The 110,278-nt window shown below is 51.5% G+C and overlaps 6 protein-coding genes, 1 long non-coding RNA gene and 1 pseudogene across 10 annotated transcripts; 3 read left to right on the forward strand and 5 right to left on the reverse strand.

Annotated features, from left to right (window-relative positions):
• Positions 1–4,588: 4,588 nt before the first annotated feature.
• On the reverse strand, positions 4,589–5,029 carry LOC137155650 (histone H2B type 3-B-like). Its single transcript, XM_067552019.1, has one exon. The coding sequence runs from the start codon at positions 5,027–5,029 to the stop codon at positions 4,589–4,591; it is 441 nt and encodes a 146-aa protein (XP_067408120.1).
• Positions 5,030–10,416: 5,387 nt separating this feature from the next.
• Positions 10,417–31,048, forward strand: ZNF692 (zinc finger protein 692). Of its 3 annotated transcripts, none has more exons than XM_067552006.1 (12): positions 10,744–10,850; positions 12,390–12,601; positions 13,120–13,151; positions 13,502–13,996; positions 15,419–15,467; positions 15,877–16,017; positions 17,189–17,317; positions 24,518–24,580; positions 25,528–25,606; positions 26,356–26,470; positions 27,169–27,268; positions 30,010–31,048. In XM_067552006.1, the coding sequence occupies exons 2-12, from the start codon at positions 12,414–12,416 to the stop codon at positions 30,392–30,394; spliced, it is 1,776 nt and encodes a 591-aa protein (XP_067408107.1). In that variant the 5' UTR covers positions 10,744–10,850; positions 12,390–12,413; the 3' UTR covers positions 30,395–31,048. The 3 variants fall into 3 exon arrangements, with proteins under 3 accessions (XP_067408105.1, XP_067408107.1, XP_067408106.1); XM_067552005.1 differs by lacking the exon at positions 10,744–10,850 and adding an exon at positions 11,746–11,858; XM_067552004.1 differs by lacking the exon at positions 12,390–12,601 and having other exon boundaries at positions 10,417–10,850.
• Positions 31,049–36,631: 5,583 nt separating this feature from the next.
• On the forward strand, positions 36,632–69,876 carry LOC137155651 (zinc finger protein 850-like). The gene is made up of 11 exons (XM_067552020.1): positions 36,632–36,915; positions 37,000–37,677; positions 39,397–39,523; positions 40,149–40,373; positions 41,034–41,147; positions 41,557–42,664; positions 50,849–50,988; positions 53,259–53,896; positions 64,884–64,962; positions 65,549–65,644; positions 66,004–69,876. Exons 1-11 carry the CDS (start codon positions 36,721–36,723, stop codon positions 67,932–67,934), a joined length of 5,331 nt encoding a protein of 1,776 aa, XP_067408121.1. The 5' UTR covers positions 36,632–36,720; the 3' UTR covers positions 67,935–69,876.
• On the reverse strand, positions 44,137–54,133 carry LOC137155634 (E3 ubiquitin-protein ligase TRIM7-like). Its single transcript, XM_067552008.1, has 7 exons — positions 53,510–54,133; positions 50,868–50,954; positions 49,437–49,670; positions 48,023–48,045; positions 47,354–47,469; positions 46,595–46,627; positions 44,137–46,091 (listed from the first exon to the last, which is right to left on the reverse strand). Exons 1-7 carry the CDS (start codon positions 53,963–53,965, stop codon positions 45,565–45,567), a joined length of 1,476 nt encoding a protein of 491 aa, XP_067408109.1. The 5' UTR covers positions 53,966–54,133; the 3' UTR covers positions 44,137–45,564.
• A 3,374-nt stretch (positions 69,877–73,250) lies between the features above and the next one.
• On the reverse strand, positions 73,251–73,562 carry LOC137155638 (histone H4-like; annotated as a pseudogene).
• Positions 73,563–78,423: 4,861 nt separating this feature from the next.
• On the reverse strand, positions 78,424–103,091 carry LOC137155641 (zinc finger protein 850-like). Its single transcript, XM_067552014.1, has 2 exons — positions 101,671–103,091; positions 78,424–82,062 (listed from the first exon to the last, which is right to left on the reverse strand). The coding sequence occupies exons 1-2, from the start codon at positions 102,768–102,770 to the stop codon at positions 80,823–80,825; spliced, it is 2,340 nt and encodes a 779-aa protein (XP_067408115.1). The 5' UTR covers positions 102,771–103,091; the 3' UTR covers positions 78,424–80,822.
• Positions 91,430–98,433, forward strand: LOC137155635 (zinc finger protein 621-like). 2 transcript variants are annotated; one of them, XM_067552009.1, is made up of 5 exons: positions 91,440–92,071; positions 92,984–93,061; positions 94,252–94,378; positions 95,178–95,291; positions 95,633–98,433. In XM_067552009.1, exons 2-5 carry the CDS (start codon positions 92,987–92,989, stop codon positions 96,349–96,351), a joined length of 1,035 nt encoding a protein of 344 aa, XP_067408110.1. In that variant the 5' UTR covers positions 91,440–92,071; positions 92,984–92,986; the 3' UTR covers positions 96,352–98,433. The 2 variants fall into 2 exon arrangements, with proteins under 2 accessions (XP_067408111.1, XP_067408110.1); XM_067552010.1 differs by lacking the exon at positions 95,178–95,291 and having other exon boundaries at positions 91,430–92,071.
• Positions 103,092–103,832: 741 nt separating the features above from the next.
• LOC137155642 (uncharacterized) lies at positions 103,833–105,548 on the reverse strand. Its single transcript, XR_010920589.1, has 3 exons — positions 105,340–105,548; positions 104,927–105,015; positions 103,833–103,939 (listed from the first exon to the last, which is right to left on the reverse strand). It is a non-coding gene; the product is annotated as an uncharacterized lncRNA (long non-coding RNA).
• Between the last annotated feature and the right edge of the window lie 4,730 nt (positions 105,549–110,278).

A 110,278-nucleotide genomic window follows, 5' to 3' on the forward strand; every position in this document is an offset into this window, starting at 1 on the left:
CAGTTTCCTTCAGATTTCTTGCCCTCTTCATGGGTTTCTGCGTGGATCCATCCTCTGATCCAGTGGTTCTCAACCCATGGCTCACAGGCCGCTTACAGCCCAATCAGCACACAGCTGCGGCCCATGTAACATCCTCAAGGCTAAACAGGTATTATAAATATTGAGGCCCACATAAGACAGAGAATGCTGCATATGTGGTCCACAATGGTAAATAGGTTGAGAACCACTCCTCTGGCCCCTCTTTTATATGAAGATAGTGGAAATTGGGAGGTGTTTTGGGTTGGACAAACCATCAGGATGCTAAAGACACTCTTCCAGGCCTCTTTTGTTATCAGAGATTATCCCACCTAAAATGTTAAAAGACACTTTAGGTCACCAGTATCACCTGGGAATTGAAAGTTAAGAGTTCAAAAAGCTTCAGATTTAAAATCCCTCAAAGGGTGGGAATATCCACTCCATAGTCACATCTCTTTCTAGATTCTCCATATGTAGCTCAATTCCCACCAATATTACCTACATCTGTATGGAGTGGAAACTAGCTGGCTTTTCCCTTATGGTCCTGACACTCCTATATAAGAAGAACCATGTCCTCAGCTAGTGTGAATTGGCATGGCTCCATGAACTTCAGTGACTTTACAGCGATTTACAGCAGCTGAGAGAACAAGGGGTGGGAGCATCTGAGTTCGATGAACAGGGGGAGAGTTGAGTACAGCATGGGCCCCAATGTGACACTGTGTGTGACTATGACCTATTCCCTCCCTTATGTAAATGAGGGGTGTTATGCTCTTGTACCATATATGGGCTGGCTACAGAGCTTGTTTATATACAACAGATGCGTTCATCATAAGATCCTTTAATGCTCTTCCAGGAGTGGCTGAAGTTAGCTTACATAACGTGTTATCCACAGCACCTTCTAGTGACTGAACATTTAATACAGTTTAGTATTCCATTACATCTCCCCCATTAAGTTCTACATTCCTCCATTTACAATATTTAAACTATCACATTGTCTTTGAAGTTCAGTACAGATCAGGCTGTTAAGTGTCTCTGAATCATACTGGTTTTCTAATTAAACGTAGTAATTTGATCATCTGGCTGTCCATTAGTTGCACCAATTGGCTATGGTCAATTTGGAATCCTTGAGGAGTCATCTTCTTGTTCTGCATCTACCATCTGTAGAGTTTGCTTTGTTAATTGTTCTTTCTGCAGGACAAATTGTTCAGGTTGATGGTTTCCGTTGAGCTCTCCACTGTTAATCTCAATCACATATAAAATGGGGGGTGAATTATTTTTCTTTATGACAGCTGGCGTTATCCATCTTTTTTCCCCATCCAAGTTGACATGAACATGGTCAACAGGTTCTAGACAGCAGTTTGCTAACTCAGTGACATCTATTGTAAACATGTTCATAAGCTCTTGTAGCTTTTTTATCCAATTTGGCTACTCTCTTCATATCTGGCCACATTGAAGATAGGTTATTTTCCAAAGTTGAAACAGCAGTTCTGAGTTGTCTTCCCATCAGGAGCTGTGCTGGACTATATCCTGTCGTGACTATTGGTGTTGATCTGTAAATCAGAAGACCAAGAAATGAATCTTCCTGCTGTAGGATTTTCTTGGGTGTCTGTACAGCTCTCTCAGCCTCTGCATTCACCTGTGGGTAACGTGGGCTGCTAGTAATATGTAAAAGTGATAATCATCAACATCATATTTCATTCAAAATGCCTTAAATTCTGCTGCAGTGAACTGTGGCCCACTGTCTGTCACTAGCTTTTCTGGAATACTGAGGTGAACAAAAATGCACTTCAGATTCCGGATAACACTGTGACATGTTATGTCTTTCAAGTACACTATCTCTATACACTAGGAAAAATAATCCACTACAACCAGGTAACGCAGCCAGTTGCTTCCAAGGTCTCTCTGGTAGGGGTGTTTGTACACTATATGGTTCAGCATTGTCTCTTAAGTTGCTTTGTTCCGGAGCTCCTTTCAAAAGTCCAATGTCATCAAAGACTCCATCATGTTCTTCCACCTTTCCCACTAGGCCCATCATGGCTGCCACACTGTGACTGAGGAAGTTGTTGGGCTTTGTTTCTTTGATCAGATGCACTCTGAATGCATCGCTTTTGTCTTTGTAAGTTGTTTCTGGGGTGCACTGGCCCATGCTGTTCAGAATACAGAGCAAAACTTACCTTGACCACTGAACAGCTTCAGTGGCACTGATGAAGGATGATGTTTTGCGGTCAGTGGATGAGGGCAAATATCCATTCTCATCCTCCTGAACCTCTCTGCAGCACTCGACACTGTCTTTTCTTTATGGCTAGACAGGAGGTGGTTCCCAAACCTGTTTTCTCTTGTAACATGGGGTCATGGTATAGGAAAGGTTGAGATCCCTTGCACTGACGTAAATGACTGCTTCAGGTGCAAGGCAAATGAAACAGGCCCTCAGTATCTAAAAGAAATAGGGTTCAGCATCGACCAGCCAGCCTTCCCCTCTTTCCAGACAAGACTGAGGGAATGTTGGTGTGAGGGAGACTACACCTGAAGACACTGGAGAGTGTTGTGAGAGCTCTCTATAGGGGCTGTATGTCCGTCCTTCATCTGAATGGTTTAAAATCTTTACAGGGCTCCCACTTCAGTAGCGGCCTTTTTACCATCCTTGATTGGATATTTACTTTTAATCTGTCATATGGATCAGGAAAAGTGATAGGATACACGAAAGGGATACACGAAATCATAGAATCATAGGACTGGAAGGGCCCTCAAGGGGTCATATAGTCCAGTCCCCTGCACTTATTGCAGGACTAAGTAATATCTAGACCATCCCTGTTTGTCGAAGCTGCTCTTAAAAATCTCCAATGATGGAGATTCTATAATCTCCCTAGGCAATTTATTCCAGTGATTAACCACCCTGACAGTTAGGAAGTGTTTCCAAATGTCTAACCTAAACCTCGCTTGCTGCAGTTGAAGCCCATTGCTTCTTGTCCTGTCCTCAGAGGTTAAGAAGAACAATTTTCTCCCTCCTCCTTGTAACAACCTTTTATATACTTGAAAGCTGTTATGTCCCCTCTCATTCTTCCCTTCTCCAGGCTAAACAAACCCAGTTCTTTCAGTCTTGCCTCATAGGTCATGCTTTCTAGACCTTTAATCATTTTTGTTGCTCTTCTCTGGACTTTCTCCAATTTGTCCACATCTTTCCTGAAATGTGGTGCCCAGAACTGGACACAATACTCCAGTTGAAGCCTAATCAGTGCATAGTAAAGCAGAAGAATTACTACTCCTGTCTTACTTACAACACTCCTGCTAATGCATCCCAGAATCATGTTCGCTTTTTTTGCAACAGCATTACACTGTTGACTCATATTTACCTTGTGGTCCTCTATGACCCCCAGATCCCTTTCCGCAGCACTCCTTCCTAGGCAGTCATTGCCCATTTTGTACGTGTGCAACTGATTGTTCCTTCCTAAGTAGAGTACTTTGCATTTGTCCTTATTTAATTTCATCCTATTTACCTCAGACCAATTCTCCAGTTTGTCCAGATCATTCTGAATTATAATCCTATCCTCCAAAGCAGTTGCAACCCCTCCCAGCTTGGTATTGCCCACAAACTTAATAAGTGTATTCTCTATGCCATTATCTAAATTATTGATGAAAATATTTAACAGAACCAGACCCAGAACTGATCTCTGCGGAACCTCACTTGTTATGCCCTTCCAGCATGACTGTGAACCATTGATAACTACTCTCTGGGAATGGTTTTCCAACCAGTTTTGCACCCACCTTATAGTAGCTCCATCTAGGTTGTATTTCCTACTTTGTTTAAGAGAAGGTCATGAGGGACAGTATCAAAAGCCTTACTAAAGTCAAGATATATCATATCTACCACCTCCCCCTCTATCCACAAGGTTTGTTACCCTGTCAAAGAAAGAAATGTTCCTCTGTTCAATACAGTAGGAACCCACAATACTTCACATTATATTCTGAAGCGCAAATCAATATAATAAAAGGGGCTGCTTAAATTCCTGCTTTATTATAATCACACACAATCACTTTTCCTCGTAGGAAAATCCCCAAATACAATCCTTTCATTCCTAATGATGGCTAATTTCTCTACTGAGTCTTTATGGTCTAGGACCGACAATGATGGAAAGTCTCTTGCTCATTTTATCATCAGTGTGAGGGTGTTTTCTCCCCAGAGAAGAAAAGTCTTTGGCACTGATTCAGTTTGAAGTGGGACAGTCTCTGGTTTCCAGTGAAAACAGGTCTTGATCGGGTCCAGAAGTGATAGTCTCTGTAGAGGTCACTCATTCAGGGCTGCAGCTTGGTGGTTTCTTCTTATTAGAGATGGAAATTCATTTTCACTCATTCTGTATGTTCTGTCACTGAGTCTCTTGCATGAAGAATTGCTGTGGGGAAAGTTGGTCTCTCTGTAAGGGGCCAAGTGTAGGATCTTTAAGGCAATGTCAGATCTTTAATCAGATGGGCATTGAGGTCTTTCTCAGGCTGGAGTTTGCACCTCTCCCTTTTCCCCCTCTTATTCTCTCTCTTACACCAGCTTTGGTGGGGGGGGGGAAGGGAAGGGGATATTTCCCTAAGGAGAATTGCTGTGGTTAGAAGTGGCCAAACGCTTGGCCACTTTCTTTGGCATCACCCGCCTCAGGGCAGACTCTAGTTCTTTCAAGCCGATGGTGCAGCGGCCGCTGTTCTTCCTGTGGCACTCGGCTGCCGAGGACACCTTGTTGTAGACTTTCCTCATGTAGGAAATCATTGCTCCCTTGGCCTTGGCTGACATGGGCACCTTGTCCTGATGCAGCTGCTGTAGCATCTTAGACACATACAAATCATAGGGACGCTTCAGCCCCCGGCCTCGTCTCACCTGCCTCACTGCCAGCTTCGGCCTCACCTTCCTTCCTCCCTTGAGCGGCAGCTTCTTCTGTTTTAGCTGCGGCTTCCTACACTTGGGCTTCATTCGCTGGGGCTGTTGCTTCCTTTTTCTCTGGCCCCTTTTCTTGCCTCTCTGAGTAGCCGCCATCGTTCTGTTCCGTTCCTGGTCTTGCTTCCTCACCTCACCTCACCATCTGTGAATGCCCTGAGCCTCCCTTCCGCTGCACCCTTATATAATTGCTGGCATTCAAATGAGGGGTCACCTCTGAGCCCGGTGATTGGCTGGCTGGGACAGTGCCCTGGCTCATCACGTAATGGTGGTGTCTGTACAGACTCCAGATCCTCACAATATGGGACTATGAGCCATTCCCTCGCTCATGGAAATGAAAGGGATTTTAGTACCCCACCAGCTCATTGACACTTGGCTGAATGAGTAGGAAAACTGGAATGACATGGTGGTTTGATGGGGTTATAATGGACTCCAGCTGCCCCTTATCAGATTATTAATCATGTTATCATTGCATTTATTATTTATTTCAGTGTATTCATTCATCATTCATTTATATTATCTTTTTTTCCTTTAGCTCCCTTTGCCTCAACAAACCCTTAGGAGAAGGTGCCAGCTTTTTAGGATTCTCATGAACATTGTTACATGCTATTCAATTACAGAGTGTGGGGCGTTCCACATGTGACACGCAAAGCCTTTTCCCCTGCCCCTAAGGTCTTTCGGTCAAAACTGGAGCTGTGACACAGTGAGGGAGGGTGACAGAACAGAAAAGTGGGGGGTGAATTATTTTGGGGAAGTTCTGTGGCCTGTATTATACTGGAGGTCAGACTAGATGATCTCAGTGATCCCTTCTGGCCTTGGAATCCATGGGTACATCTACACAGCCAAAAAAAAAAAGGCCACAGCAGCAACCTTAGAGCCTAAATCAACTGACCTGTGCTCTCAGGGCTCGCTCTGCAGTACCGGGTTTACAGTGACGCCAATGGTGCCATACTCGGAAGAGGCCCCAGTGCCCCTCTCTGCCCCTTCCCCCCATTGCGAGCAGTGGATGGGACCTCAGGGGGAAGAGACTGAGTGGGGGGAGGCTCGCCCATATAAGATTAATCAGGCTCTATGGCTCAAATAGCAGAGTAGACGTTCGGGCTTGGACTGGAGCCAGGTGCTGGAACCCGGTGAGGAAGCTTGCATAACTCCCATCGACTGCCGCCGAATCGCCGGTTAAGTGTAGACCAGGCCTTAGTCTCTGTCAGAGGGAGGATCCCAGACCAGATGGAGCTCCAGTTCGATCCAGGTTGCAGTTCCTCTGATCCTGGATCAAAGTCAGCTGTCTGAAACTCAATCCATGTCAGGTGCCATTGATAGGAAGAAAACATCTGGAGGAGTTTGAGAAGATTTGTAACTCTTACTCCTTACTAAAAGGGTGATTCCCACCCTTCATTTCAATAGCTCGTCGCTTTAGGATTATGTGGGAATCTTTACTGAACTTCTATTCCCATGAGGCAATGGTAGCTTGAACTGCATTTTCTTAGCTTTGGTCGGTAAGCCACTTTTAATGTGTTAAGAAAATGGACTTAAAACCATAAATGTCTCTCAGGATAAAATCTTGCTCCTGCTGTGATGGAAGGAAATGTGACGAGGCCTCATCTTTTGTGTTTGAATTTCTTTTATCGCCTATTTTACAAACACTTACAATGAGCTGAAACTTAAAGAGTGGGAACTTTCATGCTCAGACCATGAAGTCAAACTACTCATTAAAAAGCAATCCCCAAAACAAAACAGGACAGACATAAATTGCCACCTTCCCTGCCTTTTTCATGATGCCTGCCTGTAAAGTGATGGAGTGACTTTGATGGACTGATTCAGTATTGACCATAGATGTTCGGATTTTTAATGGTGTAAACTCTGGCCATGTTTAAGAACTCTTCTCTTAGGCCTTTTCCTGTGATCTCAGACAGGGACACTTGTTGGTTAATGATTATTTGCAGTGCTGGCTCCTAAAGTGCAGAACACACTCTGCTTGGCTTACCTTTCAATCCACCTATCCCAATTTTTAGAAATAACCTCATCTTGAATGTGTTATTCATAGCACCTTTTTAGTTTTCCTCCTATTCATTACTTTCCCCGTATCCCTTTTACCTCTTAGAACGTTGGATCCTGCAGTCACTTATTATCACAGTTCAGGGCAACAGAACCTGTGTTCTCCCTTGTGGTCCAGCAAAGGCTCCTGGCTTCTAAGCCATCACCCCTTTAGGGTGGAGACCTGCATCTCTCTCCCTCCTGACCAGGGTATTTCCAGACTGCAGAGCTCCCAGCGAAATCAGGCTGTTTCAGCTGACCTACTTTACTTTTCTCTTCAGAGATGGTAAACAGCGTAATTGCCACAGCTAAGCGCTTTCTAAGCAAGCACATTTATTCTTAGGGTAAAAGTATTACAGAGAAAGCATATTCAGAACAACAAAAGAACCTACAACAAGCTAATAAGTTTACCAGAGATCACTTCAACTCCAACAAGGGCTCTGGCCTGTGAACAGTCCTTCATAACAGCTGTTAGCTCAGAACAAGCATCCATATAAGTAAGAGCTGGTCTACAAGGGAAACTTCCATCTACATAGCTATATTCCTCAGGGGGTGTAAAACCCACACCCCTGAGAGATATAGCTATGCCATCCTAACCCCCGGTGTAGACAACACCAGGTCGATGGAATAATTCCTCCATTGACCTAGTTACAGCCTCTCAGGAGGTGGATTAACTACAGTGACAGGAGAACCCCTCCCATCTTTGTAGTGCGTGTCTACACAAAAGCACTACAGCACTGCAGCTGTAGCATTTTAAGTGTAGACAGAACCCTAAATCAGCTATGCCATTATACAGTTTGTCTTTGAACTGTCCTCATGTAACAGGTGATCAGCAGACAAAAGGTTCTAGGTAAATTCATGGAGGATTGGTCCATCAATGGCTATTAGCCAGGATGGGTAGGGATTGTTCTTTGACAGAAGCTGGGAATGGGCAAGGAGATGGATCACTTGATGATTACCTGTTCTGTTCATTCCCTCTGAAGCACTTTGCATTGGCCACTGTCAAAAGACAGGATTTAAATGCAGTTTAATAACAAAATTCTTATTATTATAGTAGCATTGAGAAGCCCCGACCAAGATTAGAACCCCATTACTTAATCAATTTCATTTTTTGGGAAGTATTGTTACTCATCTCGCTACTACAAAGGTGTTCACTGTTTATTTCAAACTCCCAGATATCATTTTATAGGACTTGATTCTGATCTCACATTGGTGTAAATCAGGAATAACTCCAGGGAAGACAATGGCGTCACACCAAGATTTACACCAGTAAGAGAAAAAACAGACCCATAGGTGTAAATTTTCAAAAGTGGCCAGTAAGCCTGAACACCTCAATTTTTGGATGCCCTGCTTTTGACCCTTTAAAGTAGTGAATCTCGGATTGTGGCTCGCAAACCCCAAGTGATTCTTTAATGTGTCTCCTGAAGCTCTTCACAGCACATGATATTAAAACAGTGTGATTTATTTATTAATCAATCTAATTTATTAAACAATCAAGATGCTTTTACTGTTAACCAATTAATTTATCAACTTGCACTAAGTTATTAACTTATTTGATGTGAGAATTTATATACAGATAGATAGATAGATATACACACACAAAACATTTCCCATCATACTGTTTAAAATATGAATAGTACTATAGTAAATTAAGCGATGAATTCACACTACCGTGGCTCTTTTGGGTAATGTTGGTCACTAATTTGACTCTTGGACCACTGAGGTCTGACTATTACTGCTTAAAGAGATCTGATTTTCAAAAGTGGGGTGGTCAGTACTCTTCTGGAAATCAGGCTCATTTAGGATATCTCAAACTGGATAAACTCAAACTCAAAACCTAACGCACTGAAAAGCACTGGTCAATTTGAAAATTTAGTCCACAGGCTTGGTCTTATTTTTGTAACTGGATTTAATGCTTCTTTGGGAAGTTTGTTCTTCTGATCTTCACCAAGAACTTGATCCAAAAAAGCTCCACAGCCTGGAAAAATGGGTCTAATGTTCAGACAATTGGAGAAATGCCTGCAGAATAATAAATCTATGACAACCACTTTTAAAGGTCTTCTTAAGCCATTCTGAGCAAGTTTGTTTATTAAATGCTTATATTGTGTCTATCAAGCCTCTTATATCACAGTATCCGTGCAGCTTTCTAACTTACTGAATTACTCCTTACAACCTTAGATGAATAACAGAGAAAATGAATTCACAAAGCCAGCTATAGCACTTTAACCTCTTTTATTACACCGCAGTTGTTGGTTTGGAAAAGTGATTAGTTAATCAAGTCGATTCCTTTGCTTTTGCTCAGTCCTCACTCAGAAGGGGTGGGAAGTGGAACAGTCCTTCTTCTGGAGGATTTCCTGTCCTTGATTTTCTTGGGCTGGAAAAGCAGAGGCTTGATGTTGGATGCATCCCCACGCTGACAGATGGTGACCCTGCCCAGCAGCTTGTTGAGCTCAAAGTCATTTCGGATAGCGAGTTTCAGGTGCCACGGGGAAATCAGATGCCTATTGTGGCGCTTGGTGATGGACCCAGCCCTATCCACAATCTTGAAGATCAGGTACTCAAGAACTGCAGCCACATAAACTGAAGCTCTGGCTCCAATACCCTTTGCAAAGTTTCCCCTGCAGAGCATCCTATCCATGTGGCTAACAGGGAACAGCCCTGCCCTGGATGAATAGGATACCTTGGCCTTGGAGTGCTTGGAGGTCTCATCTGAATTCATAATCTCACTCACGTCGCTGGATGACAGTGTCCAAACAACGTACTTGTCTGGTCTCTCTCTGCTTTTCTTTCTAGCCTGGCCTGGCCTGATGAAGTCTGGCTTGCGTTGGCTTGGCTCAGCTCAGCGAACGGAGCTAGGAACTAATCTTGCCTGCTCCTTGGCCCTTTGAAAACCTTGACAGGAGAAGAAAAAAAAATCCCTCACTTTCTGATTGATTGGATGCGAACTAATGGATAGTTACATCCTTTCCCAGAAAAGCCAAGAGTCATTTGTCATCCTTTCTATGACATCATGCCGACTGGCAGTCCCTTTCAGCTATAATTTTTAGCCAATCACAGCTGCCCTTAGAGCAGCTCAGTTGTACAATTATTTTAATTTCCCATAGTAAAGATCCTTTTTAAGCCTTTGAAACGATGACACACACAAGATCTTTTCCCTCCAGCAACTATTCCCTTCCCTGAACAGAAACAGCAGAGAAACCAGCTCCATTATCCCCAGATCTCTCAAAAAAGGCACCTGGTATTAACTTCTCCCCTCAAAATCTCCCCCAAACAACCAAGGTTCCAAGCCTATCCTCCTATCCTCAAAAGCCCCGTTTTCTGCTAAATGTGTGAGTGGGGTTGCATGCTGGGATTGCCTGCACCTGCCCGAATACAAGGCTACTTGGGTGCATGTATTCAAGCAGATGCATAAATCTTTTGCTGAATGGGGGGCCTCTCCGTTACAGCTCCCATCATGCACCCTGGTCACATGACTACAACTCCCACCATGCACTGGGATCAGGGGACTGGAGACTACAGCTCCCATCATGCATTGGGGCACAAGACTACAGCTCCCATCATGCATCGGGGGGAGGGGGACGAGAACATCTCGCTCCTGCATCCATAAATGCGATAACTCCTATGATGCCCCTGCGCGGAGCTTTGAGCGCATGAACCAGAGACTCCGGTTGCCGTCGGGCGCTGCGCGCAGGACTCCATTTCCCGTGATGCACCGCGAGACAATTGGCCCTTGCCAGAGGGCGTCCTCAGCGCATGCGCGCTTCTCCAGAGCTGTGGACGGGGGGCCGCCGCCATCTTGTCACGGTCTCGGCCAGCGCTGTGTAAACGATGGGAGGGGGCTCTGTCTCTTAAAGGGGACACGGCCCCAGGGTGGGCCCTCCCCGGGGTAAGCTCGGGGAAAGCGGTGGGGGGCTCCGGGTCGGGCTTGGGGTATCGAGCGGGGTCCAGTGCTGCCCCAACGCCCCCGTCCCGCGCTCTGCCCGGCCGGGCCCACTTTAAGGAACGGAGGCGGAAAAAGCGCGAGCGGCACTTGGGAGCGAGCGAGCTCGCGCGGGTCGGGTCGGGAGTTAAGGGGGATTAGCGCGCCCCCACCCGCCCCACACAACGGCCGCAGCCGCTCCTGCCGCGCGCCTCGCTCTCATTGGCCAGAGCCACTCGGCTGGCACTGACAGATGGCGGCCCGGGGCGCACGCGAGGGAAACAATCCTCGACGGTCACGGGGAAGTGCGGGAGGGGGGGTGAGTGGGGAGATGATGTAATCTGAGAAAGAGGCCGTGGTGGGAGGGGCGAAGTGAAGGGGAGGGGCTACGGGGGGCGGGGCGGGGCCGAGGGGAAGGGAAGGCTGAGGAGAAGGGGGAGAGGATGGAAAGGGCAGGGATGGGGCTGAGGAAAAGGGGCGGGGCGATGTTGAGAGGGACAGGGATGAGGAGAAGGGGAGGGGCTATGGTGGAGAGGCAGGGGCGGAGCCAAATAAAAGGGGAAGGGCTATGGTGGAAGAGGAAGGGGCGGAGCCAAAGTAAAGGGGCGTGGCCATGGTGAGAGAGACGGGTGGAGCCAAAGAAAAGGGGAGGAGCTATGGTGGGAGAGGTGGGGCGGAGCCTAAGAAAAGGGGGAGGGGCTATGGTGGGAGAGGCAGGGCCAAGCTCCGGGGTCCCAGTGGGTGGGGCCATGGTGGTGGGAGGGTGGGGTGGCAGTGCCAGGGTGTGCCAGGGCCGAGGTGGTGACTGGTGCAGGAGGGGTGCGGGGGCTGGCCCCGGGTGCTGTGCTGGGCAGGCTGGAGCGGGGCAGTGGGTACCGCTGTCTCCCGGGCGGTGAGAAGGGCAGGGTGCAGCGGGTCCCAGGGATGCGTTGAGGGAAGCAGCGAGTCAAGGGCATCGCCTCAATGAACAAACGGGTGAGTTTAGCCCTTGGAGAGGGGCAGGTAGCGGGGGGAGGGTTTGGGGGCTATTTATGAAACAGATCACTTTTTGACAAACTAATACAGCAGGAGAGGGAAGCGGTCTCTTCCCCACCCCCTCATCCCCCTGCAACCCATCCATGTGATCATCCCTTTTCCTTCCTCCTTTGGACCCCTTTCTTCCTGGGGTATTCTTGCCTTTGCCTGACTTACCTGTCTCCACTGAGATGCCCCTCCTCCATTGTTTCTTTTGGTGGGTACATTCTTCACTAATTGGGTCCTCAGACTTTTCCCCAACCCCCAGTAATGCCCTAGGTGGGATCACTGATCCTTCATCTTCTAGGCCATGGTTTGTTATCCCTTAATGGTATCCACCCCATAAGGGGGGCTCACTGCCCCGTATCTCTCTTGCTGCGCTTCCCAGTGTACCACAGACAGGATCTCAGCCCCATTCCCTCTATGCAGCCCCGAGGGGTTCGCACCTCAGTTTTCCCTCTCATGCCCCAGTCTCTCTCTCCCCACTTCCAGGCAGGCAGCATCATTGGTAGGAGGATGGAGCAGGGGCGACAGGGCCGCCAGCGGGCCCCTGAGTGCATCCGCAAACAGAAGCGCAAGGAGCTGGACGCCCGGCGCAGCAAGTGTCGCATCCGCATCGGGGGCCACCTGGAGCAGTGGTGCCAGCTCAAGGAGCAGCTGGGCTTTTCTCTGCACTCCCAGCTGGCCAAGTACCTGCTTGACCGGTGAGGAGCGACTGGAGAGAGGGATTGGTGTACTGGTCCCACTGCAGGGGCCAGGGTATGGGGGAAAGGTCGTATGGGAGGAAGGGAAAACATGGGGGCTCTGTAGAATGGACATAGAAGACCCCCTGATCCCTGCACAGTCCACCCCCCATTCACCTTCCCCTAACAGGACCCACTCTCTTCACAGCCCCCATTTCCCCACACAGCCCCTTGTGCGTCCCTCCCACATCGTCACAGGTTCCCCTCCCCAAGCATGTCCCTCCCCCCCCAGTTTCCTTGACAGGCCCCAACCTGTCCTTTTCCCTCATTGCACCCTCACTGGTGTCCGTCCTTGATGCCTATCCTGTGTGGTGGTAGGGATCTGGGGGTGCGCTGAGGAAGGTCAGGGAGCAGGTTCCCTTTTCTCTTCTAGGTGGCTCGGCTCAGCCAGGGGGTGCAGAATCTATGTTTGCAGGGTTTGTGCCCTGCCCCTCATCGGTCACTCACCCTCTGTCCTCACCTCTCTCTCTCCGCTGCAGGTACAGTTCCCAGGGCTGCATGCTGAGTGCAGGTAGGCATCTCCCCGCCCATGCGGGGTCTCTGTATTTCTGCACACACTTCTCGGGGGGGCGGGGCATGCAGCTTTGAGTGCCCTTCTAAAACGGGAGGTGCAGTGGGGAGGATCCCCCCTTTAGTGACAATCCTGTCAGGGAGAAGGATTATGTGGTGGGGTCACCTACACTGCTGCCATAGTGCATGAGTTACTTGGGGGGATAGTGCTGTGGATAGCCCCAGTGGATGGGTTACATGAGTGGATGGTGCTGTGGTCCCCAGGGATGTTGGGTTATATGGGGGGATGGACATTATATGTGGGTAGGGGCACCCTGTCACTTACATGTGGTTTCTCTCTTTCTCCCCCAGGGCAGGGTGGCACGGATCCCAGCTCCCTCCCCACTGATGCCCTGCAGCGGCTGGTCGTTTTGTCTCACGATCACAGCCGGGAGTGCAGCTTCATCCCCAGTGTGAAGACCCCCTCACCAGGTGACAAGGGGGCCCCATGGAGCCTTGTGTGGGAGTGCGTGGCTGGACACACCTTCTCCTGGGGCCCCCCCGCACCAGCAGAGCAGGGCTGTGCCCCACCGGGAGGTGTCGTGCAGCCGTGCAGAGCCGCTTCCCAGCGCCGGGAGGAAAGAGGGGGCAGCTCAGGGCCCAGCCCACCGTCTTCCCCAGTTACCAACCGCAGGCGCTCGCTCCGCAGGGCAGCCCTTGCCCAGGACTCCTCTGGCATGGTGGGTGAGGTGGAGCCCAGCCCCATTGGGGACAGCGCTGTGGTGGAGAGAATGGTGACTCCATCACCCACCGGCAGCATGGACCACAACGCAGAGCTAGGAGCAGGGAGCGCTGACACTGATGCAGGTGAGAGAGTGAGCAGAACCCCCCTGTTCCCAACCACCCTAGCAAGCCTGGGGTGCCATGTTGGATCCTGCTGACAAGCCTTCCCTTTCCCAGGGCCCCACCACCCTCTCCTGTCCAGCCAAAGCTGGGATTCCCCTCTCCACTGGCCCTTGATTTCTTTAACCATATGTTTTGCATCCCTGTTGACTCCAAATCCTCTATTGTCCTTCCAGTCCAGAGTACCGCCTAGCCAGCTCCCTCTGTACATTGGAAATACAAGTTCAGGTAGCCCTGCCTCTGCCCCACCTCGCCCTATCTGAAGGTGATTGGCTGGGCCCTGTTAAGCAAACGAGCAACCCGTGAATCTTAGCTCCATCCACAGTGATGATGGAGAGCCGGTAATAATAACCACCCTCCTCTAAATTAGCCCCTATCCCACCTACGCTGTCCCCCAGCCCTGGACAGTACACCAGGCCCTGACCATCAGTCAGCAGATTCAGGCCCTTTCGGGTCAAGAGAAGAAATCTACCCTGAAACCAGGCTGAACCCGTGGACTGTTCAGAGATTTGCATTTACAGGGACAGGTTAATTGAGTCCTGGGGCTGGCCGAGGCTTTAGTTCAGTTCCAGGAATGTGGGTAAATTTCGTCTTTGATAGGTCTCATCTTTGCTATGTCTTTTAACTGTGTCGTAACCGACCAGGTCACTGGCTCAGTGATGCTTGAAGTGAAGACGTGGCCTTAGTGAAAGCACCCAGCTTTTTTCTGTTGTTCAAGGGGAGAGAAGCATGTCTTTTAAGTGACTAGGACCCAAGTCCCATGGAGAGCTTTTCAGATCCAAATCCAGAGCTGGGAATGAGTTGGAAGCCATGGCAGGCCTCATATGCAGTTGACGCTGCCGACCTTGTTGGCAGCTGCATCCTGTCTTCTGAAACTTTCAAATGCAGCCCCATGTTAGGCATGGGGCAGTGGTCCAGCCTGAAAGTCCCAAGGGGACGGCTGGCTGTGGGTGTCTCCCAGCTGTGGAGGAAAAGGTGCAGTTGCCTAGCCAAGCACAGCTGGCATGCTGGAACACAGAAACTGCCAGGACAGATCAGCCCAAGGTCCATCTATCCCTTTATCCTTCAGTGACCAGTACCAGCTGCTTCATAGGAAGAGCAAGAACACCCCCCCCCCCGCCCCCCAAGAACAATTATGGACCAACTTGTTTATAGTTTCTTCCCCTGGCCAGTTCGTGCTTGGTTTATACCCTGAAGGGGGATTTAGTTCCCTTCCAAAACCCAAGGCCTTCTCAGCCTGAGTTCCTCTCTCCTCCCAAATCCTCTCTGCACGCTGTCTCCCCCCATTGTAGTTGCTCCTTCCTTCCCCACCCCTTCTCTGCAGATCTCAGCTGCATGGTTCTGCCTCACCCTTCAACTGACTGCAACTAGTTTCTCTCCCCACAGCTCCCCTGGAGGAGGCAGAGGCTGGCGTGGAAGGGATAGAGCCGGAGAGGTGAGTGATGGTGGCTCTTATCATCATCATCTATCCCTGGCACGCATTAATCCCCTGCATGTGTGCTTCCAGGGCTAGGGAGCAGCAGTCCTGCAACCCCAGGGCTGTGATGACCCAGAGTCGTTCCCGTCTGACAAAGTCCTGTGTGAAATTAATTGCTGAATTCTCAGTCCAGTTCCCAATGGGGCATTCTTTCCTCATCCTTGTTAACAGTCATCAGCCCCATTGTGAACAGCTTCAGCAGAGAGGCCAATGACTGACACGGACATGTAGATGAAATGGACACCAGACTGTGAGGAGAGGAGAAGGGATCAGGAGCCATGGAGCTGTCAGAGATTTCTCCTCAGAGACGCTGCTGAGGGAGGTGTGCTTCCATCTAGCCCCCTCTCTTGACATTTGATTCTTGCAGCACACCAGAATTGGATGATAAGCCAGAGCAGCTGCCGGATCCCCAAGAGGAAGAGGATGAGGACGAAGACTTCACTGAGGATGATGACCTCACTTACACTGATGATCTGCGAGATGAGAATTATCACCCCTCACTGGACAGGTAAGGGACGTTAGAGCCTGGACCCTGCGCACAAGCCAGGCTGGGAGGGAGCTGACTGCACTGATCTCAGAAGGATGGATTGAATGAAGTCTGGCACTTTCTGACATAATGCTACAGTCCTGCTCTTCTGTCACTTCACCTTCCGTGGTCCATTCGTACATTAACAATTAACCCAGGAACCAACAGCACAAAGTGTCCTCTCCATAGCTTTTCCTGTATCCCTGCCCTTCCGCACCCCCTCCCTGCTTTGTGGTTGCCAGCACTTTACTGGCATAATTAAAATCTCATCTGATTTCACATACAGGTGTGGTATACCTGGATGCTCAAAAATCCCACTGAAGAGAGCATATGCTCCTAATTCCCACTTGTGTGAGTGAGATCAGAATCCGGCCCTAGAATTGGAAATTCCCCAGGGCAGGAATCTTTTTATCATTACTAATAAGAGGAGGAGAAGGGATTTGTCCACTGTCAGTGAATAGCTGGCCCTATGAAGGCTCAGGGGTCCAGCCTACCTCTGACAGGCCTCACAAGGGGGATTGAGGCAGTTTAGGTTCACTTAAGGGTTGTTAATTCACTGAGTAACTGGGAGGCAGTTAATTAAGTGGGGAAGCACCTGGGCGTGATAAAAAACATTAAGGACCTCAGTTAGAGGGGGAGCTCTTGAGGAGAAAGGCAGCTGCTGGAGAGAGGTGCCCTCTAGCAGGTTCCAAAGAGGGAGACGCAGCGCAGGCCTACAGAGGGGGAGAGGGAGCAGGAAAGGGCTGAGAAGGACTGGTTCTGACTGCTCCAAACAGGACCCAGGTGTTCTGCCTCCCAATCTTCTGCCTTAACCACAAGCCCATCCTTCCTCCTCAGTTTCCTTGTGACTTTGTCCTGATACTGGGAACAAGAGACTCATTTATACTCTGCAGAGGGTAGAGGTAGGGCTGCTCTGGCAAATCTAACCCTGAATGTTGTATGACTAAACTCTCGGCCATAACTTGACATGAACATGGGATAATACACTGATTCCTTTAATGCTGGCTTGCAGGAAATGTCTTCAGTCTGTGTGCCTCTCCCTGGGCGGCATTGGGTTGCTTTCCCTCTATTTTCCATGTCTAGCTTCACCTGCCATTAGAGAGCCTCCTCTCACATGTTGTAACCAGTTCCTGTGTCCGTCTCGCCCATCCAGTGACTCTGATCTGCAAAGAGGACAAAGCCAGGCCAAGAGCCGTAAGAGGCCCATGAAGAGGAAGCAGCTGCCTACTGAGACGAGTCCAGCCAACTGCAGCCTCTCTGAGGAGAAGGGGGTGCAATCCAGGTGAGAGGGGCAGACAGACAGAGGGCCAATCCAGGTGAGGAGGGGAAGCCTGAGCATATAGGGAGAGAAGAGAAGGTGAAAAGTGGGTGAGTGAGAAGGAAGGGGTGGGGTACCTGATTTCCAGAGATCTCAGTTTGTCTATCTCTGTTTGATCATCAAAGCGGCTCTGGGCATGTCTGAATAGCAACTGCATTTCCCAACCCCAGAGCTTTCAGATGTTGGCTAACCTAGAGGCCGAAGGGTGTGCGTGGAGCTATCCTGTGCTCTGCAACGCAGACCCCTGGCAATAGCAGTCAAATCACACCTCAGCCACGTCCTAGCACAGAGCTGTCTTCCACACCATGCTGGGTGTCTCAGGCCTGGTCTACACTTAAAATGTAGATCAACATAGCTACGTCACGCAGGGGCGTGAAAAAGTCTCACCCCTGAGTGCCGTAGCTATGCCGACCTAGCCCCTGATTAGATGCAGATAGGTCCATGGAAGAATGCTTCTGTATGCCTAGCCAGTGCTGCTCCTGGTGGTGAAGTTACTACAGCGATGGAAAAATCCTCACCTACAGCGGCATAACTATTCTGCTGTAACCTCAGTAGTGTAGACAAGCCCTCCCTGGACTAAGCGGCTGGCTGCATCGTTGGGAATATGGCTGCAGTGTGACATGCATCCAAGCCCGTTGACGTTAATAGAGATTCTTTCCGTTGACTTCAATGGGGTTGGAGCCAGTGATGAAACTAGGGGAGAGTGAGGGAGACAAGCATACGAGGGTCTGGATAGGGGGAGAGAATATAATAGGGATGACGTTTCCTCATGTCTCAGCTCCATTCAGTGCAGGGCGAGCTGTCAGGAAACCAGTTGCAGCTCCTTGATCTACCCTTTGCATAACTTAGAGAAGCATCTCAGCTTCTCTAACTTAGGTCACTTACGGATCTTATGCCAGTGATATAAATAACAGCAGTGGAGGATTGACTGAGCTCCCCCCTCTGCACCAGAGAATGCAGGGAGGGTATCACAGGAGCCATCTCCGCCTGCAGAAAGTTCCCCTGTCACAAAGGGATTTCTCCTCTTGCCATGTGGCACCAGAACATGAGGCTTTGTGTTGCCCAAGTGATACAAAGTGGCTGTAGTATACTGCAATATCTTGCTCATCAGGGAGAAGGCGAATGGCTAAATAGGACTTCAGTATGTAATTAGTGACTCCTGGGGGAATTCTGCATCAAAAAATTAAACATTCTGTGCACAGTATTTTAAAATTCTGCATATTTTATTTGTCAGATTATCAAGATAATTGAAATTGGCATAATTATATTGTTGTTTTATTTCAAAATACCTATCAGCAAGTATGTCTGTCACAATACAGACAACAAGAAAGATTCAGGAGATGTTTTTTGATATATAGATTCCTTATTAGGCATATTAATACAGAACTTTGAGTAATAGTTCATTTAAACTACAGTATAGAAATGTATTTCCCACACCCCTCAGAAGCAATGCAAAGGCTTGGGGGAGTCGGGGGTAATGGAAGGAGCTGAGGGAAAGGGAAGTAGTTGCTGGGAATGAGCCTAGGAATGAACCTGGAGGGTTGTTGGGTGTGGGTGGGAAAAGTATGGAACAGTTTTTTGGGGGAAAGGGTTGTTAGGGAGTTGGGGAGCCTCCCCCATGCACACCCTGACTGACCCCCCAGCCTCTCCCATTCAGCCAAGCATACCTGCACATGTCCCCATGTGGCCCTACACTTTCACTCAGCCAGACATAGCTGCTCCTGTCCCTATGTGGCCCTGCACCCCCATTCAGCCCCTGGTTCAGTGTTGTGACCCCAGTAGCTCCTGTGCCCCACCCCAGTCTGTGTGACCTCCCTCAGCAGCCCTGTGTGCCCCACTCTGTCCGTCTCCCTCCCCCCATCCCATGCCTCCTCTCCTGGCTCCACGAGCAGGGCACTGTGAGGAAGGCAGCCTCTGCCCCTTCCCTCTCCATGGCTGGCTGCTCCAGCCAGTGAGCCAGCTGCCCTCTCTCCTGGGGCCACATCAGCCCCTGCTGGGGGAAAGGTGTAACTGCAGCTTCTCTTTGTCTCCCCGTCAGAATTAATTATTCTGCAGGAGGGGAAAGGTCTGCAGAGGACATTAATTCTGCACAATTCTCAGTGGCGCAGAATTCCCCTGGGAGTAAACTAGTTCTGTAGTGCTCATAAGGATTTCATCACAGAGTGATAATAAATATTCAGCAATGTGGTGTCTGGTTCTCTGCACTGAAGCTGTTCATGTGAATTTGTAATGCTTTTATGCAGAAAATGATGTATGCATTAGCGTATTGTTTCATAGATTATAAGGCCAGAAGGGACCATTGTGATCATCTAGTCTGACCTCCTGCATAATGCTGGCCATTGGACTTCGCTGAATTAATTCTTGTGTGCACTAGAGCAGATATTTTAGAAAAACATCGGCTCTTGATTTAAAAATTGCCAGTGATGGAGAATCCACCACAACCCTTGGCAAGTTGTTCCAATGGTTAATTAACCTAATTGTTAAAAAATTACCTGTTATTAATAATCTGAATTTGTCTTGCTTTCAATTTCCAGCTTTTGGACTTTGTCTTTGTCTGCTAGAGCCTTTGTCTGCTAGATTGAAGAACCCTCTATTATCAAATTTCTAGATAAATGATGCTGAAAATTTTGCTCATTACTGAGATGATGTGTTGGTTTTAATACTAGCTTTTGATATTGATAGTTGAATGAGTCTCTGAAGATTTAAGAAGGCGAAGCTAAGGTTGGGTGGGGTGGTGGAAATCGCTTGGGGTGACTGAGCCTAATGCAACTTTCACTGAGGGGAGAGGAAAGATTCCCATTAAATCACTGGGATTTCTGTCAGGTCCTTTGTGAATGATCAGTTATTAGGCTCCAAGTCACCAAAGTACTTAAAAGTCAGTATTATTTCTGGGTTTTTCTAATAATAAATGATAGGTTCTTTTTATTTGTCTTCTGGTTTCTGAGCCTTTAGGTCACACTCAGGTCACATTTTCAATATTTTTTTCCCAATCATGAAGGCTAGAACTTGTCTTTTATTTAGACAAAATGTAAAATTGTCCTGTAATCACTTGACTCCAGGAGCCGGGGCTTTAAGAAAAACATCAAATATCACGAGACTTTTAATAAAATCACAATGGCTACCAACAGTGCCTGTGCTTAAACACATAATAGAAGTCAATGGGGCTACTCATATGCTTAAAAATAAGCATATGCTTAAATACCTTATTGAACTGGGGCCTTGCATATCCACAGGGAATTAATTGACCCTAACACTGTCTTTCCAGACTTTCTAATTTTTTATTACATAGGGAGGTGTAAAAACATTTCCTTTGGAATTAGCTGAATTAAGTGTGAACACTCCATCCTCAACTATCTCTTCATGATGATTTTTTTTTTTGTGGGGGTTATGGGAGAAAAGAACCCCAAAATAAACACCCAAACACATACCAAGTAAGTATTAACATGCACAGTCCAGGCTCTTCTGCATTTTTCATTTCTAGATGTTTTTGTGACTTCAATTCTATACTGAAGATCTATTAATGTCTATTTTCCAGGGGCTCTGAAACTAAGTAACAATTTGCTAGCAGTTGAGAACAAGTCCTGGAGACATTAATCGAAGCAGAGCAGAAAATAATGGTAAATTATATATTTAATTTGCTTTCCTCCCTTCTCCTCCCCTCCCCGTAGCATTTTAATTTTACCATGAGAGGGACACCATCCACTCCAAAATCACGCTTGTGTCTGAAAACTTTCTACCAATAGGTAATCCCTAAAATCACTAGAGCTGAAAGATTTAGAGGAAAATAATCTCTTTTTCCCCTTTATTTCTTTACTTTGTGCATTTGACAGCACTCTGAAAACGTGGCCCTAAAGGACTACTAACAAAGGCGTATAAGTGCCCAGTGGGATTTTCAAAAGTACTAAGTAGGGTTGGTGTCAGACTCCCATTGAAATCAACAGGTACAACACCTGAACTTTTAAACTCATTTTAAAAATTAACTGAACTTGTAGTTGATGGTGTCCCTTTAAGGTTTAAAGGAAGTGGTGGTTTTGATAAAATAAGTTACACATTGATGTGTGGTTTTTGCTGTAGACATTATGATAGCAGCAGCTAAGGAGATGGAGACAGAAAAAGAAACATCAGAGGAGCAAGAGAGAGAGCATCAAAACCACATTTCATACTGGAGTGTGTTTTCCTTTGGAGACTACTGTCATCACCTTCTGTAAGTAAAGTCATCCTGATTTGATTACAATACATTTGTGCAATATACAATGTTGCAAAGTGTTAAGCAGCCTAAACTTGCACTTGCAAAGTAAGGTGCATGGACTACATCTTACATCAGTAATCAAGTCCAGCAAAAAGGGCAAATTATTAGTGTTTTTTAACATCTTTTTTCTTCACAAAAATGACAATTTTGCTATTTTCTAACTTCTATCTTTCTCTTTTCAGGACATCCCATCACAGACCAACAACAGCAAAAGTGAAGTGGCTGCAAGATTTACATTGGAAGGTGGATAATGCAGACAGAACATTTTCAATTAGATCAAACTTAAGTGTATGTGAGCAAACTTTCTCTGTGTTTAAAAATGTTAGATTAACGTGTTTATGACTATATCCTTTTTTTCTTAAATGTATTATACCTTTTTGCAATACAGTGTGTTTTGTTTAAAGACTTTGTATTTTTGGTAAATAATAAAATGTAATCTTGTTTGTAGCATAGGATAATTGTATTTATTCACACTATAAATGATGGCAAGCTGTAATTATTTTGTTCTGTGAGGAGTAGATATTTAAGATCCCTGTCAAAATTGTACTGAAATAAAACCATTTCCATTCTTATTTATTGTCTAGAGTGGCTTTTTTTAAAGGTTTTCAATGCTCTTTATTTTTATCACGCAAACTGGACTTATTCAAAAGCAGCTTGTTCCATTGGCCTACTCAAGTTCTATATTATTATTTCATTATTTGTATTACCGTAATGCCTAGGAGGCCTAGGACGACAGCATTCAGGTGGTGTCTTACCAAATACGTCCATACTGCATTGTATATCTTAAGTTTTCTGTTTATATCTCTATTGTAAGTCATCAGAGCTTTGAAATTGTAGAGTGATACTTTTTCTTTTTGTCTTATTGTTTTGTCCATATTTTTACTTTACTTAAATATTGGGAAATTTGATACTAAAAGAGCCATTAGGAGAATAGTGTTGGTTGCACAGTTATGGCCAAATGTTCAAAATTCTCGTCAGTAGCTTGGGAGCTGCAGAGTCTTCTTGAAAAACAGACCACTAGGGCCTAATTTTCAGAAGAACTGAGCACTTGAGATTCTAGTTGAAATTCAGGGGAGCAGGCTGTGCTCATCTCCTCTGGAAATCCATGACCGTGAGTGCTTAGAAGTCAGGCAATGTTAAAGGATGCACATGTAACCTTAACTCTGCCTTCTTGTGCAACTGTGTTCCAGTGTAGTCTGTTAACTACATGAACACGTGCTACAGGTGTTTTAAATATAGCGTTGTACAATTTATTTTTCCTTACCATGTTAGACACACACATCGTAAGATCTTGTGGTATGTAATACTTATGCCAGACAAACTGAGGTTACTTCTATGAAAACATAGCTATCACTGTAAGTACAGAGACCCAACATTTGTAACATGGTGCAAGTTGTCTTCCGCTAGCGCACTATCGGGTGAGACTTGGAGCCTCTCATGGGGCAGGAAAGCATTGAGCTCAGCTGTATCTAGCACACCTGCTGTATATTTAAGTTTGGAAAGATTGATTTTTTTATTGTTAAATGTCAATAAACGTCAATTTCAGCATACATACACACAAGCCAACAAAAAATATAGGCAAGGTAAGAAAAATGCCGCTTGAGAATATTTTAGCGTTTGATTTAAAGCAATTCATATATTATGACATGTTGACTGCTTTTACAGTTCTAAAGCTTTTAAGTTTTGGAATGTCAAGATGTCATTAAAGTATTGTCTGACCCCACCACTCCATAACTTCCTGTAACTGGGAAATCTAAATTAATAAAAATTAAAAAATGCATAAAAATCAACATTGATATCAATTGAAATGATAAAAAAATCAAATTGTGCCAAGCCTATATATATATATATTCCAGTTGTCTTTGGATACTTTCCCTTAAACCCGAGTGAGTCCAGCAGCCTGGTGGTGAGCTGGACTGAGTCCTATATCCTTCCTGCGGGGGTGCTCTTTATCAGAAAGACGGGTGTGCACCCAGCCTACAACTAACGCCGAACAGTCTATGGAAACACCCAGGCCCAGATCCTCAAAGGTATTTAGGTGCCTATCTCCTGTTGATATCAATGGGATTTAGGCATTTAAATATCTTTGAAGATCAGGGCCCCACCCTCTACATCAACCTGACCTGCAAGACATGAAAACCGGTGCGGGGCTGAACATGAACTCTTCCCAGTACCTGGGAGTTGTCGCTGTGTTCATGTGGTATCAGTGAGGCCTGGAGCTCTCGGAAGATGCAAGAGAGATCTTAGGGTGATCATCCTGAATTCTCCTTTGACCAAGGATTGCTTTGGGTCCTTGGGATCCAGGATGGACCAGACCCATCCTGCCCTTTCGGATTCCAAAGTGCTTGGAATAAAACCCCTTTGCTCGGTGCCAAAGGCTTGGTGCCTCTTTGGCAGGATTGATTGGACTTCCCTGGGTGCCCACAGATGCTCCCATCTGGGGCAACCTGGAGGTCTGACTGGAAGTTCGATCTCATAGGGAAGACTTGGGTGTCTGAGGTGAACAAAGGGTGAAAGATGCCTGTTGTGTCTCTGGAGGGTATCAGGCTGGCTGACTGCTCTAGATCCCTTTCAAATCCTCATCTGGTGCTTGCTAGAAAAAGGACTTCGGCCCTTCCTGCGCCGAGGCCACGAGTCCTAAGAAGGAGCTAGTGTGCACTTTTGGATTCTGCCAGCTGTGAAATGTGGCATCAGAAGCCTTCCTCGAGGAGGAGGCTGGTAGGTGGAGACCCCTGCCCCAGAGAATGCTGGGCAGCCTCTGTCTCCTATGCCTTCCCACAGTGAGGGGATGAGAGAGATGCTCAGAGTGGAGGAGGGCATACAGAAGAGGAAGACACAGAGCAGGGGCATGGGAGCTGGCATGGGGAAAAAGGAGGAGAGATCCCCACCCAATCAGTGTGTTTCTTCCTTTGCAGCTGCAAGAAGCGGGTGCAACCAAGCGATGAGGATGTGGCCCAGATTGGCCCCAAGAGAATCAGGTAGGGGCCTGGCCTGGAGCCAAGGGGGCACGACTTTGCTGGTTGTCTTGCCCTAGAGCCTTATGACAGCAGAGCTGGGCTGCAGACCAGTCCCTCGTATCTCTGCTTCTCACGGCTGGACTCCCCACTCCACTGATCAGCTGGTGGCACCTCCTGTGATAGACAGTAGTTGGTTGGGAGGCAGGGGCAGGATCTCCCTGTCTGTCTGTCTGGATTGGCCTTTTGGTGGGGGTGGCAGAGCCATTCCAGTCGGACTTCGAGATGGGGGAAAGCCCCATTAAACCCAGAGCCACGCAACAGAGGCGGTTTCCCACAGTCCATTATCTGGGGCTTTACCTGATGTACTTTTCAATGGTCCAAGCAATGGGCGATCCGCTTGCCAGTTGGCCTCCTGTATGCTCCGCCTTTCTATCCCTGTCCCTACACACAGTCACAGCCTCGTGATGCTCCCAGGCATTTTTCGCATCCCCAGCACACCCATCAGTTGACATCTTCCATAAGGCATGTGACTGATCCCTTTGCACATTGCCCTTTGCGCCCCCAACGCACACACCTTCCCTGTTGCCAGTGGTGTATTTTGTCCAAACGATCCCCCCAATGCTTTACGCAGCTGAATGAGAGACCAGATCAGATGGGAGCAAAGAGGTGGTGTCAGCTGAGGTTGGAAAGAAGCTAGAGAGGCAGGGAGATGAAGGGCGTTTTATCCAGACATCACAAACCACAGAGGAGAGGTGCCAAAGGCATCTGGTGAGGAGGGAAAGATCCAGGGAGATGGTTCTTGCACCTGCAGCGGGCAGATGGCGAGAAGAGGACAGAGGGAAGGTCTCCGAGGGAGAGTTTGAGAACTCGGGCCACTAAACTGCATCCTGGCTCTGTAAACATCCTGCGGTTGTTACCATGAGCAGCAGGTGAATGGCTGCCCCTCACTCCACCCCTTCTCTCTGCAGGAAGGCGACCAAGCGCGAGATCCTCCTGTGCGACTTCGAGGGCTGTGGCAAGATCTTCTCTAACCGCCAGTACCTGAACGTGAGTGACACGGTGACGGGGGGAAGGGCGCCTGACCACCAACACCGTCTGGTCCCTGTTGGGATATGCAGCCTAATACCATTATGGCCCTGGTATCAGCCCAGCTGCAGGTTTGACAATCAAGCCAATGTGACCGGCCATTCAGCAGTGCCAGTGTAACCCAGTGTATGTATGGGATCTGCCCTGGGATCCCCTCCAGCCCCAGCTCTGCGGATGCCTCTCATTCATGAACCGCAAACCTTGCTGTTATTCTAGTCCCTGGATCCCCGCACAGTTCTGCTAACGCACCTCAGTCTTGACTCATAGAGTCTTCTGCTGTTCTGGTCCTGGGCTCCCCCAAAACACACACACACACACAATTCTGCGAGTGCCAGTGAGTGTATGTTACAGATCCCCCTCTGTGCCTGATCTACAGAGAATACAAGTCTGTGACGGTCTTATTGTAGCTCAAGCAGTAGCAGCTCACGCTTTGAGCTGGACATCCCCAGTTCAATCCGTGGACAAAATGATAGTTGTCACATACACCCCGGGCATTCCTATCTGACTGGCTGTTCAGTGAAATGAGTCCGTGTGTCCTCAGCCCCCAGTTCCCAGCAGGACAGGGGCCTGTATCAGCACTAAGGCATCAATGGTGAGATTCCCGTTGATTGCAGTCGGCTTTGCTTGGTTAGATATGAACTGGGTGAGGAGGGGTCTGTAGGGTTGCAGCTGACCCTACCCTCTGCTTCCTCCACGCACCCAATTGGCAGCACCACAAGAAATACCAGCATGTTCACCAGAAAACCTTCACCTGCTCCGAGCCCAGCTGCGGCAAGTCCTTCAACTTCAAGAAGCACCTGAAGGAGCATGAGAAGCTGCACAGCGGTGAGTCTGGCTGAGCTGATGCCTCAAGTCACGTACTCTCTTGGGGCCCCCTCAATCCAGATCCACAGCTCCCCTTTAGTCTCAGCCTTGGACTCCTACACACACACACAAAACCCTCTGCCAGTGCCCCTCAATCCAGCCCCACAGCTCCCCTTTAAGTCCAGCCCCACAAACACACAGCTGTGCTAATGCCTCTCAATCCCAATTCAAATGCCCCCTGGTATTCCAGCCCTGGGCTGGGCCCCCCCTCACCCACTACACCTCTGCAGATGGCTCTCAATCCTGATCAACAACCCCCCCTACTATTCCAGCCCTGGGATCCACCCCCAACCCCAGCTCAGCAGATGCCTCTCACTCATTAACCGCAAACCTTGCTGTTATTCTAGTCCCTGGATCCCCACACAGTTCTGCTAAACCACCTCAGTCTTGACCCATAGAGACTTCTGCTGTTCTGGTCCTGGGCTCCCCCAAAACACACACACACAATTCTGCCAGTGCCTCTCAATCCCAACCTGCAGGCCCACCGTCATCTCAGTCCTAGTCTCCTTACCAATATCTGCTCTAGCACCACCTTGTTTTTAGTCCCTGGATCTACTGCCCTTCTCTCGTGCATACCTTTGCTTCTGCCTGGGTAAAATGCCCTGACATACATCCCGCTGGCCAGAGCAGCCAGTAACCCGCTCTCCTCCACCCTGCAGACAAACGGGATTATATCTGCGAGTTCTGCGCCCGCTCCTTCCGCACCAGCAGCAACTTGATCATCCACAGACGCATCCACACGGGGGAGAAACCCCTGCAGTAAGTAGCAAACCCAGCGACCTCTCTCTGTGACTTAGGGTCTCCTCCTCTGTGCTGAGCTCCGTCTCTCCCTAGGAATCAGAGCACTGAGAGATGGAAAGACAGAAACAGCTGATTAGGTCCCATGGATCCAGATATGGAGGCTGCAGTCCCCAAGGCTGTCAGTGACCCACACCATGGGGCTTCCCCACTCTGATACTCATCCTAAATGGATCCTTTTCCTAACTACACCCCCGACAAGCCCTCCCTGCCTCACCCCCTTGATGTCTGCACCCATCAGATACTTGTAGACAGTCCTTGTGTCTCCCCTTAATTCATTCAGATTCAGGCTCCCCATCACCAGTCCTCTCCCTCCTGGGTAAAGTTATATTCCTTCCCAGCAGAGCTTTGATGAGTTACAGTCCTTCAAGGGTACAACATCCTGCAGCTGCCAGTGCCCCGCTGGTCCAGGAACCTCCTCCCTCTGTTCCAGCACTGTTGGTGTGAGAATGTGCTTGGTGCTGTGCAAAACATAGCTGGGAGAGGATTGACGGTCTACATGTGAGCTCTCTGTGGCTCTCTGTCTGTCACTGCATCTCCCTGTCTCTGAGCACCCCGCTGCCATGCATCCTTTGCAGTCATTTACACCAGTGCCAAGTGGGTTTGAAGGAAGGTTGATTCAGAGACTCATAGGCATATGGCCCATCCAGGATTGTTATTAGCAATATCTCCAACGGCCGGTGATGGGATGCTAGAGGGGAAGGGCTTTGAGTTACTACAGAGAATTCTTTCCCAGGAGTCTAGCTGGTGAATCTTGCCCACATAATAAGGGTCTAACTGATCACCATATTTGGGGTCGGGAAGGAATTTTCTCCCAGGTCAGATTGGCAAAAATTGTAGGGATATTTTGCCTTCTTCTGCAGTGTGAGGCATGGGTCACTTGCTGGTTTGAACTAAATGGTAGATTCTCTGTAACTTGAAGTCTTTATATCATGATTTGAGGACTTCAGTAACTCAGCCAGAGGTTATGGGTCTATCACAGGAGTGGGTGGGTGAGGTTCTGTGGCCTGCGATGTGCAGGAGGTTAGATTATATGATCCATAGTGGAACAGGTGCAGAGAAGAGCTAAGAGGATGATCAGGAGAATGGAAAGCCTGCCTTATGAGAGGAGACTCAAAGAGCTTGGCTTGCAAAACGAAGGCTGAGAGGAGATCTGATTGCTTATCAGGGCAGTAAACACCTGGGAGAGAGAAGAGCTATTGAAGCTGAAGCTGTAAGCACAAGAGCAAATGAGGATAAACTGGCCAGGAGAAAATTTAGACTAGAAATTAGAAGACAGATTCTAACCATCAGAGAAGTAAGGTTCTGGAATAGCCTCCCACTAGGAGTAGTGGGGACAAGGAACTTAAATGATTTGAAGGTGGACATTTATAAGTTTATGAAAGGGATTATATGATGGGGTTGCCTGCCTGGGGTTGCAAGGGACTGAACTCAGTGACCCAAGAGGTCCCTACCAATCCTCTGTCCTGTAAAATCAGGCTCTATGTCTCTGAGCCTCAGAGTGGTGATGTGGTCAGAAGAGCAAACCAGATGTTAAGATGCATAAAGAATGGGGTGGAAAATAAACTGGAGAGCGCTGTAATGCCTGTGTATAAATCACTGGTGCAGCCTCAGCTGAAATATTGTGTGCCACTCTGGTTATCTCATCCCACAAAAGGGGATCGCAGAATTAGGAGGGATTCAGAGAAGAGAGATTGAAAAGGTTGGGATTTACCGTAGAAAGGAGATGAGTAAGAGGGGACATAATAACAGTCTATACAATAATGAATGGTCTAGAGAAGGCAGATTGGGAGTGTCTGTTCTCCCTGTCTCATAATACAGGGACAAGGGGACCTTCAATGAAATGAAAAAGATGGGAAATTCAAAAAGAAATAGCTTTCCACATGATGTGTAATTAACCTGTGGAACTCATTGCCACAGGAAGTTGCAGAGGCCAAGGATTTAGTGAGATACCAAAAAGCAGGAGTGCTGAAAGCTCCCTAGAAGTGGGGGGCCCCTGGCATCTGGACCGTGGCCCCACTCTGCCCCTCCCCCAAGGTCCCGCCTGCATTCCACCCCTCCCCCGTGACTCCGTCCCGAGGCCCCACCCCCACTCAGCCTTGTCCCTTGAGGCCCTGCTCTCTCTCCGCCTCTTTCTGGCCCTGTTCCGCCTCTTCCTCCAAGGCCCCACCCCTGCTCCACCTCTTCTCCCGAGGCCCCGCCCACCACTTGCTCCTCTCTGCCCCCTTCCTCCCCTCATCGCTAGTCCTTAAGGCATAGTCCTCCTATTTTTAAAAGTGATGGGGCCAGGGCCCTCTGGCCCGCCCCTTCCGGTGCTCCTGCCAAAAAGGGATTGGATATTTGTATGGAGAACAAGAATATCCAGAACTACCATAATGAACAATAACAATTTTGGAAGGGAAATTAAATCTCCTGCTTCAGAGTTTAAGCCAATCTCTAACCATTAGAGCCCAGGATGAGACCTCACGTGTGGACCAGATTCACCCACATCAGCTACCACAAGGTACTTACTCCTTGTTCTGAAGCATCTTGTGCTGGGTGCTGTCAGAGACAGGATAGTGGGCTAGATGGGCCTGGAGTCTGACCCCGTCTGTCAAGTCCTGTGTTCCCGTACACTCACCCCCCTGGTGCATTCCTTGTTGAGCTTTCTCTCTCTCTCATTCCCTGCCCACTCTCCTCTTGATCTCCCTCCTCGCCTGCAGGTGTGAGATCTGCGGCTTCACCTGCCGGCAGAAGGCTTCCCTGAACTGGCACATGAAGAAGCACGACGCCGACTCCTTCTACCAGTTCTCCTGCGACATCTGCGGCAAGAAGTTTGAGAAGAAGGACAACGTCACCGCGCACAAGAGCAGGAGCCATCCCAAGGCGGCTGCTGGCCCAGCCCAGCCCACGCCAGAAATGCCAGCCCCCAGCCACCAGGATGCGCCAGCCCCACTCCCCAGCCTCGCTGAAGAGACACTAGCCATGGGCCACCCAGATGCACAGTGCCCGCTTGCCACAGAGCAGCTGGAGATCCCTGTACTAAGCCACTGCAATACAGAGAAGGCGGAGGGGCCGGTGCCCCCCATCGCAGGCTCTGCCGAGTAACAGGAGATGCCGAGCAGATTCCAGGTCTAACCAGCACTCGGGGGCTGAACCACGGGGGAATGTCGGCCGAGATGATCCCAGCAAGACCCTGCCTTCCAGCCCGGCTCCCAGCAGCAGAACCAGGATGGGGCTGGACTCTCCTGAGAGCGGGACATAAAGCACTTAACAGACGGGCAGGGATAATGACTGATCCATGGCCGGGGAGGGGCTGTAGTTGAAGATTTGAAATTCTGTCCAGGCTCTGAGCGTACGGGGACAGGGAGGCAAAGCCCGCACAGCCCTGCTTAACAAATAGCCTCCCTGAACCACAGTCAGCAGAGCACAGATTCTCCAAGGACTGTGGACCAGGCAAAGGGTGTTTTTGGCCATACCTCTGGGGCGAGGGGCTCTGAAGAGAGATGCTGAGGTTCCCAGGAAGAGGCTTAGCTTTGCTACTCGGCTTCAGGGGTTTGGACAAAGCCTCAATAAAGAATTATTTTGTGTAATGCATGGGGGAGGAGCCTCTTCTCTGATGGTGCTGGTTCTGCCAGCCCAGGTTGTGTGTGTGGACAGAGGGTGAGGGGGTCCTTGAGGCTCTACCGTACAACCTTGGTTTCCTTCATCCCCAATGGCCATGACTCATGCTGCAATTTCCCCACCATTCTCCTGTGAGATTATCCCACCCCAGCCGGCTGGTGCAGCTCCTCTGACTGGAGGATCAGCAGGACCCCCCCGTCCAGCTGCGGAAAAGCCTGCCAATATTGTGGTGTTATTTGTATTACGGCAGAACTTTGGCATGCTGACGGAGATGAGGAGCCCATTGTGCTGGGAGCTGCACGCTTGCATTGTGAGAGTCTCTAACCGGAAGATCTCACAGTGTAAATAGACCTGACAGACAAAGGCTGGGAGACAGTAAGGATCATGATCCCAACTTTATACATGGGAGACCAAGGCACAGAGAACTTAAGGCCCAGCGCTTCAAGGGTATTTAAATGCCTAACTTCTGTTGATTTCAGTGGGAGTTAGGAGCCAATCTGGGCCTACGGGTAAGATTTTCAGTAACACCAAAGTCCCGCTGAAAGTCAACGTCTCCTAGTCACTTCAACCCAGATCCTCAAAGGTCTTTAGGCTCCTAACTTCCATTGAAATTGTGAGAGTTAGGAGCCTAAATACCTCTGAGAATCTGGGTCTTAGGCATGTTTGAAAACTTTACCCCGGAGGACTTACTCAGAGGGTCGGTGATCAGGCCAGGAAATGAAACTAGATCTTGCAGCTCCGCCTCTGTTAACCACAAGGTCCATCTGTTTTCTTCCCGGATCCTCTTCACCTATGTCATGGGGGGAGGATTTCAAGTGATGGAAGCCCAGATCCTCAAAGGTATTAAGGAGGTTTTCATTATGTGGAATCGGCGAAAGCTCTGGCCCCTCTTCTCGAGAAGATAGCTTGATACCTGTCTCCGGAGACATGAGCCAGAAGAAAGGGAGGATTTTCCCAGCAAACTAAGCTTGAAAGGTGAAGATCTGACCCTGGTGTTTGTGTTGTAAAATGTCACTCCCTGGACTTCTGGAAGACCGTGTGCCGAGGAAATGTAAGACAGATCCTGCTTGATATCCCCAAGAGCTTTGACTTGGTTGTCCAAATGCACACCAATCTTCCCTGACCTCTCACTCGTGGCCAGAGGGGTGTGGAGGGAGGTGAGAGCCCGGTACTGCCCTCGGTATAGCCCTACTGCCTCGATTCCTCTTCTTGCTTGACACTGAACTTCCCTTTCCCCCTCACCGTCTCCCTAGCCACTCCCACAGCCCAGCTGTCCCCATCACCTACCTCCACCTCCTGGTAGTGGCTCCCCTTGGAACCCAGAACCCAAGTATGAGTCAAATCTCTTGAGGATATCAGGCAGGCTCTGCCTCGCATTTCCTCAGCACATGGTCTTCCAGTCCTTGGAGAGAATGGGATTGGGATGGGCTGTCTGTGGACCCACGTCACTTCTCCCGGAGAGAGATCCCTGTATTAGCACTCAGGGCCTGTTCATGTCATGGAGAGGAAACCATTCCTCAGTAAGGGCTAGTCTACACTAGAAAGTTAGGGCAACCTACCTACATTGCTCAGGGGTGTGCAAAATTCACCCCTGAGAGATGAAGTTAAACTCTCATAAGCCTTGGTGTAGACAGCACATCAATGGAAGAATTCCAGTGCCTCTCAGAGAAGTGGCGGTACTACAGTGACAGAGTTAGGCCTTGTCTACACTAGCACTTATGCCAGAAAAACTTTTGTCACTCAGTGGTGTGAAGAAAAAAAAAACGCTCCCGTGGCCAGCGCTATGTCGGCAGGACTGTTCACTCTGAAGCCTAGTGATGGCAAATTAAATTGTCAGTGTTTTAAAGGCCAAATAGTTTTGCCACATAATTTTCAGCCGGGTAAAATACCTCAGCCACCTCCAGCAATTGCACCCCAGTTATACTGCACCTTGCATAAGCACAGCTCTCCTCCACTCCCTCCCACAACTATTATTTGGCCAGCAGAGTTTAGCTTCAATTCATCCCTTTGCTAACTGACCCAGGGGTTTGTACTGCTATTTCCAGCTCTGGTAGCAGAGTATTGTCTAATCATTAGGGCAGGTGGAGTGGGCTTCAGGACTCCTGGGTTCTTTTTCCAGCTCAGGGGTGGGAACGTGATTTTGTTAGAGTAGCTGCGCTAGGAGTCAGGACACCTGGGTTCTGGGCACCACTGCCGTCTACTGAATGAAATTAGTACTACTATGTGTAGGCCTGGTAGAATTTGGTTTGTGGGTTTTTTGTATATATACATTCAGTGGATAATATCAATGTTGATTTTTAAGCATTTTTAAAAGATTTTTATCAATTTAAATTTTCACAGGGGCAGGAAATTGGAGGAGGGGGTCAGAATTATTTCATGACAGTAGACGCTGAGATTCAAAAAGCTAAAGCTTTATAAACTGTTAAAACACAAATTGTCTACATCACATGTTAAAATATAGAAAGTAAATATCCTTACATCAATAAATCATACTGTTTTTACTATTCATTCATTGACCCACTTGTGACCAGCCTCATGTAAAACTCTAAATCACCAGATTTTAACTAGAATACATTCTCAAGCAGCATTTTTCTTACTTTGCCTATTTGTAAATTTCAGTTATTGTCAAGGAAAATATTGTTTGTCAGTTTGTGTGAGTACAGCGAAATCAACGCTTACTGACATGTACTGATAAAAATCTAATTCTTCCAAGCCTAAGTATGTGCCATAGACCCTTTACTGCTGATGGGAGTTCTCCTTTGGCCATTGTGACAATGGTTGCCATGTGTTATGATGTACTATGTTTTGTGTCTGCTATTGTTCTGAAGTTCCTCAATGAAATGTAGTCCTGAGAGTCTAAGAACTTGTCTATATGAGGAGTTATTCTGGAATAGCTATTCCTAATTCACTTCCGGTGTGAATATTCTTGTTCCGGACTAAGAGTGCTTTATTCCAAATTATCTTAATCCACTTAATTCGCTTAATCCACAAGTGGACAGGGGAAGTTTTAATAAAGTTTGCTCTCTGGCCACACAAGTGGGTTCCGCTAATTTGGAATAAAGCATTCACACAGAGAGTTAATCAGGACTAGCTATTGCCCTTTCAATTCATGCTTTACTTAAATCTGGATTCATTTCCCTGTGTAGACAAACTGTAAAATGAATTGACTGAAGGTGTGATGTCAATGCACACACATGCATACAGTGGGATACTCTCATTTAAAGCAGCAGTTTAATCCTGCCATACTCTTTATTTATTCTGTGTGTTTATTCACAGGTGTCTCCCGGGGGGTCCATCACCAAAGTATCTGGGCTCCTGCGGGGCAAAGGGGTGTCTCACCCATCCTGGTGTCAATCTGGAGTAAATCCCGGCCGTCAGTCCCCGTCTGCTGGCAGCTGCTCTCCGAAGACAGAGCCGGGGATCACGTCTCAGCAGACGCCCTGGCTTCGGCTCTGATTCGTTTGTTTTGGGGACCCGGCCGGAGCCCCCCGGAGCCAGGTTTCTGTCCCCAGCGGGGTGAGCGGGGAGGAGGTTTCCTTCGCTTCCCCCCACTAGAGGGCTCCGGTTACTGGGCAGGGAGGGGAAGCCGCGATAGAGCTTCCTGGGTCAGCGGCTGCTTCCTTCCCTGCGATCAGCTGCGAGCCCGGGGACCTGCCGCGATCCCCTCGGTGCCCGGCCCGGGGGGACTTTTTGCGGCGCCTGGAACCAGCCCCTGGGGCAGCCCCGGCTCCGCCGACCCCAGCTCCCGAGCCGGAGGCTGCAGGTGAGGGGAGCCCCGGGGAACGGGCCGGGGCCGGGCAGGAAAGTGACTCTGCCCCCACGGCCCCTCCTCGCCCCATCTCTGCTGCCGGGGCTCTGCGGGTCCCGGAGCTGCTGCCCCCCCGGACGCAGCCGGGCTCTGCTGCCCTTAGCGCCTGCAGGGGCCGAGCCAGCCCCGGGAAGGGGCCAGGGAGCGAGTCTCCCGGCCGGAGGGGAGGAGGGGGCAGGAGGAGGCAGGGGGAGGCTGGCAGGGGCAGAGGGGCGATGAGCGGGGAGGGAGGTTCCCGGCTCCCGGCCCTGCCCAGCTCCAGCCCCCCCCCCAGTCCCAGCCCCCCAGCGCTTTCCATCAGGCCCCGATCCTTTTCCGAACCGTGCCCAGGGACTATCTCTACACGCTCGTGCTGCACACCCTCCGTTTCCTCATCCCCCGTGGCCAGTCTCTATTCCACCGACCCCTCGGCCCGCCGGGGACATCAGTTGGCGGCTCCTTCACGGAGCCGTGAGCCCGGGCGTGTATTCGGTGCGGTTCACCCCTCGCCCCAACGCCTGCCCCTTCTGCGGCGCACGTCTATCTGGGGTGCGCCAGGCTGCAGCCCCTCTTCCGGCTCCTCCAGAACCTCCTGCTGAGGTTCTGGCTGCACTTTCCCCCCCACCTGTTCCTCTGCCCACACCCCATCCATGGCCCCACAAAGTCACGGGAGCCTCCTCGTCAACCTCCTCCAACCCTGGCCAAAGTGGCCATCTACAAGACCAGGGAAAGAAGGTTGGCCGGGGGGGCGCCCTGTGACTCTGGGGCCTGCTTCTGTTCCTCTGTCCGTTCACGCATCCGGGCAGAGTTCCTCTGGGCAGGGTCTGCCGGCTCCCTTGACACCTTCCGGGAGCAGTGGGTGCTGTCCGGGGTTCTCTGCTCGGTGTCCCATTCTGGTTCCCTCCATTTAAACCTGTGACTCCCACACCCACTCCTCTTTTCATTAGTTGTCCCACACACTTAGTTATGTCCTGGGTCCAGTGACTCCTCCCCTTCAGGGGGAGGGACCTTTAGCAGTGGAGCCCGCCCACTTCCCAGGCTACAAATAGGTTCCCCTCCCCCCCCACCACCACCACCGTCCCTGCAGCCCCCGGGGCAGATTGACTGTCCCGGGACAAAGTGAGGAGCGGAGTGAGGAAAAGCCAGTTCCTGCCCCTGCCTGGTCCCCGCGCTGCTGGGGAATGTGCTGCCCTGGACAGTGTCAGGGGGGATCCCCCAGGGCCGCTTCTGGGATTCTGCCCTTTTCCAGCGTTTGGTGCAGACTCTTGAAGGGTTTAAATGGGTTTAGTCCTAACGTGAGAGGCCAGGGCCGTGTTGTAATCAAGTGCCTGGGTGTTTCCCAGTGTGGCAGAGTCTAGCGAAGTGGCTCTCAACCAGGGGTGCACAGAGGTCTTCCAGCGGTACATCTACTCATCTAGATATTTGCCTAGTCTTACAACAGGCTATACGAAAAGCGCCGGCGAAGTCAGTGCAAACTAAACATTCGTGCAATGACTTCTTTATACTGCTCTATGTGCTACACACTGGAGAGTAAGTATGGCATTTATAGTCCAGTTGATTTCTTTTATAATGATATGGTACAAACGAGAAAGGAAGCGATTGTTCAGTAATCGTGTGCTGCGACATTTCTGTATCTTCTGGCCTGATTTTATAAGCAAGTCGTTTTTAAATGAGGTGAAACTTGGGGGTACACAAGACAAATCAGCCTCCTGAAAGGGGTACAATTGTCTGGAGAAGTAGAGAGCCTCTGATCTAGAGCATCTGTCCACAGGGAAAGAACTTGGGCGGGGGATCGGGGTGAGAAATGGTGTCAAGCCCCTTCTGAAGCCTTCCTAATCGCCCTTCTCGCCCTGACAGGCTCCAGATTGTCCCAGCCTCCCCGGGGGACTGGGAAGGGAAATGGCTGCAGTGAAACCAGCTCAGGTAGGATTCTTCTGGCAGGAGAGGGGCAGAGAACCCAGTGTTGGGGGAGTGGCAGGGGGTGACAGACCTGCTGGGATGTGTGTAATTGGGAGCCTGGTTTATGGGAACAGGCCAAATGGGAAGGAGCAAAAATTCCCTGATCTGTGGAACTGAAAACTCTAGCGTGGTTGCCGTTGTATTCTCATCTTTCCCCTCCTTCTCCCCCAATCTGGCTTATGAGTCTTGCTATGGAGGCTGCCACGACCCCCCCAGACTGCGGGGGTTGAAACCTGGAAACTCTGGATGTAAAGCCACGGTGCGTCTCTAGTACCTGAGCCGTCAGACTCGCCTTGGCGTTGGAGCTGCTCAGAGTTTTTCAACCCCAGCCTTTTCCCAGCAGGGCCGGGAGACGGTGGCGGCTGGGCTACGGGCTGAGCCCCGTGCCCTGGAGGAAGGATCTTGTGGGATCCCTGTCCAGCATCCCAAGAGGGAGGAGAGCGAAGCTGAGACGCAGAGCCCTGGCTGCCCCTTATCTCCGTGGACACCGTCCCAGTCCCGGCTGGGAGGCTCCGAAGGGGAAGATTCTCCGTTGAGGACGGTGCAGACATCTCCCCCGTCTCAGGAAGGGGCAGACACCGCTGGCCTGGGGCAGGCGGCACCGTCCTGTGACTGGCCTCTCGGGGACGAGGTTCCCTGCCTGGCTCCCTCGTTCCCCAGGGAGGCACCTGAGGCCCGTGGCTCCATGCGGGAAGGCCCCCCTGGTGGCCGCGCCGAGGCCACGGTGGCCGTTTCAGAGCCGGCCGGCGAGGAAGCCCGGCGGCGGCAGTTCCACTCGGGCGCTGCCCGACCCGGAGAAGCTCCCCGGGAGACGCTGGCCCGGCTCCGCCAGGCTCTTCAGCGGTGGCTGCGCCCCGAGGAGCGCACCAAGGAGCAGATAGTGGATGTCATTCTCCGGGAGCAGTTCCTGGGGGCGCTGCGGGCGGACGTGCGGGCCTGGGTGGCGGCGAGGGAGCCCCGCAGCAATGAGGAGGCGGCCACGCTGGCAGAAGCCTGCCTGGGGTCGATCCAGCCTGCACAGGTAGCCGATACGGTGTGACGTGGGGAACTGCTGAAGGAGCAAAGCCGGGAGGGGATGGGGACTACGACGGGAGGATGGGGGGGAGACGGGTCTGATGGGAAATCAAACGATGGCATAGGTGTGATTTACTCTGTGCGTTGCGGAGGTCCCGAGGGGCCCCCCGGTGAAACCTTAGAAGCAAAGAGACAGTCCCTGCACCGAAGAGTTCAGAGGCTAAGATGAGGCGGGAGGTGATCGTGGCTAGCGCAATAAGCCATTGTCACAGCACGCCGGTTGTCCAGCCATTGTCCAATGTCGCAGCAGGGGTGATCTGTTAAGAGGACAGCGTTGTGGCTTGGTGGAGTTTGAGACAGCTCCTCCCCACAAGTAAGGGGCAGATGGAGCACAGCATGAAGGTGCTTGCTGGAAAAACATTGGCATGATCAGCCTGCCAAAACTGGACTCCTGTATTTTAAGGCCGGAAGGAATCCTTATGATCATCTAGTTTTATCCCCGGCATAACACAGACTAGAGAATCCCACTCCATGAGGCCTTCCTGGAGCCCAGTAACTTGTGGTTTAACTAGAGCCTATTTTTTACAAAGCGACATCCACTTTTCATTTAAAGCAGGGGTGTCAAACATGCGGGCCGGATATGGCCCACGAACCGTTTTTATCCGGCTCGCAATCCTTTTTTGTCTGGCCCGCGGGCAGCCAGATACAGCTCGTGATCCTTTTTGGTCCGGCCCTTGTCAGCTGCCAGATACGGGTGCCAGATGTCGGCTGCCACCAAAGGGTAGGACGCCGTGAGATTTCTCGGCAGCGGGGAAGACGCTGCGAGCTATGGACGAGGGTGTGGCCCACTCGAATTACATTTAATCACAATGTGGCCTGCCATAGGAAGTAAGTTTTTTTGGGGGGAAAAAATAAAACACCAAAAAAACCCTAGAACAGCTTAAAAAGGAAAATTATTTCACCAAATATACTTTACCCTTTTCAAGCCAACTGTAGGATATTAACTGAACCAGGCTGGCTTTAAAAAAAACCATGTTGGTTTTTCTATACCAATTTGCTTTATGGTACGTCTGCAGAGTTCAGGTCTGGATCTGAAGAATTGAACTTGCCCGAAGGCAAAGAACGTGCTGTTCGTTGTTATGGTTCAGGTCACCTCTAGTCCAGAGCTGAAGGAGGGGGGGCTGGGAGGGATGGAAAGAGTCTTAAAATAAACCAGCAATACATGTATAAACAGCACGGCAGAGTGTCTTGGTCCCCCAAGGGAAGGGAAGGAACCAAAGAGGCAACTTAACCTTCTCGACTGAACCAGGTGATGAAGGTTCAGATTCTGTTTGGCTGGGTGAGAATAAAGAGCAGGAGGGTTTCATCTCACGTCTAGTGGAGCCCTGCACTGGAGGAATTACAGCTGAGGAGCTTCGATAGATTTGCTGGGTTGATCCCTTTTAAACCACCGAGAACCTCCTCAATTTCTCATGCTAACAAATGACCCTCAGCCAGGGAGCAAGAGGTTGTATCAGGTAGCAGAGGGAATGATGAAGTGGGGAGATGTTAGACCTAGGAGAGACTGAGTCATCTAGTGGCAAATGGGACCGTTGGGAGATGAGTATAACTGGGGGTCATGTAAACCTTACTGAATGCACAAAGGTAACTCGAGCAGAGTAGTCTGGGGCAGGTGGGGTTATGTTTGAGACAGCAGATTCCGAGTGAGGGGCTCTTGTTGTTTCAGATGCCGGTGACCTTCGAGGAGGTGGCTGTGTATTTCACCGAGGGGCAGTGGGCACTGCTGGACCCTGGTCAGAGAGCCCTCTACAGGGACGTCATGCAGGAGAATTATGAGACTGTGACCTCGCTGGGTAAGGGATTCCCGTCCCCTCGGGTATTAGAAGCTTTCTCTCCGCAAATATCACTTTGGGCGCTTTTAACGCTTCAGAGTAAACATTTCACTTTTAATTTCTCTCCCTCTTTCACTTTTCTCCCCCTCTTTTCTGGTGGAAAAGGACAAGCGGGAGAAAGTAAAACTCTGGGAGAAGATGGGTGTTTCCCCACAATTTCCAAACTAAAGGGTTTTTTTAATTGTTTTTGTTTCCCCTCCGCCCCCCCAAATTTTACCATTTCTAAAAATGGACTTGAAAAAAAATGTTTTTCAAATAAAATCGTTTTCAATAAAACCTCATTTTTTGAGAAGCCTTTTTGTTGAAACAGTTTCGTGCCCCTCTATTGCCACGTATCTGGTCCAAGTGACTTGATATTAATGCTGTGCCTCGACCACGTGACGCATGCAGATCTCAGTGTCTCCTCCAGGGGGCGAAGCATGTCCAACTCTCCCAAAGGGTCTCCGTGTTCATCTTCCGGTTTGTCCAGATTCCCCGTCCCCCAGTGCAGGACAAGGACTGGGTTAAATCATGGAACTTTCTTTGTAACAAACATTCCACAAACTATTCATTCATCCTGATCTCACCCTGTTCTCCCCTCCCTCAGCAAGATTTCCAATTCCCAAACCCAACATGATCTCCTGGCTGGAGCGAGGGGAAAAGCCATGGGTCCCGGATCTCCAGGACTCCGAGGAAAGGGGAAGCCTGAGAGCTGCCTGCATGGGTGAGGAATTGATTAAACTGACACAGACGCCACCCGCCAAGGAAAGGAACAGCTGGGATTCCCCCCAAAGCCTCATGGGCGCCCCCAGTTCTGCCTCATCTCACCCAGGTCAGGATTGTCCCCGGCAGGTGTCATACCCTCATGGCCCATGTCACTCCAGCCTTCCTGCCCTCCACCCCCCAACACCTGGCAGTATCTCTTGAGTGTTCATCAGATGTTGATTGTTCATTAGATGGATGTGAAGGAAGGGTTGGTCCCGTCCTCTCTCTCTCTCTCTCTGGGGAATGGTTTGGGGGATTTGGTTTCTGAAGCTGCTCAATGGCTTCATTTCCCAGAATGGGCTTTGCTGGTCTCTACCACCACTGAACTACTGCATTCGGTGAGACCCCCTGCTCCTTCCTGTCCCTTCCTGTGCTGAACCCAGCTTCCCTGTGACTCCCTCTGTCACTGGGCCTCTCTTGCTCAGTAAGAAGCGGATCCAACGCTGGAGTCTCCACTTTCTAGGACACTTTCCTTGCACTACAGGAACCCTCTTGCTGATGAGGGTCTGGCGCTCTGTGTTCGAGCAGGGAGTTGGAAGCAGTGTCTGGAGGTTTTGAGAAGCGGGGGAGCTGGCCCTGGGATTTTACTGCTTTAAAATGAGCTGGGGTTAAAATCGTAGGACTCAGAAGGGACCTCGCAAGATCCTCAAGCCCAGTCCCCTGCATTTGTGGAAGGAAATATTCCACGAATTCACTTGATCTCACTTCTTTTCTTTCCCTTGAGCAGGATTTCCCGTTTCCAAGCCTGATGTGATTTCCCAGTTGAAAATGGAGGAAGAGCCGTGGATCCCAGATCTGCAGGGTTTTGAGGAGAAGGAGAATCCATGGGGCACCTGTGCAGGTGAGGAACCAGCTAAACTGACAGGCCCCATCAGCAAGTAAAGGCAACAGCTGGGATTCCCGCAAAGACCTCCCATGCTCTTCCACTTCTGCCTTTTCGCACCCAGATCAGGATTATCCTCGGCTGTGTCATATCCTCACGGCAACCGTCACCATGGCTACCTACCCCTCCCTGATTGACACCTGGCTCCCCCCCGAGTGTTCAGATGGATTTGGGTGGAGACAGAATTGGTCCTTTCTCCTCTGAGGAAGAGATTGGGCAGGATCTTGACTTTTTTTCATCTCCCCAGTTGTTCTTTTGGTTTGTTCCCCCCAACCTCCCTCCCCTCCTTTTGCCATTCCCATCTCTCCCGTTTCCTTTCTCCCCAGCCCAGAGAATGACTCCTGTCTGGATTCTCTCTCTCTCCCAGCAGGTGAGGGCCCGGTGACTGAGACCGTTCAGCAGGACAGTCCTGAGCAAGCGGAGCTGTGCGGGCTGCCAGCTGTGAAATCTGAAAGGAACGCACCCTGGACACCTACACAAGGGGAGCTGTGCCCGCCGACGTTACCAATGAAATGTGAAGGAGGTCACAAGCAGGGGGACACCTGTGTGAGCTGGGGCCGGTCAGAGGGGCAGGAGGGAGGAGCCCACCCCACGGAGGGATGGGATAACCACACTTCCCCTGCGGGAGGCAGCGAGGGCCACAGATACATCAAGGTCCTGCTGACCCTCCAGGCAGAGCAGCAGCAGCAGCAGCCGTGTCCCGAGTGCGGGAAGATCTTCGTCGACGGCGCTCACCTCCTGCGACACCAGCGGCTCCACGCCCTCGAGAAGCCCTTCCCCTGCCCCGACTGCTGGCGAGGCTTCCTGCGCCGCTGCGACCTGGCCATCCACCGGCGCTCCCACACGGGGGAGATCCCCTTCCCCTGCCCCGACTGCGGGGAGGGGTTCCTGCGCCGCTGCGACCTGGCCGCCCACCGCAAGAGCCACATGGGGGAGTGGCCCCACCAGTGCCCGAAGTGCGGGCGGCGCTTCCGCAAGCGCTCCGTCCTGGTCAACCACCAGCGCACCCACCTCCAGGATGATCGCTACAAGTGCCCCGACTGCGGCCAGGGCTTCAAGTGGCCCGGCCAGCTGGAAATGCACCGTTACAGCCACATGGAGAAGAAGCCGCACACCTGCTTGAAGTGCGGAGAAAGCTTCAGCCAGCGCTCGCACCTCCTGGCCCACCAAGGCAGCCACCTCGGGGACGCCCCCTACCACTGCGCCGACTGCGGGAAAGGCTTCGCGCAGCACCCGGACCTCATCATCCACCGGAGGAGTCACACCGGGGATCGGCCCTTCCACTGCGACGAGTGTGGCATCGGCTTCGGCCGCAGCTCGGACCTGAGGAACCATCAGAGCGTCCACGCGGGCCAGCAGCTGCACAAGTGCCCCGAGTGCGGGAAAGGCTTCCGGGACAGCGCGCACCTGGCCGCCCATCGGAGGAGTCACGGTGGGGAGGATTTCTACCTGAGCCTTTCCGCGGCCTGGACGGGGTGACCGCTGGCATCCAGCTCACCCGTCAGGAGACAGCGGCAGCCCATCCTGAGCGGATAGCGACGCGCTCTGGCTCTGCCTGGCCTAGCAACTGCCAGGAGAAGCCTTGAGTCTCTCTTCTGCGCTGCCATTGGGGAGGGGATTGTCAGTGAGCTGGCCTGTGCCTGGAAGGCCACCTCTGTTTGTATTAGGATACCATCTAGACCCCAGGGTGATGGGCATTGTGCATGCATCTAATAAATTTCCTGCCGATAAGCGTGTACCGTCAGTACCAGTGCTACTAGATTGGGCCAGGGACCCTGAGACAGTGAATTGGAATCCCCGTCTCTGTGGTTTAACTCTGCATATGAACCATTCAGGCTGCCGTAGCTCAGGTTGGGGGAGAGGTTTTTTTAATTTTGTTTTGAAAGTTTCACCTGCCGTGGCTTCCCTGTTGCTGAGATGATTAGCACACGAGGTGCATTGCCCGGTAAAATCTGCACCCTCATTACACTGAGGAGGCGTAATGTTGAACTGTGGTTGGTTGCAGGGGGAGAGGTTGGGTCAGCCTGGTGTCCGGACCCTGCTTTTTGCCACCCCTGTAAAAATCACCCAGATCTGCCACAGCTCTAAGTCTCCCCACAGCTTGCACGTGCTCAGTAAAGGTGATGTTAGTCGAGTTTTGCAGCTAAATTCTGGCAAGATTCTGTCTGCACTGAGCATGTGGAAGCCTCACGGCTCCTCCATGCTAACTGGGCAGCCCCTTCCCCACCGAGCATGCTCAGAGCAGGCCGTTCCCTGCGACTGCTTCTCGCAGCAGGAGTGCCACTGACTATAACATGGCACCTCCAAGCACACTCTTGACCCTGCCCCCCCCGCAACTCGGTCACAGGGCTCAGCTCAAGAGATTCATTCCCACAACCCCAGCCCGAAAGGATCTATGTCCTCATAAGCAGGGAGCGGGGCTTGGCCCCTATGCTGTTATACACCCTGCAGCGGCCTTGAGAAGAGCCTGCTAAATATTCCCTTTTCTGCAGCTTTGTCTTGCCAGTAGCTGCTGTGCATGATTTGCACCAGCACACCTTCTGCTTGAGTCTCAAGGGGGCACAGCTGATGCTACACTACTCTGAATCTCTCCTGTGCCCCAAAGCAGACTAGGCCTCACCCAGGCCCATAAACTTACTCAGCTTTCCTAGTACTGAGCCGGGCAGACGGAGGAGCCGGCGTGCAATGTACTTGGGAAGGCACAAGAGTGGGACGGCTGGGTGTGAGCCCCCTCTGTGCCCTTAAGCCAATGGTGAAAGCTGCTCACACTGGGTCTTAGCGAGGCCCAGTTGTACTCAGCCCAAGTCTTGAGAGTAGCCATTCGTGGCAGCATTAGCCATGTAAATGGCTGAGCCCGTCACCCTCAGCCCACCCCTGCTGTCCTCTCCAGCCATGGCCGATGAAGGAGGCTCCTGGTCCCCATCTGAGGCAGCACTGTTGCTTGTAATATCTAAGCCCGTATTACAGGCAGGCACCAGCACAATACTGACACCACAGGGGTTTTTTCTATTTGCACAGTCAATTTTATTTTCCTCTGAAATGGAGCAACAGCTCAGACACGCACAGCACTGAGGGGGGCTACAGGGGCTAGCGCGAATCCGAGGCGGGAGTTCGATCACAAGCAGATGGAAAAACCCCTCTGGCTATCTTTACGGGACACACTGCTCCCTAGCGCATCTGTGTTACGCCAGGGCAACTCCTGAAATCAATGGGGTTAGAGCTGGAAGGACTGGTGGATTCTGTTCTCAGCTGACACTGAAGTCACTCTAGACTGCTACAACTTGCAATTGTGTCAGTGTAACTCACAGCATCATCTAGCACACCTGGGGGTTCGGGGGAAGTCTCTGGGTTCATCTGCCCTTGCTTATTCCACATGTAAATCCAGAACGTGGCTCCTAGACAAGCAGTCTCCTTTCACCAGTGCGTAAGCGGGGATCATCCCCCCAACCCCGAAATTGTCATCTACAGCTCAAGCCTGACCCTGAGAGATACTGAGGGCCCTTGGTTTCCAGCAGCTTCGACGTGGCCCCAAAACACCACCAGGAAGGACAACTCTGTAAGTTTCACTAGGTCTTTGACAACAGAGGGAAAGCAACATAAGGGGATGCAGGCTTTATTTTGTTACATGCTAGGGGCCAGGCAAGATGGTAACATTTTGGTAGGAGATAAAGCATCCTATCGCTGAGGCGGAAGGGGAGAGGGAGTTGGAGCTGGAGCAGCTACGTTCACAAAAGGTGACCTGCAAAGTGCAAAAAAAAAGGCCCAATTGTTTACGCCTTGTTCCCCCACGCAGCTTGATTTACTACTGGGAAATCAGGAGTATCAAGTCTGGTCTTCCTTGGAAGACTCATTGGAGGTATCAGATGTGGATCAGATGAGCAAGCCGGGAGCGCTGAATCATTAAGACACAGCTTTTCTCCCAAGTGTGTGTGGGGTAATTGAGTTAGTCGGGTGTTCAAGTTAACCCATCTGAATAAAATAATTCACTTAATCTCCAGCAGGATCTTTGGTATCACTGCCAGGTCTCCAGTGGGCTATAGTCTCCCAGGGCAGATAACAGGGGATGGATTTTCAAAACCATCTCCAAATCACTTCGGAGCACAAGTCTCACTGAAAGACTATACAACTTGTGCTTTTCAGCACCTAAGCCAAGATTCCCAACAGGCCACAGAGTCTTCCAGGGAAGACAAGCCCTGAATTTTAGTGTAACAAGAAGAGAAAAGTTTTGGAGGAAAAGATACATTTCAACCTTTCAGGCTCTCTTTATCCCTCAGACAGCAGCAAAACCCACCAACAACAAAGAACAGAGGGGCAGGAACCCCACTCTCCTCCACTCTTTGCAGGTCCCCTTAAGGAGCAAACTGGGCCAGGCGCGTCAGTTGCAAAGCGTGAGGGAGGAGCCCACATAGAAGAGCCAGAAGAAAGGGAAGATTTTTTCCGAGAAGGCGGCTGTGAAGGTGAAGATGGGAGCCATGTTATCGGCGTTGTAGAACGCCACCCACCCTCCTTCATAGTCCAGGTAGACCCCGATCTTCCTGGGCCTCTCGCACAGGGACAAGGGAGTCTCGGGGGAGGTGAAAGCCTGGTACTGATCCCAATTCTTGCCCTTCCAATTCAGCCCCACTGCCCAGATCCCCTCCTCGGGCGTGAAGTCGATCTTCTCCTTCCTCCTCACCGACTCCCTGGCAGCCCCCACGGCCCAGCTGTCCCCGTCCCCCACATCCACCTCCCAATAGTGCCTCCCCGAAGTGAAGCCCTCGACCCCCAGGACGGAGAAGGAGTAATCGAATCTCTTGGGGCTGGCTGGCAAGTCCTGCGGGGCGCTTCTCAGCCTCACGCTGCGCTTGTCCTCAGACAGCATCAGGTAGGGGTTTGCGGTGTCCAGGTCTAGGGTTATATCCGCTAGAGAGGGAGAGAGGGATTTAACAGCACAGCCCATCCCTGGGGACAGCCCCTTAAATGCACCAAATCATCCCTATTTTAAATTGTGGCACTATCTGCTTGGCTGGACAATGAGAGACGTGAAAAGCCGCAGGGAAAAGGGGAGGTCTCTGGGCCCAGAGACACCGCAGGCTCGCAGTTTACAAATCCTGAGAGGTTGCCTTAGAAAAAACAGGAGATTTGGGCAGGAATTCAGGAGTCTGCATGAGAAAGCAGAGGTCTGTTGAGGAAAGTGCATGGGTGTTTGTCTCACCCTGCTTCAGAGCATTCGGGATTTTGTTCCTTTAGCCGAAATGGAAACAAAACACTGAGGGGAGATTTTGGCTGAATTCCCTTCAGCCATCACAGGAGGGGGTGAGTCACCAAGCACAGCCTGCATTGTTACTGCCCCAGCAGCGAGACCAGCACCGTTCCTGGGACACTCGGAGAAGCCATTGTGTCGGTGGAGGGAGGCAGAGGCTTACCTGTGTCATTCTCAAGCTCGAAGCGCAGATTTTCTAGGAGAATGGAAGGAGAGAGTGTTAAGGCCCGGGCTTTCATGTGGATGTGTATCCAGCGTGGGTTGAAAAAGTGAAACAAAATCCACAAAATGTTTCCTTTTGCCACTGAACCGTGGGTGGGCAATGGGAAATAAGTTTTCCCAATTTTTCTCATTACGTTGGAAAATGAAGGAGTTTCTGCTTTTGCAAAAAAGCTGCTTTTTGACAATAGATTCTTTGAAGAGTTTCAGCCAACTCTTAACATCCAGTGTCTAAGGCTTCATTATAGACACCACTCAGAGCCAGGAAATGTCCAGTGAAGGGGAACATATCCTATCCCTTGCTAGACACACACACCTTGAATTACCCACAATCACCAGGTCCTCATAACCCAACTCAGCAGGGCATCCCACGGCAAGGAACGCAAGACATGCTACAAGTCCAATTCCTCCAGGTCTCGCTATAATACAAGCCCTCGGAGCAAAACAAGCACATATGTGATGGGGGTCGCTGGAAGAGAGGTGATGTGATTTTGAGAACCACATGCTGCAACCTTCACTATGGGGTTGCTGCTGTTTCATCCTAGTAGAGGCGTTTAAAATTACAGGGTGACAAGACAGAGGCCATTGACACAGCTCCACAGGGTTACTCCCACAGGTAAGGCCAACTGGAAGACCAGTAACCAGCCCTCCCCAATATTACGGCAGCTATAAGCAGAGAAGACACGCAGACTCTTCCATTCACCTTTGAACTCCAGCAGCACCTCTTTCAGGACTGCACTTTTCTGGGAGAAACTCCTGAGTCTTTTTTCCAGCTCTGCAAACCCAGGCTCTGGCTTCTGAAACGTCCAGTTGTCACTGCTGGAGACAGAAGGGAGAGGGGTTAGAAACAGGCCTGATGCCTGAGCCCAGGAAACTCGCAGGTCTCAAGCAAGTTTGGATCTGAGCTTTACAGCTTGAGACAATCGCTGTTGTTGTGAGTCACGTGATTACAACCCCATGCTCCCAGCTGACTAAAACAACATGGAGAGAGAGCAGGGCAGGAATAGAGACTAGTCTGGGAGCTCTCTGGGTTCTCAGTAGCCCAGTTCTCTCGCACTGGGCTACTCCATTAACAAGGGGCATCGACTCCAGGATTATGTGGAAAGAAAGGAGACATAGATCCAGAGTGGGTGTATCTCACATAAAACATTATGACCATAGATGGCCCAGGTGTTCAGTGGCTCTTTAATACCAAAAGCCGAAGTCCCTTGCACATAAGCTACAGGAGAAATCCCACTGGCTGTCACATAGCAGCTAGCGCCTCCTCTCCGTGCTATGGCAGCCCCTAGCGGGACACATGATCACCCATGTTCAGTGCCGTATCCAAGCCTAGCTGAGTGTGAAGAGGAGGGAGATGGATCCCAAGACTTACCGGATCCCTGTGCTGCCACCACCCTAGGGAGGAGGAGAAAGAAGAGGCAGTCAGTGGACGTGCAGAGGGGTCATCACTGGAGTGTGACACTCAGGCTCCCATTCAGAGAGCAGCTGTCATTTCCATCCCCCTCCAGCTGGGAAGTGGCCATTAGAGAAACTATCTCCCTATGCACGTTACAAGAAGAAAAGATTTGCTGCCTTGGGAACGAGAGCCCCATCTCCCCAAGTCTTCCTACCCCACCAAAGATGGAGCTTAAGTGCCGCTGAAGGATGATCCTGGGGGCGGTTACAGTGCAGGGCTGGGAGCCAAGAATCCTGATTCCAATTCTTTGTCCTGCCACTGACTTGCTCGGAAAGTCAGTCCTTTCCTGCCTCAATTTCCCTATCTGTACAGCACGGCTAGTACTGCCCTACTAGCTTTGAAGCTAAACTCATTTGTGTTTGCCAAGGGATTCCAGATGGCTGGGGGGAATGTGTTCTATGGGCACGTTTACACCGTAGTGTAGATGCTACCTACATCAGTTGTGTCGCTGCAGGTAATCCACCTCCCTGAGAGATGATAGCTAAAAGTTGATGGAAGAATTCTTCCATCCACCCACCTGCATCTATAACGACAACTGGGTCGACCTAACTACGTCACACAGGGCGCAAAATTTTTCACAGCCCTGAGCGACGTAGCTAGGTCGATCTAAATTTTAGGTGTAGACCAGGCCTATGTGAACAGGGGCCACATTCAGTGCCAATTCACACCAGTGTCTGTCTAGACTGGCTCAGTGGATTTACACTAGTCCCACTGAGAGCACAATTTGTCCCACTGAACTATTAGCATGAGCGCTGGCTGAAATGTGTCCCATGATTTTTTCTCCCAAGTACTCTTTTCCCATCTTTGAGGTTTCTTAAGTTTTTAATGCAAGAAATCTCAATCTTTTCCTTTTTTGTAATGAACAAAAATCTTTAGGTTTGAAATCCCACCGGGGAATAAAATTGACCAAAACAAATCCATTTTAAAAAAGTGTTCCTTTTAAAAAATGAGAAGTGATCAGATGATTAAAAAAACACAAATTTAAAGATTTGGGGATGGGGGTTTGACCAGCTGCAAGCAGTAACTAAGTAACGTATTTGTCAATTATGTTGTGAACTATAAATCCTGGACTCCAGAAGGGAATTGCTCACGAGCACATCCCTATCGAGTGAAGGGGTTTGCAGTGGATCAGGACTCCTGGGTTCTACTCCCAGCTGTGGGAGGGGAGCCGGGACTATAGATAGGGTGGCTGGGAATCAGAACTCATGGGTTTCTGTCCCAGTTCTGCAAACAACTTGCTTTGCAACCAGTCCCTTCCATGCCTCATTTTCCGCCTCCCTCCCATCAGCGAGATGGAGGATAATGATGGTTACTCTACGATATGTCTCACCTGTGGGGATTGGCTCTGCAGCTGCTGCTCCTTCTCTCCTCCCCTCTCAGTGATCAGTTTATCAATGTGGGAAATTTCTTCTGAGAGTTTGGAGACATTCTCATCCCTTCTCTGGACAATGTCTCCATCAAGAGCTTCCAGCCGGGACAGCAGGAGCTGCTCCTTCTCCTCCAGGAACCCACGCAGCTCCTTACACTCAGATACAATCTTCTGCCTCTCGGCTTCTGTCTGTTTCTGAAATTACAGTGAGGGTGGCTCAGTAACAGATGGATAATCATAAGTAGCCTCTCAGCAGATGTGGGGAGTTCTTTAGAGAAAGGACAAACACATCAGGGCAGGATCAAGCCATTTAGCAGTAGTAGCTCATTAACCTGTTACTTTTCTCTGGTTCCTGCATCTTGTGCCTCAAAATCTGAGGTTCACTTTCTTTCTTTTTTTAAAAATAGCATCAAATCTCTAGCCCTTACAATGGCAAAGAAATAACTGAAAATGTGACAGATGCAGTAAGAGCTGCCTGTGTCTGCAAACAAACGCAAATGATATCTCCCAGACATGAACTGCCACCATTTAGCGAAACTGTGTTAACTCTGAAGCCTAGTGATGACAAGCTAGAAGTCATCCTAACGTTTCACTGCTGATCACAACATGTGACAAGGGAGAGGGACGATCCTGTTATGAAGATATGCTCCAATTACTGCAAGTGGAATTTCATTTGGAGATCACAAGTGGGCAGAGTTCAGGAGAGACCAGAAGATCCCATCTTTCCCCAGAAGCCCAACCCTGAAGAGGGAGGTGACCCGGAGCCTGGCCAGATGACCAATTCCTCACCCAAGTGGGGGAAGAGGAAACGGAGGAGGAACAGTGCCACGGAGAAGGAACCAAAGTGAAGTTCTTAGGAGAGGGGTAGCAGGGATGCGCACCTCCTCTGTGACGGTCTACCGCAGCCTGGAGAACAATATAGCAGCTGAGCTTTGCAGATGGGCAGTTCTTAGAGACAAAGCCACAGCCCAGCTGCAAGCTCCACAAGCAACACAACAGCGGCATATGCATGAGTTTGAGCTGCACCTTTGCTAATGGCAACAGCAGGGAATTTTCTCAAAACCTTGTCAACCTGCACTGAGCCCAACTCTCCAGCCAGCAGGCCCTCATTCTCTCTCCCCATCACCCTCACGAGCTACAGAGAAACCCCGGTCACTGTCATATCTGACCAGCCCTTGGGCAGGGTCTCTCTGGGCCAATCCACAAAAGAAACACCGTCCTGCACACCAGTCTCATGCATCCTGAGGGCATCAAGTTACCCAACATGTCCAATCCTGCCCTCCTCCCTGAGTTCCAATGAGGATGGTTCCTTGGCTGAAGGCAGCAGGATGGGCCCTGCATTTGCCATGTCACCCAGTGCACTCTGATCCCAGGCGAACCTCGGGCACCTACCAGCAGATGCTCACTTTTCTTCTCCTCGTTGGCTTTGGCTTCTTCTCTATCTTTTCTCAGACCGGCCAGATGCTCTTGCGGCGCCTCCTGGAAGAAGCAAGAAGAATCTTTGTTGGGGGCGGTCTCCACAAAGTTCCCAGCTGCTTCACAAGAAGGTGCAATAAATCCTGCAGCAGAGAATTATGGGCTAGCCTGCCCCCAGACAAACATTCTTCCTAACCTTCTATGAACCAGATAAACACTGAAGCGTGAATGTACATGTCCCTTCCAGTGCTGTTAGTCTGTGGAGTGACTAGTCATTTTGGTGGTCAACTTTTTTTTTTTGGGTGCTCAGCTTGAGAAGATTAAAAGGCCCTGATTATCAGGAAGACAGTGCTCAGCCTCTGACAAACCATGCCATTTCAGGGTGTCCGTTGTTGGCAAAGGAGAGGCAATTCATAATCACTACTGGACTTGAAAACCACTTGTAGGGGTGGAAGGGACCTCAAGAAGTCATATAGTCCATCCCCCCATACTAAGGCAGGACCAAGGAACCTAGAGCATCCCTGAAAGATGTCTGTCCAACCCCTCCAACGGTGGGGATTCCAGAACCGCCCTTGGAAGCTTATTCCAGAGTTTATCTATCCTGATAGTGACGAAGTTTTTCCTGATAGCTGACCTAAATCTGCCTTGCTGCAGAGTAAGCCCATTATCTCTTTATTCTATTTTCAGCAGACAATCGACCACCATTCTCTTTATAACAGCCCATAACATATCTTAATACTGTTATCAGGTCGCCCTTCCCCAGTCTTCTTTTCTCAAAACTAAATATGCTCAGATTTAAGCTTTCTTCACAGGTCAGGTTTTTTAAACCATCTCTCTAGCCTTTCCCCTGCTCTTAAAATCCCCTCAAATTTTCATAAAAATCTGTTTCAGATCCAGGCTTTGGAGCTAGAGTTTAGATTTCGCATTGTAACAGAAACCTGTCTCAGTTACAAAGACCTGTGATAAATTGATTGTGTTTATATCATTGTCTGCACTGGGGGAGGAAGGGGAAGCACGGCACTTAAAATATGAATCATATTATGCAACATATGCAACAAGTTTTCTAAGGCCAGAAAGAACCATTATGATGCTCTAAACACAGGCCGGAGAATTTCACCTAACAATTCCCACGTCAATCCCACGGCTTCTTGGCTGAGATAGAGCAACTCTTTTGGGAAGAGGCATTCAAACTTGATTTACACATCACAATTAAAATGATAGCATCAGGTTCATGCATACATGAAACCGAAAGAGAGCCGATTAGATGAAAGGAAGAAAATATTCAGAACAGCCTTTTTTATTTTTTTGAGACACCCACTGTCTTCATAGAATCATAGAAGATGAGAGTTGGATGTGACCTCAGGAGGTCATCTAGTCCAACCCCCTGCTCAAAGCAGGACCAACCTCAACTAAATCATCCCAGCCAGGGTGTTGTCAAGCGGGAGCTTAAAAACCTATAAGGATGGAGATTCCACCACCTCCCTAGGTTTTCCAGGGCTTCACCACCCTCCTAATGAAAAACTTTTTCCTAATACCCAACCTAGACCTCCTCCACTGCAACTTGAGACCATTGCTCCTTGTTCTGTCATCTGCCACCACTGAGAACAGACTAGCTCTATCTCTGCCCTTCACGTAATTGAAGGCATTATCAAATCCCTCCTCACTCTTCTCTTCTGCAGACTAAACAAGCCCAGTTCCCTCAATGTCTCCTCATAAGTCAAGTGCTCCAGTCATGCATCTTTGGCAAATACAACAGTTCACAAGTCACAGGACTGACATGCCTCCTTCTTCACACCAGATTTAGATTCCTCCTTAATGCAAGATTAGCTTGCAGAAGATAAGACACCCAGCCTATGCTAGCCACTCAGCAGTCTCTTCTGCCAGGCAAAGCCACACCCCATAATTTTGCACTTTAGGGTTGCCAATTTTGGTGGGACTTTCCTGGAGGTTTCATCCCAGGACACAATCTCTCATTAAAGATTAACCTTTAATTCTTAGAGACCCTAGGCAGGGTGACCAGACAGCAAGCGTGAAAAACCAGGACAGGGGGTGGGTGGTTAAATAGACGCCTATGTAAGACACAGCTCGAAATATTGGCGCTGTCCCTATAAAATCAGGCCATCTGATCACCCTAGAATAGGCGCCCGTATAAGACACAGCCCTGAATATCAGGACAGTCGTAGGCATGCACAGCACGTTTCATTAGGGTGTGTGCACCCAAGGAATTGTCATGATCTTTATCAGGGGTGTCAATTCCACTGGCGGGCCACATTTGAAATGGCGCGAGGAATGTGATTTCGGCGGCAGATCGCGGCCGCGTTCCCAGCCGCTGCAAAAATCTCGCAGCTCCTTCCTTTTCGGCGGCAGCTCGCTGTGTCTTGCCGTGCGCCGAGATATCGCGTGAAACACAGCGAGATGGCGCCGGGGGTGAGAGGCACATCCAAAAAGGTTTGCGGGCTGGATACAAAAGGTTCGCGGGCCGGATGTTTGAGACCCCGGCATCAGGGTGTGACCGTGCGCACGCCTATGAGGACAGTCCCTACAAATGGGGGCATCTGGTCCCCCCAGGCCCAGGACGATCCTGGCCAGGGATCGACACGCGCCAGCGGCTGCCCGACCTGGTAGCCCCGGGCGGCCTCTTCGACGGGCACCACCCGGTGGCCGCGGTGCTCCCAGGACAGATGGCAGACCAGACAGACGGCCTTCTGGTCCTCCTGGCAGAAGAGCTTCAGGGCTTCCCCGTGCCGCTCGCACAGCCCGGCCTGGCCGCCGCCGCCCCCCGGCCTGGCCGCCCCGACCCCGACCCCGGCCGCCGCCTGGGCCCCGAAGCGCCGGACGATCTCCACGACGTTGGCCAGCTGGCGGTTGGGCCGGAAGAGGCGGTGGGCGGCGGGCTCGCGGCACTGCGGGCAACACAGGCCGCGCGCCGAGTCCTCCCAGCACTTGGTGACGCAGGCGCGGCAGAAGTTGTGGCCGCAGTCGGAGACCAGCACCGGGTCCCGCAGGTACTCCAGGCAGACGGGGCAGGTCAGCTCCTCCTGCAGGCTGCGGGCCGGCCCGGCCGCACCCTCCATGGCCCCGCCGCTGCTGCCCCCGGGGGTGGGGGGGGGGGACCGGCTCCGCTCCAGCAGCGGCTCGAGAGGGCCCGGCGGAGAGGCGGTGCCGGGCGCCGTCACAACAACGGCGCAGGCGGAACTTCCGCCCGCACCGCCCAGCCCCTCTCCCCGCCCGCCGCTCTGCACCAAGATGGCGGAGGGAGAACTTCCGGTTCCGGAGCCCTAAACAAAGGGGGTGGGGTTTAGCGCTTCCGGTCGGCTCTCCGCCGCCGTGTCCCTGACCAAACATGGCGGATTATGCACTTCCGGCTATGGTTCCCTGACCAAACATGGCGGATTCTGAACTTCCGGTCGTGGTTCCCTGAGCAATCAGGGCTGATTTTTGCACTGCCGGTTCCGATTGGCAAAGGAAGGAACAGGGAGAGTGAGAGGAAAGTGTCGGGGCCCGGTGCCTCGGTAGTTCCGGGGCCTGGAGCAATAGCGCAGCACCGCCTAGTGGTTACTGCACTCAAAACTCCTGGGTTCTTTTATCCCCAGCTGTGGGAGGGGGGAAGCCCCTCAATCCTCCAGGCTCCCCTACAACCCATTCCCCAATCCTCTCCTAGCCTGCCGTAGCCCCCAAAGAGGCCTGACCCTCAACAAACGTACACCGACCAACTGGATCTGCCCACCTGCTTCCAACTCCTCTGGAGGCCGGTCTGCACCAAGTCCATGCTAGCCAGACCACCCTGCCCTGACTGCCCCAGCCAGGCCACTCCAGCTTGTCCTGACTCTGTTCAAAATCAGCCCCCGCACCCTGACCCCTATCGCAGCCAACCCCAAAGCAGCCAGCCCTCCTCCCACTCTGTCCCCAGCCAGACCTGCCTCTCCCCACCCACTGGATATCTGGGGTACCCCTCTCTTCAGCAACCTTTGGTCAGGCTTCTCTTAATTTGGTCTGCCCCAAAACCACCACCCCACCCCCAGGCCTGAGCTCATCCTTAGCCAGCCCCCTGGATCTATCCCCCTTGTTCAGCCAAGCTTGACGCAGCTCCCCCTCCACCTCCCAGGCTCCCACTTCAGCCAATGCCCTAGACCAGGAGTTCCTAAGCTATGGCTACTAGGGTTGCTGTCTCTGAGTACAAAAAAAAATGGGAAATTTGAACCGCTTGGTCTGGGCCAGCTACCTCAGAAAAGGAGCCGTCCTGGCTGGTGGCAACACTTGTGGCTACAGGAGCTTGAAGCTCCATCAATTCACTCCATGACAAATTTTTAAGAAGGTGGAAGGAGAAACCAGGAAAGTTTGGGAACTGCTGCCCTAGACCTGGCCCCAGGCAGTCCTGCTCCCTCCCTGAGCCAGCCAGGATGGACAAACTCTGTAGCAGAAAGCTAGATGGGAGTGTTACGTTCCAGGCAGATGCTATGTGGTGAAACAGAGGAATAGTGGTGTCTTCCTTATTTTAATTGGGTGAAATTTATCCATAGTTCCTTGTTCAGTGATAGGTGAAAACAACTCTTTCTGGGATTATATATCACTGCTACAAGGATACAGGGGTGGGATATGAGAATGACACAGCAAAAAAAAATCAGTCACACAAACTAGTTTCACAGTAAAAATATAATTACAAAAATAACAACAATAATAATGATAATTAACTAATCTTGGATGAGCAGTTCCAGCATTCTGGAAACCAATGCATCCAGGTTGTGAGAGAGGGTTTGTATAGAAGATTCCATGGATGCTAGCAATCCATTCACAGATGCTTCCAATCAGTCTACCTTCTTGTGCAGGGCCTTCTGGTGATTGCAGATGGATATCACTAGAATACACAGATTTTAAAGCCAGAACAGACCATTGTGAACATCTAATTTGACCTTCCTCATAACACAGGCTACAAAGTCTCCCCAAGTGATTCCTGGATCGAGCCTAGAACTTTAGGTTGAACTAGAGCGCGTCAGAGAGACAGCCAGTCTCGATTTACAGACACCCAGTGATAGAGAATCCGTCTTATCCTTTGGAAAGCTGTCCCAACAGTTAAATTACCTTCACATCCCTCCTCAAAACTCTCCTTATCTATGATGCCTACAAAAACATTTGACAACGCTTAGGCTGCTGATGTGCTAAGACCACTGTGTATCATGCTGGCTAGCATTGTTTCCTTATATTCCCCTGTCTGTCTGTATCCATCCGTTGCATCTCATCGCATACTTAGATTGTAAACTCTCTGGGGCGGGGACCATCTTTTTTGTTCTGTGTTTGTACAGCTCCGAGCGCGGCGGGATCCCGGTCCATGAAGACGCAACTTAGATGTTCTTACAATGCAAAGAATAATGGTTTTCCTCCCAGCCCCGGCCACAACTCAAGTCCCAACCTCCTGCAGTGTTGTGCAGATTTTACAATATAAACCCCTCTCATTCCTCTCTGCTTGGCTCAGCAGTGAAATCTAGTCAGTGCTAAAATATAAATGGTCCTCATTAGAATTCAGAATTAACAGTTGCATTGAGATGAATTTTTTTTAGCTGATGGGAAAAATTTTCAAGATGCAAATGTCACTTAGGAGTCTGAAGTCTGGTCTACATGTAAAACTTAGGTCTACCTAGTTATAACAATCAGGTTTATTAAGCCAACCTGAGCCCCAGTGTAGAAATTAATAGGCAACAGGTTTAAAAAGAACAAAAGGAAGTATTTTTTCACATAATACACAGTCAACCTGTGGAACTCCTTGCCAGAGGATGTTGTGAAGGCCAAAACTATAACAGGGTTCAAAAAAGAACTAGATAAATTCCTGGAGGATAGGTCCATCAATGGCTATTAGCCAGGATGGGTAGGGATGCAAAACCATGCTCTCAGTGTCTCTAGCCTCTGTTTGCCAGAACCTGGGCGTGAAAAACGGGATGGATCACTCGATGATTGCCTCCTGTTCATTCCCTCTGAAGCACCTGGCAATGGCCACTGTTGGACTGGGCTAGATGGACCATTGTCTGAGCCGATATGGCCGTTCTTATGTATTCAAGGCTGCCCACACAGGTGGGGGTGAATGGGGCAGTTTGCTCTAGGCCCCCCATTTGAGAAGCCCCTCTCTTCCCAAGGGAGTGATGTTGCAATCGGGTGCCCAGCCACCCCTCTGTTTCCACCTAGGGAGGGGCAGACGGTCCAAACCTGAGTGGCACTGCTGCATTCCACCGTAGCCATTTGAAATGCTGGGAAGTGTGTTATGGGACCATCTGCACCGCATCCTCTTGGCTTCTGGGGGAGCAACTGGGGGGAAAAGGGCATGGCCACATGGACTAGACACTGCAGCGGGACTCGGGAGAGCTGCCTTCGATTCCCAGCTGTGCCATTGAGTCTCTGGGTCATGTAGGGGATGCGGACGCTGATCTCAGTTAGAACTTTGCTACTATAGCACAGACAATAATTAAATTATGGTTCCGGATGAGGCGTGATTTCTTACTTCATATTTGTTGCATTGTTTTCTCTTTTTCTTTCTGATACTTCTGCTTCCAAAGGCTTTACTCTTCCTTTAGTTGAACATTATCTTTCTGGACATGTTGAAGCCTGCTGAAAAGAAGCATAAACAATCAATGCGCCAGAACTGGTGCTGTAGCACCAAAAAAAAACCTGACATCAGAAACAACTCACCCAAAAAACGTTGACAAAAAGTTACGGTTGCTACGTGTTAACATCAAAACTCCTCACACCTCACTGTTAAGAACGTGTGCCTTCTATGTGTATGGGTCCTGCATGAGCTATACCCTGTAGCGTTTATAGCTGGAGATTTTTTTTTTTAAGTATTTTTATTTCTCGTTTAGTACTCATGGTTACAGAGAAAAATCTTGAAAACATGAAGCTTAAATACCCCCAAAACAAGGCAAATGAAAAAAAATCCAAACTATTTTTTTTTAATCTCATAATTTTTAAGGCAATCTCATCATTCATTGGAGCCTGACTCCTGATTTTTTAACACTGAAGGTTGCACTACTGATTACATCTGTGCAAAGTAAGTGAAAATCCTTGCCTTTCTGATTTAATGGAATTTTATACTCATCTTGCCTCCACGTAAATCACAATAAAAAGCACATGGTCGGTGAGAAATAGCCATTATAGACGCCTAATGCTGATAGACTCAAGCAGCTCAAGCCATTTAATTTTAAGGGGTGACTTGATCACAGTCTATAAGTACTGAATGGGGAACAAAAATTTGATAATAGGCTCTTCTATCTAGCAGACAAAGTGCCTGGAAGTTGAAGCTAGACAAGTTCAGAATGGAAACGAAGCACGAGTTTTTAACCGGGAGGGTAATTAACCATTAGAACAACTTAACAAAGGTTGTGGTGAATTTTCCATCATGGGCAATTTTGAAATCAAGGTTGGACATTTTTCTAAACGAGCTGTTCTAGTTCAAACTGGAATTAATTCAGGGAAGTCCAGTGGACTGTGTTACAGAGAAGGTCAGGTTAGATTATCACAGTGGTCCCTTCTGGTCTTGGAATCTATAAATCTATTAAATCTATTTGATGTTCCCATGGCAAATTAAATTGGATGCTACAAAGAAGCTTGTAGGAATAGACAGAGAAATTTAATTCCTGCTGACGTACAAAATTTCACATAGCCTTAACTATGCAGCCCCTATGGGTATGTAATTGCTATAGTAGGGAGTGCTACTTAGTAGCCACCACCCTAGCTTAAGCCCTTGAAGACACAGGTTCTATTCTTGGCTGTGACCTACTAAGTGATTTTGGGGCAGTCCCATTGCTATGCCTCAGTTTCCCCATCTGTAAAGTGGGGTTAATGATCCTTTGTAAGGCACTTCCACTGAAAAATACTGTTATTATTGATGAAATGATGACATTACTTGAGTACCATTGCTCCCTTCCCTCACAGCTTCCTGTTTTCTATTAACTCTGGTGGAAGATTGGCCTCTTATAGGAACTTTTGTTCCCTCAGCATGCCTTTCCTGACACGGGCCCTTTAAATTGGGCAAAGGCAAACAGCTGATGCCCTAACGTGGTCATTTTGCAACAGGTAGTAGCTGTGGTTCTCTTTTAGCTGGTAAGTGAGTGTATGTTTGTTCTTGTGTCAAGCGATGTGTAATTCTTCTTAAACCTAGCTATCTAGGCATGTTGTAAAGAGAGATTTATGTATCATTATTCCCACTTTACAGAAGGGTAAGGCTCAGCTACAGTGAGGTGAAGTGACTTGACCAAGATTGTACAGTGACTCACTGGCCTAAATCCACTCCTTTTGCCCCTCAGTCCAATGCTCTGCCCGTTAGAATGGGCTGTTTCCCTTCATTTTGTTACTGACTAACAAAAATTTTGTTACTGACTAACTATCTCCCTGACATAGTTTAGGAAGGCAGCAAGCCAGTCCCTGGTATCAAAAAGGTTGAGAACCACTGCACTAGATCAGTGGTTCTCAACCAGGGGTAGCCATGCAGCTGGGGATATGCAGAGGTCTTCTAGGGGGTACATCAACTCATACAGATATTTGCCTAGTCTACAACAGGCTACACAAAAAGCACTAGCGAATGTGGTACAAAGGAAAATTTCATATAGACCAGGACTTGTTTATACTGCTTGATATATTGCACACTGAAATGTAAGTACAATATTTATATTCCAATCCATTTATTTTATAATTGGATGGTAAAAATGAGAAAGGAAGCAATTTTCCAGTGACAGTGGGCTGTGACACTTTTGTATGTTTATGTCTGATTTTGTGAGCAGGTAGCTTTTAATTGAATTGAAACTTGAAGCACACAAAACAAATCCAACTCCTGAAAGGGGTACAGTAGTCTGGAAAAGTTGAGACCCACTGAACTAGATCATGCTGGCTAGTTTAGCTGGATTGACAGAGGCTCTGTTTCACCAGCATCTCACAAAGCAGCTGGAGTGTGCACCCCAATTTCTCCCCTCCCTGCTACCGTCTCCGTTGAGTCAATCTGGTAAATTGGCATAGCTCTATGGGAGTCAATGGGGCCAGATCCCTACCTGGTGTAAATTAGCATAATTCCATAGGATTCAATGGGGCCTGATCCCAAATTAGTGTAAATTAGCATCGCTCTATGGGACTCAGTGGGGGGCCAGATTCCCACCTGATGTAAATTAGCATAACTTCACAGGATTCAATGGGATCAGATACCCAGCGGGTGTAAATTAACATAGCTCCATAGGCATCAATGGGGGGCCAGATCCCCACCTGGTGTCAACAGCCACAGCTTCCATAAAGTCAGCAAAGCGCTGCTGATTTACACCAGCCCCGGATCAGGCCCGCAGCCTGTCTTGCTGTACTCCGAGGCCAGTGTGTAGGGACCAGGACCTGGCCGCCTCCCCCAGGCTCCTAGAACTCGGGGAGGAGGAGGGAAGGCAAATCCGAATTGTCTTCCACTTCTAAGCTGACCAGGCGATCCAGGCTGTCTGGAACCAGATTCGGGCCGCTCCCGGGGACAGAGACAGGACGAGGGGGGCAGAGCTTTGAATCCATCGGAAGAGGGCTCGGGCCAGGTCCCCCTTGGGCCAGATCCTGTCCCCCTTGGGCCAGATCCTGCGCCAGGCGAGGGGCGCAGGAATAAAGATCCATGAGCTGGTGCCACCAGAGGGCTCTGGTTACTGCGGAGGGAAGGGACCGGGAGGCTGCTCCGGTTTATGCCTTTGCTCTCTTCCTCTGTATTTTCTTTCCCCCCTTTCCTTTCGCTCGGGAGATCAGGGGGCTGAGCTTCCTGGGTCACACGCCAGCCCAGCAGCTGCTGCGTCCGTAGTGACCCGAGCGAGGCAGGGCGGATCGCAGCTGCTGAGCCCCTGCGCCAGGGAGGCAGAGCCCTTCATCCAAGCGCCCTCTGCGCCCAGCCCGGCTGGGGATTGACTCCGGTGGCTGGATCCAGGCCCTGGGGCAGCCCCGGGCTCTGCCGACACCAGTTCCCGAGCCGGAGCCTGCAGGTGATTGCGGGAGAATTCGGTTTGGGCTGTGAGCAGGGGAGTGACACTGAAAATGGCTCCTTTTTACCCTCCCCGGGTGTCTGCAGGTCCCAGCGCCGCTGCGTTCTCATTGGCAAGCCCCGGCTCCTGTTCACACTGCATGAGCCGATCCAGAAGTTTATCAGTCTCCTGGGGGGGTGTGTGTGTGTGTGGGGGGGGGATCTCAGTCATTTGACTTGCTGAAGGCAGCAGCATTGAGCTGTGGTTGGCCCTGGGGGGGGAGGAGGAGATATAAGTTTGGTTCCCCCCAAAAAAGGCCTGCCCCGCTTTATTAGGCACTGAAATGTGGGGTTGAATTAGCCAGCGCTTGCATAAGTCCTTTTGCTAGTGAGGGATCAACCCGTAAGGCCCACCCAGCAAAACAAAGCCATGCCAGCCCATTGAAAACCAGCTGCTGGAGCGCAGGATGGAAGGGTAGCAAATGTTGCCCTTGCATTTTTTTTTAAAGATCTCTGAGCCTTGGAATTGCAGGTGAGTCTGGTTTTTAGGATCTGGAAAATCTCTTTCCAGCAATGTTTCAAGGCGGTGATCAACACCCAGCTTCGTGCGTTGGGAGATGAGCATGATGTGATAGTTTCTGCAAAGAAACCTCATGCTGCTGGAAGCTATCAGCCTTTTCTCTCACAATAGTGCAGTGGTCTGTGCCCCGCACCTCCTCGGGGGGAATAGAGCTGCATCGGGAGCTCAGGAGTGGGATCAGGGCTGGGAGCTGGGGGCAGAGCGACACTGGGGGGCACTCCCTCCCCACCCCACCTGGGGACTGGCCCAGACCTTGCTGCACCCCCCGAATGTTCCTCTGCATCTCCCTAGGGGGTGTGTCCCACAGTTTGGGAGTCACTGCGGTAGTGGATAATGGAGAATCAATAGACAAGTTTAATTTGGACTTCCAAAAACTTTGTCCAAGTCCCTCACCAGAGGCTATTAAACAAACTAAATGGTAATTGGAGGAGAGGTAAAGCTCTGTTCTGGGCTGGAAATTGGCTGAGCGTGGTGCTTAATTTAGCAGTTCATAGCCCTGGCACATCCGCCTGCATCAGTAATAAAGGGGGAAAATTGCTTAAGCCCCAGCACCTCATAGTTTGAGCCGTGACATCTTTCATTACAAATTAAGCACGGGCTAAGGGATAGGAAACAGTAGGTATAAATGGTTAGTTAACATAGGGGCAAAAAGTTAACAGCAAGTCAGACTAGGACTGACATTGACTATATTGGTGATTTGGAAAAGGGGTGAGCAGCAAAGGGGCAATCTTTGCAGATGACTGAAAACTATTTCGGTTAGTTCATGTTTAACTGCAGAGGAACCGAACCCAGCTCGGTAAATGGACAAATGAACTTCAGCGTCAGTGAATGCGCAGCAGTGCACGAGGGAGGGAATAATCTGAACCCACGGCGGGGTTGTAAGTTGGTGGAAGTGGGTAAAATAAATGGAGGTAACTTTCAGCTACTTGAGGTGTGTGTTACTGACTCCAGTAGATGTGGTTTTGTGGCTCACTAAGAAGATCTGTGTCAACTGCCGCAGAAAAAAGTTGGCAGAATAGAAAAACAGTTTAGCTTTGAAACGCAGGCTGAAAACCAGAGACAGGAGCTCAGCTGGTATGAATTAGCACAGAGCCACTTGACAGGAGCTGCATGGATTTACCCTCTGCATCTGGCTCAAGGTGGGTTGGACTGGCAAAAGGAGATCAGGGGTACGTGATACCATGAACTCAGAACCTGTCTTGATGCCATTTCCACCTGGTCCATGCTTGGGGCAGAACAGCAATTTACATCTTCCTTTCTCTAGGCTTTTGCTTCTTTCCCCACCTTGACACCACCCTACCCTTCCAAAATCCTTGGGCGTGGTTCTCCATCTGCCTCGCGCTTTGTGCAGCCCAGCCGCACTCGTCCGAAGCAAATGCAAAACTCCAACGTCCTGGTCTGGTTGACTTTTGCACCCACCATGCGTAGATGTAAATGATCCACCCCAGGGATCTAGATTGTATTGCCAGAAGGGATCTCTGAGGTGACTCTAACTCAAGAGGCGCAAACGTGTGCTTTGCTGGGGAAGGTTCTGTGTTCAAATTCTGCTACTGCCCCTTCTCTGTGTGTGGCTGTTCCACAAGGCTGTGGGAACCCTTGTACCCTGACCTATTGGGCATAAAGGAGACTGTTGTTACTCGAATTTGGTGACCACAGGGGCTGAAATTTAGCCAACAGGCTAAGGCCATTTCCTTGGGAACAGGCAAAACAGAGACTTGAATAGCATGTAGCGGTGAAAGAGGACTCTCTTTCTGTATATTGCTTGCAAATCTCACAGTTTTGGGACTGAACTTACGTAAAAAGTTGAACCCAGCCCTTTTCTCTGAATTTCCAGCACCAGATACCAGGAGATAAAATCACAAGAATACAACGAGTTTCCAGCCCCCTAAATTGCAGAAAAGCTTGAAAAGGTGGCTCCCAATGGCTTGGAAACCAGAAAGAAAATAACCCCCCAATATTTTAACATCTTATTATTTTCCCCTTCTCTGCTAAACGCGCCATTCCGCCCCCTGTGCACACCTATGTAACTGATGCGGACTGTGGCTCTCTTCCCTCTAGTGATGGAAACACAGAGAGGTTTGTTGGGTCTTGATGGTGGGGTGCAGCTAGTGGGTCTCTTTGCTGAGGCTTATGCTGTTAGATCTAGAGGTAGCTGGTTTGCTCCCCCCTCAGGCATGAGGATAATCTTTTTCTGAGCTCCAAAATCTTATTCTTCCTATCTCTAGGCCAAGAGAGGGTGAGGGGTCCAATGTCCCCAGTAGATGGGAGGGATCTGATCTGATCTGATCTGATCTCTTCTCTCCCTCCCTCCATTCACATCCTTGGCTGAGTCTGTTCCTGGCTTGGAACGCAGCACAGATGGGACAAACCCCTTCCCCCCGCAAGATATTCTCATGAGACTCCAGACTCCCCTTCCCCTGCTCCAAGCCTCCTGCTACCAGCCCCCATCCCATTAAAATGAATGGGAATTGGGCGTTCCAATCTCCTCGCTGGTTTCTGAAAACCTCATTTAGAACTTGCTTCTAGAGCTGGTTAGAGGCGCTTGGATGGAAAACCTCAAGCTGTCGGCATATGCGGTTCTGTCAAAATCAGGGTGATTTTACCGGAATTTTGTTTCCGGGCAGGGGAGGGTTTTGACAACATTTTTCGCAACAAACTGTTTTGATGGTGTGTTTTTGAAATGACTTGTTTTGCACTTTTACAGTGTGTGGGTGAGGCGCTGTAACATAATGTGAAAGAAAGAGGGAAAAGTCAAAACAAAACAAAACCGTTTGAATGACCTGAAATGTTTTCGGGCTTTTTTTTTTGGCATTTTCCTTTGCAGAGAATTTAGACGTTTCCGGTTTTCAGGCCAACTCCAAATGAAGATGAATTTAGAAATCACAAAGCCTTTTTTTGAAATGGAACTTCCCAAAGTCTGCCCTGCTCTGCTCGGCTCTGTGTCTATCTTGGGCGCTTACTCCTTATTGTAGTGTTTGAGCACACCCCTCTATTGCTATATGTTTATTAGAGAAGCCAGGTCAAAGAAATGTGCTTCGCGTTGGGAGTGGAAGGTGGCGAGGTTTGCGAGGCTCCTTTAGTTTCTGAGAGTTTATTCCACAGTCTCAGGACAGCCTCCAGGAAAGTTCTGATTCCCGCAGGGCCAGAAGGACGGCTGCTGTAAATCAGAGTAGCGCCAGTGGGGTCCATTTACACCAGCTGTGAAACTGTAACTTACGAACCATGCATCTGATGCGGCAGCCTTCACTGACTGCTCCCAAGAGGCAGGGGCGAAGTAGAGACGCAGCGGGATTCGAAAACGCGGGGAGCTGGGAAATACAGCCCACCCCAGGAGGCAGAGGGCAGCCTGGCACTGCGGTGCCTGCACTGGTGGGATTGTGGCAGGTGCTGAGCGGGGCGTGATTGTTGTTGCAGAGGCCAGCGCCGGTGGAGGAGGCCGTAGCTGTGTCCCACCATGGAGCAGTACGTGCTGCTGGACCCCCGGCAGAGGGCTCTGTACAGGGATGTCATGCAGGAGAGCTATGAGACCCTGATGGCCCTCGGTAAGGAGTCGCTTCCTCTTCTCCGTCGGGGCCATGAGTGGCCCCATTCAGGGATCTTCCTTTGCACCCTTAGATTGCTGGGAATCTGCCTCCTGCTCCCCTCCATACCCCAGAGCTCAAGGATGGAGCAGGGGGTGAATGAAGCCATGGCAGTGGGACAGGGGGCCCCAGGGGATGGTGGTAGCAGAGGGAGACAAAGACGGAGGAAAAGGGTCCACCAAAGGCAAGGCTGCAGAAGCCAGCACGCCAGGACAGAACAGGTCCCGGGGTGCCAGAAGGGTCTGGGGGAGGAGGAGGTAGGTCCCTGCCCTAGAGGCAGCAGAGGGAATGAGGAGGATGTGTCCAGGAGTGGGGAGAACAGACCCCAAGAGTTAGCAGGGAAGGCAGCAGAGGGGGGCTGAATCTGGGAGGACGGGCAGGCGTCTGGCTGCTGGATGTAGAGATCTCCTGCCAGGAGCTTTGGGGTGAAAATTGGTGGGGGACGGGACAGCAGGGCCACTGAGGCAGAGGGAGATGGGGGTGGGGGGCCCAGTGTCCAACTCCCTCTGATCTTGCTGGTTTTGTCACCCACCCTGTCCCCATGCAGAATTTCCAATTTCCAAGCCCGACCTGCTCTCCCGGCTGGACCGAGGGGACGAGCCGGCAGCCCTGGATCTTCACATGCCCAGAGGCACCCGGGCAGGTGAGTCTCTCCAGGAAGGAGAAGAACAGCTGGGATCCCCGCAACACATCCTGTCCTACCCATCAAGATCTCCCCCAGCTCTGGCCTCCTTTCACCCAGCTCAGGCTTATCCCCTGCCAGTGTGGTATCCTCATGGCAGACATCACACACGACTTCCCACCCACCCTGAGTGAACCCTGGCAGGACCGCCCTCCCCGGGAGTGTCCAGATGGGATGCAGAGATAGAATTGGTCCCTTCCTTTGGGGTCGGGTTTTGGGGGGATTTGGCTGCTGGCCGTTTGCTCCCCCTAGCAGTTGTCGCGGGTTGTCCCCCCCCGGATGCGGGGAATGACGCACGTGTCTGGATCTCTCTCCCCCAGCAGCAGACGGGGCAGCAAGCGGGAAAGAGGAAGAGAATCCCCAGCAAGCAAGCTCGGAGGAGCCGGCACCGGGAAAAGCCGACTGCGCGGGGAAAGCTCCCCAGAGCCCCGAGGCCGGGGAGAAGCCACCGGCTAACAGCGGGGAGAGCCCCAACACCTGTGCCGAGTGCGGCAAGACCTTCAGCCACAAGTCGGCGCTGGCCAAGCACCAAAAGATCCACACGGGTGAGAGGCCCCACGAGTGCCCCGACTGCGGCAAGACCTTCATCCAGCGCTCGGACCTGACCATCCACCGGCGGGTGCACACCGGGGAGCGCCCCTACGCCTGCCCCGACTGCGGGCGCCGCTTCAGCGTCAGCTCCTCGCTGCTGACCCACCAGCGCACCCACGCGCCGGGGGGCGAGAAGCCCAACCGCTGCCCGCAGTGCGGCAAGAGCTTCGCCGACCCCAGCGCCCTGGAGCGGCACCAGAAGAGCCACCTGGGGGGCAAGCCGTACGAGTGCGGCGTCTGCGGAAAGGCCTTCGCCTGGAGCTCCCACCTGGAGCGGCACCAGCGCATCCACACGGGAGAGAAGCCGTTCCAGTGCGGGGAGTGCGGCCGGGCCTTTGCGTGGAGCTCCCACCTGGACCGCCACATGCGCACCCATGCGGCGGCCGCGGAGGAGGAGGAGGAAGCCGAGGAGGAAGCCCCGCCGCCACCTCAGAAGTGCGCCGACTGCGGCAAGCGCCTCAACCACCAGACGGACCCGCAGCGCTTCAAGCACAAGGGGACGCAGACCCAGGAGGGTGGGGAGGGGCCCGGCCAGGTAGAGGAAGGTGGCCCCGAGCGGCCCCACCGCTGCCACCAATGCGGCAAATGCTTTAGCCAGAGCTCGAACCTGCTCAAGCACCAGCGCGTGCACACAGGCGAGCGTCCCTATGCCTGCCCAGACTGCGGGCGCCGCTTCCGCTGGGGTTCGGCCCTGGCCAAGCACCGGCGCACCCACGCCCGGGAAAGGCCCGCCGAGGACCCAGCGCCGGCCCGCGACACCAGCGATGCTGGCAAGCCGTACCCGTGCGGGGCCTGCGGGAAGAGCTTCGGCTGGGTCTCGCACCTGGAGCGGCACCGGCGCATCCACACGGGAGAAAAGCCCTACCGGTGCGGGGAGTGCGGTCGGGCCTTCGCCGTCAGCTCCCACCTGGAGCGGCACCGGCGTATCCACACCGGGGAGCGGCCCTACCGCTGCGGTGACTGCGGCAAAAGCTTTGCTGTCAGCTCCACCCTGCTGGCTCACCGGCGCACCCACGCCGCCCGGGAGGGGAGGCCTCACCAGTGCCCCGACTGCGGCAAAGGCTTCACCGCCGCCGCTGCCCTGGAGCGCCACCGGCGGCTGCACCGGGGCGAGAAGCCGTACCAGTGCAGCATCTGCGGCAAAGGTTTCGCCTGGAGCTCGCACTACGACCGGCACCGGCTCACCCACACCGGAGAGAAACCCTTCCCCTGCGCCCACTGCGGCAAGCGTTTTGGCCGCAGCTCCCACCGCAACCGGCACCAGCGGGCCCACGCCCAGCCCGCCGCCGGTGGGGAGAAACGGCACGTCTGTCCCGACTGCGGCAAAGCCTTCAGCCTCAGCGCGGCCCTGGCGGCCCACCAGAGACTCCACACCGCCGGCACCGACAGCCCGCTCTCCCTACTTCCGCCCGCCTGGTGGGAGGGAGAGAGGAGAAGCGGGGCCATGACACCCCCGCCTGACGCCTGGGCTGAGGATCCCACCGCCCCCTTCCAGTGCCCCGTCCCCTCCTCCTCCCCGACCACCTCCCCCCGGGCCTGGGCCACAAAGTCCCTCTCGGCTCCTGCCACATGGAGGCCGGGGGAAGGGGAGTCCAGCCGGGCCGCCGGTGCCGCTGCCCCTCCGGAGAGCTGGACACAGCAACCTCGTCCCAGCTCCTAGCGTGGCTAAGCTGAGGGTGGGGAAGGAGGGGGGGGGGGGAAAGGAGGGAGACAGAGCCCCTGTCTTTGGAGAGAGCCAGAAACCTACCCTGGAGGGGGAATGCATGGGTGACTGGCATGCTCTCTCCCAGCCAGGGGATTCTCTGCAGGTGAGGGGGGTGACAATTTGCCCCTCACACCAGCAGCGTGATCCACTGCAGATGCAGAAAAATAGTCCTTGTGCTGCCTTGTAGCTGAGACCTCCCCCCCACTCCCCCCAGCCTGCCATAGGGCCAGGGGGTTCCCCCACCCACCCCCGTACCAGGCAGCAATGAGGATGAGAGCTGGGGGGGGGGGGCAAATGCAGGGATTGCGGTGTAGGAACCAGAGAGGGCAGCAGCCAGTGGGGGAGGGTAGGAAGAGAAGCAAGGGGGTGGGGGGGCTGAGGGTTCAGGGTGCGGGAAGGGAAGTGGATGGAGCTTGCAGAGAGAGACACCCAGACTGAGAAGGGGGATCTGTCCCTGGAGCAGAGGAATGGCTTTAGAGCAGTGCATGGTTCATCCGTGGAACTCCCTGCTGCTGGAGGCACCTGTAGAAACAAGCACCATGAAGGGCTTCTGTGGCTGGGAATCTCTCTGGTTATAGGCAGATCAGTGCCTCCTCAGCCCACAGGGACCTGCCTCAGACCCATTGAAAGGGGCCCAGCAAAGGTGTGAAATTTGGCCCTAGAGCCACAGATGCACAAACCCCAATCCATGGGTCCTGACCCTCCTTCAGGACCTGTAGGGCACTGCTCAGGACTCTGCCTTGCTCTCTGGGCTGGGGGGATGAATTCACACAGCAGCAGCTGATTTCCATGGGCCCTCCCCTTTGTGAGAGGCCTGGAAAAGCCTTTGTGGACAGAGGGAATCCTATGTCAATAGCATTAGTGTTGGGGTGTAACATTTATAGGGTTCCCCCCTTTCCATTAGCCTCTGCGGGGTGCATTTATAGAGTTCCCCCTCCTTTCCGGTCATCTCAGGATGTCACATCTACACTGTCCTTGCTTTCCGACGCCTCGGGGCATCTCCTTCATACTGTTCCCATTAGATTGTGCGTGACACATCCCACACTAGACAAATGACGGTTAGAAAGGCTGAGTCAATAAATTGTCCACGTTTATTTTTGGTTGTGCTAACGCTGGGTCCAGTGATGTTCCCTGGGTGGGAGTCAATGGCAAAAATCCCCTCTGGCCTCTCCAAGTGCGTGATTGGGCCAGTTGATTAAATAGCAATTATCACAGTGACAGATGGAAACAGACTGAACTGGGGAAGGAAAATCATGCCTGGTCTCTGCACTGGTGTGAGATAGGGAAGGGGGAAGATTGCAAATAACAGGGCTGGGCAACTGCAGCATTTGCTTTTGAGAACCAGCTGAAAACAACTCGCTGCACCCGGACAGAGAGGAAATGCCCTGCGAGTATCAGGGGAAGCTCTCCTGAATCCTAATGGGCTACGAACGACGCTCAAGAAGAGGGAGCAGCCTGGCAGAGGGGGCATCTGCCTGTTCCTGAGAGGAAGAGGCTGGGCAGAGAAGGAAGCTGGGGAAGGCAACAGGCCTGGCCAGGCCACGTGGACTCCATCACTGTGGCCACGGAGTCAGGAACCCTGACAGCTCACCTGTGGGAATCTGCCTCCGTCGTGGGAGAGCAGCTGCTGGCAGAGACGGGGCTAACACGACCGTTCCTAGTAACCACAGGAGGTGACTCCTTGGACCTGGATTCTCCAGGCCCGATCATTGGCTTTTGTCACTGGCTCAAGCTGTTTGTCTCGGGGATGAGCCTGGTCTTTCCTCTCCCCTACTAATAAAAGGGTTGGTTTATTGCTGGGGCAGGTGGACCCTGGGACAGCGATTGGCTGAGATGGGTGGGGAAAAGCATGAGGGTGGAGTTGGGCTGTGGGCACAGAGGTGGGACGCGGGTTTAACTTTTGACTTCCTTGCTTTGGATTAGGGGGTAATAAAGTAGAATGTAGTTTAGCAAAAACGCAATGTGGCTGGAGTCCTTCATCTTAAAGAAGGGGAGTAGGTTGCCTCATGGACAGGGTGGGGGTTGGAAGAGGGGAGTGGGGGGGGGGGGGTTGAGAGAGAGAAGGAAATAGGTTTGTCTTTGCTGCATCTGTCTGGGGTGAGACACCAAATAATATCTGGTCCTCACTTTGCACTTTTCATCTGCAGATCTCAAAGCCTTTCACAAAGGAGGGCAGTGGGAATTTTCTGTAATATTTTTATGAATCCTCGATGTGCCTCAGTTTCCCTCTGTGTGTTGCGTGGCTACCCAGTTAGGTGCAAAAGGGTTAACGCTGCACCGGGAACAGCGCAGGAGATGGGTGTGTGTGTCACCTTGCTGTGTAAGGGGGATGAGGAAGTGACTGAAACTGATCCAGATCAACTGAAGATCCAGGAAGACAGAGAGAGAGAGACCCCTCTCTTCCCCCCCAAGGATTAGAGGGACTCAGGAGCTGTGAGCTGGGCAGATGATGGTGATGGGGGGCCTGACAGCCAGGGAGGGAGCCCCTCACTACTTGGCTGATGGCACATGCTGAGCCAGGATGGACCAGGGCATGAGTTCTGCCTCTGTGCTGCCCTGAGGCCGTTCACATCCTGCGTACCAGGTGCCTAATGAATTATTCCCTTGTATTGAAAAGGCTGCTTGCAACTCTGCAGGTGCTCGTGGAGCCAGAGAAGCCTCCCACAGGTGTTTGGCTCAGCTGGATTTGCCGTGCAGAGAGAGGGATGGCTGCGGCCGAAGGCTCAGTTTCGGGGGGGCTGCGGGCTTGCCTGTGTGGGTCCTTGGAGTCTGGCACACTGAAGGGGTCATTCCCTGGAGACTGGTTATGGTGGGGGCCTAGGGTGAGCATACGTCTCTGTTTTAAGGTACAGTTCCGTATTTAAGCCCCCTCGCAGGTGTCCTGACTTTTTCTTAAACCAGATCTTAAAAATTGGCAAATTGTCCTGTATTTTCTGCCCCCTGATCAGTTCTGGGTTTACAGTGGCGCCAAAGTGGAGGGCCCATACTCAGAAGAATGTCTGGTGCTTGTGGGGTGCGTGGATGTGTCTGTGTCGCTCGTGCAATGTGGGTCTGGGTCTATTTAGCGCCTCTCTCTGGACACAACTGGTTGGATTTTCAAAGGTGCCGCTACCCTGCCTCTGATTTTGCTCATCAACCTCTATTTCCACATGCCCGCTTTGCTGCCTAGCCCTGCCCCCGCCAGCTGCTGTGCACAGCTGCCCTTGGTCTGTGCAAAAGTGGGTACAAAGAATTAGGTGTGCAAGAGAGATTTCAGCTGCAAAGGAATAGGGCGGGATTAGTCCCATGTTTATGTAGTGTCTAGATTTCATTCTAATGCCATTTTGACTGGATACACAGCACAGCCAGGAGCTGGGAGGCCAAAGCCCCCTTCTGTCCACCTCTGAGGAGACGTCCCCCCTCCGTGCCACACACAAACACACCCCAGGGCTGCTGATGGACAAGGGGTGTCAATCTTGCCCGATATGTTCTGATCCCACAGCTCAATCAACATCAGGAGACCCCAGCTGGCCACTCTCTGTGCGCTTAGGCGCTAACGTGTCTATGTCCCTTTTGAAAATGGGGTTTAGACTCCTGCCTCCCGTAAGTAATTTTTGAAATTTTTACCCTTTGGTACTATAAGCCCCAACTCCTGTACCGAGTTTTCTTTTAATAATCAAGTTCCTAGACGTTGTGGTTGTTCAGAAAAGCTTCCTAATGTGACCAGAGTGTAACCTGTGTGATGTTGTCTGCCTGAGTCTGCAAAAAGCCTGTGGCAAGAGCTTGGGGGCGGGAGGGCAACTGCCCTGAATGTAACCAACCCAATGATGTGTGCCTGAGTTTGCAGAGAGCCTGATGCCGCTACTGCTCAACAGGTGATTCTGTGTTAGGCCCCTTAGTGCTGCTGCCTTCCACTGTGGCTCAGCGGGGTCCCTACACAGAGAATCCTTTGATGGGATGGGCGAGGCCCCAGCCCAGGCAAGATCTCCACTTGACAGCTGGTGCTAAGTCTAACAAGAAAAGCGGCCCTGCCTTTCAAAACAAACCCAACCCTATTCAAAATAGGCCCCAAACAAGCCACGCCACTAACACTGTGGAATTGTATGAACATCCAAATTCCACCATTTTAGTAGTTCTGGTTTTGCTGCATCCAACATTAAGTTACACATTAAAAATATGAACAGAAATACACACAAATTTATTATTAAAAAAGGTCATCTTCGCTCTCTCTCATCCTCCGGGTCTCTTTTGCCTCACTGTGATACCTTCCTGTCTTGAACCATTGAAGCATATCCCAATGTGGGACAAAATCCTTACAGCAAATCCACAGTCTTCTCAACCCACAGCGGACACACAGAATACTGCTCAGAGTCCGCTGACCCATCCTTTTCCGCAGCTTGGACTTCACACAGTTCATAGGAGAGAACGCTCCTTCCACATCAGCATTACTCAGAGGCGTGGCAAGTAGGGAAAGCTCAAACAGGGCCAGCTCTTTAAAGCACCGTTCACCGCTGCTGCCTTCAAAATTATATACTTCCACCCAGAACTGTTCTGTGTCTTTGTCATTTGTGAGCTTCCATTCCTGGAAGTTGATGACTTGATATCATGCATCCAAGTTCTCCTTGTCACTTTTGAAAATTTTCAGCCTAGAGAGGCGCTAGTTGAGGTTTTCTCTGGGAGAAATAAGTGACGGACTGAATGCTGACATAGATTTCCACATATTAATATTTTCTGGAAGTCTTGCCTGTACTGGTTTAGCAGCTTCAAGAAGGAAGTCTTGGCATGAATTGTTTCCATTAGCTTCAACAGCATTGTCAAACTTTGCATCTCCTAGAGCAACAGTAAACAGTACGCCAAAATTAACGTCATTAAATATTAAACAACATTAAAATAATAGCATCCATAAACCAGTTGGAGAGCACTTCAATCTCCCAGGACACTCTGTAGCTGACTTGAAAGTTGCCAAACTTTTGCAAAAAACTTCAAAAACAGACTTCAAAGAGAAACTGCTGAGCTGGAACTCATCTGCAAACTTGACACAATCGGACTGGGTGTGAACAGGGACTTGGAATGGTTCTCTCATTACAAGAAGTAATTGTCACTGTTCACACATTCTCACCTTCTAATCAACGGTTGTGAATAGGCCTCAGCTACCCGAACTGAATGGACTTTGCTTATATCTACCTTCCCCTTTGTTGTTACTTCCCTTGGATCTGTATATTGTGATATAACAAGGGCAGAGGGCAGCAGGAGGGTACAGATGTAGTTTTCTGAGCATTAGACGACACAGGCTTAGCCTCCAAATCCGTACATAGTACGGCCCTGGTGCTTGAAAGCATAAACAATGTCCATGGCAGTTATAGTCTTCCGCTTGGCGTGCTCAGTGTAAGTAACAGCGTCTCAGACCACGTTCTCCGGAAACACCTTCAGCACTCCCCGAGTTTCCTCGTAAATGAGACCTGAGATACGCTTCACACCCCCACGATGAGCCAAACGGCGAATAGCTGGTTTCGTAATACCTTGGATGTTATCTCTCAGTACTTTTCTATGGCGCTTAGCAACCCCTTTACCGAGCCCCTTGCCACCTTTCCCACGACCAGACATGTTGTTAGCTCGATTTACGAAGGGAGGTATATCAGCCCCAGAATGATCAGGGCTTTATTCCCTGCAGCCTAACCGGAGTCATGAGGGAGCAATTAGGAGCAGCTGGGGCCAATTAAGGATCAGGCAGGTGCTCCAGAAAAGGGCTCCGCCCCAAACACACAGGACACAAGCTGGAGGAAGCAGGGGTGCTGTGCTGTGCTGTGCTGTGCGGAGCGGAGCAGCAGACCGGAGTAGCGACGTGTGGGAGAGCGGAGGAACCCCAAAAGGAGGTACTGAGCCCAGCAAGGGGCAGCAAGGACAGAGGGCCTGAGAGGCCAGCAGGACTAAGGGGGGAAAGTAGCCCAGGGGAAGAGGCTGCAGCTCCAAAATACAGAGCCAGCAGTCTGCAGCTGTTGTTCATAGGGCCCCTGAGCTGGGATCCGGAGGAGCGGGTGGGCCTGGGTCCCTACCCCCCTCTCCAGGGAAGACGGGGTGACGGGCAACTCCCTGGCCCACTACGAGGAGCAAAGCATGAGACCCACTAGAAGGAAGCCGGCCGTTTACTACAATATATATACCTCCTATGTGATTTCTATTCCTTACCTCTGACGAAGTGGGTTGCAGCCCACGAAAGCTTATGCCTGCAGAAATTAAATGTGTTAGTCTTTAAAGTGCTACAGGATTCTCGTTGTTTTTGCTGTATGCAGACTAACACGGCTACCCCTCTGGAACTTAACATCACACAGTGGCAAGTGGCTGGCTGGGTTACTCAAATTGACATCACTGAGTTTACCATCAGATAAAGGGATCCTTTCTGAAAACAACACTCTTGATATAAGAGAATGAAAGAAAGCCAGGAGGCAGTCCAGCATTTCGAAGGCATGCTCACCAGACTCGAGTTGGAACAGTTTATGGATTCTGGCAAATTCCTGCAGAATTGGTGTTAGAAACTGTAAATACAGTTTATCGACAGGGTCGCAATACATCTGATACAGAACTTCTGCACCATAGCATCCTTGTTTATCTTTGTTCAGTTTGAAATGCAACTTTAACTCGTCCCACTGATCCAATATGCACACACAACAATCGTGAATGGAGAGCCATCTACTGGCTGATAGTTGAACGAGATTCAGTGGCCTGTTGCCACGATTAATCAGTTGATATATCTTTGCATATTCACGATGTCTCAGGGAGCTCTCAGAAAACCGGTTGTAGGAATGTGAGACTAAACACTCTAGATTGCATGGCAGTGTTTCTACAGCTTTACTGGCATGCAGCTGGATTGAGTGGCATGCACATTTGATCAGACTGAGAGTCTGATTCCTTTGGAGCTGTGTGTAGACAGAATTTTTCTTCCCAACCATGCCAGCCATCAGCCCCAATCCCAATACACCTGCTTAAATCCAGACCAACACTGCCAGGAAACTGAATCAGTGCTATAGCAGTTGCTTCCGCTGTTTCACTTTCTGAATTGACTAATCCCAAAAATGTAGACACAATTTCAAGAAGACGCTGAAGTAACGCACTCCAATGCAAAACTGCAGCAACCGTCTGTGCTCTCATCTATAACCAGTGCCTACTGAGACTCACCAATGTCTTTGATGAGGTCAGAGAACAAGCAGGGCGCAATAACAGTGTTTGTTAATGCTGTACGGTTTGTGCGATGCAGACCCTCAGTTCCCCGAGGTGAGCCACAGAACTAATGGCTGAGTGGCAGCCACTGTAACAGGCCAGTTTTAGCACCTCTCGTTGTGGTTGAATGCTTGGAAGCTGAACATCCCATGTCTGTCAGGCACGCAGCAGAAAATGGCACTGCATTCATTTTCTAGTTGTCAGTCCCTGCGTGTTGCAGAAGATCTGCACGAATCTGGGCCTTGCCAAATTTGCATAGAGCTTTGCTGTTGTCACCGACCACCGGCTTTATCTAATCTTTCAAACCCTTTTCTTTTTTCCCACGCCTTTCTGTATTTTTTTCCCTATATTTTCCCCATTTCGTTGACGACGGGTTCCTCGGTGTCTTGGCCTCAAAATGGCATCTGAGGATGGCTTAGCTGGAACATGACAGAAAATAGAAATGTGCGTCAGGTGAGGGAACTAGAACGTTCCCTGCCCACAGCCCCCTTTCAAAGAGCTTAATTCCCCCCCAGTAGCTGGAGTTAAAATATGGTTGGTTGGGGAGGGGTGACTGTATGCAATATCCTAACCATCACACTATGACTAGGAGCTCGGGGAGTGGGACTTGCATGCCGTACCTGGCCTCCTTCCCACAGACACACACTGCAAGGAGCCCAGGCACGCCGGGGGGGTGTGTGTGTGTGTGTGTGTGTGTGTGTGTGTGTGTGTGGCTTCTACACACTATTTCCCTGTCAGAAGCAGCATCCCACAGGGAGGGGGAGGTTTCTGCTGCGGTTCCCCTTTTCCATGCCTGGGTGCAAGGACTCACCAGGCACTCAGCCAGCCCCTCATTCTGCCCTGCCCCCTCCTCTGTGACCCCTTCCTCCAGGAGCAGAGTCCCAGCAGGCACCAGTGCAGGGCTGTGCCTGCCATTCCCCCCCACCCCCGTCCCTTGGCCACTTGGCTTCTTTTAGTTCCATCCCCCCAACCAGGTTTCACTGCTTGCTGACCTCCTCCACGTTTCCTTCACTGCTCTGCTTCCCACCTCCCTCCTTAGAGGTTTTTAAGGCCAGGCTTGACGAAGCCCTGGCTGGGATGATTTAGCTGGGGCTGTTCCTGCTTTGAGCAGGGGGTTGGATTAGATACCTCCTGAGGTCCCTTCCAACCTCATCTTCTATGATCCCTCCTGTCCCCCGTTCTCCCTGCAGCCTGGTTTCACCAATCCCTCCAGACTCACCATTTCCCTCCCCCCTCCCCAACCCGCAGCCAGGTTTCCTTTGTTGCTTGGCTTCCCTCCCTGCATCCCCTCCCACCCCCCCAGGTCTTATCGCTTCCCTCCTTCTCCCCCCCATTCCAGGAGCTGGTGGGTGGCTGCTTCAGTTTCGAAGACGGGGCGATCCAGCGCCAGGGGAGCACAAATCCGCTTTGGAACGGGATCCTGCTCCTCCTCCTGGACCTTAGAGCCAGTGCACGCGTGCACACTACTCCTGCAGCACGAGCGCACCCCCCAGCAGGTTCCCTCCCTCCCCGGCTCTCCCGAATTTGGATCCACGTGCGCCCACGCCCCCCTGTCCCCAGCCAGCATCCGCTGGTCCCTGATTGGCCTGGCCTCTCTGTCTCACAGTCTCTCGCTCCCATAGCATGGCCCACAGCTGACCTGTTGTTGCACGTGCCTTAGCTAGAGACCTGCCAGTCAGGGTCTGCTTTCCTGAGCCTGCTGACACTCCCACGGACAAGCTGTCTTGTGTCTAAATATCCAGCCCAGAGGTGGTAGCAGCTGTGGTTCAACACCACTGATCAGATGCACACCCAGGTTTCCCCTGCCAGCTTTCAGCCTAGTAACTCCACTGATGGCTGGCAAACTCCAGCCGGCTCAGAACTTTGCATGCACCATGGCTGATGAAAGCTGACCCCGTCCTGCAAACCGCAGTGATGATTCTTACCATCCCACCGCCGTCGAATCCCTCCTTTAGTTTCAGCCACGCCTGGGCTGAGACCGTGCACTCTTGTCCAGCTGAGCTGAGATTGTAAACCCCCCGTGATATCCAAAATGTTCCCTCCCACTTGCCGGCTCTGCGACAACGTAACTTTCTGAAATGTTTGGTTTTGAAGCACTTTACCATTGTGGGCCATTTCCATGGTGGCTAAGCCCCTGGGCAGTTTCTAGAAGCACCAATTATATTTCAAAAGACAGGGAATGGCTTTGTGGGGTTTGTTCCCCTTCGTGGTGGGACCTTTCTGGCTGAGATGGGAACCCCACCTGGGAATTCAAGACAGGGGAGGGTTTTAATGCAAAATTATGCACAACACACTAATGAAGCTAAAACAACGAGCGACCTGTAGCACTTTAAAGACTAATAAATTTAATTTCTGCAGGCATAAGCTTTCGTGGGCTCCAACCCACTTCGGGTTACAGATGTGACATCTGACGAAGTGTGTTGCAGTCCACGAAAGCGTATGCCTGCAAAAATTAAATTTGTTAGTCTTTAAAGTGCTACAGGCCTCTCGTTGTTTTTGCTGTATACAGACCAACACGGCTACCCCTCTGGAACTTTTCACTAATGAAGCTGTTACTGATCCATTTGCCAAACTATTCCAGTACTTACCACTCTAAATGTCAATTGTGTGTGTACCAGCTCCTTGTAACTACAGAGAAGGGCCATATGATACCATGTACAGGGTATTCAGCTGGCTTCCTCAATGCTGTCTTATTGTACAACATAACAATGAAAACGCCATCCTTAATAAACTAAGTTAATAAAAAAACAGAGCAGCTGCATGTGCAAAGAAGCTCCCTCCTGATTGGTGGAGTGGTGTGGAGCATGATGGGAGTTGTAGTCCGCTGTTGGAAGGAAGGGTGGGGGTGATGGAAGGCGGGGCGTGGAAGCTCAGAACTCTCCTTCAAGCTCATATAAGCGACCTCACAATAAAAACAACCCCATAATCCTTCAACTGCCCCCAAAAGCTCAATTCCTCTTATACCTTATTTAGCGATCTCAGCCGTGCCAACTTTGCTTTGCTCGCATCCACACCTAAATTTGCTGAATTGGTGTAAACCACCTTGCTTTGCTTTGAAACTGGTTGTAGCACCAGAGTTTGCACCTGTATATTTCCCAATGCAAGGTAAATCAGCTACCTTGTCCTAGCTATGTAGTGTAGACCAGACCTAAATTACACCAGAATAAGGCACCTGTATATCAATATAACCGAGTCCACACGAAGGGTTGTACCAGTGCAATTAGTGCATGAGAAAAATCACACCCCCAACTGCAGTAATTAAACCATTATAAAAACCATGTGTAGACCAGACCTTCATTAAACCCGTGAAACTTTACCAGGCCTCTGAAATTTTCTGTAATATTTTTTCCCCAATCTGCTAAAAGTGTGTCTTAAAAATTGGAGACTGGGGGTATTTTAATTTGGGGAGTTTGCCAGCAAAGGGAAGAGAGGGCAAGGGAGATTGAAAACTGGGCCGAGGTTTTCCAAAAGTGACTAGGGAGTTTGGGTGCCCAACACAAGACACCTGGAAGGGGCCTGATTTTTGGAAAGTGCCAAATTCTTCCCCTTCTGAAAATTAAACACCTTTATGGTGTCTCAAGTTGGACACTCAAAAGCTGTTCTTTTCTATATAGATTCTCATATTGCACCAGAGTATCTGAGTGCCTTCCAGCAGGACACTGTGTCTTGGTTTCTCATGCCCCCAGAGGAGAAGCGTGTCCAGTGGAGTGTCTCATTTTTTCGTAGGATTTGTCTGAACCAACCCTGAATGAATGGTACCTATTAGAACTTGCCTGCTTAAAAATACTCTTGTTCAAATTAAATAGATTATTCCAAAGAGCACCTTGCTGGACTTAAAGGCATATTTCTAGTCATGCCAAATATCCTGGAATCTGTAAGGCTGGTAAAACTACATTCGATTTTATTTGCCTCCAATGGAAAGCAAGAAAAGTCACAAATACACCATCGTATACGACTCGGTGGTGGAGAACTAAACTCGGGACGATGCACTCCAAAAAAAAATAACCAAGCACACGGCTGCAAACGGATCCCAGCTCCCAGAAAGTGTCAGATGGACACTTCTACAGGGGTTGGGAGACACGCTGGGATCTGATGACAAAAGGAACCGATTCCAACTCAGGGAGCTCAGATCCACCGGAGTCAAGGAACGTGCTGCTGTGGCTACCGCCTGCTTGCCTGGCGTGAACCCCTCCTCTGCTGGCAGCTGCTCTCACAGGCATGGGCGGGTCACAGCAGCATCTGCACCTCCAGTCCCAGTGGAGGCTTTTCTCACCCTGTGGATGTCAGACCAGAACTTCAATGGCATTTAGGCCCCTAACTTCCATTGAAATTAAAGGAATAAATATCTTTGAGGATCTGGGCCATCCTGTGTACATTGCAGGGGGAGGGGTGTGAGTGCAGCAGAGTCTCTGTTTAAATCTCCATTATCCCCACACAGGACACTGTGGCCACTTGACTTCTTCAGCTTCCTTCTCATCTCTGCCCAGCCTCATCCTTTCTGGAATCGGGGCACCACCACCCTGTTCCCCCCGTCACTCATTTGTAGTTTTTTAGAATTCAGCGATGGTGTCCCCTGATACCTGGACATTTACCCAGTGCAGCGAGTTGACAGTTCTCAGCCTCACCTGTCTGGTCTGCACGAGCTAGCCCTGCAGTTTCCCAGCTCTGTCTCTCCCCCTCTCATGTTCTCCCCCTCCTGACTGCATCTCGCATCACTGCAGAGATCAGACAGTAACTTCCCTTTCTGTTTCAGTCTCTGCCTCTCGGAGGGCGACTGTGATGTTTGCAGGTTAACAGCCTGGGAGGTGACCGTTATCAGTGTGATGCTCAGAGATCAATGCGGTGGGAGGTGACACTGTAAGTGTGATGCTCAGAGGTTAACGGGGTGGGAGGTGACAATATAAATGTGACGCTCAGAGGTTAACGGGCTGGGAGGTGACAATATAAATGTGACGCTCAGAGGTTAACAGAGTTCGGGAGTACAGTATAAATGTGATACTTGGAGCGACTGAAGTGGGATTCTCTGTATCTACTAAGGCTTCATCAGCTCCTCTCCATGGTGCTGTGTGAATTCATTCCCAGGGCACAGAGACTGAGGTAAAGGCCTGTGGGCTCAAGCCGTTGGCCCCTCATGCTCTAAAATAGGCTCAGAAGCATAGGTCTGTGTCTCTATCTCTAGGGGAGATTCACACGCATTCTGAGACATCTCCCACCTCCCATGGAAGGCCTGGAAATGCCTTTCAGAGGGTTGCCAGCCCTCCACCGTTGTCCTGGAGTCTCCAGGAATTAAAGAACAATCTTTCATTAAAGAGAATGTCAGGTGATGAAACCTCCAAGGAATACGTCCAGCCAAAATTGGCAACCCTAAAAGGAAGTTCCAGTTGTCACATTTATACTGTCTCCCCATCCCGTTAGCCTCGATGTGTCATGTTTATCTTGTTCCCCTATCCCGTTAGCCTCGATGTGTCACGTTTATCTTGTTCCCCTATCCCGTTAGCCTCGATGTGTCACGTTTATCTTGTTCCCCTATCCCGTTAGCCTCCATTTGCCACATTTATACTATTCTCCCACCCTATTAGCCTCCATGTGTCATATTTATCCTAACCCCGCTTGGCTCCCTCCACCCTGCAGTCCAGTTCGTGCGTCCCCTCAGGGATCCTCATCCCCGTGGCTCTTCTGGTGTTTCACGAGGTTGGCCTGGCGGGTGAATCCTTTCCCGCACCGGGAGCACTTATAGGGTTTGCCGCCCGGGTGGGTCCGCTGGTGGATGATGAGGTCGAGGGCGAGGCTGAAGGCCTTCCCACACTCGCTGCACTTGTAGGGCCGCTTGCCCAGGTGGCTGCGCTGGTGCTTGGTGAGGTGCGAGCTCTGGCTGAAGGATTCCCCGCATTCGGGACACCTGAAGGGCTTCTCCCCCGTGTGGATGCGCCGGTGCCGCTCCAGGTGGGAGACCCAGGCAAAGCCTTTCCCGCAGTCGCCACACTTGTAGTTCTTCTCCGCCGCGTGGCCCTGCTGGTGGGCCAGGAAGGCGGCGCTGTCGCCGAAGCGCTTGCCGCAGTCCCCGCACTTGTAGGGCCGGTCGGGCGAGTGGGTCTTGCGGTGCTGGAGGAGGTGGGCCTTCTGGGCGAAGCGCTCCCCGCAGCTGGCGCACGGGAAGGGGCGTTCGCCCGTGTGGACCCGCCGGTGCCGCTCCAGGTGGGAGACCCAGACGAAGCCTTTGCCACAGTCGCCACAGCGGTGGGCCCTCTCCCGCCGGTGGGAACGCTGGTGGCGGGCCAGAGCCGGGCCGGCCCGGAAGCATTTCCCGCAGTCACCGCAGCGCAGGGGCTTCTTGCCCAGGTGGGTCCGCTTGTGGCGGGCCAGGTCCGAGCTCTGGCAGAAACTTTTCCCGCAGTGGGGGCAGCGGTAGGGGCGCTCTCCCGTGTGGCTGCGCCGGTGCTTAGCCAGGTGGGAGCTCTGGCTGAAGGCTTCGCCGCACTCGGGGCATTTAAAGGGCTTCTCGCCGGTGTGGATGCGCCGGTGCCGCTCCAAGTGGGAAGCCCAGACGAAGCCCTTGCCGCAGTGACCGCACTTGTGGGGCTTGTCGGCCGCGTGGCCCTGCTGGTGGGCGGCCAGCTCGTCCGGCCGAGCGAAGCGTTTCCCGCAGTCGCCACACTTGTGGGGCCGGTCGCTGGTGTGGGTGCGGCGGTGCTGAAGCAGGTGGGAGCTCTGGCTGTAGCTCTCCCCGCACTCGGGGCAGCGGAAGGGCCGCTCGCCGGTGTGGATGCGCCGGTGCCGCTCCAGGTGCGAGGCCCAGATGAAGCTCTTGCCGCAGTCCTGGCAGCGGAAGGGTTTGTCGCGCTCCTTGGCCGGCTGGCAGCGCTGCCGGCCGCCGGCCGCCCCACACCGGAAACTCTTCCGGCAGTCGCCACAGCGCGTCTGGGCTGGCGTGCCCTTCGGTTTCTTCAGGCCCTGGCCGTGCTGCGTGGCTTTGTCATGCTTCTTCCCTGCCTGGGTTTTCTTTTGTCCATCCGAGCAGGCTGCGCTCTTTTCCCACTCAGGATTCTGAGACGTGCATGCTTCCAGCTGCTCTGGGCCTTCCTCCTCCTCTTCCTCCTCGTCAGCATCCTCCTCCTCATTGTCGCTCACCAAACCATCAGCTGCTGGGATAAAGGGAGAGAGTCCAGGCATGAATCACTCCCTGCACCGGGCCGTGGGGAGAAAGGAACCCGGATTTCCCCAAGGAAGAGAAAGGAAAAGGTTTATTCTGCCTTCACATCCCATCTGAAGGCTCAGGGGAAGGGAGCTGCTGCCGGGTATGAGCCAGGACAGTGAGGGAGCCATGACTGACGTCTGTCACAAGCGTCCGTCTGGAGTTAGTGGAAAAGTGACAATTACGATTTGTGGGAATTAAAAAAAAAAAAAAAAGTTTTTAATTTTTTTTCTTTTTTTTAATTTCGCATTAAAAAAAGCAATGTAAGAACCAGAAGCCCGGGAAGTCACAGAACATGAGGCTAGAAGGACCCCAGGGTCATCTAGTGTGAAATCCCTTCCTCTCAATTTTCAGTTTTCGAAAAACCATCTTCCGTTCAAAACTTGAGCTTTCACGAAAAATCTTCAGTTTTCCAAAACCAACCAACCCATCATTTGATGGCAAAACATTTTTTTAAAAAGCGGATTATGTTGGTTTTCCAGTTTTGGGTTGAAAAAGTGGAAATTCGGACCAAAAGGAAGATTTCCTGCAAAAATAGGTTCGTTTTGGTCAAAAAGCTCCTGTTTTTTGGTTCTCCGTCAAAAAAAATAAAAAAATGAATGAGCAAATTGCAACCAGCTTTAGCAAACGACACAGCCCCTGCAGCTCCCTCCCTGCTTCCACCTTCAACCACCAAGATCAGGTTTGTAGCCAGCAGCATGTGGAAGCAGGGAGGGAGCTCCAGCGGTTGTGTTGTTCGTGCCCCGTTCACACAGGTGGATGGGCAGGAGGAGCTTGGTTCACCTGGTTGCTCACCTGCGTGGGCTCCTCGGGGATTCTCCCAGCTCTGGCAATCCCTGGCGGATGGCTCCTCCCCTTGTTCAGTCCAGATCAGGTCGGGTTTAGAAATCGGAAATAGTGCTCGTGGGGGAAAAACAGGTGATATTAGGCGTCTCTGCTCCAGCGCCTCGCCCTCTGATTCTGCCTCTCTGGGTGCTACCTTCTCCTGGGGTCTCTCTTCTTCCCCAGCTGTTCACCAGCTGAGTCCCTCTCTCCTGGCCTGGTCTCTGTGATGCCCTGTTCTCCTCTCTCACCGAGTCTTGCCTCATCTCATTCCCCATCCGCCAATCCATCCTCTTGCCCCTGTTCTCAACTTCCCTAATTCCTCTGGTCTCCTTCTCCCTGTAACTCTGCTGACTCCAAGCTCACCGCCCTCAAGTCACTGCATTCTTCTTCTACACTGGCTTACTGCCGTTCCATTCCATCCATCCCCCCAGCCCTCCCATCCGCTGGTCTTTATAGTCTGCTCGGCCCCAGAGGAAGCCCACGGACGTCACCGTTCCGTCCGCTCTGCAGCTTTGACTGCACCAGAGAAATTAACGGTGCTAAGAGCCCTTTTAATCTCCCCACATGCATGTAGCATGCCTTGCATCCGCTTGCAAATGTGCTGCACAGCTATTGTCTTGGAGGACTCTCCAGGGCTGAAGTCTGAACTATTTGAGGGCAGAGAAGGTAAGCTAGCCGGAATTGCCCAGCTCATCCAGCGGCTGAACTGAACCACAGCCAGTCCAGTGGACACTGCTCTGGGCTGATAGTCAGGATGCCTGGATTCTCTTCCAGGGTGACCGGGAGCGAGGGATTGTCTCTGTTTTCCCTCCCACCTTTTCTCTATGTGAAACACAAGCTCTTGAGGGCAGGGATCCCCACTGGCTAGGTTTGAGGGTGGTGCGAAGTATAAGAGAACCCCAATCTCGTTTGGGGTCACGAGAAGCCTCCAGAGTCCCCAGCTGCCGAGAGCTGTTGGACAGGTGTACCCAGAGAGCACGTCCACTGAGAACAGTTTGGGAGGTGAATGCAGGACAAACCTGCAGTGATCCAGCAGGGCTGGTGAGGATGCGCGGAGACCTCGGGGATGAAAGCCGTTCAACACGAAACGCTTCGTTCTCTGGTGTAGACAAAGACCTGGACTCTGTCGTCTGGCTCTGCTCTAAGCCGAGCCATCCTCCCCCTTTGTCCTCTTCTCTGACTCAGCTGACACCTCCCTTCCCCCTGCCTAGCACTGGCAGACTATCACTAAAAAGCAGATTTGGGACTAAATCTCCAACCCAGCTTCCTTCCTCTCTAGCAACCACCTCGCCTGGCCTATCCCCCAGACTCATCCTCCTCGCACTCGCACTCTTGCCTCCAGTCTCATAAATGACTCAGATTTCAGTCCGCTGCCATTCACAGGGCTGCATTATGGACCGGTCACAGCAGCTCCAGAGGGGCAATGGGGTTAAGACCCTTGGCTAGTCAGTCAGAAGACCCAGGTTTAGTTCCTGTAGCCGACTTTTCCTAAGAAAAACCATTTGGTTTGAGAAATGTTGACGAGTTTTAGCCCTGTGTCCTTTCCACTTATCCAGGCCCTGTCTACTTCCTGCTGCTCCTTAATCCAATGACAACTCCTCAGTCTGCCCTTTAAGATCAGCAAGACATGGTTCTCTGTGGCGAATTTCTTAGGATTCTTGCAATGTTTAATACTCAATCAGTGTCAAGGAATCCCGGGCAGCTTTCTAGACCTTCTCCCTCACATCCAGCTTCCCAGGCTGCAGCTCCCTGCCTTTCTTCTCCTCCCCATCCCATTTTGGAGACAGTTACATGGAGAGGGGAAAGGAGAGAGGGGAAGGAGTGGATTTAGTTGGGGAGAAGAAAAGAGATCCTCACCCAGGGACATCAGGGTCTCGTAGCTTTCCTGCATGACATCCCGGTACAGGGCTCTCTGACGCGGATCCAGCATCACCCAGGGCTCCATGGTGAAACAGTCACCTCTTCCAACGTCACCAGCAGCTGTAACGACAAACATCCCCTGCTCAGGACCTGCTGCCTTGGTGACAAATCTCAGTGGCTGCCCCCATCTCCCAGACATTGCACCTGTCACCGAGTGGCTGGCCCCTTTGAAAAGAAGTGAGTCCAGCACACCTATACTAGCACGAATAAGAGGTTGGTTTCCAGGGACGGGCTTTTAAAAGGAAGAGCCCTTCAACTGCAGAGAATTAGAAAGGTTGTCCGACTCTTTCAACGAATGGGGAGAAAGAATCAGGAAAGGACAGGCAAGAGAGAACCGAGAACAGACTGAAAGAGTCACGAGGGACAGCAGAGAGATGTCTAAGCACAGAGCAGCTTCCTGCAGGGAGTTGCAGGAATTCTCTGGGGCAGGCTGAGTGCAAGAGGCTAGTGGAGGGGCTAGTCTGCTGTCCCTTCCTAGGCAGAGGATAAGGAGCCAGAAAGGACTCCCGCCAGAAGAGCTGGAGCGGTCGTTGTGATACAGGATCAGGGAGAGACCAAAGGAAGCCCGAATGTGACAGAAGATGCTGGAGCTGGGGCACTGAGGTGTGTTGTTGGACTGCATGAAAGGGTCTTTGGGAACTGTATGAGTGAGGGGGGTAAGTGGGCTGTGTTTGGGGCTATTTTGTACTGTGTGGGATAATAACCAGGCCCAGGCAGGGGTAATATTGGACACGGGACTGTGTGGTGGAGCCTGAGAAGGGGAAGTTGAGGGTGGAATGCCTGGGTGCAGGGCTGTGCTATAAGGGGGCGCTCGGAGATGGAGATTGCTCCTCGCCTTGTCCATGGGAAAGCCAATTCGCCCAGGAAAAGCTGCCGTAAATGGGTGCGGGCAGGTGGGCTCCCAGTGTGATGCTCTCATGCCTGCCAGATGGCCCTACCTTGCTCTCAGCTGGGATCCCCCCACACCCAGCCGGGATCCCTACGGAAGTGGGGGTGCCATGGTGTGGCCCTGGGTTTCAGGCAGCCAGGGTGGCCCTCTGCTCCCTCTGAACCCAGCAGCAGCCTGGGGAGGGTGCTAACAAGCAGGGGGCTGGAACAGGAGGGTCTATACTAGCGTGGGGGAGGGGCTGAAAGGGATCAGGGCAGAATTGGGGGGAGGGTTCGAGGGGGGCTGTCGGGGTGACCAATCAGGATGGTGTGGGGGGTAATAGGTGCCTTTATAAGACAAAGCCCGGCACAGCTGGACTGTCCCTGTAAGATCCGGACAGCTGGTCCCCTCCCCGGTGTGCAGCAGCTCCGGGACCCGCAGCCCCCCGGCAGCAGAGATGGGGCGAGGAGGGGCGGTGGGGGCAGAGTCACTTCCCTGCCCGGCTCCCCGGCACGGCCCCCGGGTCTCCCCTCACCTGCAGCCGCCGGAGAAAGTGCCCAGCCCGGCCTGGGCCCGGCGAGGGGCTTTAAACAAAGGTTTCCGAGCCTGAGCCCAGGAAAGCGGCGCGGCTCCGGCTCCGATCGCGGGTCACAATGGGAGGTGGCGCTACCGAGGAGCCAGCCACCCTCGCTCCGGAAGCCGAGCCCGGTATCCGGGAGAGATGAGACACGGAGCTCGGCAGCCTCCCTTCCCCTACAGCCGGAGCCCTCTAGAGGCAGCCGAGGCAGAGCCCGGCTTCCCCCGCTCCCAGCCAGAGCCAGAGCCGGGGGCGATCTGCTCCTCCCAGCCTCCACCCGCCCCAGCGCATCCACACACACAGCTGGGAGCATCATTCCACCGCCGAGCCGCCCAGCCAGAGTCACACCTCCTAGTGGGCCTGTTTCTGGTGGGGGGAGAGACAGGCCTTCAAGCCTACACAGGACTCCTCTGACAGTTCCACCCTCAGCAGACGAGCAGGGAATTGAAGGCAGGTGGCTGAGGTCTAAAGGGGGGCACCCCCCCCCCCCACCCCTGAGCCATCTCTCCCTTCCTAATGCCACTCGGATGGTAACGGTGTATTTAATATGTTCCCAGTCTCCCGCCCAGCCCCTTGGTGAGACGGGAAATATCTGGAAAGACAGAGCCAGATTTCACAGGAAGGATGTGGACAAACTGGAGAGGGCCCAGCGGAGGGCAATGAAAATATTTAGGGGGCTGGGGCGAGTGACTTGTCAGGAGAGGCTGAGGGAAATGGGCTTGTTTAGTCTGCAGAAGAGAAGAGTGAGGTGGGGATTTGATAGCGGCCTTTAACTGCCTGAAGAGGGGTTCCAGGATGGAGCGAGGCTATTCTCAGGGGTGGCAGATGACAGAACTAGTAGCAATGGTCTCCAGTTGCAGTGGGGGAGGTCTAGGTTGGATATTAGGGAAAACTTTTTCCCTAGGAGGGTGGTGAAGCAGTGGGATGGGTTACCTAGGGAGGTGATGGAATCTCCATTCTTACAGGGTTTTAAGGCCCGGCTTGACGAAGCCCTGGCAGGGATGATTTAGTTGGAGTTGGTCCTGCTTTGAGCAGGGGACTGGACTAGACACCTCCTGAGGTCCCTTCCCACCCTCATCGTCTCTGATTCTGATCTTGTTTCCTCCAACCTGTGACTGCCGTCCCATTGAAATCCATGTCAAGACGCAGACTGTTGTTCTCTTTTCAGGATAAAAGGCGCCTTTTCTGTCTTGACCCTGTTGTCGTCATTTATACCTGAGACCCAAATCAGAATTCTTCACTCACCAGAGCAAATTCTTTGCTTCCCTTGTGTTGTCATTGACACCAGTGGTAGCACTTTAGACTCACTCTGCTCAAGTTTAAGTGGCAACATACCATATTTACAAGGAGAAACCAGGCCCACAGATTTTTAAAGAAATGGGACTGAGACATCACCAGACTATGAAATTAAAGGAGCGAGCAGTGCTGACTAATCTAAGAAGGGCTTTAAAAAAATCCAATTTGCATATTCTCCCAGTGGCTGTGACATTGTTGTGGGATTAATCTGCCAGTGAAAAAGCACTATCCACAACCAATCTGTCATACTTAATATGGGCCAATTTCTGATACCCTTGTTGTGAATAGGATTTCACGCTCTGAATAATGCCACTGATTTTGAGAAAAAAAAAAGTTGAGATGCTTTATTTTAGCTGACTAAAAGAGGACATGATAAAAGTCTATAATGTAAACAAATGGTCCGGAGAAGGCATTAATTATCCTAGCACCAAGCCAGTGGAGGGCCAAGTGAAGATTCCTGAGAAAGTCACAGCCAGAGAAAAATAGAGAGGTCTCAAGGCTGAGTGCAATAGAGGGAGGAGCCAGCTGAGTCTCTGAGCTGAAGCTGGCCGAAGGTTGGGGTGAGGTTTTATGAGAGATGCCAGAGCTGTACCAGAGAGGTAAGTGTGGTGGGAGATGCCAGCGCTATCTGTTGATGGACGGTGGGACATGGCTTGTTATAGGATAGATGGATGGTGCTTTCTTTTACAACAAATTAATTTAAGACTGCTCAGAGTATTAGTGGGAGCCACTGAAGGGAAAATTAAAGGAGGCACATTGTCTGTGCTGTGCTATGACGAAAAGGGACACTCAAGGTTGTGAGAGGCCCCTTATTAGAAGTAAAAAAACCATCATGATCCCCTTACATCTGTTATGAAAGTAAGAGTGAAAAATGCATCCAGGATAATGGTGATAAGCCTAGACAATACAATACTACCCCCACAACTTCTACATTTGCCCTCAGAAGCTTTGAAGGTTTTGTTCTGCCTGGCCATTCTTCTGGAAATTGTATTTTCTTTGCTTTAGCGTTGTAATCAGACTTTCCAATGGCCTTTTGCGACTTCCTTTGGCCCACAACTAGAATGGAGTGCCATTTTTTGCCCAAAAAAGTTTTGGTTAAAAAAAATGCAGATAGGCTGATGCTGAAACATTTCACCAATTCATAGAGATTTGGGTGAATTGGTTTGATTGAAAAAAAATGAAAATCTGAAAAAAATGAAAATTTCATTTTGACATTTTTTAAATGACTTTGATTCAAAGCAATTTTTAATTTCAAAATAGACCTATTTTATTTTTTTTAAAATGTAAAAATGTGTGAAAAACATCAAGAAGGAAACATTTCATTTCAGGTCTGACTAAACATTTTGTTTGACTCAAAACCCAAAATCTTTTTCTTTTCTTTTTTGTTGTTGACTTTTTGGTTTGCCCAAAAGGTAAATCATCATGGACTGACTTGAAATGATTTCCTCCTGATATTTTGGAATTGCTTGCAAACCACAATAAATAAATAAAAATCCACTCTTCACACAACTTTAATCACAGCATATTGGTGAAGAAGTACTGGCCTAGTTGGTTGGGACTGGAAATCAGAGCACCTTGAGACTATTATGACACCAACTGACCCCCACTCATTGAGCGGGATTGAACCTTGGACCTCTGAAAGTATGAGCTAAAAGCCTTTGGAACTGTAGCAGGCTCATCAAGCTCTAGCTGGGCTAGGTGCCACTAGAGGGGGACAGAGTGCTACACCAAACAGGCATGGATTACACTATAACCCAGCCCTGCTACTGGTCTACCGCAAGACCTTGGGCAAGTCACATCCCCTTTTTGTTCTACCTGTATATTGAGGCTGTCTTCTTTGTATCTGTTTCATTTAGTTCATGAGCAATTTGGGGCAGGGACTGTTTCTCACTATACCTGGGCAGCACGTAGCACACCAGGGCATATATGTCAATTTGGGCGCTACTATGGTTTTAATGATTGGCTATGCAGAGGCTAATGTATCATGCATGGAGGTGGGCAAAGTTTATTCAGTGTCACCACCACCACTAATGGGTCTAATGAAGAATCAGAAAGTGATTCCAAGGCACAGATTGCTGACAACACTGCATCATGGGGCTGTAAAGGCTGAGGGATAGACTGAGGACAGGCTAACTTCCCTGTGATCCACTCAGCATGGCAGAGAGTTTTGCCGTTATTGATGGGGTTAGCCCCGTTGAACCTGAATGAATGCCTTTGCATTTTCCCTTCTGACCCCAGCTTCCTGGTGTGTGTGGGGAAGAGAGGGCATTTGAGAGGGACGTGGGGAAGAGATGGAATGCTCACATACCAGCTCCAGGGGGGAAGGCCCACTCGAGCACTGGGGGGAACGTGTGGGGAGAGATCATAGAATCATAGAAGATTAGAGTTGGAAGGGACCTCAGGAGGTATCTAGTCCAACCCCTGCTCAAAGCAGGACTAACCTCAGCTAAATCATCCCAGCCAGGGCTTTGTCAAGCCGCAGCTTAAAAACCTCTAAAGATGGAGATTCCACCACCTATCTAGGTAACCCATTCCAGTGCTCCACCACCCTCCTAGTGAAAAACTTTTTCCTAATATCCAACTTAGACCTCCCCCCCTGCAACTTGAGACCATTGCTCCTTGTTCTGTCATCTACTACCCTTGAGAACAGCCAACCTCTATCCTCCCTGACACCCCCTTCATGTAGTTAAAGGCTGCTATCAAATCCCCCCTCATTCTTCTCTTCTGCAGACTAAACAAGCCTAGTTCCCTCAGCCTCTCCTCATAAGTCTTGTGCTCCAGCCCCCTAATCAGCTTGTTGCCCTCCACTGGACTCTCTCCAACTTGTCCACATCCTTTTTGTAGTGGGGGGCCCAAAACCAGACACAAGATCTCAGGAATGAGGGTGAGGTCTGGCTCGAGGATCCAGTGACATGAATGGGGAGTTACGGAAGGAATTTCACTCAGGGAGAGGTTAAGAGAGTTCCTTCTTTTTCAGTTCTCTCTCTAGATGGCAGGAGACAGAGGGGTCCAATTGCCTAGGCTGCAGCAGTGAGGAGCTGGCTGGGGCTTCTCCTCTGACTGGGGTCTCTAGGTAGGAAACTAGGACTGGTCCATGGCAGGAGTTTGCCCCACAGGCATCCCAGGGGCCAGATCTCTCCCTGCTGGGGAATTCCTGCACCACACACACAGCATCTACCCCATGCACTCAGAGTATTTATTCTGCTGGGGGTGGGGGAGATGTCCTCTCCTATTGAAGTTGTTCCACTTTTAATTAAATCATGTAATATCAATTGGTCCAAAGAAAAGGTGAGAATTGCTCTATCGTCCAGGGGTGGCAGATCACTGATCAAATCCCTTCTTCTCAGCAGGTAGGGAAAGGACTGGAACCAGGGGGCCTCCCACAAACCAGGGGAGTATCCTAATCACTGGGCTAAAAAGTTTCAAGGATGGGTCTCCTCCCTCTCCTCCAACAGCTGTTTTGTGTGGAGATAGGCAGCCTCTGAGCATGGAGAAATCCGCAGGGGCACAATGGGGGTCCCAAGTAACCACATTAACTAAGTAAATTCGAACAGGAGAGGCCTAGTCCCCCCTGGGCCGGGCACAGAGGGGATCAATGCAGGGTCTCTCCCAGGCACTGGGTAGCAGCAGCTGCTCAGCCCCGGCTCACATCGGAGGCAGCAGCATCTTCCATCCGATTTTAGCCCTAATTCAGATGCAGGATCCGCCTGGAATCGGATTCCTCTCAGCCCAGGATTGGAGGGGGCCTTTGGCTGAGCCCCTTCCTGTGCCCTTCAATACCCAGCCGGGCAGCAACAGTTACTGGGAGAGGGATTTTCTCAGGCTCGGACTGGAACTCGCCTGCCCAGAGCTGGGAATAGAACCCAGGCGTCCTGATTCCCTGCCCCTCCCCCGCGCGGGCTGAGATCTTCTAGCCGGGGGGTGGATTCAGCACAGCTGGATTCAGCAACACCTGGGAGGGATCCTAGGCACCAGCCAGTCCCGGGCAAGGAGCCGCCTCTCCATGGCCCATTGCAACAGCGTCCCCTGAGCCCCGGGCAGCTCCGAGCCTGCTGCGCTGCGAGTTGGCGGAGGAGCCGGGTCCGGGGCAGGGAGTCCCGCCCGCAGGCTGCAGCCGGAGCCGCTCCCCGGCCCCGGGAGGCCGCTGAGCGGAGCCAGGGCTGCCCGCGGTGCCCGGCGCCCGGAGCCTGCTGCAGCCACGTGGGCCGCTGCCGAGCACGGTGGGTTCCAGGGCGCAGCGTGGGGAGCGGGTCCCCGAGGGGCGCGCGGCGCTGGGGGAAGCTGGGTGCGGTTGGGGGGCGGCGTGTTCCGAGCGGGGGGCTGGACCCAGGAGGGGAGGGGGTGTATAACGGGGTGGGGGTGCAGGGGATGGCACGAGAGGGTGCTGGGGCACGGTTAGTAACGGGGGTGTCCTGGCTGGAGGGAGGGGGCTGAGGTGGGTGATGTTGGTGGCTATAAAACATGGGGCGTCCGGGATGACCCCCGAGCCCCCCAAACGGGCCAGCGGCCGTGTGAGCCGAGCCCCTCCCAGATCTCCTGGGACAGCTGCTTCAAACCCGACCTCTGGCTGGGAACCCCTAGGCCGGGGGGAGTGGGGGTCTCAGGGATCAGTGGCTGTGGGGGGAGAGATGGGGTGGGTGGGGACGTCGGTTGGGGCAGGAGATGGGGGAGCTGGGATTGGTGCAGGGCACTGATTCTAACTGGGGGGCTCGGGTAAGACAGCGGGGGGCAGGGGGTGGGTATTTGGGGTTTGGTTCGTGGGGTGGTGGATGGAGCCGGGTGTTGGGGTGATGCCGGTGGCTGTGTTTGGGGCCGGTGTTGGCTTTGTGGGAAGGGGTTTGGTGCTGGGGTGGGCTGTGGGGATGAGCGGAGCTGGTGGTTTGGGGCTGCACCCCTTTCCCCCTGGCTTTCAGGTGCAGCTGTCTTTCTCAGTGGAAAATCCGCCCGCCCATCGCCTGCCTCCTCTGACGTCTGCCTCCCTGAAGCTGAGGTACCCACAAGCCTGAGGGCCTCACCCTGCCCTGGCGGCTGTGAGCGAGTCCCAGGGCAGGTTGGGGCCCTGAAATCTGGCAGCTGGGAGGGCGTTTGTGGCAGTTTGGGAGACGCACCCTCTTCTCCATCCCTTCCTCCAGGAAATGTCACAAGCATGTCTGGCTCGTCGGAGAGAAGACGACCAAGCTGATGCGGAGAGGAAAAGCGAAGAGCTGCTGGTAGGTACCCAGAGCCCCCCACTCAAGTTTGCCTGGGATCAGAGTGCCCTGAGCCACATGGCAAAAGCAGGGCCCATCCTGCCAGCCTCAGCCAGGAAACCCTCGCCATTGGAGCCTAGGGAGGAGGGCAGGGTTGGACACAGGTTGGGTAACGTGATGACTTCCAGGTGTGAGAGGCTGCTATACAGGAGAGCGTCTGTCTTCATATTGGCCTGGAGAGACCCAGCCCAAGGGCTGGACAGATATTACAGTGACTGGGATTTCTCTATAGCACCTGGGGGAGAAAGAGTGTGAGCTGCTGGCTGGAAAGTTTGGCTCAATGCAAGGTGATGAGATCTGGGAGAGACAAGTCCCTGCTATTGGCATTAGCAAGGTGCAGCTCAGGCTCCTGCATACCCAGCTCTCGACGTTTGCTGCCAGGATGGATCTGGGGGGCACCATTGTGTCCCTGAAAACTCTGCCCATGTACCAAACTCAGCAGCCCGATTGTTCTCAGGGCTGCTGCAGACTGTCACATGCCTTGCTGTCTCTCTCATGGGGCTTCTTCTGGCTTTTCCTTAGTCTCCATTAAGTCACGTTACCCAGAAGGTCTCTGGCTGACCCTTCATTCAGGAAGCAGTTTCCCTCCCCCACCCCCTTTCTGGGCCGTATGCCTGGGCCCTTTTTTCCAGGAACAAATCCTAAATATGTTATTCCCTTTGGTGAGTGATATTTTTGGTTCATGAGTGGCCCCCTCCCCAATAATTTGTATCGGAAAAAGGAGATTCTCCCTCACAAGAGTGGAGAACTGATCCTCTACCCCAACCATTCCCTTCCTGCACCCCACTCTGTGATGCTGGGCTCCTCCTGGAAAATACGGGGTCCAGAGGAGTCTGTATGGTGCCTCCCAAACACTACCTAGTTGTGATGGCCAAAGGATGTGCCTTCCGCAGTAGATAGTGCAGATCTTCATGATCCGATTGTCCCTCACCTTCCTCCTGGGCTTGGGTTCTCAATTGGAGTAGTTTAAACGTCAACATTGTTATGTGTCATCATTAGACTCCAAGGTCAACGTGCCATTTGAGATGAATGGAGCAGTTCTGCCCCTCAGAGCGACTGGGTGAGACTGGGTGCAGAGCTGGGCGCTGATCATGGCAGCAGTTACGTTTCTTTCCCCTTTTTGACCTTTTTCTTTGCAATCGTTGTTTCAGAGGTTGGTGACCTTCGAGGAGGTGGCTGTGTATTTCACCGAGGACCAGTGGGCACTGCTGGACCTCGGTCAGAGAGCTCTCTACAAGGACGTCATGCAGGAGAATTATGAGACTGTGACCTCGCTGTGTAAGTATTCCTGTCCTCTCTGGGACTAGATACCGTGGAGTCTCTGGAGTGCCAGAATCAGCTTCTGTCTGGGGTTTTTCCCTGGTCCCAAGGGTTAAATGAAGCAGACACGTGAGGGATCACATATTCCCATCGTCTCCTCCAGGCACAGAGGGATCTCTCCTGTCTCCCTCCCCCCACTCAATTGTCCTCGCTGTGTCCCGTCATGTCATGATGATGAAATACAGCATCACCCCGTAATGTCAGGATCTGTGATGACAGGCACCCAAATCATTGACTTCTCCCTACCTACTCTGATATCCTCTGACTGCTGTTGCTTCCTTACATTTAAGGGCAGGGCAATACCAGCTCCTTTATTCCTCAGGACCCTTATGAGAGAGACTCACTCCCACACCCTGTTTGCAGCAAAGAGGAAATTCAGAAACTCAGCAGGACATCTAATCCCTCCCCCTAGGCCTTCCAAGGAGGCAGAAACGTTGTACGTAACTTTGCATTCACACAGCCTCCCTGTTCCCCTCCCTGGCTGGACCTCACCCTGTCCATGGAGGGGCCTGTGGAGGTTTAGAAACAGGCAAAGGGCTTAGCACCAAAACTGTGTCAACCAGTGCCCAAAGCTCCCTGAAACCGCTATGGAAGGAACAACACTCACACACGCCAGCCTTTCTCCCTCTGAGTATTCCCACGTATTCCCCCCAACGCAGCAGGAGGCTGGATCAAAATAACAGAACATTCTCTGTAGGGAATATGATCAGGATCTATAATTCCCCCTGATCTTGCATGTTTTCTTTCCGCTGAGCAGGGTGTCTGATTTACAAGCCCGGCATGATCTCCCAGCTGGAGCGAGGGGAAGACCCATGCATCCCGGGTCTCCTGAGCTCAGAGAAAAGGGAGAGCCCAGGAAGTAACTACACAGGTGAGGGATTGCTTAACATGACCCAGAAACCATTGGCACATGAAACAAAAAGTTGGGATTCCCAGAAAATCCTTCTGAGCTCCCACTAGTTTTGCCTCATCTCACCCAGATCAAGGTTGTCCCCAGCAGGCGTCATCTCTTCATGTCAGATGTCACTCATGGCTTCCTGCCCCTGCTGACTGACACCTGGCAGTATCTCACTTCCCCCTGAGTGTTCAGATGAATGTGGGGCCACAATTGGTCCCTTCCTCTCTCCCTCCTTTCGGGAAAGGTTTGAGGAAGGGAAATCAGCTACTGGTTTTTGTGTATAAACAGTAATTTTTGTTTTGTTTCGTTTTTAGGTTTGCTCTTCTCTGCGGTTCGCTGTGTCCCCGGCACTGGGAACGATTCCCGTTTGGATTTTCTTTCTATCCCAGCAAGCGACTTGGTGGTGAGGGAGAACAGGGAGGAGAATTCTCAGCAGGAAGATCCTGAGCAAGCGGAACTAGATGGGACGTTGGCAATAAAATCAGAGTCCCTTCTGAGCCCTGAGCAAGTGGAACTCCATGGGATGGTAGCAGTGAAATCTGAGAGGAATGCGTCCCCGAGCTCTGTACAGGGGCAACTGTATGGACCATCACTAAAAACCGAAGGGAATGTTTCCCAGAGCTGGGGGCTGGGAAAAGCCTGTGAGTCTTCCTGTGGACCAGAAAGGCTGCAGGGAAACCAGCTGGGGATGAGTCAGGATAAACCCACTCATGACGTGGGAGGTTTGAAGGAACTCAGCAAAAGCCTAACTCAGCCGAGAAGCCTGGTGGGGGAGAGACCCAACACGTGCACTGCGTGTGGGAAAAGCTTTACTAGCACCCCACGCTTTATCAGGCATCAGAGAACGCACACAGGAGAGAAACCCTACAGCTGTGCTGACTGTGGGAAAACGTTCAGGTTCAGCTCTGGCTTTATGAGACACCGGAGATTCCACACGGGCTATACCTGCGTGTGCTGCAGGAAGAGCTTCCGTCAGAGATCCAACCTGGTGGTCCACCAGAGAGTCCACTGTGGGAATAGACCCGAAAAATAAACAACCCCTCTGCCAGGGCTGTGCATGAGAGAGAAAGCACTTGCAGTTCTCAGGAAGGCCAGTGGGCATTTGGTTTCTGGCTGCTGGCTCTGGGGTCAGGAGACCACAGTAGCCTGCTCCACCCTGATCAGTGCCACTCTCTGGCTCAGCAACAGAAGAGAGATCCCAGCCGGCTCCTCCTTCCTGCTGTGGCCCCAGCTTCTGAGTCCTTTGCTTCATGGCAGGGGAGGAAAAGAATCCTCCCATCCATCTTGTATGCCTGGACTAGACTCCTTTCCTTCCCTGATTCCCTCTCTGTGGAGAATGGGAGGACACTCAATCTCTGCCTCCCTCCATAAACCTGTCTCTACCTTCCCGCAGCACCTGGGCTGTGAACTCCCTCTCCCTTGAATTTGTTGCCTGTGGGGTGGACATCCCATAGACCTTGTCTCCCACACATAGCCCCCAGGGGAGTGGCTGCTAGCGCTGGAGCAGTTTGGGCATCTATTCCCCAAATGGTTAAGTTGCGTTTGCGGCTCTTTGTTTTCGCTCATTTTTCTTCCCTCATCCGTGAGAGTGCAGAGGTGGCTGAAATAGAAAAATGATAAATAATAAAAAAAACCCGTGCTGTGACTCAGGGGCCCGGTTACAGGAGAGTGTAGTTTCTTCTGGCCCAGAAATCTTTGGGTGAAGAGGCAGAGACAGGGTGAGAAAGGTTAGATCCTGATGCCCGCCATGCCATGATGAGAAGGGTGAGTGTGGGAAAACGTGGAGGTAGAGGGCCGGAAGGCTGCAGAGCTTGCCTTTAAAAGCTGGAGAGCTGAGAACTGCTAACTCACTGCAGCAGGGACAGAGACACAGGACACCACAGGGGGGGAAGCTGCTCCTCAACGGGAAAGGCCTACAATGCTGAGGAGGAATGGGTGCTGATCCCTGACTCCTGAGAGGATGAGTCTCAGAAATACACTGGGGCTCCCCCTCCCTCCCCAAACCAGCTGTAACTGAAGCCAGGTCAGCCCCCATCAGCCAGGCCAGCCTGACCCATTCCCAGCTTGTCCCCCCACAACCTGGGGACAGTGACGCCCACCCCTCCGCCCCCCCGGAGGTGTAAGGGGAAATGAGCACTCTGAGCTGAGAGAATCACAGAAGCCTGCATCTGGGGTAGGGTAAGAATTGAAACAGCCACTCCATGGCATTGGGCTCCCCTTCGCAATGTAGAAAGGCGAGGGATTGGGCAGGGGGAGCTGGGGCTGGCTGGATGAGGCAGTGGTGTGTCTTACTGCACATACATTATAGAGAGGTCCAAGGAACTAAGGGCAGGCTGTGTTTTTCCTGAGGGGCGAGTGTCTGAGGCCAGGACAGATCTATGGTGCTGTATGATTAAAGGAGACCCTTTATATCATTGCGATTACCACTGTTCTCCAATTACCATAAATCTCGTACACAGTGTATCATGGCAGGTGTCAATGGGAAAGTTACGGTCGAGCAAGTAGGATGATCCTGCTTAAATTCACGAATCGTCTTTGTAGCTGAAGTTCTGAGGATGGACTCGGGACTTGGATCTTAAACCTGTGTTGTATTCCTGGCTATAGAGAGCAGAGAGCTCCGCACTTGATCCTTAAGGACGGCAGGCAGTGGCAGGCCGACTTTCACCCCTAGAGCCTTTAAATGTGTCCTGCAGTCTCCGATTCCATGTGGGAGCAGAGATTGGTCAGGGAAAGGTATCAGAGCACGGGTTCTGACACGCCAGGGAAAATTGGCTGCGTCGCTTTCAGACAGAGGCCAATCTTGGAATGGGTAAGGGTTGAGAATTTGAAAACAAGCAAGAAGCCTAGTGGCGGTGTCTATTACCTGGCTGGCAGCAAATTATCTGGCTGGCAGGGGGAAGGAAACATTGCCACTCGCTGTAAACACAGAGCAACCCCAGAGGAGGGGCTGCTAAGAAAGGACAGCTTTGTCCCAGGCGCCACTGAGGAAGGGGAAAAGATAGCATGGCCTGTGGTCTGCTCTGATTCCAGTGATTTCAACAGGAGTCTAGGGTAGAACTGGGGAGACAGTCCAGGGCTGGGCTGGTACCACAGACCCTTCTATTCACCCCAGGGAATCTAGAGAGTGGCAGAGAGCAGGGCCAAGGATGGTCACAGGGCTGGCAGAGGAGCCGCTGGACCCCAATAGAAAGGTAGGGAGAGCATCAGAGGCAAAGGGCGCAGGGCTGGAGGCTGCCTGGGGAGGGTCAGCGCTGGGAGGGGACAGTCTCTGCCATGAGTGTCACTTTCAGGGAGAGAGATTCCCTCCAGGCTGGGCTAGGACCGGGGAGCTGCGTTTTCACCGCCAGCACTGAGACCAGGATAGAAATAAGGGCGAAGCGTCCCGGAGAAGGTGCCAGTGAAAATGAAGAGCTGGGACCTGTCAGGCACATTGTAAAATGAAACCTTGCCTGCCTCATAGTCGAGGAAAATCCCCACCTGGCTGGGCCTGATATCCAGTGTGAGGAAGGGTAGGAGGAGGTATTCGGTCCATATCTAGTCCTGTCCCTCTGGTACCACACCCAGTGTTCATCCTTAGCTGAATATGGATTCGGCCCCATCTTAAACACAAAGTCTGTAAATAGCGGCCTTTAACTACCTGAAAGGGGGTTTCAGGGAGGATGGGGCTAGGCTGTTCAGTGGTGGCAGATGGCAGAACAAGGAGCAACGGTCTCAAGTTGCAGTGGGGGAGGTTGAGGTTGGACATTAAGAAAAGCTTTTTCCCTAGAAGGGTGATGAAGCACTGGTATGGGTTACCTAGGGAGATGGTGGTGGAATCTCCATCCTTAATGGTTTTCAAGGCCCAGCTTCACAAAGCCCTGGCTGGGATGGTTTAGTCAGGGTGGGTCCTGCTTTGAGCTGGGGGTGGGACTAGAGGACCTCCTGAGGTTCCTTCCAACCCTTATCTTCTATGATTCTAAATCATCCAGGTCCCGCTCTGTCTCATCTCCCAGGACACAGGCACAGTAATCCTTGGGAATCATTAGGGAAGCGATAGGTAAATCAGAAAATACATTGCTGGTTTATAAATCCATGGTACGTCCACATCATGACTACTGCATGCAGATCTGGTTACCCCATCTCAAAAAATATATATTGGAATGGGAAAAGATACAGAAAAAGGCACCAAAAATGATTAGGGGTATGGAACAGCTATCATAGGAGGAGAGATTAATAAGACTGGGACTTTTCAGCTTGGAAAAGAGACGACTGAGGGGGAATATTTTAAGAGGCCTATAACATGACTGGTGTGGAGAAAATAAATAAGAAAGTGTTATTTACTCCTCATAACACAGGAATTAGGAGTCACCAAATGAAATTAATAGGCAGCATGTGTAAAAGGAAGAAAAGCAAGTATTCTTCACACAACGCACAGTGAACCTGTGGAACTCCTTGCCAAAGGATGTTGTGAAGGCCAAGACTATAACAGGGTTCAAAAAAGAACTATATAAGTTCATGCAGGATAGGTCCATCAATGGCTATTGGCCAGGATGGGCAGGGATGCAAAACCATGCTCTGAAATGTCCCTAGTCTGTTTGCCAGAAGCTGGGAATGGGTGACAGGATGGATCACTTGATGATTACCTCTTCTGTTCATTCCCTTTGAAGCACCTGGCATTGGTCACTGTCAGGAGACAGGCTACTGGGCTAGATAGACCATTGGTATCCTCATTGTAGCAGGACACATGGACCATAGTTGCCTGATACGTACTTGGTTTGTAACCCAGCAGAGCTGAGCTAACGGGAGTGCATCACCTCTCCTTTTAAAAGTACATCATGCCTTTGTTCTCTGCCCCTGTACAGGTATCACACAGACAGTGTCCAATGAACTCTTCACCATCAGTCCCATATTCCGTAGCCGCCTACACACATCCTCCCATCCCAACTATCTGCAAGTAGGCGATGCTGGCCTCCAATATATTTGATGAATTTCTAATAAAATATTTGTTAGTCCCTGGTTTAAGCCTGAGCCCTTTCTATCTTAAACACCAAGCTGCAACGCTCAAATTGGGATAGAGAGGGTCAGAGAAGTCATATGGCTTCTGGATTGAGCAAGGGCAGAACCACAGTTGGCCTGAATAATCCCACAGGAGACTTTAAAACCCAGTTTCCCCAAATAGTCGTGGGTCACCAAGGGCTTGTCTTCATAGGGAAAGAGACCGGAACAGATTAAGTAGATTAAGCTTTCCATTCATACCCTAGTTTATTGTGGAATAAATTCCCTACGTAGACAAGCCCATAGAAAGTTGAGTCTATGATCACCTGTGACAGGGAAACTATTTGCTTGAGGGGAAAACTGACCATGAACACAGCCAAAGAGAAGTCGTTTAAAAAGTCACATGCTTGTTCAGTGAAGATGAATTAGTGCTGCCCAGACACTTCCTAATTTCCAGCATAATCCACCTCCCCCACATGCTTTAGACCGGAAGTGAAGCTAGACAAATTCAGACCGGAAATCAGCACACATTAACAGTGAGTGTAATTAACCATGGGAACAATTTACCATGGGTGATGGTGCATTCTCCATCACTGAAGAGCTTTACATCGAGACTGAATGTTGTTCTAAAAGACAGGCTCTAGTTCAAACAGGAATGGCTTCCGGGAAGTCATATGGTCTTCTGTTCTACAGGAGATCAAACAAGATGATCACAGTGCTTCCTTCCGACCTTGGAACCAGCTATGAATAATCTTCACCCACAGAACATGTCCCCTGTCATTCCCCAGCACTGGACAGGAATGTTCTGTAATCCCAGCCCCACAGCACGCAGGGCTCCAGATGACCTCCACCTCAAGAAACGCACAAGAAAGTTTCCGGGAGGGAACTTTTTATTAACGTGTGACGGGAAGCGTCCCAGACACGGCACGGAACCGGGAAACTAAATAAATGTGTCCAGGGAGAGGGGAAGCCTCTGTTCTCCCAACCTCAGGGTGCGGAGGCGGTAGGTGCTGTGGGGAATAGAGGAGTTGTTAGATGCACTGATGGAAGTGCAGGAGGGAGTTTCGCGCTCCACGGTCCCTTGGAGGAGAGGGGTGCATCTCTCTCTCTCCAGCCTCCACATCAGATCAGCAGGAGATGTGGAGTCTCCAAGCAACTGAATCTGCAGCAGTGAAAGGCCCTCTCTCAAAAAGCCCAATGATCAGCTGCCGCCATCTCCTGCCCCAGAGATCATTCCCGCTGGCTGGCCCTAACCGTGGCACTGAGGGCACCGTGCCCCCCGTGGTGCAGCTTGCGGTGGGTGATGACGTTGGAGCTCTGGCTGAAGCGTTTCCCACAGTCGGGGCAGACGTAGGGTTTCTCCCCGGTGTGGGTCCTGCGGTGCTTGGTGAGGGAGGAGTTGACGTTGAAGCCCTTCCCGCAGTCCAGGCAGACGTAGGGCCGCTCCCCGGTGTGCACCCTCTGGTGGGTGGTGAGATGGGCTCTCTGGCTGTACTGCCTCCCGCACTCCCCGCACCGGAAGGGTTTCTCTCCCGTGTGGATCCGCCGGTGCCGCACCAAGTTGGAGACCACGGCGAAGCTCTTCCCGCAGTCACCGCAGATGAAGGGGGTCTCCCCGGTGTGGCTGCGCTGGTGGGTGAGGAGGTAGGAGCTGGTGGTGAAGCCCTTCCCGCAGTCGGAGCACTTGTAGCGTTTTTCCCGCCGGGAGGCGCTCTGGTGCCGGGCCAGGTGAGGCCGGTCGCTGAAGCCCTTCCCGCAGTCGGCGCAGCTGTAGGGCCGCTCGCCGGTGTGGGTGCGCTGGTGGGCGATCAGCTTGGAGCTGATGGTGAAGCCCTTCCCGCAGTCGGGGCACTTGTAGGGCCGCTCGCCCGTATGCAGCCGCTGGTGGGTCAGCAGGTTGGAGCTGCCGCTGAACCGCTTCCCACAGTCGCTGCAGGCGTAGGGCCGCTCGCCGGTGTGGACGCGCCGGTGCTTGATGAGGTCCGAGCTGACGTTGAAGCTCTTCCCGCACTCCCGGCAGACGTAGGGCCGCTCGCCGGTGTGCAGTCGCCGGTGAGTGACCAGGTGGGAGCGCTGGCTACAGCGCCGCCCGCAGTCGGGGCACTTGTACGGCTTTTCGCCCGTGTGGCTCCGCTGGTGGCGCACCAGGTTGGAGACCACGTTGAAGCGCTTCCCGCAGTCGCCACAGGCGTAGGGCTTCTCCCCGGTGTGGATCCGCCGGTGGGTGACCAAGGCCGAGCTGTGCCCGAAGCCTTTCCCGCAGTCGGGGCATTTGTACGGCTTCTCGCCGGCGTGGCTGCGCTGGTGCCGCAGGAGGTTGGAGAAGGCGCCGAAGGCTTTGCCGCAGTCGGCACACGGGTGGGGTCTCTTGCCCGCGTGGGTCCTCTGATGCGCCAGGAGCTTGGAGCGCCGATGGAAGCTCTTCCCGCAGTCTTTGCACGTGTTCGGTCTCTCCCTGGGACGCAGGCCCTTCCGCATCAGGGAGTCTTTGCGTGTCCTGCGTATTTCCCCGAGGCGAGTGGGATGATCCCATCTCTCCCCTGGGTGGTTTCCCTGACAACTCTCCTGGGCGTCTCTCCGCTCAGGACCCTTGAAAACACCCCCTTCGGATTTTCCTGACAATGTTCCCTCTGCTTCCACTTTCTCAGGACCTTCCTGCTGAGAATTCTCCTCGTTCACGCTCACCAGCCCATCACCTGCCGGGGGACAGAGAGAGAATCCAGACAGGAGTCATTCCCTGCACTGGGGAGAAAGGAAGCTTTAGAAAGGGGAATGGCAAAGGGGAGAAAATAAACTGCTGGGGAGACTGAAAAACCAGGAGTCAAGTCCTTCCGAAACCCTTCCCCAGAGAAGAGAGGACCAATTCTGCCTCTGAACACCCAGCACAGAGGGAGGTACTGCCAGGTGTCAGTCAGGATGGGTGGGAAGCCATAAGTGACGTCTGCCAGCAGGATATGATACCTGCTGGGGACAATCCTGACCAGGGTGGGATGAGCCAAAACTGGGGGTGATCGTGGGGCCTTTGTGGGAATCCTGGCTGTTTCCTTCACTCACTGATGGTGTCTATGCCAATTTCATCGATTCCTCACCTGGGGAGTCTCCTCTTAGGCGCTCCCTCTTCTCAGAGCCCTGGAGATCCAGGACCCACCGTCCTTCCTCTCCTTGCAGCTGGGAGATGGCATCGGGTTTGGGAACCGGAGATCCTGTTCGTGAGACAGCAGAGAGGCAAAGAGCTTGGCAAAGATCCTGGGAACTTGCTGCAAGAAATGTTTTGGGATTTGGCCGGAGAGGGAACCACTCATGGAAAATGTTCATGGGACCCCTTGGGAAATCTCTCTCTCGGCTCCTTTGAAAGCCCTGGAGGTGGAGACAAGATTAGGATCGTTCCATTTCCAAATCCCTCATGCCATGGGAGGAGGCACGGGGGTTCTGGCCTCATCCCTGAAATCTATGAGACCTAGGTCGATCCCAGCTCAGGTGCGTCACGAGACCACACAGTTTCTAACAGTTTCTAACAAACGATAGAAAAATACACCCTTACCCAACGAAGTCCCGTTCACATAGTTCTCCTGCATGGCGTCCCTGTAGAGGGCTCTCTGACAGGGGTCAGTGAAATACAAAGCCACTTCCTTGAACGTCACCGGTCCCTGAAACAACAGGCATTCCCCACTCAGCACCTGCGGTCCTAGCCACAATCCCACCCACTCCGCCAAAGGGGACCCAGACTGTGTGTCTGCTCCATTCCCCGCTACATTTTGTCCTGATATTTCCCACAAGCCCCCATGTAAGATTCGCATCCCAAATGCTCCACACACTCCTGCCCTATCATCACACACGGATTTGCCTCTTTCTTGCCGCTGGCGGACATAAGAAAAGCCACACTGGGTCAGAACAATGGTCTTCCATCTAGCCCAGTCTCCTGTCTTCCGACAGGAGGGAATGAAGAGAACGGGGCAACTAGCGAGAGATCCATCCCCTGCTGTCCTGTCCCAGCTTCGGGCAATTGTTTTGCAATGTGAGGAAAGTCGGATCAGAAAGCTGCAGCTGCGGAAAATACTCTTTCTGCCACAAGATCAAATCCTGCGTTGTCTGGACCTCCCTGCCCTTCCAACTCTATGTACAGACGTGACGCTCGGCGCATCTAAGCACCCCACAATCCTTTCTGGATTGTAGCCCCTGCGAGACAGGGAAGGATGATCCCCATTTCACAGACGAGGAACAGCAGCACACAGAGACTAAGTGGGAATCAGAGGTGTGGCCTAGTGGTTAGAGTGGAACAACGTGACAGGGCTGAAAAGTTACATCACATTCCAATCCTGGTTTTTCCCCCATCTGTACAAGGAAGTAGCAAAACTAGTCTAGCTCCCTGGTAGGTGAAAGCCTGGGATGTTGTTATGAGACAGAGAGAGAAAGGGGCCGAATCAAAAAGACCACACCAAGGCCCAAGATGCTGCTTCAAATGTAGCTGTTCTGCCCCGACTTTGTCACAGGGTCGTGTCTTATTCCACCCCCCGACTAGAAACGAACCAGATTCACACTGTACATAACTATTCCCTGTCCCAACCCTCCCCCTGTGTATTCTCTGCCCCTCTTTCCAGGACAAACGCCCCAGCAGCTCCCTGAGAATCTCCTACCTGAGCCGGCTCCGCTCCTGCCATTTCCCGGCCCTGTCCCGCAGGAGGATGGGATGATCTGGAGTGAAACGGGAATGTGATTCTGCAGCCTGTCAGGGCGAGAAGGGCGATGGGGCAGGTTTCAGAAGGGACTTTGGTCCATTTCACACCCCGATCCTGCCCTGCAGAAAGACTCTAGATTCTGCTGCCCCTTCCAGGGTCTCTCCTGCCCCCTCCTCCTCTCCGGCCGGGAGACTCGGTCCCTGGCCCCTTCCCGGGGCTGGATCGGCCCCTGCAGAGCCCGGCTGTGTCCGGGGGGGCAGCAGCTCCGGGACCCGCAGACCCCCCCGGGAGCAGAGATGGGGCGAGGAGGAGCCGTGGGGGCAGAGTCACTTTCCTGCCCGGCCCGGCACGTTCCCCGGGGCTCCCCTCACCTGCAGCCTCCGGCTCGGGAGCTGGGGTCGGGGCTGCCTCCAGCCGCCGGAGAAAGTCCCCCCTGGGCTGGGCACGGAGGGGTTTAATGCAGGTCTCTGGGGGAACCGCAGCTGCTCAGCCCAGGCTCACAATAGAAGCAGCAGCAGCTTGTAGGAGGCTTGATCCGTCCCATCCAGGAGCTGCTGCACCACATCTCCTCCCAGCCTTCCCCCCCAGCGCCTGCCTTCTCCCCCAGCCAGCAGCATCCACACACGAGCCTCCCTCAGCTGCTCCAGCCCCTTCCTGTGCCCTTCAATACCAACCCGAGCTGCAACAACTCTCCCCTCCCCGGCTGGCAGACGGCCCGATTCAGGCTGGGCGAACTGACTTCACAAAGATGCTGGGGCCCACCCAGCTCAGTGGCAGTCAAGTATTTGGGAGGCGAATCTCTCTCCTGATCAGTGACCCTCTGCTGGGCCCAGCAAACCTCCAGCAGCAGCAGCAGGGAAGAGAAAACTCAGCCTGGTTCCGCCTCCCTGCAGCCCCAGCTCCTGGATTCTCCAGCCCATCTCCTGAGGGAGTGACCAAGAACTCAACTCCCACACGCTCATGTGAAGAATGTGATTTTAGGACCAGAAAAATGTTACCACTCAGAAATCACGAGCTGAACCTCAGGGAAAATCACAAGATTGGCTTACAAATGGGGAGATTTTAAAAAGACAAGGCTCCTTTGTTTGCTTTCTGCTTTTTTTTTTTTTTTTTAAAGCCATTCGAGATTTCTGTTTTCCAAGTTTTGTGGCTTGGTTGCTGTTTTGTTGTTGAGTTTTAAGGGTTTTGTTTTGTTTTTTCCCCAAGAAACCTAACATTTTTTTAAGTCAGTGATTCTCAACCTTCCCAGACTATTGTACCTCTTTCAGGAGTTTGGTTTGTCTTGCCTGTTCTAAGTTTCACCTCCTTTAAAAACGACTTGCTTACAAAATCAGACATAAAAATACTAAAGTGTCACAGCACATTATTACTGAAACATTGCTGCTTTTCTCATTTTTACCATATCATTATCAAATAAATTGATTGCAATATAAATATTGTACTGACATTTCACTGTATGCTGCATAGAGCAGTATAAACAAGTAATTGTCTGTATGAAATTTTAGTTTGTACTGACTTCACTAGTGCTTTTTATGTAGCCTGTTGCAAAACTAGATAAATATCTAGATGAGTTGATGTACTTGCTGGAAGACCTCTACGTACCCCCAGTGGTATGTGTACCCCTAGTTGAGAACCAGTGTTTTAAGTGAAAGCAGAGATTTTTCCCATAATAACAGGAGTCCAAGAGTTGGATCTTTAAGGAAAACACCAAATATCACAAGACTGGTGATAAAATCATGAGAGTTGGCATTTCTGTAGCTCTACTGTGGAAACACCCACACTTTCCCACCAGGACCGGGTCCCTGTTGTGCTGGGTGCTGTATGTGTAGGACCACAAATGGGTTATCCAGACATTCAAGCGATTTGAGCTCTGGCTCTGAATAAAGGTAATTTACAACATGAGATTGTGAATTTTCCATTGGCCTGTAGAAAGGCAGTACACACTGCAACAAATGAGACGCGAGTGATGTTGCTTATGAGACTCGTTTAATGTCTTGGCTGGACTTAAAGTCTGGGAGACATTCTTCAGATACAGTCTGATCAACAGGTGCAAATGGTCACCCAGGACTGCACCGTTTTCATGTGCGAGAAAGTGTCTTAGTAAGAGACTACTGAGATAATTGGTGGAAGTCTGGAGTGATTAGGTCACAGTCCAGCACTCTGTCTTCGTGGGGAGAAGTGGCACCAAACAGGTCATGGAGAAGACGTGGACACCAGTTTTCACACACAAGTTCTACAGGATGCCCTACATGGGCTGTATTTCTGGTTCAGTCTCTCTACTACTGCTTTCTCCTTAGCTCGGCCCCCAGACAGCTCACACAGAGGAAAGGACCCTAGCCTCCTGACTCTGTCATTGGCCGGCCGGCCCCATCAATGAGGCTGAGCCGGAGGGTTAGCTTTCAGATGTTTAGGAAATGTTGCACAGCACCCAAGGTGGCCCTGGAGGAGAAGGGAAGGACCCCAAATGAGACTGCCCCACTGAAGGTTACCCCATCCTGTCTATTTCCCTGCCAATCATCTGCCCCCCCCCCCCCCCCACTGCTGCCCCAGGGCAGGATCTTCGGACCCTAATGCCCATGTAACCAGCATTTCCCAGTTCTTTACTGAATATTGATATAAAATTTCCAGAGACTTTGCCCCTTTTCCCTCTCATGATCTATTCTGTGCATAAAATTCCCAAAATTTTCACTTGTGCTTTTTAATTGTGGACCGATCTTGGATTCTTTCTCCATAATTCTCAAATTCTGGTATAAAATCCACGCAGAATTTGTTTCCCGCTTCCCCCTTTTCCAAGGACAGGCACTTCTGGGATTGGAGAGATTATTGTGCTGCTTCCTTAGCCCAGATGGAGGGCAGGTTACAACTTCCTAATGCCCCCAGCTGCTTCAAAAATGTCCAGAGCCTTCTGTCTCCATCCTCCCATCTTGCTCCTGTCAAAGGGACATCACCCAGGGCCCCTGATGCCTGTGTGAGTGGCAGGGGAAATTCAGCACATTATAGGTATTTATCTAATATCAACACAAACTCCATTCAGTTTTGCCCCCTTTCCCTTCTGATAATCAAATATCAATATGAAATCTATGCAGAATTTGCCCATTTTTGTGCCATGAGACCATCGCGTCTCTCGCAGTTCCATGTATTTGGGAAGCTAATCAGCTTCAACGGTACGGAGGTCACGGTTCAGTTTTGTTATTATTCATCGTGTTTATTTTGGCAGTGCCTAAGCATCAACCAAGAATGGGGGCTCCAGTGTGCTAGGCCCTGTACAAACATAGAGTAGTCAACAGTCCCTGCCCCTGAGAGCTGAGTTCCTGATTCACAGAAGTACTTAGGTGCCTAAAGCCCAGAATTAGGTACCCAAGTCTCAGTTTTAGGCACCACTGCAAATTGCCAACCTCCATGCCACACGCACACACGTTGGATGCCACCTACAACTGTAGACGCCTAAACTCATTCAGCGCCTACGTTTTACTGTAAAATTCCCTGTGCCTCTAAGTTGCTGCCTCCCTCTCGGTGACTGTGTACACCTGTCTCCTGCCTAAGCCCCAGAGCGATTCTCCTATCTCACGTGCAGGGCCCGAGCTGGTAAGCGTGGTCAGGGCACACCTACTGGAGCAGGTCCCAGTGGATAGCTGCCCCACCTCATCTCTTTTAGCCCGGTGCTTCGAGCTCTTACCCAGGATGTGGGAGACCCAGGTTCCATTTCCCCCTCTGCCTGATGGAGAGACAAGCTTTGAAGAGGTGTCTCCCACTCCACCCACTGGGCTACGGGGTATTGTGGGGTGGAACACCCTCAATCTCTCCATTGAGGCTGCTCAGCTATGCACAAATGATGGAACAGTCTCTGGGGCAGGAGGACTGGACACTGGGTCACCCACCTGCCTGGTGTGTGTCCCGCTCATCAGGCTACAGAATCATTCTCAGGCTGCCCTTTTGGCCACCCAGGCCCTATTTTTGCAGCCACTTGCAGATGGCTCACCCGGTTTGTGGTTACTTCTATCCCCTCTACCACTCCTACCCCAGCATTTCCCCTCCACCATTGGCTGACAACACAGCATCTTCCGTTTGGAACTAGGGTGACCAGACAGCAAGTGTGAAACATTGGGACAGAGGTGTGTGGGGAGGGTAATAGGTGCCTATGTAAGACAAAGCCTGGAATATCAGGACTGTCCCTATAAAATCAGGGCATCTGCTCACCCTATCCTGAACTCAGTTCCTGCACCCGGCCTGTCCCTAATTCTTCCTATCTCCCACTCTCCTGCCCCTCCCTCCACCTGTTTTACCCTCCTCCAGACATGTTTTGGCTCCTGCTGAACTTCTGCCCACCTCTCCCACCTGATTTGCCCCCTCTGCCCCCTGTCAGCCCCTGTTTAGAGGAGGGAGCAGATGCTGAGAGCAAGCGAGGGCAGCCGCTTCAGCAGATGTTACTGAGCACGGTCAGATCTCTCAGGCATGCATCTCGACAGCAGCAAGTTAGCAAATTTCCCCATCCAGGGAGAGGAGAAACATAGTTGTTATTCTGCAGCCAGGCAGGGCGATTAATAATCAAATTAATTGAGGGGCTTTGTCCGTTTCACACCCTCATTCCCCCCAGCTCTGTCCCTGCAGACAGAGAGAGACTCTTACAGTCGGATCCAGTGAAGGATGCAGCACGGCTTGGGATGCAGGGGCACAGGAAGGGGCTGGACCAGCCTGAGAGCTGTCTGTTGTATCCGGGGCTGGCAGGGGGAAGGTAGGAAGGGGAAGAATTCAGGGTTCCTAAAGGCTGCTGCATTGCAAAGAGGAAATAATAATTATTGTAACAGGACCAGAGACTGCCCAGCTCCTGCATTCAAGTGGTCAGTAACCCAGGCTGCTGGAAGAAGCTGCAGCTGCCCTTGTGTTCTATGCTGGCATCCCAGACCGAGCAGCTGCTGCTCCCCAGCCGGGTCTGTGCGGGGCAGAGACCTTCATTAAAGCCCGCTCTGTGCCCAGCCCAGGGGGACTTTCTCCAGTGGCTGGAACCAGCCCCGGGCTCTGCCAACACCAGCTCCAGAGCCGCAGACTCCAGGTGACGAGAGGGAGCTGGGGGGAAGAGTTGGGGACGGGGCAGGAAAGTGACTCTGCACAAACAGCTGCGGGAGGTCAGATCTCACATCCCCGAGGAATCTGCTGCCTTGTTGTGAATGCTCCTGCGGGGGGGATCTGATCTGCACTGACAGTAATGAAGCCTCTGCCCTTGGCTCGCATCAGGCCTGGCCCGGGGCCCAAAGCAGTGGGGAGAGGTAGAGCGGTTGCAGGGGGACCCTGGAGGAGCCCCAGTGGGGTTTC

The sequence above is a fragment of the Emydura macquarii genome, unplaced genomic scaffold, assembly GCF_026122565.2.
Source record: "Emydura macquarii macquarii isolate MOO-44397 ecotype Brisbane River unplaced genomic scaffold, CSIRO-AGI_Emac_v2 contig_1365, whole genome shotgun sequence".
Taxonomy (NCBI): domain Eukaryota; kingdom Metazoa; phylum Chordata; order Testudines; family Chelidae; genus Emydura; species Emydura macquarii.

Coding starts and splice junctions, on each gene's coding strand:
- LOC137155650 (XM_067552019.1), bottom strand. CDS start 5,029: ATGGCGGCTACTCAGAGAGGCAAGAAAAGGGGCCAGAGAAAAAGGAAG.
- ZNF692 (XM_067552004.1), top strand. CDS start 10,492: ATGCATTGGGGCACAAGACTACAGCTCCCATCATGCATCGGGGGGAGG. Junction 15,468..15,876: donor GAAGGGATAGAGCCGGAGAG/GTGAGTGATGGT, acceptor TGATTCTTGCAG/CACACCAGAATTGGATGATA. Junction 26,471..27,168: donor GCATGAGAAGCTGCACAGCG/GTGAGTCTGGCT, acceptor TCCACCCTGCAG/ACAAACGGGATTATATCTGC.
- LOC137155651 (XM_067552020.1), top strand. CDS start 36,721: ATGGGAACAGGCCAAATGGGAAGGAGCAAAAATTCCCTGATCTGTGGA. Junction 42,665..50,848: donor CTTTCCGCGGCCTGGACGGG/GTGACCGCTGGC, acceptor CTCTGATCCCAG/GCGAACCTCGGGCACCTACC. Junction 64,963..65,548: donor TGAGACCCTGATGGCCCTCG/GTAAGGAGTCGC, acceptor GTCCCCATGCAG/AATTTCCAATTTCCAAGCCC.
- LOC137155634 (XM_067552008.1), bottom strand. CDS start 53,965: ATGGAGGGTGCGGCCGGGCCGGCCCGCAGCCTGCAGGAGGAGCTGACC. Junction 48,046..49,436: donor TGCAGAGCCAATCCCCACAG/GTGAGACATATC, acceptor CCTCCTCCCTAG/GGTGGTGGCAGCACAGGGAT. Junction 46,092..46,594: donor CGAGCTTGAGAATGACACAG/GTAAGCCTCTGC, acceptor CTCCCTCTCTAG/CGGATATAACCCTAGACCTG.
- LOC137155635 (XM_067552009.1), top strand. CDS start 92,987: ATGTCACAAGCATGTCTGGCTCGTCGGAGAGAAGACGACCAAGCTGAT. Junction 93,062..94,251: donor GGAAAAGCGAAGAGCTGCTG/GTAGGTACCCAG, acceptor TCGTTGTTTCAG/AGGTTGGTGACCTTCGAGGA. Junction 95,292..95,632: donor CCCAGGAAGTAACTACACAG/GTGAGGGATTGC, acceptor TTTCGTTTTTAG/GTTTGCTCTTCTCTGCGGTT.
- LOC137155641 (XM_067552014.1), bottom strand. CDS start 102,770: ATGCGGAAGGGCCTGCGTCCCAGGGAGAGACCGAACACGTGCAAAGAC. Junction 82,063..101,670: donor TCCTCCCTCACCAAGCACCG/CAGGACCCACAC, acceptor CCGGAAGAGTTT/CCGGTGTGGGGCGGCCGGCG.